The sequence below is a fragment of the Amphibalanus amphitrite genome, unplaced genomic scaffold (assembly GCF_019059575.1).
Source record: "Amphibalanus amphitrite isolate SeventyFive unplaced genomic scaffold, NRLGWU_Aamphi_draft 000211F_arrow, whole genome shotgun sequence".
In the NCBI taxonomy this organism is placed as follows: domain Eukaryota; kingdom Metazoa; phylum Arthropoda; class Thecostraca; order Balanomorpha; family Balanidae; genus Amphibalanus; species Amphibalanus amphitrite.
In genome coordinates this window covers 19,420-159,629 of record NW_024881706.1, presented here as the reverse complement: position 1 = coordinate 159,629, position 140,210 = coordinate 19,420, and the positions used below count along the sequence as shown (strand labels likewise).

Genomic DNA, 140,210 nt, shown 5'->3' with positions numbered 1-140,210 from the left:
TAACAGTTGTACTGACCAGATATGTTTGGGCACGACGGTGGAACAAAAACAGTGGCAGCGGCTGGCTCAATCTCAGTCCGCACTCGTAGGTCCGCGGCTCAGCTGCTCACACTCAGCTGGACGGCCCTAGAACCACCCCAAACATATGTATAAACGTTGTCTACTTTGACAATGATAAACTAATGACTGTAAACAGCAAAACTAAAGAACCTGCACCCAGTAGTACAGTAAATCAAAGTACAAAATTGAAAGCGCGACGAAAGTGGCGCTACGTTGGTTTGTTGCCATTTCCGCTGAATTCAACATCGCTCACAGCTAACAGAAAATATATCAGACAATACTAATTGTGCTAGCTATCACTTGGATGCATTCATTAAACATTTCAGACAATCATCAATAAGAAAATGAAAGCATACGTACGACGGCCCTCGACACCAGTGGTTCATTCAAGAATGAGCCTGCGTGGTCGACAATTTGGATGCGTCTCGTGCGCCAAACTCGTCAAAGACACGCGAGCAAACGCGGCCACTAAATGACGGGCCGGCTCCCGAACGTAAAGAGCCGCCAGATTTCTCACAAACGGCGACCGGTCGCAACAGTAGGTAACCGTGAAAATATAATATATTCAACAATGGCACTAACAAAGTAGAGGGGGTCTGCAGGATTGGCCTGGGTCGGTCAAGGCGTCAGGTCACACATGGCTATTGCAGCTAAAGGGCGTTCGCTGGGGCCGTCACATTAAGCACAGATTAATTGCTATTAAAGGGCGTCTGTTTGCGCTTTGCTCACAGTAAATGTCATCTGGCAGGGGCGTCGGTAATTTGTTGTGCCACTCCACAGAACACTCACAGCGAGGCGCCATTCAGCATGGAAACACATCAAGGTGTCGGCATCCATCCTTGAGCACATTGCTTTGGTGAAAGGAAAATGTCATCAGCTTTAATTACACAGATGATGTAAAGTTGCAATTTTCATATTGCAATCCTAACGCTGACGATTGAATATGTTACTTGTGGGAAGTTGAGTTTGTAGGTATAATTGGCCTGTGCGGGCTACGTACGCTGGTCACTTGTCAGTTTCAATTTCATAAATGATGGCTAAATGTGTGATAAATGTCTCTAAAATGCTAAATCAGTGAACTTTTGGTAATATTAGTTACCTAGCCGACATCAGTCGGATAATATATAACAAAACCACTACATTAACATTTTACCTAGCTTATTCTGTGTAGTTGAAGTTTTAGGTGGAATGCCTTATGCCCGTCAGGGAGATGCAATCTAATATAATGACTTATCACGGTGCATTTCTTATGCCACCAAATACATTTAGTTAACGTTACAGCTGCAGCTACAACTTACAAGCATTGCTTTCAGTCTGTGGGTTAAAAGCGTCCCACAATAGCACATCCATTTATAGTTTAGTAAAATGAAAATTCGCTTTGAAGGTTGTGCCCTCTCTACTGCTGTTGAAATAATTTAGGAAAAAAATCCGAATCGTTTGATTCCTCTAAGTGCGTGCCATTAAGGCAAGACGATGGCTCCATTCCAGTCGTTCGCTGAACTTTAACGGTGATGGAATCTCAACGCTCAGCTCTGAACTTTTCCTAAAATCGTGCCGTGTCCTTCGGGTGTCATTATCGCCGATGTCTTTTCTCACCTAATGAGCACATCAGATGGCGATTAGATCTCTGCTTCACGGGTCTCTTGAATAGCGGTGAAAAAGATAGCTCCAGTTCTCCAAGGGTGCGCTCAGTTTCAGGAAAATCGTTACCACCAACAACTTCTTTGTGCCAGACTTGAAGAAGTCACGTTCCGACATCATCCGACGCAAAAGGCAGAAGTTAAGAGCCACATCAAGCGTTTCAGCCACGAGTGATATTCCTCAGAACGCACATCTAAGCTCACGCCGAGACTTCACACATTAGACGCTGACCTCATCAGCTTAATGTCAAGTAATTATGCGGCGTACAATATCTCTGGTAGTGGCCATGTATTGCGATAGTTCATCCTCTCCCATTTATCTTGGCATTTACTACCTGACCCACGATTTGATAGCATTACCATAGCACAATATATAATTATATACGTGTATAGCACAATACGAGTATAGTTGCCATCTTCTTCAAATATCATGACAATTTGTTTCTGTATTGCTTTAGAGGACTGGATTATCACATCAGTGAACTTTGTCTAATTGCAGTCCGCCCCGTTTCTCGTTTTCAGAGCATCGAGCTCCTGCTGACAAAAGCCATCGGGTTCCGGTCGGCCCGGTGAAAATTGACGGGTTCGGTATGTGGGTGATGGAAGAGGCGTCAGTCGATTGATGCTGGTGAACATGGAACAGGCCTGAGGCCATATGACACAATCAACGCTGTTTTTCTTTTAACCCCAACAGACCATCTGATTTCCAGTTCAAACCGTAGAGTCGGAAACTGAGAAACGCGCTGCAAGCTGTTGAATGTTCATATACCGACCGACGCTCAAGTTCCGACCCGACAGAGCCCACGTTCATTCAAAACACTGAGCCGTAAGTCATATATATATAATCAACTCGCTAAACTGTTCCCTCAGAATCACTGGGTGTCCGATAGGGTCCGCTCAGCGCCGGTGCCAATCAATCCACCGGCAGCCTGTAATTACGCTGAGCTGGCGGTATGGCCGGCCGCCGCCGTTGCTCGGGCGCTGTGCGCTGGTGTCGGCCGGTGTCCAGGCCCCGGGTGCGTCCGCCTGTAACCAGCACATCTGTCAGGGCGGGCCGCGGTGCGCCGTGCTCACGCGTCCCACAACAATGCCGCCGGCGGCCGCCGCCATTCTTCCGTCCGCCTTATTGGGCCTTATCGCCGGCCGGCGGCTTACGCTGCTGAGCCGGCCAGACGCCGCACTAGGGGAGCCCGGGGGGAGAGAGGACTGGGAAATGAGAGAGTGGTGGGGTATGGATAGGGCAGAAAAAGGGCGACGGAAGAAAAGTGACGATGGATCGAGTGAGGGAAATGAAACGGGGCGAAGAAGGGCGATAAGGGTAGAGGACCGGAGCGAACGGCAGAGCACGGAGAGGTCAGGACAAACGACGATGTAATTCGAGGAGCTGGGTCGAGAGAGATCAACAAGAGACTAGTGGTTGTGGTAAAAAGCGGGAAAGCACAGGGACTTTGGGCGTGCTGGATGACGACCACTGTTGGTACGGTCTCTGGTTTCAGGAAAATTGGCTTACACATCAGTCGACTCCAAAACGGGTGGTTCAAAGGAGCTCGGGTCTGCTCCGAAGTCAGGCCGGGTTAAAGTGATGGGCAGTGGCTGCGTTGTGCCAGACACTAAAGGTCAGCCCGTATTGAGCCGGGCGTGCTGGCCGCTGTAATTCTAGCGGCTCAGGACAATTTTACCGCCACCCTGGAAACAGTGCCGGGGACAGAAATGGCACGGCAAACACCTCACAGGCACTGAGCAAACAGATAGTAATGATTCCCTCATTCGCATTGTTACTTTTGCTTCAGCTGTGCTAATAACAGCAGCTGGATGCGACAAAAGAACACAGCGAGAAACTCCCAAGCGGGAGATAACGAATGACATATGTTTTATCAAAGAAATCATAATATGGCATGCCATTACCGCACAATATACATGCGGAGAGAAAGACGGGAGGGACCTCTACCCCAAGGAATGACCGTACCCTAACATATATGGAGATAATATTCGCTTTTTATAACTTTTAAAATATTTTCCCCTTAAACCTTGCCAAACATAAATTCCTATTCTATGTAAATCACTTTTATTGCCTGTCATTTCCATCCATGGCATGATATATGAGGTCCAAAAGCGATAAATAATAAATATATGAAAAAGGTGTCTCAAGAATACGCCGAGCATAATGGCGATTCATGCTACCCTAATGCATGATCCTATCCGCATGCTTGTGTTTCTCGAACAACTATGTAGGCATTGGATGCAGTGCTACTTGGTTCCGATATAAAACTAGCCATGATATTGCTTTCCATGGACTGCATTTGCACTTCAGCGCTCATATGAAACAGCATATGTAAATACCTACTGGTAGCCATTCGCCATGTCCGTTTCACTTTTTGTCTACCGCGGAAGGAAACATTTACTTTGCATCCCAATGGTTAACAATCTCATGCTGTACCGTGCAGTTTCTGAGTCTCCCATTAGGTCAAAAACGTTTTTTTTTAATTAGCACAAAATAGCTTGCATATGCATAAAAGAGACCGGAAACACTTAGGCCCAACTCATGACAAAGGTGATGAGTTAAAACTCATACTCATACAAGTGAAAACTCCGCCAAAAACTCAGCGCACCTTTCTTACTGCATCATGCATTTCCTCGAAAGCTTCTCGTAAGCTGACGTCCCGGTCGGTCTCTGGCTGTGGTCTGACGTCATGTTGTGGCCCGGCCCGGCTCAGGTAGCGTTGACACTTAACACCTCGCTGCCGCGCTGAGCTGTCGGCGACACGGGCCGATTTTACGGGCGTGCGGAGCGGCGGCGGCGGGGGAGACCCCAGTCCATCCCGGTCGCGTGACACCACTCCGACGCATGTTGCGGCGGTTGGCGGTGGCTCCGCACCGGTTGGCGAGGAACCCGCTGTGACGCTGCAGCTTCGGAAGCCCGCCGCGGCCGGCCGCTGCTGCCCGGTGCGACCCGAGCCGCCGCGCCGCTCCGGCTAACGGGGTGAGCGGCGCGCCGGCAGGTCACCGTCCGGCTCAGCTCAGCTCAGAGCGGCTCAGCTCAGCTCAGTCGGGATCAGCGACACTTGCCGCATCTGATAGTAGTGCTACACTGGTGTGTCGGCCTGCTCCAGGTGGTTTCAAATGGAATTGCGCAGGTGACTCCACACCAGGCGACCGGGTGTTACAGAACATTAAACTGCTGCCCGCATTGCTGTAAGTGGCTTTAAGGCCTATCGGGCTTTAGTGACATTGAGCGTTTCGATTCTGATCCGCACCTGACCGATAACGGACAATGCGTTTTACCCAACTCGTACTTACCAAAAATAGTCCGATCTGTTTCGGACTGTCGGAAAATCCCCGGCCATCCGCTCGCTGACTGGAGCGTTTTCTTACCTCCGGCGCGCGCTGTGAGCGGTGGTCGGCCGGTGAGACAGAGTGGGCTCTGGGGACGTGTTGGGCGTCCAAGGACGGTTCTGATACGATATACGGATACCGGCTGAGGATCAGCGCGCATCGGACTGAAACAAATACCTCCGCCGGGACCGGCCGCCCCTCCCGACACCTCGCCAGCGCCGCCGGAGGAGGACTTATTACGCGCCCGAATGGGCTCCAGCCTTTGTCTTCATGGCTCATGCATATGTGGGCGAGAGTTGATGAAGACTGACAGGTGATATCGACTCATAAGAATATCATTAATCTCAATCGATGGCATACCTTTGTGATGCCCATTAGGCTGCCCAAGAGACTGGTCTTGGGTTGAGCAATTACAGCTCCTGTAATTACCATGTCAGATCGTTAATTAACCCTTTTACAATTTACATAAAACGACTAACAAGAGGCACTTAAGTGGATGGGACTTCCTTCTTATACCGCTTCCCAAGTGATCCCACCTGCATCTCCCCGTTCTTGGTATTCCATTCGGATCTCACTCTCGCTCTGCCATTGAGCGCCCTGACACCACAGCTCTCCCCGTCTGACGGTGCCGTGAGAGTGCCGGTCGAACCCATCCCTAGCCTGTCGCCGCTATCGGCGCGGCACTTTCCGGCGCCGGTGTCGTCGTCACTCGCCGCGCCGTATCTGTGTCGCGTCGGGCGCGACGGTGATCCGCAGAGCGTCGCAGCCGACGGTCGATTCCCCGAGTCCCACATCGGAACCCCTTGGACCCCAGACCCCTCCCCGTCCGGACCCGCATGTGCCACCACCAGCACAGCTCACTGACGAATCGTCGCGTCCGGCGAGCCAACGAGAAAAGTCGGCCAACATCTCGTGGCGACCAACTATTTTAATCTTCCGGTCTGGCCGGCTGCGAGAGGCGGACGAACAGACGCCCGGCCGGCCGCTCGATGTCTGTGATATCCACTCGTCGCTCATAGAATGTTATCGACTGCCGGCCGGCGGCGATGTAGATTTCCGCGGACTGTTTCTGGGACGGTGGCGCCGTAGATCGTTCGGGAACTGCGTGTCTACCTGGTCAGGTCCAGAGCAATGTCCTGGTCGTGACGTTCGCTGGTGGGAAAAGTTCGACCTCGGCCAGATGGGGAATAGCAAGAGCTTTTCCATGAAACCAGGTGCGTGTCCCCGTAGTCGTGGGCAAGGAATGCGCCCTTTGTGTAACATTAATAATGTACGGGTTCTAAGTAAGCCGACATTTCTGAAGAACATATATAGAATGGAGCGCCGACCGTAATCCGATTATCCGCGGGCGCAGCGGGCCGCTGTCGCCGTAAATGAGTGATACTGGACCGGACACGTGACGACAAAATCCACCTGGCAACGTCGCCGCGCATTAGAAGCGCCTACATTTTAGTCCCGACATCGATCGGACAAATCGCCCGGTCCCACACAGGCTCCAGCGGATCTGGAAATTGCCTTTTCTGCAACTTCATCAATCATAGTCCTTTGTTGTGTGACCAAATGAGATCTCGGCCCTGACAGATCACTGAGGATATTCGGCGACCTGCAGGTATTGTAGCGAGGAATTGGGATAGGTGATAAATTATGTTACATTTTTATTTTATGACAAGTAGTTCGCAATGAAAGATCAGTTAAACGCTCAAAAGCATCAATTTCATTGAATCATTGAGGGAAAACCTTTGTCGTGGCACTGTAGAAATACAGGTGCAGGAGAGGTGTTTGTCTTGGAATTGGAAGGCTTCCCCTTTTGCGCGGTGCTCTTTGTCAACAATTAGCCTTGGTGAGCAGGGGCTCTGCCATGGTCTCAGGATTGGGGAGTCCAACCTAAAAATGCACATCCTTATACATTAGGCTGCATAACGGAAGTCAAAATTATTTGGGGGTCCGGACTCCACGACTCCCTCCCCCTCCCCCGGGCCGTGGTGGAGCCCCTGTTCATAAGAATTTGAACGGTCTAGCTAAAAACAAGACTACCAAAGAGAGCTAAAAACAAGACTACCAAAGACTCCAGAGGGAAGACGGAGCTGTGAGGAGGATACACTGAGCAGTGAGGATACCTACTGCTCGTATACTACAAAATATGTACGTAAATGGGCACCTGAGTAAGTACAATATTAAAAACCATGCTTAATTTTTAGTTTTATTCACGCTCGCAGCGACTCGCATTGGCTTCATATAAAACAGCACAGTCAATACTACAATTGCAACAATTTAACAGAATATTACATTTAGTAATTATAGCATGCTGCATGCGCAATATTAGTTGCCTCGAAACCATGTGAGATAAGACATGGAATGGTGCCTTTTTTAATCGGGCCATCCCATGATCCTCCCATTGTAATTAAACCAGCAATGCAAGCGCAAAGATAATTGTTCTCTCAATTAAAGTTGATTAAGTTGTACAAAGGAATAACTTCGTGGCCTCGCCTTCCACCGCTCAAGAGAGAGGGTGAAAATAACAATGCATTTTAGCGCAGAGTAACGAGCTGTTTAGAAATTGTCCACATTGCAAGGAGTCCTTTGTTTACAGTAACAAACCGGGTCGTTGTTTTCCTTATCGGCAGCTTCACGGAATGCCACCGTCGATCCACCACAAATGCATGCATACATTCACGTATCCATCCATAACACACATCCATCCAGCTGCTGCGCCGCCACACCCCGCCGTTCAAATGGAAGCCTGAGAATGGCAGCCGACCGGTCAGTCAGACGGTCCCGCGTCCTCACCCTGGGGTCACTCAGTCCGCCCCCCACCCCGCCCCGACCCCGCCCGGAGTCCACACACCTCTCCACACTGCTGTCTGCTGGAAACCCCCACCGACCACCGCGCGGCGCGGCCGCTAGCTCTCGTGGTACGAGAAATAGTCATTGGTGGAGGAGAACCGCGGGCTCTTGCGGCGCGTGCTCGGCGTGGAGCCCACCGAGAGCTGATCGCGGTTCTTCAGGATCGGCTTGAGCGTCTTTTCGCGCGGCTCGGCCGGCAGGTCGAGGTCGTCGGTGACGCCCAGGGAGGGAAGAGAGCGGCGGCCGGCGCGTCGCCGCTCGCGCTCCATCGTGTCGCAGCTGTACTGCATGTTGATGAGCTGGTCCTGGAGCGTGCGGTACTCCTGAAGGTATCGGTCCAGCTGCACGGCGTGGTACGTGTACGGGTTGTAGGCCGGCCGCGGCCGGTACTTGTAGCGGCCACAGTAGTCGGACATGTAGCCGTCCTCGTCGCCCTGCTCGAGCACCGGCGAGGTGGGCAGGCTCGGGTGTCGGCGCCGTCGGACGGGCGCCGAGCGCGGGCCGCGCAGCAGCTCCAGGGTGCGGCTTCTGCCGGCCGTCAGCTCGCCGAGCGGCGGCGGCGGCGACGCCGGACGGTCCGGCAGCGACGGCAGCCGGTCCGGTAGCGGCGTCAGAGTCGGCAGCCGACGGCCCGCAGACGGCTCGGCAGAGGTCGAGCTCAGCAGCGAGCCGGACAGGTCCGAGAGCCGCGACAGCTCACTGTCCGGCGACGGCTCGGCCGGCGGCGGCGGCGCCACTGGCACGCGCGGCATCAGACGGCGCGGCAGCGAGCCGTACCCGGTGGACGAACCGCCCGACACGCTGGAGGTGCCCTGCGCGACGCCGCCGCCGCCACCGCCGCCGCTGCAGTCCAGCCGCCGGGTGATGGTGTACGGCTCCTCGCGGCGCCGCAGGCTGCCGGCTCTGGTCGCCGGCCTCGGCAGCGGCTCGTCCGGCGTGCCGAGCGCACGTTCCGTGTCGCCGTACGACCGGGACGGCCGGGCCGACATCGATCGTGACACCGGCCTGGTTTCGTCACTCCAGTCGACCCGGTCGGTGGCCGGGCCGGTCGCCGGCTCGTGGCGCGTGTCCGGGACCGGGGGACACAGGGCGTCCGGGTGCCGCGGGCCGGACCGCTCGCCGGTGCCGGTGCCGGTACCATTGGCGGTCGGCCGGCTGACCGGCGCCGGACTGGGTCTTGCCGGGAGGGACCGGACCGGCGGCGGGCGTCCGGTCCGGCTCCGTCTGCGGCACGCGCGAGTACCCGGTACCGCGGGTGGGTCACCTTGTTGGCTGACGTCGAGTTGGATGTAACCGAAGCAGTTGCAGACGCTGGTCGAGTGGCGTTTACATGATTTCCTCGCGCTGCGCCTGACGAGCCCGACGAGCCTGGCGCCGGTTTTTCGTTGACGTGGTTGGCGACGGCGGGCTTGTGGTTGAGCTCAATCTGCGGCGCCTCGGTGGTGACCGCCGCGCGCGCGGCTGGCCGCTGCCGGAGCCGGGCGCAGAGTAGACAGGCACAGGCGCAGGCCGCCAGACTGACGGCCAGGCCGGCCGACAGCGCTCCGATCAGCAGTCCGTTGTCGAGCCGCAGCGTCACGTGAGTGACGGCTTTTCGGCCGGACACCCTGACGGTGACGTTGCCGGTGACGCCTCCGGCCGGGTTATGGGCGGCGCAGACGTACCGGCCGGCCGTGCTCTCGGAGACGGCGTGCAGCGTCAGCAGGCTGGTCTTCTCCTCTCGGCCGTGCTCGAACACGCGGTACCGGGTGGGCGGCTGCGAGACGGAGCCGTTCACCACCGGCCGGCCGTGCCACGTCCAGCGCACGCGTGCCTCCGGGGACGCACTCACCGAACACGAGAGCGTCACGTTATCTCCCGACCAGGCGGTGACGGTGCGCGCGCCCTCGCGGATCTGCGGCGGACACGCGAACTGCGACAGCGGCACGGCCTCGAACGCGCGCCGCCGCAGCCGACTGGGCGCCGCGCAGGTGGGCGGCTCGGCGCGCGACGGGTTCACCTTGTCTAGCCAGCGGCGCAGGTAGCGCGCGTGGCAGTCGCACGTCCACGGGTTGCCGTGCAGGTGCAGCTCGCGGATACTGTTCAGCGGCATCAGAGAACTATCGGGCAGCGTACGCAGCCGATTACCGTCCAACTTCAGCCACTGGAGCTTCACCAGCCCTCGGAACGCGTCCTCGTGCATCGCGGCTATCGCACAGTCACTCATCTCTAACCTGAACAGGTTCGGCACCGCTATGAACGCGGCCGCCGGCACACGCTCTATGGGGTTACCGCTGATTCGCAGCTCTCTCAGCGCCTGCACGTGCGTCAGCGTGTCGGACGGCACCAGGCGCAGCTCGTTGTGGCTCAGGTCCAGCTCCACCAAATTGATGAGATCGGAGAAAGCGCGTCGATCAACGTGTCCGATCCTGCAGCGCGACAGATGCAGCCTCTGCAGGTTCACTAGACCGCGCTCCGAGAACACGTCCGCGGTGAGCACGCGCAGTGGGTTCCCGCCCAGCTGGAGCACCTGTGTTCCCGTGTCCAGCGCGGCCGGCACCTCGTCCAGCGAAGCGTTGGCACACAGCGCCGTCTCCTTGCCGTCTCTCCACTTGCACTCACAGCTGCGCAGAGGACAGGCGCCGGCGGAGGCGGCGGTGAGCAGCAGCAGCAGCAGCGGGAGCAGCGGCGGGGGCGGCGGCGGCGGCGGCGCCGGCGGAGGGCGGCTGGCGACCATGGCCGGGAAGGGCACCGGTCATAGTGGCGGCAGCCGCAGCCGGGCGCGCCGGCCGCGGCCCCCACGCATCAATCCCGACCCGGCCCGGGGAGCACGCGGCGGCCGGCTCGGCGGGCAGGGCGGCGGGCAGACGGAGGGGCAGCTCGGCTTCAGTGGACCCCGCCGGTCGGCAGCGCGGCGGCCCAGCTGCCGCTCACCCTGGGGAAGAGAGAGATCGTGTCAGCTTATCAGGTCAGACCGGAGCGACTCTGACTGCCTGGCACGGTTCGTCGGAAGGTCATCTCAGGCTCAAAAGAAACGATATGTACCATTCGAAAGCTGACGGTGAGCTGAATCCAAAAATGTAATTTTTATCAAAATCGATCGATGGCCTTTTTTGAAAATCGCGTTTTGTAAAAACTTTATAAGTTTTTATTCAACGGGCTGTCCCGGACATTCTTAAAAACACAAGCATGTATTTTTGAGTTCCAGTGAAAGCCGAACGCCAAAAGAAAATATTTAGCGAAGCAATATTTCCTAACATTATATGCGTCTCCCACAGCCGACAATAAGGCGCAATTACACAGCTCAATGTCACGATGGACCAAAGTCGGCCACACAGAAGCGTGAAATGACCCTTATCGGCTCGCAGACCCGGCGCTCTCGGCCCGCCTGACCGGCCACGGCAAGGAGTTTCGGCTGTCGTTCTTCAAACGGGCGTCATATTTGTTTGTTTAACGATTCAAGTCGGTACTTGAGTTATTCAGGATACATGAGCAGAAGATTCATTGCTCGGTCACCTTCACATCATGCATTAATTTGCATTTGTTCATGTCTACTTTGCTCAATTAAGCTTGGTATCATGCCCATATAAGGAAAATTGGCCGCGCTGAAATGTCAGAGGCTGCTCCGGCCTCAGCTCGGGTGGAGTGGGGGTAGCGCCCGGCGGGGCAGGGTAACCTTTGACCGGTCGCACGGCCGAGCAGCTGTCACCAGTACAGCCTCTGACAGTGAAACCCCGCTCACTTCCCCTGCGCGGGCACTGAGCGCAGCTGGATGGAACAAAACATGTATAAGAAAAATGTAAATTAAAGCATGTTGTAAATCGAGCAAAACAATGAATTTTCTTCACAGGTATCCTGTATAACTTTAATAGCGATGTGGACAGTTAAACTGACAAATATGACATTTATTTAGTAGAACGAGAGCCGAACGTTCTTTCCGTGGCTGGTCAGGCGGGCCGAGAGCGCCGGGTCTGCGAGTCGATAAGGGTCATTTCACGCGTCTGTGTGGCCGACTTTGGTCCATCGTGACACTGAGCTGTGTGATTGCGCCTTATTGTCGGCTGTGGGAGACGCATATTAATGTTAGGAAATATTGCTTCGCTAAATATCGTTCTATTGGCATTCAGCTTTCACTGGAACTCGAAAAAACATGCTTATGTTTTCAAGAATACCCGGGACAGCCCGTTGAATAAAAAATTAAAAAGTTTTTACAAAAACGCAATTTTCAAAAAGGCCATCGATCGATTTTGATAAAAATGACATTTTTGGATTCAGCTCACCGTCAGCTTTCGAATGGTATATTCCGTTTCTTTTGAGCCTGAGATGACCTTCCGACGAACCGTGCTGGGGAGGGGCTCGATAGGCGGAACATGTATTCAGTAGGGGGACCAAATCACGTCCGGCTTAAACCAACGGTCTGGGGAGATTTATGTTAGCGTAGTAAATCAAATCTTCTTGATATAACAATCTCTCACAAACCGACATTTCCCTCTACCAACCGCGAGCCTGGACACCCCAAAGTGTGTCAGTATCTTCTAACCGGTTCTTCATTTTACTTAGCAGTACCACTAATAAAAACGTCGTTGCGATTTAACCCTCGCATGTGTAGGGGGGGGTCGGATGGACCCCCCCCCATGGTTTTTCGCGAATAACTCGCGTAAAAAGCGGCCGATCGCAACGAAACTTTCAGTACCCTCGCATTGATCAATTTTACACCTACCCTGAAATTTCATGACCCTGACCCAAATGACCTTTGACCTGTGACCTCTTTTCCGAGACCATGTTTGGCCGGAATCGCGATTTCGCGTATGTCGGCTCGCACTAGCCGCGTGTTTGCAAGCTTTTCGTGGTTTCAAACGTTCCAACATGTGATTTGATGTTACTGCCGTGTGTGTCAAGGTCACCTGAAGGTCAGGTCAGGTCATTGACCTTTGGTGACCTCGGGTGACCTCGGGTCACTTTTTCGAGTTGTACATGTTTCTAGGCTAGTTTTTGGAGCTGAATTCGAATTTAGCAACCATTTGAACATTTACGAAGTAGTTTTGGTGACTTCGTAACATGTTACGAAGCTGTCAGAGGCGGTTGACACGTACTACGAATACCCGTCACGACGCCTACTGGTTGACCTGACCTGACCTGACCCGACCTGGTCTAAATGCTTAAAGACATCATCTGTGATCAAAATTAACACGATATTCGTGATCAGCACCCCGAAAAAACCCCTTAGCAGCCACACTTTACGACTTTCTAACAGGTCCCGATTTTCCCGACTTTGGGTCATTGACCTGACCTGGAAGGTCAATCAATGACCTAGGACCTTAAAATTGGGTATCATCGGCTTCCTCTCGTCACGGGCAACACGCTCGTTTTTTCCGCGAAGCTCTAGCTCGATCAGGGGCCAAACGGCAAGGGGGGGGGTCCAACCGACCCCCCCCCCCCCTACACATTAGAAGCTGGCAAACGCCGCACACATGCGAGGGTTAAATAGTCCTGATCACGTCATCCAATTGCAAACGTCTGTATTAAAACGTTCCGAACTTCATCGATAAAGGAAAAACACATCGACAAAATATATGCGACTTAATTTGGTATATACGTAATTGACTGAGTTCTCCATGATCTTGAAAACTTCAAGGGTACTATTTAATGTTGCATATTTCCAGAATGGTAGGCAATAAGAGCATAACTTCATATTTCCCTTTCCGCTCCAATAGTCTGGAAATTAAATACATGAGGCGTGCTGAGAAGCTGGCACATGTGTATTGTAAACATGTCGCTCATGTGTATCTAAATCCCTGTGGGCGATATTGAGGTCGGGCTGGCTGGTGGAGCCGGTCGAATTATGAACTCTGTCCGGGCCATAACTCGGCGGCCGGCTGCCATTACAAGAGCCGCTGAGCGCCGGCAGCGGCCGCCTTATCAGAACAAGACGCCGCCGACCATAAATCGACACGGCGCCGTCGAATATACGGCCGCTGCCGGGCCCAGCCGACCGACGGTCACCGACGGTGGACGCTCGACGGTCACCGACGGGCGACGGTGGACGCTCGACGGTCACCGGTAGGGCTCGACGGTTAATAAGTGGAGAGGGCTCTCACGATTCCCGCCTCCCGGCCCTGTGACAGCGTGAGCTTTGTGTGCATTGTGTCGGACGTGTCTTTTATCTTGTGTCTGATTATATAAAAGGGTTAGAAAACGGCTCGACGGTCTTCGACGGCCACCGGTGGACACCAATGGACAGCCGCCGCCGCCGCGCCGTGCCGATGGAGCGGACTCCCGAGGCGCAACGGAGCACGAGAGGGGACATGACGGGTCGGGTAGAAAACCTGCGACCCAGCTCACGCCGTATTTGCGTGAATGACGCTTCACCGGAAACCCACGGAGGTTGGCGTGGGGTGGCTTGCAGGGAACGAGTAGAGACCAAGAGGCTTTGATATCGTGTGAGACAGGATAAGGTCGTCGTCGTTCAGTGGAAGGAAAATGCGTGGGGCCTTTTCCATGCTTTTACTTTGTTCTTCGGTATTTAGGCACAATGATATTAATGTCATCTTCAGTATCACCTTTGCTTGTATAAGATAAAAGTTAAAACATCGTTTAAGTCTGTACAATTTTACCGTCAATGTGGATTGTCGAGCCAGTCTCAGAAGAGCAGTCATTTAGCCCCGTCCTTCGAGGTACAGATGTTATCCGTAAAAATCGCTTTCGGCTGACTGGCTTGACTCCGTTGATTTCTCGGCGGTAACTTTGCAAACTTCTGGCGAATCTTTGGCTGTTGTGTGCTGTGTCAGGATCAGGAGCTGATCTGTGATCTGTGGAGATGCGCTCAGGCCTGCAGAGGTCATGACGTGCCTGAGGTTAGGCTGCAGAATAAGGCGACGATTCAAAGGAAAAAGCTCAGTTCTAAACCACTGCTAGGGGCCACAGGAATGTCGTGCTTACAGTAAATTTGTTAATTTCAGGCCTACCTAAGTGTTTTACGTTATCAAACATCTGACAGATTAATTACATTTCACCGGTCACGTTGAAAGCTGCCTCGGAGCCTTTTGTACATTTAAAACATTTGTTATATCAGATCGTTCCGATTAATCATTGAGTACCCTAATGACTGCAATTACAGTCATTCTCGTAAATCATCCTTGAAGCGAGACATAAAGACTACACATGCTTATCACGTAAAACGCAGCCGGTAGGCCAGGAAGTAATTCAATCTCAAGAGAACATCTGAGATATATCATGATGCCTTTCATACTGTCGGGCCCACAGTTACTTGGATGGCTAATTTCCCTCTGAATCGCTTGCCTTGACGCGAGACTGCCGTTCACTTTCAGCTATGGCCACTGCGCCATCACCTGTCCGCCATACGGCGCCTGCTTTAGTGAGTCGGTAACGATATTTATTCATGAGCCGTCGCGTATGTGCGGCGTCGTCGTTTGGCGGGCATCCCGTGCCTGGCGGACGGCCCGTCCCTCACAGGGCCGGGACGGCCGCAGAGCTGTCACGCCCGGCCGCGGCCGCTCCCGTTTGTGCTGCGTTTACGGCACGCGGCCATATGTCGGCCGTCTCGTGTATGTTGCATGGCCAGCCTGTCATCCAGAATGAACGAGTGCGGCCTGGGCATGGCATGGCCGGCGGCAGCGCGGAATAAATGGCCGTCCGGACTCCGGCGCGCCTCTGTCGTCCTTCGCCGCTGTCTGCCGACCGCCGGACGTTTGATCAACGCGCTCCGTCTGGCTGAGCGGAGCCGACGGCCGCTGAGGGTTCCTCCGCCGCCGCCACCCGGTGACCCAGGTGCCCCGCCGAGTGTGACCTTCACTGACCTTGCCAGGCAGCCCGGTAGACCGCCCCCGGCGGCAGTGCGCGCGGATCGGTGGCGCCGTACCTCCTGGGATCCGGACGGCGGAACGTAATTATGTTTGGCCTAGCGGGCTGATTCTAATCAAATGGCTCCGTGTCGGCGCCTCGGCCTATGAGCGCGGTCCGTACCGGTCATGACCGGGTTCCCGGCGCCGGCTCGGCTAGCCACCGATTTCCCGGAGCCGCGGCGACCAGGGACGACCGGAATCTCTGCCCGCCCAGCCGACTGGGGCATCCGAATGATTTCAGCGGGCTCCCATGCACCGCCAAACGAAAACTGATGATGGAAGTTAGCACCACTCCAGTGGGGATGCCTGATTTGGCTTAATTGAGCTCTGTCTGAACTTTTATGGAGGGAGTTCCAAACTGGTGAGCCGGAGTGGGCCGGCGGTTGACCGGGGTGAGCTGTTGGGACTCACTGACCGCTCGGCGGGTCCGATGGGCCGTCGGCACCGGCGCGGTGTGCCCCGAGCACACATGTCGATCGCCCGTCGGCGCGGTCATTGGGCGCTGCACCCGCTCCGGAGACGGAGGCGACTGTTTGTGCCGGGTCAACAGAGCGCTGCGCCGTCCGCCGGCCGCCGAAGGAGCGCGTCCAGCTCGGTCAGAGCGCCCGGCGCCCGTCTGACCGGGGCTGAGAGATCTCCGGCCCGGGATCCACCCTTCCAACGTAGTGCCGACAAGTTTCCACATTTGGGTTTTGAGCTTTGCCGACGGCTCACTCTATGTAGACTTGCGCTGGTTCGATCAGTATAAGAACGATCAGTCTCCACTCTGCTTGGTGCCGATTCCATTAGTCTATCTCGCTTTCTGCCTTTCAAGATTCTTTATACATACGATCAATACCTGGTACGCAATCGCTGCTAAAACACTTCCCTTACCTCACTTAGAATAAATTAGATGGTAAAGTGTTTCATTGGACGCAATTTCAATCCTTATAAAACTATGGCCTAAAACTCACACAAAACCAAGAAGCCGAGCTCATAATGAAACAGGCTTGCAATAAACGGCTATATACTGAAGCAATAAATAACTAAGCTTACTGTAAGCTTCCCAGCACGCATTCAATATGGCCATTATAGCGGCGCCCTCCACGTCGGCCATAGTAAGGCTATAGGAATAAGTGCTGCTAGCAGAAATAGATGGGCGTCTGGGTCGGCACTTACCACTGATCTATGTCGACCTCAGTTCATGAATACACTATCTTAATGTGCTTCGCTTAATGGCTTAGGTCATCGATAAGAGAAGCTTATTCCTCTAAAAATAGAAGCTTCATGATTTCAGGGATGCTTATTATTGGTTCTGCGTGTCCATTTCCAGTTTCCATTTTAGTATGGCTTTGAAATCATCGTTTTTGTGTAGCTTTCCGCATCAACAGACAACTTAGAGATGTAACAATAAGAAAAAGAGGTCATAATCCAGCCAGCAAAAACGCTTGCGTGCGATGACTTTTCTTGCGTGCTGAGCGCATCCGCTTCCCTTTGGAAAGCTAAACGGAACTGCGGCGCTGGCGCGCCACAATAGACAAAGCGATACGATGTCGATATCGGGGATATATGGGCGGGCCGGGAGGGATGGGGGGGGGGGCTGGTGCGGGCCGCTCAGGCCGGCCGGGGAATCGTATACGTGTGCGGCGTTATCCGGGCCGGACGAGCGATGAAGGCAATAGGATTGGCCGCGGACGGCGGACGGCGGAACGATCGTTACGTGGGGGCTCGGCTCGGAGACACACACAACCTGGTCCCGCAGATGTAGCAGATATAGACACAACCTGGCCCCTGCAGATGTAGCAGACATAGACACAACCTGGCCCCGAGATGCAGTGGATATAACCAGGCGCAACCCTGTGGATTCATCCCTGCCTACTTCTTCTTTGCTTTTACTTAGCAGTTGTTAAACCGTGAACAATACTTTATTTAAACTCTCAACTCTTCACCATTGAAAAAGGCTAAATCTGAGCGCGATTATGACCACTCAAATCATGATATCTCTCAACCTCAGCGTGTTCTTCCCACCCTCTGTGAATGTCCCTGAATCAGGGCTCTCGCCTGTGCTGGTAATCACCGTCCAGCGGCTGGGTGGGTTGTGAGCACGCGATCGGGCCATCGCCGGCGCGTCTGTCATCCCCGGGACGGGCCGGCTGCCGCGTCTGTCCTGCCTACCCCGGCCATCGCGTCTATCCTACCCAAGGCCGTATAAGAGTATCCTACCCCTGCCGCCCGCGTCCGCCGCGTCTTCTTTCCTATGCTGGCTAACGCCAGCGAAGGTGGGACGTATGTAAGTAAGTATAGTCGACTACAGAATGATGTTCCACTTTTCACAGGCAATTATTTGCCTGGAGTGGTAGGCTGTGCCGCATCACACGGGCTGAGTTCACAAATTATAGCTTTGTCCCAATGCTCATAATCGACAAGCTTAATTGCGTGATAAACGGCACAACTTAGCGCTCCGGTCAACTGATAGCTTCTGAGGAGTGGAACATCATTCTGTAGTCGACTATACATACGGGCTCATCGCACACGACACAGCGCTGCGAGGACTAGACCTGTTCACTTGATCACTCACCGAGACCGTGATATAAAATTCCCTTTTTGTAAGAGGGAAACTGGTTGGTGACGCGTTGAGAGCTTGGTACCCATTTCCTGCAGCGTTGACACAGGTAGTGACATTCAAGTTTCAACCGAAATTGAGCCCAAAGAGGTTCGTCATAAATTAGAACTGAATCCACAAAAAAAAATCAGGCAGTACTTTTCAAGGAACATTATCAATTTTACAGACCACTTTGTTGGTAGTCGGCTTCATTTACGCGTTCTATCTCCCAGTTTTATAATTTATATACCAAAAAATTATAAACACCGAGTTTGTTATCATTTATTTGCAATCTTATTAGAAAACAGCTTGCTCCTAGCGCAGTGAAGGAGACTGCCGCCGGCTTCTCCGGATAAAATCCGGCCGGGCGCACTCGGGCTGAGTGCCGGCGCCGGTTGTTCAGCTTTGCTGCCCGGAGCCGAACCGGCGCCGCTCGGACGCTCTCGCTGTCCCGCTGATGACCGTATGCAGACGAGGAGGAGGCATTCCGCGGAGCCGGGGTGCGGCCAGCGCCGATTTACCGGCCCCAGCAGACTCGCCATGGGCTGTTTTAATCAGCCAAAAGATGCCCGGCTGACGGAAATGCCAGAATTTCGCAGACTTCACGAGCCAGTGCACGCCAGGGGGTGGTCTGACTCGTGACGTGCCGGTAGTCTATAAAGAGCGACATGACAAAAAAGCAACTGATCATTATGACGAACATGAAATGGCGTTCACTCTGTAATTGAACATGTAAAATTGTATAGTATTACTAAGAGATACTTTAAGAATAGCTACTGTAGTTGCAGCCATACTGCATGTTTAATAAATGCAAGATTTGGTAGGATTTGTGAATAAAAATGAGATGGATTTGCCTGCAGAACGAAGAGGACGCACAGCATAAGGGCACTTATGACATAGTACGTTTATTAACTAAAAAATGTTATTAACCCAAGACGACCAATACCTATAAACCAAGATTTTCAGTGCATAATGGAATGAGACTGACAAAAGATCTAGCCTATACTTTCACATATATGCTAATGATTCGCACTTGTGTTTATTGTGCTGCCCCATGTATTAGCCAAAATCTGCCAATGCTAATGATAGCTTTGTCTAGATTAGGATCAGCGATTACGAGAATGTCATACAATATTAAGATTAATCGGACGATTAGACCTAATCACTAGCTAAGTCGAAGGCCTGAATTTCTGTTCCTCGGCGTTCAAATAAAGACTAACGTTGGCTGTCGGCTGATGTGTTACACGATTGAGCCACTGACAGCTGACTGAATGCCGGCGCTCGGGGACACGGTCCCGTATTGGATCTCGCAGCAAAGAAGCCAGCAATCCGGAGAGGACGTGAGCCAAATGCCAACAGCGCCTCGCAAGGAGTCACGCGGGCTGTGCTGTCAAATTTGCGTCTATCGCAGCAGACCATTGAAGCATCTTGTCGCTGGCAGTAATGTCTAATTGAGCTGCAACGTAGCCGCTTGTCGCTGCTGAAAACAGATCTGTTCCTTTCAAAGTACAAAGTCGCGATGTTTGCCACCTTGTAGGCTGGGAGGTACAGTAGTACAGTCCGTTAGGGAATAAGGCACAGTGTTACTGTCTGTCAGGGAATAGGGCATGGTCGTAGAGTCTGTCGGGGAATGGAGCGCAGTGATAAAGTCTGTCTAGAAATAAGGCATAATCGTAAGTTTGCTGTGCTTTATTCCCCGACAGACGCTGCACTACTGTGCTCCATTCCCTGACAGACTGTACCAATGTGCTCCATTCCCTGACAGACTGTACCATTGTGCTCCATTCCCTGACAGACTGTACCAATGTGCTCCATTCCCTGACAGACGCACCACTGTGCTCCATTCCCTGACAGACTGTACCAATTTGCTCCATTCCCTTATTGTGCCACTGCTTCATTTCCTGACAGACTGTGCCACTTCGCTCCATTCCCTAACAGACTGTACCACTGTGCTCCATTCCCTGACAGACTGTGCCACTGTGCTCCATTCCCTGACAGACTGTACCACTGTGCTCCATTCTCCGACAGACTGTGCCGTGATGCTGGCCTGTGTGGACGACAATCGATGTCGTTGGACTATATTGGGCTTCGGACGGCGCCGCACCGGGCGGGGTGGCCGCGGTGTCGACTGTTGTCTGAAAGGCTACCCCGCCGGCGCGCCGGCCAGGGGCTGTATAAAGGGATGGGTCGGTAATGCTTGTGTCGGTTTTACGTCTCTCTACCATCGCTGTCATTTGAAAGTGTAGCGGCCTCGCTCCCTCACATCTTTTTATTTCTTTTTGACAGATATACTAAGTGAGACCTGATGTTTGTTTACAACTCAACTTGTGACAAACAGTCTTGCAGAAAACATTCCTGCCTGTGAGCTCCCCTATTCTCTCTGGATGGTGGTGCACCGGTGGGGTTCTTTAATTAATAATTGTCAACGGTTCTGCGAAGTCGGTTCACCACTGAGTTATATACGAGTATGTCAATAGAGACAATCTTGTCGCTGTGACACAGTATCAGTGACGGGGACAGCTGTCACTGCTGGGACCAATCGAGGAACCGCTGCATTATTTATACAACCTGTGGAGCCGGGATGTGTCAGTGAACAGTGCCGGCGAGGTCAGACCGACTCGAACTCGGCTACCTGTGTAACACTAATTCGGTCCGTGTACTCTGTAAATACAGCACAGCGGAGGAAATTCGCTGACGTGTCGGCGTAGGCACGGGCCCCGGCCGGCCGGCCGGCGGCACGCCCCGTATCGCGCCCCTGATGGATGTGCTATTGAAGCGTGCCAAGTGAATGTTGGCAGGCGGATACAGCGTAATTGTAGACCACGACTGGAAGTAAAGCATATTGCATGCGTAATTCATAAAACTAATTGCACATTCTGTAAAGAGAGCTAGCCAGTGTGGCTGGCCTCCAATTTCGCTGGGGATTATCTGGTGTCGGAGGGTCAACATTGGTGTGCGCCGCCCGTAAACACCGTTTTTCTCTCGCGGAAAAAAATAAGCCGAGGCCGCCAGACCGAGTAACACTTTACTACCAGGAGCTGGCGGTGTTCGATTTTTCAAGTCCTGCCGTTCGGCGGCTCCGGAGAAGAACAAATATGTGACGGGCGCGGCGGAGCGGCGCTGACTCGGCCGGCGCTCTGGCTCTTTAGAGCGGCCCGGCCGGATCCGGCGGCTTAGTTCGGCTGCCGTTCGGATGGCCGCCAGATAGGGCCATTGTGATGTTATCCGGCGCCGACACAAGATCGCGCTATTTCACCGACGAATCCGCCACTGAGAGTGTGCAGAAATCTGATATCCGCCGCCGATCGGCCGACTTAGAGCCCAGATGAGGGAACTCAAGTGTTAATTAAAAGCCGTCACCTGCGGCCGCGGTTCGACGTGGGCCGATCGCCCGTCGCACAAAACCATATATCACAATTACACAGCGCCGGCGCCGGCTCCGAATGTCCTAATTCTTAGTCAGGACTCGATTCGTGAATGATGGTCTTTAGTGGCAGCTAACAAGCAGTGTCGAACGAGGGGCCGGACACGTGCCGTTTGCATGCATGACGACTGCTGCATGACCAGTTACGGCGGCGGGGCCGTCGCCGGCCCCGTCAGTCTTTATTATCGTGTGCCGGGTTGACGCATTCGAGCCCAGCGCCGTCAATACTGGAATCACCCGGAGGTATGCGAATGGATGTGCTTACATACATGTTGACCGGCTAGGATATGCGCTTCTAGCGCTGAAAGGTCGCTGAACATTTCCGTTGAGTTTCCACCCTGAGTGGCAAGGCTATTGCGCTTCAATTTGATGGCTTGCCGTTTGGCGTACGGAAGATGGGTTTGTATGGTGTGCCTTGAAAGTACCTACTATTGTGCGTGGTGCAGGACCTTATCTGTGAACCGTTACATATTTTGAACATGACCTTATGAACGCAAAAATATCCAGCAATGAACTTCGTTAAATTGTTTAACATTCGTAAAGTTTGCATATGTAAATAGGTGAGACAATTTGTTAATCATTTAACGGTAAATCGCAGATAGATTAAGAACATACCTAAGTACTATAATTATTACATGTCGCTATAGTGTTTGATGGAATCGATCATTTGAATAGAGTGCCCTCTGTCGAGTACTGAATTGGGCCACGGCGACCGTGGGCGGGTGTCATTACCGTGGTTCATTTGAGGGCGCCCACACCATCCGAGTGAGATCGGCCTCCTCTCCAGCGGCACACAGCGCGGACGCCCCAGACTAGTTATTCCCTGGTGTCTAGCGGCGGTGCTAGTCATAGTCACCCCTGAATGGGGAGCGACAGTGGACTGATGAAACGGGCAGTGTGGACGTTACACTGGATTGGACCGCCAGCAGACACCCACTGTTCTATCCCGTTTGTCGGCGAGATAGGACAGGGGAAGGCATGCTTACAGGAGTGGACACTGGACAGTTAAACATTAGCTGCGAACCATTACACGGACAAGATCGGTGGTTGATCCAATTCCTTGACAGAATTGACTGTCAGTGGAGTGTTCCGATTTAACTACGTAGCTATGCTGTAAGTAGCTATGTGTATGCGTACCTATACAATGCATGTCCGTTGTCAATGATTGATTGTCCTAAATGCCAGTCCTGTAACCATGGCGGTTGGTGAGTGCGGCAGGCGCTGGGATTTCCTGTAATCATCATCCTCCCGGGCCGTTCCCGGAGTCTCCAGCTCAGACGGGGCCTGACAATCGGCCGGCTCCGATTGCCTATCGATTGTAGACGACAAGTGACTTTTTATGGACGGTCTAGCATCCCTCGCCGCTGGAATTGCTGAGAATGCGGAGCATAATGGTATGAGACCTGAAACACTTTGACTTGTGAATGTCGAAAGAGGTTTACTATTGCTGATTTAGCCGTAGGAGCTCACCAGTCACCTGACATAGCTGTATCTTCATGCAGCCCACATGAAATACCTCGATCTTCATATTCAATGGATATTGTATTGACTTTTTGTAATAAAACAGCGGCGCAGTAAATGCTGGCTTCTTTAAATTCCATTCCAATGCTACATTCCAAGTTGCTTTTGTCATACCTACAATGAAGAAGAGTAGTTAAATGTGGAGTTTCTGTATCAGTTCCGACCGGTTCAGCTTATATGTAGGTAATCACCTCGCCGTTCACCGAACATGACTGGCTGGCGCATCGCATGAACTCTTTGGAAGTACTTACGCTTTAACAAAAATCTAACACTGCCCAGGGGTCTGTCAGACCATACACCACTCTGCTCCGCTCACCACTGCTCTGTAAGGCCTGTCGCTGATCTGAGCTGTTCTGTTGAGTCCGGCGTCATTCATGCGCCCTTCTACTGAGACCTGAGCTGTTCTACGCTCAGCTACGCTGTTATGCTTTTCGGCACTTTTGCGCCGTAAGTTCTGCGCCGCTTTTCTGTTGGGACCGGCGCTATTCTGCGCATCTTAGCCCTGCCCTTCTGTAGGAGCAGGCGCTGATTTCAGTTTCGTCAGCGGCCTGCACCCGACAGCTGTCCCTGAGAGCGGACCGGTCTCCTGAAATAACACATGTGGAACCTATTTATAACCATCAGTCACACGGAACTTTCCCTGAGGTCTCTGCGGTGCGGTCGACCATTGATCAACATACAAGTTAGACCGAACCTGGATGGAGCATGTTTAGCAGGAACGCACAGGCAACACTGATCAAAGTTTTACTTTGGATTCCTCGCAAATATGCTCCAACATGCAGAAAGTTGGTGACAACCCGAGATTAAATCAGGTAACTCCCAAAGACGTTCATATTGCGTTGGCTGTTACACACCAGGACAAAACCCCAGCCCAACTTCAAACACGAGATGAACTTTGTCGCCTTTACGTCCGACTTGCTCTGCCGCATTGCGGGTATTTGGAACTGCGGCCTCGTCTGCTCGTCCACAGACCGGGCAATAACCAGGTCCGAACGGCGGCTGAAGCGTAGGTCGGCGACTGGTCCGTTTGGCCGCGTCTGTGTCCGTTCGCACCGGCTCGGGGGCCGGCTGGTGCCCATTAAACCACTACCGCAGGGGCGTCGCCACGGATTTTTGAGTGGGGGGGTCGGGTTTCTAGTCTTCACCCGATGGGTAGGGGTGTTTTTTTTTTTTGCCACACTTCCCAGTTTTGTGCGTGCGTATGTGTGTGTGTGTGTGCGTAACAAATCGGCGCGCAGCGCCGCCAAATTTGGTATAACCTATTAGGTAGGTATACCTACCTACATCACTTGCGTAAAAATTATCACTGGTCACTTAAGGTCAGGTCGCCATGTCAAGTTCAGTTATATGGTATACCTCTATAAAAACTTTCCCCTCTCGCCATTCTTGTAGCTTTTCTCCCATAACTTCGAAATTTGGTACACTGTATAGGTACAGTCCACAGCAGAAGTAATGTGGGGTTTCAGTCATAGGTATATGTTCTGCTTCTGAAGCTTAGGAACGATTAACCAGACTACAATGAAACTTTGAATGTAGCTTATATGTATCGTCACCCTTGCAGCTGCAACTTTAGCTATTGACATCTTCTTTTCGATCACTCCGCATTAAACAATCGCCAGTCAAAGCCAACCGTTGATATTGGTAAAACCCTACATTACTTTAGCGGTGGGCTGTACCTAATGTATGGGGTTATACGTGTCAGCAATTCATGATTCTAACTGAGGATTTACATCTATGATCTGAAGGCAGGTCAAATACGTGACCTCATCATTAGAAAATAATGAGAAATTAGAAAAAGCACGAATGCCTCCTGCTTTGAAAAAGTTCGTCAGAAACGCAAAATATCTTTGGAGCCATGACAAATCAGCTCATCATTGCCAGGGACAGGGTGCAACTTATGGCGAGTGATGACTCGAAAGGTCATTAGTGGAAATGTCCATCGATGGCCACCAGCATTTTTTTTCTACAACTTTTGACGAAGACGCGGTAGAGCGATGACAGCACCTGGAAGGTGTTCACTGTTCAGCTCAACAACACGGATCCATTCATATGCAGCAGGAGGTCCTTTTTCGATCAGGACATAACGTTGACCTGAGGTCGTTTTAACGTTAATTCTGAATGGTCAAATTTTAACTCATGTGACGCGTCTCAAAGAGATCAAGACGGTGGTGACAAGACAACATATGTACATACCATACAAATTCACGGAATCGAAAGTTATTGCAAAGCAGATGTTTCGGCAGAATCTGTCCAGTTAGCTGTTTGCCTTCTTATGGGCCAAACATAGACCTGAGATGAAATCTATAACGCGAAGCTAGCGAAAGAGCGTTAAAAGAGCTATCGAATAGTTTTCTGCTTCACTGTAGCCCTTCTATTGGTGGTTTCCCAGTCGCTAACGTATAACGTATACTAAACTAACGCTGAGGCATGCTTTCGACCCCTGATCGATCTACAGGTTTGCGGAAAAAGAGCATGCTGCCCGTGACGAGAGAAAGCCGATGATACCCATTTACAAGTTTTCGGGTCATCTCAGGACTCAGGTCATCGCCAATAAGTAGAGAAACTCGGGACCTGCTAGAACTTAACGAATGTAAGTTGTGATGGTTTTTCGAGGTTCTGATTACGAATGTTATCTTAGTTTTGAACGAAGATGATGACTCCATGCATTTGGGGTAGATCATGTCAGGTCAGATCGACCAGTACCTAATAGTGGATGTCGGATGACCACCACCGATTGCTTCCTAGCATGTTATATGAATAAGCAACACAACTACTTCTTAAATGTTCAGATGGGCGCTAAGTTTAAAATCAGTTCTAAAAACTACCCTATCAATTAAAAGCACGTTATGAAAAAGTGAACTAAGGTCATCTTTATTTGAATCAGGGATATCGATTTATTTTAAGTAGGTGATTAACTCGAGCGCACTGGAAGTTTTGTTGCAATCGGCTCCTTTTTGCGCGACTTCTTTGCGAAAGCCCGAGACGGTTCCATCTGACTCCCTTTCCCCTACATGTGCACTGTACAGCTAGTTGTGACGGTACTCGGTAGCCATGGGGCTGAGGCTAGTTTGTAGTTTTGTAGTTAGGTACTGATCCGACGAATCGACTGCGACCATTTTTTTAAAACGATCAGACGAACGCTCGGGGCAGTTTTGGCGCGTCCAATCCTTTGAGGGATAAAAAGGTACTAGGATGGGGGCTTCTTAAAAACATTGTTGTGCTGGTGTTCCCCGCCCACAGCTAATTGACCTTTAGGTAATTGGCTAATTGGCTTTAGGGAGCTCTTGAAGCGATTTTGAATCTGATGTATTTGTTGGTGTTGCTGACGCCTGCTTCACTGACATAAAAGCTAAAAAAGCATACTCAGCATCGCAAAAAGTGGGGGGGTCGACACCCCCAGTTTTCAAGAGTGGGGGGGTCACGACCCCCCCGACCCCCCCGTCGGCGACGCCCCTGCACTACCGAAACGCTGCAGCCACCGTGCCAGCTCGGCGGCGTGTGGGCTGAGGCGGCGTACGCCGTACGAAGGTGATGCAAGGGTGCCTGTGCTGGCTTCTGTGATGGTGGTGGCAGAGATGGCTCGCCTGAAGCCCGGCTCAGGCGTTCACGGCCCGTCAGAGACAAATAGCCTCAAACTACAGTCAATAAGGGCGCAATCACTGCGTGCCCGGGGACCTGGTGGCGCTGTGTACGACCGAACTCCGTCAAACATGTCAATGCTACAGCGACTCCAGCCAGGCTCATTCAATATTCATTGTTATTGAGGCTGCTTTGGTACTCGAGACTGAGCCAAGAATGTGCGGGCTGTCTGTGTTGTATCCAAGGGGAGGAAAGTAGTATACCTGTTGTCGCTACTCCCTTTAAAAATAAAAAACCCATGTCTTTTTATTGAAACTAAAAATTAAAGCACCTACCTACCTGTGCAAGGGAAGTGTTTTACGATAACATATGTAGTTCTTTTTATGACCGCTGCGCCCCCGCCGTCTCCCCTCGCTGCTGCTCGTGGCTGGCGTTGGGTCGGGTCGCCGCTGATATTTGGGGTCAATACACGGGGTCCGGCGGCTCGGCTCACCATGCTGATCTGGGCCGGCCGGCCACATCATCTGCTGCTGACTGCGCCCGTCACTCGTCAGCCCATCGCGGCGGCGCCGGCAGCGGCAGCGGCAATATCCCATCACCGGCAGCCGTGGCGGCCCTGCGTCGGCCGACCCCGCCCGGTGAACAAAGGCTGCGACACTGCGGACCGGCCGACCGCCGCGGCGCAGTGGCCCAGACAGCCGCCTCTCGCGAGATAAATAGACCCCGGCGGTCCCGTGTTGTGTCACGTCCCTGCCGCCCGGTTATGGAGCCCGTGCCGCCGGGGACGCTCCCAGGTCGGGCGGCCGGAGGACGGCGCTCGGCCCCGCCTCCGCGCCGGCCCGCTAATAGCTCTTCACCAGGCGCCACGCCGGCTAATCTGCGCACAAATTATTCATAGCCGGCGGCGAGGAGAGGCTGCAGTGTGGCGCCGATCGACAGTCTCCGTATAATCCAGCCTGGCGCCGCTCACCGTCCTCGGCTCTCTCCACCCCTCTCCCTCCTTCTCTCTTCTCCTCCTCAATCTGCGGCGTTGGCGACAGTGGAAGTGTGGTGAACGGGTGCCGCGATCCCGCTCTCTTCGTTTGGAGGTAGCGGAGGAACGCCCCCACCCCGTCTTCCGGGAGGCCGGTCCCAAAGCCGATAGCGGCAACTCAGTCGGACTGTAGAGACGCCATTCGGCGGGCGGGCGACCCATTTCGACGGCCGGCGATGGTTCGGCGGACGACGCACTCTGTCGACTCACACACACACACACACACACACACACACACACACACACACACACACACACACACACACACACACCCCACACACACACACAGCCAGCGCCGGCCGCTTCCGCGGGTGTGCTTTATTGTCGATCCGAGATTCTGGCTGCGAGCCCATGTTTCGGAGGCCGACAATGGAATCCCTACACAGGACGCTGGAGGGACCGATTTTACTTTACCGGGGTCGTTGGAGAATTCGAGCTCCGTCGGCCGAGTTTCGAACCCCGAAGTCCTGCCGCATACCTGTGACGTCACAAACGTCGGCCGCGCGGCTTACTGTCGTGCAATCCGTCTGAATAATTCATGCGGATAATCGGCTTGCGCAAACAGGGTCAGCTTGATCTGAATGCATGACTAACGATGCAGCGGCGGCAGGTGCCGGCACCGTCAAGTCGCCGTGCCGCGGAAACTACCGCGAACACTCCGAATGGCCCGGCCGTCATACAGCGTCTGTTTGATCCGCGTGCACATGGGACGGGGGTCGGCAGTCGGGGTCGTAACCGGTATGATTTATCGGCGTGGGGACGTGAACGGCCCGAGCCTTTGTGCACGGGACACCAGACCTGTCATTTGTCGCCGTTAAATGATGTACACCGACCCCCGGCGTGTTTCCAATGAGCAGCTAAACTTCAATGGCATGTAGTTAGCAGTGGAGAGCGGAAAATTTCGACGGTGAGTACATATCAAGTACGCCAAGTATGTTAATGATCGTTGTTATAAGGGATGGAATACATTCGTTATATTCAACATCTCATCTGTTAGAGGAGGCTCCAAGAGCTCCACGCCTAAGAGGTCTTCCAATGCTTTACAAGCTTAGGAAAAACATTAACAGATTTTTACGAAAGGCAATAGGCTTAAAAAAAAACTTGTAAGTAAAAGCTAACAATTTGCACAAGTTCGTCGACTTTTGCATACTCGGAACAAACAACAACACAATTTCTAATGGGATAATTAATTTGTTCAATTCATGAGAGGCATGCAATTCACAGCGCTTTCCTAAGGGCAGGAGCTTCTCAAGCCAAGCGGCGCTGTCCGTCACGATCTGAACAGTCTCTATTCCTCCCTGGCGACTACCGAGCGGCGATGAGAGGCCGCGGCGCCCCTCAAGTGAGCTCAGTGCGAGCTGACTGGGTGTGTCAGAGCTGCTGAGTCGGCTCGATCCACTCCCTCCTCCACCCCCTCCCCCGACCAGATTACGGAGTTCCGGAGGTCCAGAGAGCGGCCCGAGATGGGACGACCTCGTATGACCATGTAACGCTGAGAGCCCATGACTACTGATCATCGACCAAAAACGATGCTCTTTAAATACTGCTACACCGCGGGTAGCGTCGATGAGCATTTCTAACCAAAAGTCTGTCTTATACTCGTAAAAGCATATAAATAATGAATAAATTTAAAAACTGTGCAAGCGTATTGCATTACTGGTAATGGAAAAGCTACTCTTTTCCCGGCTTAGCAGAACAGTAAATTATCCAAGCAATGCGTAATGTGATTAGATGCTCCACTTCCAACCACCTCAAAATCACTTTAAAATGTTTCCAACTGATGAAGATATATCACCTCTGGGGCATGCATCACAATCAGAAACCCATTTTCTGCTCGCGGCAACGCGTAGCTCTCGGGTCGTGAATGTGAAGTGCCTTTTCATCCCACGGACGCCGGAGGGCCTGCCAAACAGTCCCCGCTTCCGCACAATCTCGGCGGCCGCGGCCCGTCGGTGCGTCGCCGCCACGCCTGATCAGCTGCATAATTATGACTTCCGGGAGCGGCCCTGGCGGCGGCTTTGATCCCGGTAAGCGCGCTGCGTCTGGGGCCGCCTCTGTCCCGCAGCCGAGGCGGCCCTCGAGACCGAGCTGCGGGCGCAGCGCGGGGGCACGGCGGGAGCACCGTCCCGGTCTCTGCGGCAGCGCGGTCAGGTATAAGACCGCTCCAGTCTCGGTGGTCAGTGATGTAGATTGCAGGTAGACCGTTCCAGCGCGGTGGGCAGCCCCATGGCAACCGCCCGGTCAGGTAGACCGTCTCAGCCCTGGCGGTCGCCCATTTAGAAGACCATCCCAGTTGCGGCGGCCGCCCGGCAGGTAGGCCGCACTTCTTAGTCTCGTGCTCGGCGGTGAAGCACTTGAAAGGCTCCGGTCGAAGCCAACCGTTGGTGGCCGGTCCGGTCAGCGCCAAAGGCCTCTCCACGGAGCAATGAGCCGGCCTGATCGTCTGCCGACGCGGAAACAGTCTCACCGAATTCACTTCCAGGGCAGCGTGCTCGCCACCCGGGGAGCCGGGGCGACCGGTTCTTTTCAGCGGCCGCCGCCGATTTCTGGAGTAGTCTCTAACGGTTCACAGCGGAGTGGCTCCCATTTCTACGATCTCTTTGAATCGAAGGAAGCTATTATATCAATGAATGACGGAAGAACTATGAAATGAATGCAAAATAAGACTTCAAAAGTTTAATTTAAATGAAACACTGATATGTATTTAGCATAACGCCGAGGAACGAGGTCCCAAATCTGACCTGCCCAAATGTAATTAGATTCCTGCCCAAATGTGGATTGTTGATGAGGTCCCAAATCTGAGGCCGCATCTATGTAATAAATGATATAAGCAAATTGCTATGGCAATTTGTTATAGCAATTATTATAACCAAACAATTATGACAAAGGTGCAAACTTCCATTAAACAAGTTTTGGGATTGCACGGTCGCAAAGTCCTTAGATACAGTGTCCCTATCCTCCAGAAACAGATTAAAGGGTGTGGTGTGGCAAAAAAGGATCAGGGGGATGCCTGATGGTCACGTTTGTCCCACCACGATGTCGTCAGTAATCCTCGCTCAGCCATGATTAAAATAAAAACGTTCCTTTCGCAACTAATCGGCTAGTGCAAGTGTTAACAATTGCCCAGAATCTCGACTAAAAAAGGAGCGACTTTGCTGTATGATGCATCGGTACTTGCAATTGAGCCCGCTCAAGAATTACCAGCGTCCATAGATATGGATAGAAATTCGATAAAGTCAAATGCCTGCTAAACCTCCCATACTTTGCACATACCTTACTGGCTGCGAGTTTGTGCTGGCCATTGCTGTAATATCTCGTTTAATACCCTCGGTGAGATTGGGCCCTGGTTGACTGTTCCGTTACCTCCCCGCTGACTGACCCCTGCACCCGCCCCGCCCCCGCAATTAAGCGACCTCTGACGCCACGAAAAGGCCATCGATTTATCGGGGCGCGGGCGGCGCTGGTGAGCGGCCCACCTATTGAGACTCAGCGACGTCTGACGGATGAGCCGCGCCACAGCTCGTCTCCGCGCCGGCGGCGATTGCGGCGCGCCGCCGGCGAACGATGAGCACATCGTGGCGCGTGGGCGCGTGTCGTCAGCGACGGGGCGTTGCCGACGGACGAGGAACTATGGCGCGTGCTCAGAATGTGCCGACGGGACGGCGGGGCCAGCGGGGCCAGGGCGGCAGGCAGGCTTTGATCTCCGCCGTCTGATCCGTGTTTGGCAAGGAATGCGCTCTTTGGGTATGCATAGTGGGAAAATGAGGTCCGCGGCTGACCCACCAGCGAATCACCCTGTCAATGTTTGATACGGTGGACACATTCCTATGAAAGGGGTATCGAGAAGGGAAATGGCTTTTGACCGAAGGCTGTGGATTTTATGTCACGCTTTTGTTTAGCTTTTTTCAATGTCACCACTGGCGATTTCAGGAGTCTAGAGCAATTTTACTCAGCTGCGGCTTGTGTTCAATCAGCTCTGCAGCTGTCCCGACTGCTGTGGCAGGTCCGACTGCCGCGCAGCCGTCCCGCCCTTGCAGCAGCAGACCCGCCCCCGCTGACCGGCCAGCGTCGGCGACACGCACCGGCCCGCTAAGTGCCGTCGCCTCTGCAAACGGACAAAGTCAATACGCACCGAGCCGAGGAGGGACACGCTGCCGGGAGGATGGGGAAGGATGGCACAGGACGGCGGTGCTTGGGAAGGGACAGCAGAGCTGCGGTTTATATAATATTCATGCATGTGTGTGTCGGTTGATTGTATGACTCGTGAGTGAGAGAGAGAGAGAGAGAGAGAGAGAGAGAGAGAGAGAGAGAGAGAGAGAGAGAGAGAGAGAGAGAGAGAGAGGAAAGGAGAAAGAGAGACAGACAAGCCTCCCTACCTCCCTGGCTCTACACCTCTCTGACTTCCTCTCTACCTCCCTCCCTCCCTGCTTCCTTGCCTCCCTTTCTGTCTTCCTCCCTCCTTGACTCTCTCCCATTTTTCCCTTTCTCCCTCTGCTCCGATGCCCTTCTTCCCTTCCTCCCGTCCTCCCTCTCCTCCATCTCCTCCCTTCTATCCTCCCTCCGTTCATCTCTTTTCCCAATCTCTTCTCTCTCCCATTATCCTCTCTCTTCCCATTCTCCTCCCTCTCCTCCCTTCCTCACTTCCTCTCCTCCCTCTTCTCCTTCCCTCTCCTCCCTGTCTCCCTCTCCTCTCCTCCCTGCCTCCCTAGTCCCTATCCTCTGCGCCTCGGCGGCGACTCGGCTCGGCCTCGCCGGTACCCGATGGCACTGCGTTATCTTTACGAGCGCCCCGGTGACAATCGGCACAATGACCATGGCTCCCCTGCCAAATGAACCGGCCAGCCCTCGCGCGCGTGGCGGCGGCCGTGGCGGCGGCGGCGGAGTTGGTGGTGGCGGAGAAGTCAGTAGTGGTGAATGAGATGGGGGGGGGGTGGAAGAGGGACTAGGGATCCGAGGTAGCAGTTGTTTCGTTGGTGATAGCCACAGGTATAGTATAAATAAATGGTATAGTGTTGGTTATGATGAAAGCGATGATATTTTTGATGGTGGTGCTGGTGGTATGCATTGTTGGCGTTGGCGAAGTTGTGGTGTTGGTAGAAGGGACTCTAATGGCGGTGGTAACTGCAGTTGTAGAGATAAAAGCGACTGCCGTAATGGCGATGACGTCTGTGGTGGGACCGTGTTGGTGCGGCCGTGCGGCCTCGGCATGTGACTCCTGTCGTTATTCCCACGCTGACCCATGGCCTCCAGGAAGACGGGGAGACGGTCTCAGCGTCGCCCGGGAGACGGGGAGACGGGGAGACAGTCTCCACGCCGCCCGACACAATGGAACGAATGGAAATACTACTTTCTCAGATAACTACGTATTTCCCGCTGCGATGGTGCAGTCTATGTAACATTTATATCTTTCTTTGTTTACGTGAATAGTCACGGATTTGAGACTGATGCCTAACAAAATTGATGCTTTGTGATGACAGGCGTTACCATTCATTTATGTTTGTGTTGCGTTTACAAAAAAAAAAAAATGTACAAAAGGCATCACGATTCACGATCACCAACACGATCCCACGAACATTGCACTGTTACACAGCCTTGCCGTGCTGTTGAAGACACATACAAATGCGATATCAGCAAAAAGACTAGAAAACTAAATGAAACACGCCTCTGAATAGGCTGGATCAGAGTAAAACCATCGAGCGGCTGGTTCTTACACATTTCCCTACAACAATCTTCGGTTCTGTAATTGGAAGCTTCAACTCAACGACCGTGTGGCTGCGATTCGATCACTGATCAATCACGGCAGTATTGTTTCTGCCCGATGGCGGCCGTTCCATTCCACGATGGGCCTACCCGGGCGGGTAGCGAGCGGCCATTCCCGCGGTCTCGCCGGCAGCTGCGGCGTGGCGTCAACCAAACCACCAGAGGCGCCCGCCACGCCCGGGGCACGTGCCACGCCGCGGGGAAGAGGGGGAGGGAGGGGAGGCGGGATCCGGGATCGGCAGTGCTCTGGTCAGAGTGGTCACATCCCATTCTGCCAGTCACGAACTTCATGGCATCTGAGCAGCGGCGAACAAATCGCGCCTCGTGTGAATCCTGAGTGTCAATTCAAAGCTGAAGCATTGTTGTTGCGATCTCTGCAAGTATAAGACGTCACCATTGCAGGGTTCATACAGTACGTATCGGACTATGTATTAGGTATTTACGTAGTTGAATGTGACACCTTAAGTCGTGAGTCACGTACCTAGAAAATACGGACGATAAATTCGGCCATGCTATGTGTCATCATGAAATGATATGTGATGTATTTACGAAAGCACTTGTGACGCCATACTTGAGCTGTTAGAGTAACACGAAACTGCCATGCTCGACACTGCACGCGAGCCCACAGTCAGTCTGCTCTTGATATGTCAACCCGTTCGCTCACTAAATCTCCATCCGTGACGTTTGAAACCACGCCGGTCAACTGAGACGTCGTTTCGCCCACCAGTGACGGCTGCTAGTGAAAGGATGGCTTGCGGATACCAGAGGGTCACTAGCTGGTCAGGCCGTGATTGTTGGCTAATCTATAGGTTAGCCAGTTATTAACTGGGATCACGGGCTGACCCCAAAATCTTTTACACGTTCTAGGCTCTTCAAAGAAGCATTCGTCATATGCGGCAGAATAGTTGTATGCTTGGCAAGTTAATTTATAAATAGGATAGAGCACCCGCTACTGCATCGTTTCGTTTTGAAAACAGCGATTGCAGATCCTTGCTAAGTGTTTGCTGTGACTTTCTCGACACGGGAGACCATTTTGTCCTCAACTACGTTTCCGCATAAAATTTGGACCAGCCTTACACACACACCGTCATGCTTCTCCTCCTCTTTCTTTACAGCTCTATCTAGATAAAGACCTATGATATGCTTGATGGCTAAACGCACCATTCGACCGGGCCAAAGCGTTTACGCTGTTGCTGACCTGATGTGCCCCCAGGCGGCTCGGCTTGGATCGATGCTGTTCTGAGAATTGCAGGCACTACTGCACTCGTAAGTACCGGTCTCGTTTACCGTAGCTCATCTCACGGAGAAGATCGGATTCACACTGCGGACGTAGCCATAGGCTCCGGCTACGGCTTTAGTTCCAATTACGGTCCTGCTACAGCTTTAGGTCCAGCTGCGACTCAGGTTACGGAGCTGACTCCAGTTACGACTCTGATTACGACTCTGGTTCCAGTTACGCCCCTGATTACGACTCTGATTCGTGTTACGCCTCTGATTACGACTCTGCTCCGGCACCAGCTCCCCTGTTCTGATCCTCCCCTGTTCATGCGAGTATTTTAATTGAACAGAATGGCGAACCAAATACAAAACGCTTTATGTTGGGCAATTTTCTCAACAACTTATCAGCCCTCATTATGGATCATGCAAACTAATCAAATCGAGTGGACGAAAATGTTCATCCTAAACGGAAAATCATCGCTATCGATTTCAGACTCCAGCTGATTAGGCTGTTGGTGTCAGAGCCAGCTGAAAATACTTCTAACGGAGTGCGTAAAGTGTTTGTGCGATGAATGGTAACCCTGAGATACGACTATCAATGAAGCAGAAACAGCTGATAATCATAAATTGGGCGGAATGGCGCGCCGTTGGCACCGTTCCAAGCGGTGGCCGTGCAGACGGGCCTTGTGCCACTGGACGAGCAGCTACCACCGAACATAAAGGGAGAACGGGAGAAGGAACATAAAGAACGGGAGAACCTGAAATTAACTCGAATCATGGATGAGTTTTAAATGTCGAAAAACTGGCTGTAGATAATTTATGAAAAGTCCAAATGTGATGCATCGAATGCCCATTGTCCATGCTCCACTAGCTGATGTTGTTTTAATTTGCATATCGGAGTTCGAAATCTCTCAGCTCTACTTCCACCCTAAAAACATGGTAATATCACACTGACAGCATAACATCTAGGCTCAAATTGATAATGCAATTTAGCCACACTGGCATTAATTTCTAGCGGAGCTTAATGGTAACTTCCGGTAAAGCAATTTCCAGAAGTAGTTATTAAAAGTGCCCCTTTGGGACAGTCTCCAAGGTTTTATTACAGCGAATTTGCTCTTAGAGCAAAAGACCGCAAACAATATTGTTTGGAAGTGTCACCGTTTTTTGCCCTCGACCTAGATAATGGCCGTATTTGATGAAAAATTCACAACAAAAGTGCCCTATTAATAGTGCTTTATTCCCGGATAATTATAGACCAGTCGTGCAAACAATCTGGAGTCCTGCTTAGCCCGGATATGATCGCATGCCGTCTAATGGTCTGCCACATACAGCCGGGGTTTTCACACAGCTATCGGCCACCTGGACTGCGGAACCTGTACCGCAGGTCACTTGTGTGACCAGTTAAGAACCACCTTCTTCAATAAGACGATTTTCAATCAAACGACGGATTGAGATCATATTCCTGTTGTGGGCAATTGCTCCAGTATTTCTCATGCAAGCTGTCTGACGCTAGACAAATCATATTTACACTGTCTGAACCATTCTAAAAATAAACTTCAACCACTGGCGGCGAGCTGGCCCGAGAGACCATTTTATCTCGGGTGACTTCAACTTACCCGAGATAAAATGGTCTGCCAATCGTGAGCCTGTGTTACTTAGGCGCACCGCCCGTGCAATAACTTTCCTCGATACTCTGGCTGAATGTGACGTGCACCAGTCAGTGATGTCCCCCACGCGCGGTGATAATATCTTGGACTTGGCTCTCACACACGGTACGGCTGCAGTCTCGGAGCCAGTCGATGGCATTTTTGATTCAGATCACCGAATGGTAGTGACGTCATTGTCTGTGAGTTGTGGTCGCACTCCGCGCGTATCCAGAACAAGAGCCTACAACTACAAGCAGGCGGACTTTGTAGGTCTCCGCACTACTCTACGTCTCTTGCCGTGGAACTGCTTGCGTGGGTGCGACGTGGATGGTGCCGTTTCGATGTTTTACGATTTTGTCCTGGCTGCCATTTCCGATCACATCCCGACTGTAGAACTAAAGACAAAGTATCCGCCTTGGTTTGATAGGTCAGTCAGGGATCTCCTCCGCGAAAAAGAACAAGCTTTTCGCCGTAAAAAAGCAGATCCATCCTTGGAGAACTTACATCAGTTTTCTGCCGCGAGAGCAGAGTTTAAATCGGTAGCAGCCGCGAAATACCGTCAGTACCTACTGAGTCTTGTTGACGACTTTAAAGACAACCCAAAACGTTACTGGTCGTTTGTAAAAGCCATTAAGTCATCAGCACAAGTGTCTCCTGTCTTGGAACGTGACGGCCGTGTATATAGGGGAGATAGTGAGCGTGCCAACTGTCTGAACGCTTGTTTTGCCCGTAAGTTTAGTGACCCGACTGTCGAGGCACTGCCGGTTGTGCCGGTGCTCGGTGCCCCTGGAACTGACCGCTTTACTGTGCCGCGCGGCCGGGTGGCTCAGTTACTGCGGGAGCTGTCCCCGCATAAGGCCTGCGGTCCGGATGACCTCAGCGCTCGCATATTGCGCGAATGTGCTGATGAGATAGCCGTCCCTCTTGAAATTATTTGTGAGATGTCTGTGTCTTGTGGATTCTTCCCATCCTACTGGAGGCGGGCTAATGTCGTTGCCATTCACAAGAAAGGTTCCAAGAAAATCCCAGACAATTACCGACCCGTTTCCTTGCTGTCGATCTGCTCAAAGGTTCTAGAGAAGATAGTCTTGGAGAATCTTCTGCCGGCCTGTCTCCCTGCCATCCCCGGCAACCAACACGGATTCCTGCCAGGCCGCTCATGTGTCACTAACCTGTCCTGCTTCCTTGATCATTGCTGGTCCTCCATTTCCAAAGGTAAACAGACAGACGCCATTTACACTGACTTTTCGTCCGCATTCACGTCTGTAAACCATGTCCTACTTCTACACAAACTCCGCTCATCCTTTCATATCACCGGAACTGCTCACTCCTGGCTTACATCCTACCTCAGTGATCGCATGCAGCGCGTCGTATTGAATGGCAAGCATTCAGCGTGGACTGCTGTCCAGTCCGGCGTGCCCGAAGGCAGCATTTTGGGCCCTTTGTTGTTCGCGTGCTTCGTCGCTGATATTCCGAAGTGTATGAAGACTGGTTGCCTGTTATATGCAGATGATGTGAAACTGTTCCACCGAGTGGGGTCCGATGATGATGTCGCTCTACTTCAGGCTGACTTAGACAATCTTCATAACTGGTGTAAAACATGGAAGCTAAAACTCAATCCGGTTAAATGTCAGACGATCACTTTCACCCTCAGGACATCTCCCATTCAGTCGACCTACAGTGTGAATGGTCACGAGCTCAATCGTTGTCAAGAGGTACGCGATTTAGGGATCCTTTTGGACGCTAAGCTTACATTTGCGCAGCATGTTGACGCCACCATACGGAAATGTAATAAGATGTTAGGCCTAATAATGCGCAGTGTGCAGTTGCCTCGATGTCCCCGGCGGGTCAAATTCAATCGAACTGCGCTGCTTGCCGCCTACAAGGCTCACGTTCGCTCGATTGCTGAGTACGGCAGCGTTATTTGGAGCGGCGCAGCAAAAACCCACCTTGTGCGACTTGAGCGAATGCAGCATCGTTTTTTGATGTGGCTGGCATCGAATTCGGATGGAGATGGCTCCAGTCTCGATTACGTGCGCCTCTTGAACCGCTTTGGTCTGTGCTCGATTAAGTCCCGCTTTGTACAGGCCGACCTTTCTTTCCTACTCAACGTGTATCGCAGTAGGATCGACTGTCCCTACCTGTTGGCAGTCTTTGGCCTAGCAGTCCCCAACAGACGCTCTCGACAGACAGGGCTGTTCCATGTACCGTTCGGTCGTGTGAATACTGTGAAGTCAGGGTTCACTGTCCGTATCCCTGCACTTTGTAATCGCTTCTTGCAGCATACACCCACTGCTGACATGTTGGCATCATCGGGTTCCGTTTTATCGGACATCCGTGAGTTTGCTCGCTCTCAGGGGACGTACATGTAATGTGCAGTATTCATTGTAATGTGCAATGTGCATGTGCTGCGTCACCTATTTTAATCGTGACTGCCACAGTAAATGGGCTGCAAGGCCTGTAGTCGGCTATTACAAATACAAGAATACAAGAATACAAGAATAAGAGCTGCCTTAGCTGGTTGGCAACATGACCATGGTGAAAGCTGGGCTGGTGGAGCTGGTTATGACATATCAGGGGTAACACGAGACCCGTCAAGGAAAGAACTAACAGGATCCATCAGGATTGATCAGGATTTACATTCCACATACAATAACAAGACCACCAAGTTCTGAAACGGACCCAGCTCACCATCAGAGTAAGACAGCACGGCCAAAATGTATCCGTCGTTAACCCTCGCCCCGCTGGGGGGGCAAGTTGACCTCCCTGTGGTTTTTCCTGAATAGCAAGAAAACGGCAGCGCGCAGCGCCGCCAAATTTTAAGTACCTTCCTGAGTATCAATTTGACACCTTCACACAAAATTTCAAGTCTTAGGTCACCTTAGGTCAGGAGTTATTGAGGTAAGCTGAGGTCATGTTCGAGCAAAAATGAGCAAAAAACATGAAATCTTGAAACGCTCACAAAAGCTACAGTTATCAAGAAAATTCAAAGTTCTTTCCATGGCCATGTAGACAAAAGGCGGCGCTACAAAACTGCTATCTCGGATTTTCAAAATTTTTGGATTTTAAACCAAAAAAAAATTAAAAAAACTGATTTTTTAGAAAAACGCAACAAAAAAACAAAATTTTCCGAATATCGTAAAAACCGGAATATATGTCATAGTCTCCACCCTCTTCTATCTACATACCATGGATGATATAACACTTTAACACTTTAACTCCTTTTTTGGCCAAGTTATAGAAAAAAAAAACTGTTCAAAATTGATGACGTCAAAGTTTTGAACTCAAATTTTGGCAATTCTAGATCACATTGCGCAAAACAAAGACCATCATTGAACTCCCCGTGACGAGTTGCATCGAATCGATACCCATTTTATGCAAAAATATCAACTTTGAAATTTAACCTAATTTGACCTGACCTTGACCTGACCTTCACCAGAACATAATCTAACCTGACCCCAAAGGCTGCCTGACCCATATAATCGTATTTGGCATATAAAATGGACCATAAAACATGCATCACATGATATTTTCATATTGTGACCCTCAGTGAGCTGATCTCTGTGACCTGACCTGACCTGGGACCGGTGACCTCAAATAGCAGAATATGTGCTTGACGAGCATTTCCCCATCGATGATTTTCAATGAAATGCATTTTACTCGATTTTTCAACGCATTTCTTGAAATGCCTGTTAACGGTGAAAATTTGACATTTGACCTGACCTGTGACGTCATCGGTTTGACCTAGGTCAATGAAATTGGGTCACAAGGTAGTTCCCTGGTAGGGCTATCCAACACCGTTTGCCACTTGTCGCTATCTCCCGTGGTTCTCGAGATCTTAGGGGGGCAAATTGCCCCCCCCCCCCCAGCAGGGCGCGTTGCTCGGCAGACCCCAGCGGGGCGCGGGTTAATAAAGTTCACACCCGTCGCCCGTCGTTGCTTTCTTTAGTCTGGCAAAACGAACAAACCAAAGTTAAAGCGCCTGAACCACTTTGTACGTGATTTGATCATTACGATAGCATGATTCGGAGAAAATCTGTCTGAAAAGCCATGAGAAAAATGTTCTCGGATATATTGGAGGAAATATAGAGGCACGTGCATCAATGGTGATTGCGTTTTAAATTCGTTCCTTCTTAGGTTTGCCAGACTATAGTTTCTATACGTGAAGCAGCTGAACGGCGCTCCGAGAGCGGCGGTGGTTAGACAATCTGAGGCGGCCCGGCTCCCCACTCGGCCCGGCAGAGCTGGGGCCCTCCTGCAGCCAGCAGTGGACACAAACACACACCGCAGCGCACATCTCAATAGGATTGAGACGGCTTCGGGCGAGCGACTGGCCGCGGCGCGTCCGCTTCCGCCCCCGTCCCGCCTTCCCGGCTGGCTTCAAAGGCTGCACGACGCGCTACTTGGTTAGCGTGAGAGCCCAAAGGAAATCACTTCAGCGCTTCGCAGTCGTTTCGGGAATAATCAAGTGAGAATAAGTCGACTACGGTGGGTTCAGACGAACTCAGCGTGTTATAGAATAAATCCGGAGCAAATAGAAATGGTAATTGGCATGCAGCGTTAGTCTGTCACGCTGAGTGGGTGGACGGGTGCGACATCCATTTGAGTTGATTGCTATAATCTCGGAGACGGTTAACGGCGCATTACGCCACTATTTGGAACACGAGGCGTGGGAATAGGGACATCATAGTCCGCATAATTAAGCACACCATTGCAGAGTTAATTGCAAAAGTTATACGAGCCAATTACCTCTCATATCGTAGCGTGCGAAATCAATGCACTATTACTCCACTAATTTACGGTATCCAGCGAATATTTGCTGGAGAAAGATCCGAAAAAGTGATGCAAATATCAGTCGAGCTGCTTGTCTTGGTTCTTGAATAGATCTTTATCCCTAAACTTTCATCTAACTAGGCAACTTAAATATCATTTTAGGTATATGGTTCTTTTGGTTCCCATTTATGCTATATATTAGCTTCAGCCAGGAAAAGTGATCTTTCTCTTTTCTGTTATTGAAGGATATCTTGCATAACGCCATGCCTCACCATTGTAGAATTTATGCTTAAGGAAAAAGTTAATCCAAGGCATGTCTAGAAGTGCGACGCTGCCAGCCACTAAGTAACTTTGAACTTGGCACAACCTTTATGTAATGTTGTGCAGCACTGAAGCTAACATCGTATCGATATCGTCCGTCATTTTACTGAGCTTCATATGTTGAAAGCCTGTGCTGAGTGGTCGTCTGTTTCTGGTCGACCGCGCCACATCTCCTCGTGGTACTGAAGTGGCCTCCTCTAGAGCCGGCGTACGCTAAAGCACCGCTCCAATATGCTGGTAATCGCCGCGAACTTGTCTCGATTGGCAGGACGTAATACGAGTACAGCTGTTCCGATAAAAGTGACGAAGGCCTTCAATCTGTGTCCTGAAGCCTCCACAGCACAAAACAGCCGAAGTTCCCTGATAATATGCATAACTATATTAACTAACATCGTATGCTGCACCTCAATCTAATAGCTAAGACCGCGCTCGATAAATGTCTCTAGTGTTACCACCTGTGGGATATTAGGTATACCGTAAAACTTCCAAACCTGCCTATCGGTAAGCACGATTATATTCAATCCATAAAACACTGCCTAAATTCCTCAGCTGATGGGTGGGCCTCCCTTGTTTCCCTTTCTTTTTCTTAGTTTATATAGGACACAGGCAATTTCCTGTTTTTGCTCCACCTATCAATAGATTAAAGCGTTCGCGTCGCTAGCGTTCGATTAAATCATCCGGCGTTGTGAATTTCTCGATAAATCAGGGGTGCCCCACAAATTACCGAGCCGTCAATCAGTCGCTTTCATAAAACAGGGCGGCGGCGCGGGCTGCATCTGAGCGGAGTCAGCCGGCACGAGCGCGGTCGTTCGCCGCACAAGTTGGCCATTCTCGTCAGGGACAAGTTCTCGGCGGCGACAAACTTGGCCTCCAATATGGAGCCACGATAGACGGCCTGGCCGCGGATGCCGATCGCTCGCGGTCGCCGCGGAAGACAGAGTGCCCAGGTCGTGCTCGGCATACCGCAAGTTGAAAGTTCTGTCGAGGATGGAGGGAACCGACTAGATTATGTGCCCAAGTTTCCACTTGAATGTTTGTATGTTTGCTGCTGGATACTGTTTGTGCGTTTGAGTATGTTTACCTATGTGTGTGCATGTTTGTCCATTTGTGTATTTAATGCACATATGCATGCGCATAGTTTTTCTCATTGGCAGTACACCAAAAGTAAAATATAGGAGCGTAAATGTGAATGATTCCAATAAATCGCTTATTTCACATAATTTTCTACTCATTGACTGTTAATCTATAAATCATCAACGATCACTGTCGTCAATCTACCTGCTTTGTCAATATCACGAGCACTATCCTTGCTGGAGCGCACTCGACGCTGACGCAGTGCCTATCGCTGCGCTCCCGTAAGCTGGTGACTGGAGCGGTAGGCAACCCGCTGGACACCAAAGTATTGCGGCACAGCCTAACCACTACACAGCGTCGAAAGGTGCTGCGCTGGATGCCGGGTGAAAAAATCGCCACATTTCGTAAATGCTGATGTTGTTATAGGTAAAAGTATATCAGAGCAATTGTGTTGCGATCATTTGAATGAAAAAAAAATACCAGGGATGGAGCCTATGTAGGAGAGGTGAGTCAAAATCGTTACATTGGCTCCCACTGTGTAAATGAAGTTATTATTAACATTTCACAGACCAACTTTATATGCACCAGTCTCCTGTTTTGTATTTCGGTGTCTTTCGTGCCCATAGCTTCCAGTTTTGACGGAAGCGTAGGGAGCTATAAAATGTATCTGCTGACTGCTCAACACTAAAATGTCACCAATTTGTTGCATCCTCTAAATTCCGGCAACAACGCTATATTGCTAAAAATGTTCTTTTCATCTGTGGCGTTTTAGCATATCAGGTTGAATATTTAAACTGTATTCAGTGTAACTGGGAATAAAATAGCAGGTCCATCAATGTCTTTGCTTATGATTTTGCAGCAGGGGCGGATCCAGCATTTTGCCAAGGGAGGGGCTATTCCGAATCGGGGGCCCCCCATCGATGGGGGCCCTACCTACCCCCAAAAGTTTAAGCCTGGATTTCGTCCACTTTATTTTTGGGGGCCCCCTATCATGCTTTTTTTGCAAAAAAAAAAAGAAAATGAGAAAGTCGCCCGGGGGGGCGCTATAGTCCCTATCGCCCCCCTGGATCCGCCCCTGCTAGGAGGCCTTGTATGTGAACTAGGAAGCCCTCTGTGATAGCTAGGAGGCCCTCTGTGCAGATGCGAGCGCAGGCCCTCAGTACAGGCTTGGAGACCCTTTGTGTGGATGCGAGTGGAGGCCCTCTGTGGAGATTAAGAGGTCCTGTGTTGGCGAAGAGGATATCTGTGCAGGCTTGGAGTCCCTCTGTGCAGGATAGGAGACCTTCTGTGTGAGTTAGGAGGCCCTCTGTGTTGGCTAGGAGGCCCTTTGTTCGGATGCGAGTGGAGGCCTCTGTGTAGGCTAAGAGATTTTGTGTTTGTTAGGACATCTGTGCAGGCTTGGAGGCCCTCTGTGCAGGTTAGGAGGCCCTGTAAAAGTGGTCATCTCTGTGAGTATAAGAGACCTCAAAGTTATGAAAAGCTTTACCAATCTTCTAACAAAGAAGTCTTCTCAGCTAGTCTTCTAAGAAATAACTAAGTGGGTAGGTTAAAAAAAAACTCATCGGATTTCGGCCACTTTATTTTCAGGAGGCCCCCTTTTCAGCTTTTTAACTTTTTATTTTATTTTTGAAAAAAAATCGGCCATGGGGGCCATGGCCCCCATGGCCGCGACTAGCATACGAGTGCCGAGGCTAAGCCAGCACATGATTGCATGTGTCACATCCTTATACCAGACTCCGCAACCTAGCAATCCCGCATGCATAATTGTTCTGTGGTAGTCCCGCTGTCTTTTGGCCCCAATGTTTGTTCTATTTCCAGGAGAGTTACCATCCATGTGATAAACGGTGAGCTCTTCCATTTCTGTGGCTTTAAGATAAAGACGTTGTGAAACTTTTCCCAGACGATCTCAGTAACGCATTCGTCAGCGCGCTCGAAATAGCTCGCTGGCTCCTATGCCGTATCTCTCACCTGACTCTTCAAGGCTCAGCGTAGCACACGAACTGAATCCGCACACACGGAAAACCTGCAACATTGAGCACCCGCGTTGGCTCCCAATCTCGTAAATTCTCTCTTCGGGCCGTCCCAGCGCAACGGGGTGATGTCTACATTAGCTCACAAACAAACTGGTCGGTCGACGGCCAGAGCAGCTTTCCGCTGCCGGCGGACCGTATGATCGCAGGAGCAGGTCATCCAGGCCACCCCAGGTCACTGGGCTAGTGGTAATCTGCAACCGTTGGATGACCTGAAGGCACAGGCTAGTGTTCCGTCAGAGCATCGGCCAGTTAATACTTTTTGGGGGGATCGGCATGGCCTTCTTGCCGCGGCGTGGATTCCCTTTGAGGGCCGACCGGTGCCCTCTGCGAGCCCTCTGAGAGTTGTAACTCCCTCTGAATGCCGGTGTGACTTCTGAGGGTTGGAATAGCTCCATCTGAAGGCAGGTATAGCTCTCTCTGAGGGACGGTGTTACTCCCTTTCACGGCTCGCCGGCGTGCCTTCCCGGTGCTCCGAGGGCCAGCTCTTCGCGTGCGTGCCGACAGTGCGGACCGCCGGCGGGGGATCGATGCGAGTTGCCAATGTTTATCGCGGCGTACGTGATTCATATCGCCGGGCAGTGGCCGCCGGGTGGCGCACATGGTGTCAGAGACACCGGTCACTGGTGTCAGAGACACTGGTCAGTGGTCACTGGGGTCAGTGACACCAGTCACTGGTATCAGAGACACTGGTCACTGGTGTTAGGGGTACCGGGGTCCCAGGCGTCAGAAACACCGGGTCACTGCAGATTCAGAAACACCGGTCACAACTCACAGGCCTTAGAGACACAGGTCACTGGGGTCAGTGACATAGGTCACTGGGGTCAGAGACACTGGTCACTGGGGTCAGAGATACCGGTCACTGGAGTCAGAGACACTGGTCACTGGCGTCAGAGACACCGGGGTCACTGGAGTCAGAAGCACCGGCCACTGGGGTCAGTGACACCGGCCACTGGGGTCACAGACACCGGTCACTGGTGTCAGAGACACCGGGGTCACTGGGGTCAGTGACACCAGTCACTGGCGCCAGAGACACTGGTCAGTGGTCACTGGCGTTAGGGGTACCGGGTCCCAAGCGTCAGAGACACCGGGGTCACTGCAGATTCAGAAACACCGGTCACAACTCACAGGGCTCAGAGACACCGGTCACTGCGGTCACAGACACCGGGGTCACTGCGGTCACAGACACCGGGGTCACTGGTGACAGTGACACCGGTCACTGGGCAGCAGAGACCAGAAAGAGGGACCACCAGAGCAGCCATGGACCCGAGCATCGGTAGTAGGGCATCCGTAGCCAGTAATGATGTCCTCAGGCCAGAACACTATAACATCAGGCTTAGTTAGCGACCGCTACGCAGATCGAGCAATGCTATAACGGGATCTCGCAACAGATTGCAAAGTCTGCTTATCCAGGGATTGCACGAATTCGTGCAAGAGGCTGTCCTGTCATACATTGATTGATTTGTACAATGTACTTACATAGCAGACAGAAGCTCCAACATGTGCAGATGACACTTTTCGGCTGTTTGCTATTTTGGAGGTGTCATTCTGTTAGTTTTTTTTATGGGTGCAGGCATTTTTGATCTGCAAAGTCCATCATTTCATATCGATGCTGTCATATCTGTGGTCTGAACTCTGAATACATTCCAAATGATAAATAAAGTTCATCAGAAACAGTCATATAACTTGGAAGCGTAAACAAAGATTTAAGGAGACCATCTGAGCCCATCTGCTTGGCGGTCTCGGAACTGAAGACTGCATCGGAACTCGCCAGCTCTCGAGCTCGATCGAGTTTAATTTACGGCGCTGAAAGCCGCCTCGGAGGCGGTGCGCTCGCCCGGGGACGCCGGTGACATCGGCCGCATCTGAATGATCGATGGAATTGCACGAGCCGTTATTATCACCGATTGGTGCTCATTGCGGGCGGCTTCTTTGGAGGTGGCCCGGTCGCGGACATTAATCAGGTCGGGCTGACCGGCCACTCCGGTGACGGCGGCGGCTCATTTGGGGCCGGACGGTAATTTACGACCGGTCACCTGTGACGTCATCGAGCCGGGACGACACCGGCGGCCGGCCGGGTCAGCGGCGGCGGGTCAGATAAATGGCCTGGGAGGTCAGACCAGCGCCGGGTCGGGTCAGACCAGCGGCTCGGAGGTCAGACCAGCGTCGGGTCGCAGCGAGGTCGGCCATCGGGGGCGTGCCCAGCAGGGCGCTAATGGCCGGTGACGGTCACTCTAGTGATACCATGCACTCCCACGGCAGGAGGCTGGCGGTGCAACGCCACAGGACATCGTGAACTCGATAGTCGGTCTCTCGTAACAGACCAATCACACCAGTAAAACATCATGTGTCTCGCTGCTCAGTGTATTCATATGTCTTTGATTAAATATACCTTTTAATGGACAATGGACATTACTGGTAAGTGAACTGTTGCAAAAAAAGAAATACGTTAAACCTGTAGGAAAAGCATACTCGTAAGGTGCACATTTCATAATGCATATTGAACAATATTGCAGTGCTCGTAACATTTAAGTTAGTGGTTTGTACCAAGACGCGCTTATAAAAGTTATTAATTCTAATATCGTGGTGTGCGTACCATATTACGAGCTACGGCAGCCTTTGCGTGGCTTTGACGTTGCATCTATCTCTTGGGCATAAGCTTGGTTCCACCCGTTTGCATAAGTGTATCACGTTCCCTGGAAAGAGCTAAAGCATAACGCACCGGGGGTCCAGTCTTGCTCCACTTTAACCTTCGCCAGGCGAGGGCGTTTTCCATAACACGGACGGCGAGGGGGGGGGGGTTGGTACGACCCCCCCCCCCCCCCCCCTCCGGCGATTGGCTCTTATGGCACTTAGAAACGCCAAATTTAAAGGGTAGTTGGGTCCATACGAGGTCTCGCCCCTGTGAAAATTTGGTGACTCTAAGTCAATATTTAGGGGGTTTTTAGGGGGTATGAGTGCAAAAAATTTGCAAAAATATGTCAAACATTTTTCGCTCATACCTTTTTTCCTAATAAAGATAGAGCAAAAATAAAAGCACCAGTGAACTCAGGACGTCCGTGCGCGTCGAATGATATATTTTTTGTACCAATTTAAGTGACTTCTGGAATTCAGCTGCCGCTAAGCTAGTCTTATATTCCCCTGACCTTGTACCGGTTTTTGTGACCTGGTGACCTGACCTGAAAAGACTGGGACTTCAAATTTTCAGGATAGGTAGGTGCGAAAAGGTTGCAACAGAGGGTATGCCAAATTTGGCATTTCCGAAAAACCTTAGGGCGGGGCTGCATCAACCCCCTTCCCCCTCGCCGGGCGAGGGTTAAAACGGACCAATGTAATACAGCTTCAAAGGAAAGTAAGGTAAGCACACTTTATGTCTAATGTACATTTGCCATCGGGCATGACTGCTATAGGTAATATTTTCCTTTTATGTAGATAAGATATGAGAGTTTAGTTAAGCGTCTTGTGGGACACCATGAAGGATATCGCAACATATCCTAATTGGCTGGATAGTTGAATACCCAAATTAATTAAAAGACATGAATGACAAAGTTACAGGTTAAGGTATACTCAGGTACGACTCTCCATGAAACGGCTCTTTATAAAAAGATCGGTCAACAATGAGACGTACCGAAGTTGCATTTTTCATAAGTCTTTCGATTCGCTTGGGGATTTGGTCCTGTAAAACCTATGTGAAAATTATAATAACGTATTATTGTAAAATGATGTGATATTGCCAGCAAGTACATTTAATTTCACATTTTCGCAATGAGCTTCAAAAATCGAAGATAAAGGTCACTCATCGTTTTGTTTCAATTTTTACTGCGATATATGCCCACATGCCGAATTATGTAGAGCTTTATATACTTCAAGAGTAATATCTAACATAAGTAAAACTATGTCGTCATTAGTAACAGACTCGTGTTGCAGCATGACATTAACTTCTGCAAAAATCTGAGGACAGTCTAAAACCAAGCATCCAGTCGCTAACTGGACAGTGTCACGAACCATCTTCGCTAATGCGCACCCCGACACGGAATAAATAAGGATAAAAGCGAGTACAAAGTCCCTAGAAGTAATTAATTTTCTCTCGTAAAAAGAGCCGAAAGGCCGCTCACTGATAAACCAATCACGGAGAGCGGCCGTGGCCGTCCTTCGCGGGCTGTTTTCATTACGCAGAGTGAAACGCGTCGGAGTGCGCCCGTTTGTTTAAATGCCACTGTGGTTAGCACCTAATGCAGACGAGCATTTTGAGAACCAGGCTGCGCGCATTACGCCGCGCGACAAGTCGCCCAAATGTGAGCTGGAAACAGCATGGCTCTTACTTCGCAAATGTAAATGCATTTCAGGACTAGGTTTGGCTTAGATATTATCGACACATCCACTAATTTACTTGTTATCCAGCATCCGACGACATTATAGAGAAATTAACTATCACGCAGCGACCTTTTTAAGACAAAGATAGCCTTAGAAGCACGTCCTTATATGCACTAGTGAAGAGCTTGACTGTGAAGCTCGACTTCAAAGCCCTTCCAGGCAGCGTTACGATGTCTGCTCTATTCCGCGGCGCTTTTATCCGCCTCGTTACCCAGTTAAAGCCCGATCATCTGACAATCCCCGCCAGACCTTGACCGCAGTTATGGAACCGTTAAACCGTCTCGGCGTCTGCTTACCTGGGAGCCGTGAGGCTGGCAGCAATCTGCTGAGCTCCTTAACCGGGCGCCGTTCGCCGTCTGATGACACGAGCTTCTCAGAGCCGGGCGTAACGCCCTGTTCACTGCCTGCACGCACACCAACTGAATGGGCACTGTTTTACACCTCGTTTGCACGAATCGGGTGATAACCCTGCACGGCGCCGCGCACTGACGGCCTCGGGCTGCCACTACGCTACGCACTCCGTTCACTTCAGCGCACGGCGGGTCCGAGCCTGTGTACAGTCGTATTCAGCATCAGACTGCTCCTGTCTACAGCTCCCGTCCCGGCTCGCTCTCTCGCCGTCCACAGTGCGCCCGGTCGGTCGGTCGGCGCACCACCGTCTACCGCGCGCCGGTCGCTGCAGTGCCGCCGCACCTCGCTCGCTCTCCGGGAGGGTGCGCGCCGGGCGTCGCCTGCAGGTGGACTGGCGGCGCCGGCCCGGCCCGGCCCGGCCCGGCGTCCGACCGACCGGCCACGCGTCCCCGCATCGATTCGACGGGCCCGTCTAACGATATCAGCCAGATTGGGCAGCCAGAGGACAGCATGGCACAACAACGAGTAGCGCCTAACTGCCGGCCGGCCGCTCGGCGACTGTCGGGTCAGTCGGGACGGCCGGCGGGGGAGGGAACGGGTCACAGTAGCGATGTCAATTACGGAAAATCGGAATACCGATACCAAACCAAATACCAACCAAAACCACGGGAAAATACCGAAACCAAACCAAATTTGGAAAAATAGGGAAATACCAACTTTTTACCGATTTCTTAGCCTCTTATACATTAATGAGGATTTATGATACCGACAAAATACCAAACACATTACGATTTAAATACCAAATACCAAGTTGGTATCGGTTTGGTATCGGTATACCAAAAAGTTGGTATCCGATTGACATCTCTAGGTCACAGTCGTCCGAGAGCGCCAGGTCACCGGGTCCGCCGCTGAAAGGGTCACCACAGGGCGACGGGTCGGGATGGCCGGGACGTTAGAGCGCCCTGGGGCATCAGTCCGAGTGATATGGTCGTAAGTGGGAACCGACGCGCGGCCGGCTGCCGACCGGCGGCCTCGTTCGGCCCGGTCACCGGATGGAATTGGGCCGACCGGCGACATCATGAATTTATATTGTCAAATTCACATTTGAGATGGAGACAAGCTGTCGATGTGTGCGGAACCTTGTCGATTACGACCCGAATAAGTCACCAAAACGTGCAGCACCTGGTTTCGCGGGCTGACTCAGAAATGAAGCGATGATTTAACGACTTTTTAGAGACACATCAACCTACTGTAACGACTTGCTACGTTAAACGTGATGAGAAATATGAAGTTAGTAAATAGACATCCATCAAAATGAAAAATAAGCTAATCACTGACGACACTGACTAACTTAAATGATTTAATATTGGAGTGTTTCAAATGATACCTACCTAATGGTAAAAATGAAATTTGAGATTAATTCAGACCTGTGAATCGCTCGACCGAAACGTCGCGGGCTTTAGTGTTGTCAATCCGTCTATTTATAACATTCGAGCTAAGTTTATTTCTTAACCAATGAGTGATGTCATGTAGGGCGTCACTAAGGTCGCTTCTCAGACAATCGGGGTTTTCGTCAATAACTGCCAGTCACATTGAATAAGCGAATCGAGAAAGGAGCAATCAGCTCAGAATCGAAATGACTGTTGTATGAACTCCCTCGACCGATTTCGCGACCGGAGCAGCATTGACCTTAACCTGATCCAATGCCAACAGGTTAAGAGTTGACTCTTCGGAAACAGAAAGTAGGATTAGGTATATCATTCGAGTGGATCAGCATGACAAACACGATGGTGTCGAAATTGCAGCTCTGTGACTATATATATGGCGAAATTATTTCCAAAAAAAAAACGAAGCTCCTGCCTTGACGCCTATGACCTGACGTCAGAGTTTCCCGGTTAAACTTCATTCCTTTCTTGGCCTATTAAATTTTGTATTTGTTTGCAACGCATTGCAGCGGAAAACGATTGAGCTGGCTGGGACGTAGGGGAAAGAGCTTTGGCGAGATAGAGAAAGGAAGAGGTGTGGAAATAATGAGAGAGGAGTTAGCGCAGAGCGATGGGGTGATAGCGGGCCATCAGGTCTCATTATTGGATCCATTTCGCAGCGCCGACTGGGCCGTCTGCCCGGCGGCGGCGGAGCGGTCCTGGGCGTCCATGGAGCCCAGAGCAGATCCTCTCTCCGCGAGCTGGCTCAATGAAATCGTTTCCAAAGCGGGCTCAACACATGCTGAAATGGCGCCGCCATCTGCTGAACATATGTGCCCGGCTGCGGATGGATTTATCGGCGGTCCGCGATGGTATAGGGTCAGCGAGGTCCGCGGCTCTGCTCGGCTGACGGTGAAGGTCGGGGCGGAGGAGAGCCGAGCGTCCCTCCCGAGGCTGAGGAGAGCGTCCCTCCCGGGGCAGAGGGGAGCGTCCCTCCCGGGGCAGAGGGCAGCATCCCTACCGGGGCAGAGGGGTAGGTGCCGTGGGACGTATGTAGAGGGCCGTCTGTGTAGGAAAAAGGGATCGCTGGGACGAAGTTTAACATCTGACTGCTGTGCATATCTGACGGTGGATGGTCGAGGTGGATGTCGTTCGCTAAAACAAGGGTTAGGCGCCGTTGATGAGATTCAAACCAGACGAAAAAGAATTATTTCTTCTGTCTAGCGCCTTGGTCCCACTAAAGGAACAATGAGTCAAAAGAGACCGAACATGTTAGTGACTGAATTCAGGTGAATGTCGTCGATAGCTCTCAAGTGTCTACTTCTCGTGCTTCGGGTAGGTAAATGTGCCGAGCTCGAGAAACTAGCCAGTCGCCCGACCTTCAGCTTTGGCTCAGCGCTAGGGGTTCGCTCCCACGTTGCAGATGCACCACATTGTTATCACATCCAACTCGAAATCTAGACTAATGTGAACGTCTGTATGCCATTAGGGGTGTAAAGAAAATTGCGTAGTCGACCTTCATAACTAAATGAGCCCCATAGTGGGCGGAAAATGTGCTTCAATTTACACTCCATGATAAACTGCTCGATATGGTAATAGCATTGTGAAAAGTAGCCCCAAGGGGAGCATTCACCTACTTATTAGCGACAACCTGGATCATTTTCACAAAGAAGTGTCCAACATGAAGCTGCAAACAGATGCCGTTCTAGCACACGTTCACGGGGCGTTGCCTCGCTGTTACTACCCGGGAGTCCCCGCGAGGTCCGGCAGCCCGTGCTGCTGTGGACAGCAGGGGGCGGCCCGGCGGGCACCCTGAGGGGCGTAGTGAGGGGGCGCGGACGGAGAAAGGACGGCGGGTCGGCCGGCCAAATTCTCGCCCAGCGCCGAGCAGCTGCAGCAGCAATTATCTACCGCCGCACGAGCCGTCTTTGACAGCCGGCCAGCTTTCCGAGGCGTTACGACCGGTTTTGCCTGTAATTCTTCGAGATGAGTTTGTGCCAGACAATTGTTTACCAAAAGAAGAACTTTACTAGACAGCTTGATGACCAAAACAGCACTGCAGAGAAGCGATTGACCATTAAATCCGGATTTCTTTTTGTCGACCGGATCCCGATCGACCCGTACAATTCAGTTCAACTCGGGATCTTTTTTTAAATCCGTATTTGTTTTAGAACGCTTATCATTACTTATCGTACCGACCGAATACGTTAAGTTAGAGGCAGTCATGACATTTACTACGCTCATTATTTCGCCGATAAGATTGTGCAAGCCATATAACTTTTCATTTCGCTCAGTGCTTGAAATCGTGAAAAAAAAAACTCGAAAAGAAAAACAAGCTACGTATTTAATCTACTTCAGAGCTTCGCCCTTTGTTAACTAATAACTACGTTGAATACACCGAACCCGCACCTCCGGTGCCTTGCCTCGCCCGATTGATCCGCTTATATGAAAGGGCACTGGTGACAGAAACAAAATTAGCACTGCCCGTGCCGTGTGCAAGACAAAGACGTATTGACCCAGTCATCATTAGGGCCCGATGTTGACGTCTACATAGATCACGGACCCGCGTAGAGCGCTATCAGAATTGGACCAGCAGTGTGATACACGATATGCGGTGTACTTTACCGAATTACGCATCGACCTACCATTCGATACGAATCTTATGACGATGTATCCTGGGACTAAGTAAGTAGCATACCTTCGAATACATAATTACGATACAATGGTCAAAACAGCCGAGACGCCGCCCCGTAATGCACTAGCCCTGTTTTGGTGCACTGGGGTTGGTGGCGTTGTATTTGTCGGCCAAGTACTCGCCGGCGTTGACCGCGTGGTACGTCTGGCTGCCGTCGGGCGGCGCCACCGTCACCTCGTCGTCCGGATGGCTGAAGAAGACCACGGAGAGCCGGCGGCAGCAGCGCGCGCGCTCCTCCGGCGGCACCAGCACCCGGTGTTTGGTGGCCACCACCTCTCCGCCGGTCCAGATCTCCATCAGGTCGCCGACATTGAGCAGCACGGCGCCGGGTACGGGCGGCGCCGGCACCCAGCGGCCAGCGCGGCTCAGCACCTCCAGGCCGCCGCACTGGTCCTGCAGCAGCAGCGTCACGCTGCCCCAGTCCGAGTGGGTGGCGCAGCGCACGGCGCCGGCCGGCACCGCGCCCGGCACTGGAGGGTAGTGCACGGCACGCAGCGTGGAACCGTTGGCAGCCCCCAGCTGCCGCCGGTGAGCGGTGCTGAACAGACCCGGCCGGCCCAGAGCCGCCTCCAGCGCGCCCAGCACGCGCAGACTGAGCGCCGACAGCGCTGGCATTAGCGAGCTGACGTCAGCGCCGAACTGCGGCGCGTCAGCGGTCGGCAGGCCGCCGTCCGGCGTCCTCATGTCCCAGGACTCCTTGAGCTCGTGGACGGCGCCGTCAGCGGTCTCGGAGCGCGATAGATCCTCCTCGGCGGGCGGCATGTAGCCGTTAGCGCCGGCTCGCACGAACCGGTGGTACTTGAGCTTGGTCTCCAGCGGCAGGTCGAAGAACCGGAGGCCAGTCTGGAACACGGAGCTGCGCAGCGACTCTGGCAGGTCGTGGTTCAGCAGGTACACGAACCCGATGCCGCGCAGGGCCGCCAGAATCCGCTCGCCCAGCGCCAGGCGACGGGCGTCGTCACTCAGCTCCCGCAGGTCTGCGAGATGAGACAAGTGTGACATAGAAGTTAGAACAAACGTAACACTAGAAAGGGGAAAGGCACGCCTGAAAAATGGCATAGCTAGATTCAATCCCTTTAAGGAGTTAAGTTCGTCCCCGCGCTTAGCGTGGACACGGAGATGAGCATGTTTTAATAACTTTGTGGGTACATTAGATGGCCGATACCATTGATAATATGAATTCACGTTATCTATACCGATGCCAATTGGCAATGACATAATCATTTGCACAGTTGACAATAATGCGAAACAGTTGGCTGTTGGACAGTTGCAAATGTTACAAATTATGCCGTCATCTGTCACTCACCTTCTGATTCCATGTCCACAGTGGGGATAAATTCCATGATTTCCGAGATTCCGATTATCAGAAGCCCTCTGATGAGATCTCCAGCCACTCCCGCCGGCTAGCACTCGACACTGAGGGTGCTGCGGATCTCACACACCCCTAGCAGACGACACGGACAATAGTTCACTCCGGGAGCCTTCTCCAGCGACAGACTCCGGGCAGTCCTCCGTCCCGTCACTCAGCGGATCGGGCGGACCCTGAACCGTCGGTGGGCCTTACCACAGCAGCCTGGCGACTGGGGTGAGCCGCGCACATCCGCAGGGTACGCGGGTGTTTACGGAATAAAGACGTACGAGTATGTCAGACTCAGAGCAGCGCAGAGGGGTCTGGCCGGGCGAATTGGAGAACAGTTTTAGATTGTAGTTAGATAAGAGCATACGAGTGCGCAGTGTGGACGACTCCGCGTATCTATGCGTGTACATGTGTGTATGGGCTTGTTTATAAGAGTGCCATATGGGTGTTTATGTATTCACAAGGGCGAACTTGAGTGTCAGCCTGAACAATGAGCATACAAAGGAATGCGCAGAACGTAAGGTCATTTCTGACCGGTTCACGAGCACGCTGCGGCTTGCCGCTGCCTTCCCCCGACAATGCTCCTCACTTCCCTGCCACACGAGCGCAGATTCGAGCGCAATTTCCGCATCAATTCGACGTTCCGCCGTCCCGTGGGGGCGACAAGTCCGCCGCGCGACGAGCTTGTCCCCAGCATGTCTCTTTTTATGCCGACATTTATGCCGGCTCTATAACGCCGCATTGTATAGAAACAATACGCTCATTGATCTGTGCCATCCCCGGGGAAGGGCATTGTTTCGCAGTGGGCGGTCCTGTGGTGTCCCGGAGAGGACAGAAGACTCATGGCGCGACCGACGCCAGCCGGCCCCGGCCTGGGTACGGAGAGTCACAGACTACGGACGACCAATACGGATAATGGCAGCGGCCGGCGACCCAGGCCGGTATTTGGCGACACACCTTCTCGGAACGCGACATGACAGGCCGCCCGCGGAGGTATACGAGCCGCACAAACTCGGCTGAGGCTCCCTCTTAAATTCAGCGTGACCAACGACTTCCTAGTTTCGGCAATACATGATTGAAGACTCGTGCTTGCAGATGGTGATGAACATTGCACCAGACATTGCCAAGCTCGCATTGCAAAGTCACGAAAAGTTTGTTTGTAAGAACGGGTAAAGAACGGGAAAGGTGTTATCGCCCGGTAGACTGCCATCCAACGAAACGAGTCTGTTCTTCAAAAATATGTTTAATGGAAACCCACAAAAAATCACAGTATTGTGCACCACAAACACCCGTGCCCGATCCCGTGTAAGCGTTAGGCCTTGGCCGTTGTCCTATTCCCAAACAATGTCAGTGATTGTACTGCACCACGTTAAACTATAGTCACGGAGAAGCATTTCCTAGTAGAAACCGGTAGAGAGAAAAAAATCACTCAGACGTTGGTTCGTGTTCTGAGCAGTCTAGACACGAGTTTATCACCAGCTCAGCTCAGTCATCGTAAGGCACAATATGAAGTGACTGCCACTCGAACGTGATGTTATGACTTGTGTCCACTGTCCACCTCAACCACCTCGGTGGTTAGTTTAAAGGTTCGGTGGGGTGTCACCTTATGACTTGCGCTGTCACTGGCCAACCCTGTCCATTACGGCGCAACCCATTAGCCACATCGATGCCAAAACAATGTCTCGTGGGAAAACCACGTCAGAGGCAGTGTAAAGCCGAGGTCCCAAGCACGAGTAACCCTTACAGTGCCCCGGTCTTTTCCCTGATCATTAACAAACCCACAACCCCACTGCATTAGAAAATGATCATGTAACAAACACAACTCCCATGCATTAGCAAACTTTAAACTTCTCATCGAAAAACTGGAACTGAATGAGATGATAGTACAGGAAAAACCCAGCAAAGTGTGCAAATGAGTAGAGTGAGACGAGCACCGGCCAGAGATCGGGGTAGCGCTCCGGCGGACTGACCGTCACGGAGGTCAGCGCCAGCACCGCGTACCCGGCCAGCGAGAGGTAGAGCGCCGGCACGGCCCAGCGCGAGCACGGGTCGGCCGGCGGGCCGCCGCTGGTCGTCGTCAGCCGCGAGCGCTGCTTGGGCGCCGCCGCGCGCCGGCCGGCGTCCAGCACCCCCGTGGCCATGTTGACGGTCACCGTGAAGAAGACGGTGGTGGCGACGGTGGCCAGCAGGAGGTCGTCCTTCAGCAGCAGCGGCAGCATGCTGAGCGTGGAGGCCAGTAGGAACCAGAGCGACGAGAGCGGGTAGTCGGGGAACAGCATGGCGGCCGGCAGCGCCGCCAGCAGGATGCTCTTCTCGTGCACTTGGAACGAGAACAGGAAGAAGGTGAGCGCCGAGTTGAGCAGCGAGAGCAGCAGGTTGTGCGGCGTGGGGTCGGCCAGGAGCAGCAGGTTGGTCGGCAGCAGGAACAGCGCCGTCGTCGACAGGCACATGCTGGCGATAGCGGCCACGCTGTGCATCTGCTTCACCTTGTACACCACCGACAGGCTGCACCAGAAGTTGGCCACCTTGTCCTCGAACAGGCCCCGGTTGAAGGGGAACAGGCGGGCACCGACTTCCACCGCCCGCTGCGCGTCCACCAGGAACGGCAGCCACACCAGTCCGAACGTCAGCACCGTGGCCGCGCCGATCTTGGCCAGCTTCCCGACCGAGGCGGCCCAGGTCCGCTGGCGCAGGCACGTGCCCAGCAGGTAGCAGAAGAACGGCAGCGCGTGGTACAACTCCATCTGCTTGTAGTTGAGCGCCAGCGAGAAGAGCGCCGCGCCGGTAGCGTCTCGGCGGCCGAGCAGCGCGGCGGCGGCGGCCACCATCAGGCCCAGCGAGACGCCGTTGTACTGGAAGTGCCCGTGGTCGATCAGCAGCAGGCCCGGGTACAGCACCAGCACGGCCAGTACGGTGAGCGTCACGGCGCGGCTGCGGCGCAGCGCCACCGCGAACCACAGCGCCGCCGGCAAAAACACCAGCAGGTCGGCCACCAGCACCGTGGCGCGCATGAACAGCCGGTGCTCGGGCGTCTCTAGCCCGCGCGACGCATGCAGCGCCACAAAGCTGGGGTCGACCCTGGCCGCCACGGCGCCGCACAGGTAGCTGTGGTAGGCCGTCAGCGGCGGGTAGTCGAGGCCCCAGTACAGCAGGTCGTTGTTGGTGGTGTTGCGGTACCAGTCAGCCAGCGGCAGGTTGTGGGTCAACTCCATCCAGTGCCGCTGCGCCTCGTAGTCACCGAACATGGGAGGCTTCCGCTGACCAGAGTGGGGGTGAAGGGAGACCGCCCACCGCAGCAGCAGGCCCAGGCCCAGCACGAGCAGGTACCGGCTGTCCATTTTCAATACGCTTTGAACCTGAAAAAAAGAGAGCAGCCTGGTTTCTGATTCGGTCATTCAATAGCAGAATTGTAGGTAGATAAAAACTCCTAGAACAAATAAGTCCTTCCTTTTAGTTTTTGTTTCATTTCTTCTCAATATTTCTCATTTATTTTATCTTTTAACACACTGAACATTTTTCAGCAAGTTATTTCGTGTGAGCTTGAGCTATATTGATATTCCCTTTGCGACAACTCAAGGCATTATTCTGAAATCCTGTCACTTTTTCAAGAGACTAGAAGTTCATCACATCAAAAGTGAAAAGCTACGGAGCTCTAAACGTGAACGACACACCAGCACCTGCCAGCACCATCAAACTCACAGCAATTATTATCTATAGGAATCTTGGCAATTATCACAATAAACAACAAAAAGTTAACCCCGCGTTCGATGTCTCTCGGACGACGAAGATTCTACGTCGTCCGACCAATCCCGTTCAAGGTTAGCGGGGGCTCGGCTGCGGTTATGGAACGTGATTGGCCGGACGGCGTAGAATCTTCGCCGTCCGAGAGACATCGAACGCGGGGTAAGTCAAAGTGCGTCATATTCGTAAGACCGGTAGGAATTGTCTTATTTTACAGCATTGCGAAAATAGCTACGCGAGACTAGCGGTTGTTCAGTTACTAATACAAAAGAAGTTAATTATTTTTCAAAACTGTTTTGATCAAAATAAACATATTTCTTTTTTGGGTTAATAAAAAATAAAAAATATAAAAGATCTAATTTAACAATATATTTTTTGTAAAATATCAAGAAAAATCATTACAAAAAATATAGCCGCTAGAGGCAGCACCACCGCTTACCACCAGTTGGAAAAGTTGTTTGATTCTCACGCACGCCTGCGTTGTTCGTTCTATTGGACACGCCTAAGAGCTGGACTTTTTGATGACGTCTTCGGGTGACGTCATGTCGTGTGTGACGTTTCGTGAGCAGGTAAGGAAAAGTCACCACCGCTGGCGAACATTGGTGCGGTAAATGGCAAACACAAATGTTGCGCAGAAAAGACAAATGTGTAACTTCAGACAACATTCGTTCGGACGACAATAGTCAAGGCGAATCAAGAAGTTCTTCATGCGATTGTTAGTTATCTGTCGTGCTATTTTAGTACCTATGATTGTTATTAGCAGTTGATTTGTGAAATGAATTATCAAAATCAATGTTTATTGAACGCAGATTCAGTTTATTTTCAGATTTACCTAGGTACCCTTACACTTCACTCATCTCAAGCTGTTCAAACACCCTTGACAAAGTCGATTAAGATGAAACGTTGGGTATAATTTATTTTATACTGTGTTTTCTCTGTATTATTAACATATTCATCATATATACAATATAAGGGCCACATGCTTTTCACAGGGAGACATGTCAGACAGCCCAGCAGGATGAGGCTTCGTCAAGCATTTTTAGCAAAGCTTTTCTTGCTTAAAATCCAGTCTGCAAAACATGGCAGGGCTTACACTTTGGCTTACATTTGACTCCCAGCTGTTGTGTCTTTGCTATGCGATGTTAAACTTATAAAACATCTTACTATTCATGTATGCGCCATGACTCATGTAATCTTTTCACAGCCAAGACGCTCCTAAGGTACTGGGAATGTGGGGAGTGCAGCAGCATCAGTGCAGCGCCGATGGTCGGATGCGACGGCTGCGATAAATGGTACCACTTCCGTTGTGCGGGACTGACTAAGGAGCCAGGTAAGCACAAATGTTTTCTGTCTCAGCATTTTTGTTGCAGCTATAGTGATCAATGAACTATTTTCAGCACTGTTCAGCCAAACATGTATTTCAAACAATCAGAATCTGCTTCCCAACCAAGGGCGTCACCACAGGGGGGGGGGACGGAGGGGATCTCGTCCCCTCCACTTTTTAAAATTTTAACATTACGCCTATGGCGTTGCATGGAAAGAATCGACTTGAAATGGTCCTCGTCCCCTCCAAAATGGTCAATGTCCCCTCCAGTCGTCGCACCGTGGTGTCGCCCCTGTTCCCAACTACACAAATTTAGTCAAACAATGTGCCAATATGGAATTTTCAGGTTCAGTTGAATGAAATAGGAACAATGATAATTGTAGATTACGTATACCTGCAAGAGAGGAAAACAGAATACATTGTATTGCTTGTCCTTCACCGATACTGTTATTTTTCCATTTCTAGAAACACCGACATGGCGATGCAGGTGGTGCTGCCTGGTGAGGCCGCGGTCTCCGGAATCGCCTGCAGACGAAGTCACCTGGCGTCCATCTGCACATCACTTGCAGCAGTGAGGCCTGCTGACAGCGTCTGGCAGTGTCGGCAACGTGCCAGCCAGCTATCTGGAGTCCTGCTCACCGCAGGTCGCCGACAGGAGGAGCGACGCATCGTCTCCGAGGTCGCCTCAGCAGCAGTGAGACCCCACTGGCCGTCTTCTTAGGCTTCAACTAGATTGCGAACAACCTATGCTGAGACAACGCCCATGACGTGTGATCCGGTACCGCTACCGCACTGCGTGCCTGTGCCCGCCGTGAGCCGCTAGTGCATGGGTTCGACCATGAGAATATGTGTTTATGTTGCTTTTACTATTGTTTATAGGTTGAAGTGACGAATTATTTATTTTTCGCAAGCCTCCGCTGTCCGGTTGCCTGCAGCTCCATGCAACGCCAGCTGTACTGTTGTTTTAATGTTGTCTCTCCGCTCAGCTGTGCTGTTGCCTCTCCGCTCATAACAACCTATGCTGAGACAACGCCCATGACGTGTGATCCGGTACCGCTACCGCACTGCGTGCCTGTGCCCGCCGTGAGCCGCTAGTGCATGGGTTCGACCATGAGAATATGTGTTTATGTTGCTTTTACTATTGTTTGTACGTTGAAGTGACGAATTGTTTATTTTTCGCAACCTCCGCTGTCCGGTTCCCTGCAGCTCCATGCAACACCAGCTGTACTGTTGTTTTAATGTTGTCTCTCCGCTCAGCTGTACTGTTGCCTCTCCGCTCATATATGACACCCTCTATATGAATGGCACTACTGATTGTCACACCCACTGTCCGTATTGTCCGTAGTGGTGTCTGAGCAGTAATCGCCACGCACTTTCAGAATGTGGATCGCTCATGATTGTTCAATACAATACAATACAATACAATACGCCCATGTTCATACAGCGTGCAGAATCCAGATTCTATTGAGGAGAGTTGAGCCAAGTCACCATGGGCTCGGGAAGAGAGCAACGTGGAGGCCCACTGCCCCTTCCCCGGCCCCCACTGGGGGCGCCAGCCACTCCAACTTTTGACTGGATGTCAAGAGCGTCGCCACGAGGGGAACGAGTCGCCGGCCAGCCAAGGTAGCCAACGGCGTGTGAAGGTTGCCTGACCTCGAGGAAACTGAGATGGCACCAACGGAGGTTTTGTTAAGTAGGCGACCAAAATTCGAGCGGCAGCAACCTGGGCACCTTCACAGATAGCAGTGCCGTGTATCAGGGCGCCTTCGACGTTGAGCTGGGCGCCGATCATCAGGACGCCGGGGGAATATGACCCAATATCCCCCGTAAATATGTGCCTCGGAAGGGAGACCCAACCATAAAACTGAAAGCTCGCCGCATTTTATCCACTGGTCCATAGATTTCTGTCCTCAAAAGTGCGGGGATATTCCCCAGTGTTTGAGTTGGATGGGACTATAGTAGCGTTTACACCGACAGGAGATTCCCATTGCCGGCTGTGGGAAACTACTGTCGGTGTAAACGCCATTCATATTTCCTGCGTCACCCCTGTGGGGACGCCCTTACTCCATGGTGCCGAGCTTATCAATTTGGATATCAATGGAATCAAAATCTCTTATCGATCGATGAAGCAAGTTAAATTACCCCGACCCGGAGAGCGTCTTTGGAATCAAAGCAGTAGCACATGACGCATGACTTCAGGCAAATAAATCCTTTTTGTCTGAAATAAAACATTTGTGCATTGATAAGCACGTTTTATAAGCAATGGTAGAAAGATTCTCCATGTATTTGGTTTTAGTGATAATTTAGTAGCAGATACTTACCGTCGCATTTCGGTTTTTTTAATTAATAATTTATATTGTCAGAACCAGCAACATGTCTCTTCACTCAACAATAATTACAAAAGTGAAAAGGAAATGATAAAATGCTCATATTTTGGTTAAACTAAAAATTAATTCAGCACACATTTTTTTTACAGCGTTGAAGTCCAGCTCCAAAGGACAGCTGACGATCGTAGCCGAGCAGGCTGTTTGGTACTTCTTCACTATTTCTTAGAAGTACCCGTTAGTACCGATCAGGTCTCACATAATAAGCTATTGGAACAAAAATATGCATGTTCTTCTAATTATTCTTCTTTCACACTTAAAATAAATACTTTTGAAATGCATTTACTAATTAATTTCACAAAAACGGCTTGAAATTTTACAGCGTCGAAATACTTATTCCAATCTCCACCATGAAACCACCACTATATTACTTGCTTACAGAACCGTGCGCACAGTGCGCGCAGTTTTATCGTGACGTCATAGGGTGCTTCCTCAGTGGCGCCCCCTGGCGGGGAACGCGTGCAAAAAGTCCAGCTCTTAGGCATGTCCGTTCTATTCTATTGGAGCCTTGGTTCTATTGTGAATTCTTTTATATTTATGAGCTCGTCCCTTGAGCAGTTATAAGCATTTTGCAAAATGAGCAATAAAGACTTTTATCTCCGGTATTACGTTGGCCATAAAGGAAAATTTGGACATGAATTTCTGGAGTTCGAATTTCGCCCTGACGGTAATTATTTCCAATTTTAATGTCTGGTACATCGTGTTTTGCTATGAGTCTGCAACCTGGTTTTATTTTGTGATGTACCTTTTCCTATTTCAACTTTGAGCCTGGTAACAGATTCTGATTACCCCAGAGACATTAGCCGTAATACCATTTCAGGTTATTTCGTACTTTCACTGAGTGAGGTGTAATCACAATCATGTTGATGTCAATGTAACTGATACCCTTGCAATACTGATACACATCTCCATCTGGCTTTTAAATTAAATATGAACATTTACCCATGTTCAGTTCACATGCATGGAGCTTAATAGCCTTGAGTATCATGATAGGAATGCAAGAACTAAATGTATCTGAGTTTAATGCTGCATCTTGCTCTCAGGTAAGCTGCGCTATGCAAACAACTCAAACTACAAGAATGACACCATGATTCGAAAGGAGGCATATGTTCACAAATGTGTCATGGAAGAGCTGAAGAGGATCATTGCTGATTCAGAAATCATGCAGGTGTGTATTGTTCATTTCCAATGGACACATTAGTTACTTATTGCTTTTATGTTCTATTGAATTTTTAGGTAGGTAGATACCTACTGATGCTACTGATACTACTTTCAGTTGCTCCAAATTATTTTTGCACCATCATGGTTGAATTTATCTAAGGTAAAGGACTAGGTTTCCAACTTGTAAACCTTTGAATTAGTACCGTAAAATGGGGTGTTAAGGGACAGTGGGGTGCTAAGGGACAGTTGCATGGGAAAAACTTTGAGTCATATTAACTTCCTAATTTGAGAAGGTTCAAGAAAAACTTCAGTGTGGTAGTCGACACTGTTTTGCTCTTGACCATAGGATACAATGGTATGGTTTTTCATGCAAGTGATTTGGTTCAAAAATGGATTTGAAAAACATGCTACATTTTCACAAAATTGAAACATCTCCAAAACTCTGTGTGTACCACATAAACTAGTGGGTGTACAGGGAAAATGAATGCATAGGTGTATTGTCACATGTATTGCACATATTTCCTGAAAAACTTGTGCAAATCCACCCATTCATTCATCATCCTCTTCCTCTTTTCCGGATGCATGCATATTTTGAGGTGGATATGGGGGGCTTAGGGACAGGGAAGAAAAAAATAAAAATAATATCTAAATATAATTTCATTAAGTTTTCTTTCAGTAGGCATGGAAAACACCAAATTCCACATAAAATGCTGGCAAGTTCATGCATTTATCTCTAACACATCTTAAGTTATGTAACAAAACATCTCAACACTCTCTTTTACAATGATGGGTCAATGGAGACTGATGTAGGTAAATGTGATGTCATCATAAAAAGGCTAAAACAGAGAGGCCAACATAATGACAAGTGACTAGCTTCAACATGGGTTTTTATTGATGACAGAAGGGTACTTTTTGGTTCTGTTTACCTTATAATTAGCACATTTTCCACAAGCGTAAACTGCATTACACATAATTGGCTAAAAAGGTCATTAGTGTTGAATGAACCTGACTTGTTTTGTGACAGAATATGCAAAACATTTCAATAAATAAATTGTGTGCCCTTCCACACCCCAATTGTGGGCATTTGATGACCATTTCTTGGAATAATATAGGTGTCCCTTAACACCCCACATTGGGGTGCTAAGGGACAGTGATGAAAAATAATAAAAAATAATATGCAGGTATAAATCTTAAGAACTTTAATGTGGCAGGCATGTAAAGCACCAAATTCCACATAAAATGCTGACAATTTGATGCTTCTATCTCCAACTCTTCTTGAGTTATATAACAAAACACCTCAAAACTGTCCCTTAACACCCCGTTTTACGGTACCTAGGTTTGTATTTTGTAAGTTTAAAAGCATTGGGAGACATGTCTGGTTTGTTTTTACGGAGCGAGCGAAGCGAGCGCAGTCTTTCCTTAGATTAACGGAAATTTCTGAGTATGAGCGGCCGGCCGGCCGGCCGTGGTCACGCTTTTGCGAGGCTTATATCTCAGCAACCACTTGACCGATTTACACGCGGTAATTTTTGTAGGGTAGCTTCATTCCTTCTACCAAGTATTGGACTATTCCCGATGCATGTGGGTGACCCCTTATGCACGTGCCACGTGCAAAACGAAGAGGTGTCAGTTTTGTAATTGTTGCAATATCTCGGTAACTACTTGGCCGATTGCGCTGAAAGTTGGCATGTAGGTAGGCACCCACTAGGCACTGCATATACATGTGCCAGAGTTGGGGTGCTGCTGCACGTGCGCACGTGCAGGGGTCGTTTCCAGATCTCGGGAACGGCTGGACCAATTGCGCTCAAATTTGGTACACGGTTAGGGACCGGTTAGTAGGGTGCCGTGCATAAGTCAGTTGGGACCCATTTTGCACGTGCGCACGTGCAGGGTGCCGCTTCCAGATCTCGAGAACGGCTGGGCCGATTGTGCCCAAATTTGGCACATCGCTAGAGACCAGTTAGTAGGGTGCCGCGCACAAGTCAGTTGGAGGTACCCCCTCGCAATTTCGCACGTGCAAGGCCCACCCTCTCGCTCGCTCCGTTAGTCGCCCCAAAAGGCGTTATACTGGTGTATGTGGGCTCAGAGCTGTATCATTTCAGTAAACCTTTGTACTTCACACACTATTTACCAAGTTTGGCAATGCATAAGACCTATGCTGTTGTTGTTTATTGGAGCTTTAGGGCGCGCCGACTGCCGGGGTCATTTTGAGCCCATTCATGAGACCTATGATTTGTAGCTTCAACTTGCCTGTCTGGCTGGAACACCCCCAGGCGATTTTGTGAGATTATGTCCCAGGATTTTAACCGATTGTTACTGGCCGACGTCCCCGACTGTATTTGACGACGTCCCCGTATATTCATCAGGAGGACGACGCGCTGTGGCCGCAGCCTGACAGGGTGGGACGCCAGGAGCTGGAGATCGTCATCGGCGACGAACACATCTCCTTCACCACCTCCAAAATCGGCTCACTGGTCGATGTCAACAACTCAAAGTGAGTCATGGGTGTGTTGCAGTATCATGTTGCACGTTTGAACTGTTTCGTCAATCTACTATTTTGACAATCGTTTTCGATGTTATAAAACGCGAAGCTGATGCACATACCAAAATATTTTCCTGTGTATCTGCATAATTGATGACTAAAGAGACAATACGTGGCCATTCTGCCAGTGTGATTTTTTTCGAATCATGGGGCGCGGATAAAGCCGTGTCGTGTCGTAGCCGCCGCTCCGAGCCGTGACACCCGGCCGTGTTCCAGGGACACTGACGGGCTCCGGTGCTTCTACTACCTGGTCCAGGATCTCAAGTGTCTGGTCTTCTCGCTCATCGGCCTCCACTTCAAGATCAAGCCCATATAGGCGTCCGGCAGCGACGGCTCAGTGGAGCATCGCGCCCCAGTCACGTGTCGAAGCTGCCTGGTGTCCTCCGTTTCGCGTCTCGCATAACCAGCCGGCAAGTCCGATCATTTCACCAATATAATACACAGTGTGTTTAATACGGACGTCTGTGAGAATGAATTAGCGCGGAGGTGAGAACATAACCGTTTCTAGAGCTGCGGCAGTCGGAGGAATTTCGGAGACGGACACGGCGTTCTCTCTCCAGGCCTGAACCATATGCAAGTCGCGACTGAACAGTTGCCTCGCCAGTGTCGATTAGCCTAGTATCTAATCGTTACTTCTGTTCCGACCTTAGACCTAGACTTCTTTGCCCATCGACTTTCTTCTGTAGGTCTGCTCGGCTGCCCATGTGTACCAAACTCAAGCGAGAGACCTAAGTTACAAATGTGCGTATTTATTTCATCACGAGTGACGCACCGACTCACGACGTGCCAGTGATATACACTGCTGTCCAAAGGCAGGCTACAATTTCGGGTGCTGAAAAACACGCATTGCAGCAGGGCAAAGCCGCCCAAATTACAGTCGTTCAAAAATAATTATTAGTAAATATATACAAATAAATCAACAATTCAACCAACAATTGATATATGCAATAAGCAGATTCCTAAAAGGGGCATTCTGGAGTCGGGCAAAGGCCGCATTCTGCCAGTACATTACAAAGCAAGGTCAAGAAGAAAATCGGCCACAGTAAAGTAAAAGCCGAAAATATCGAGGCGGTAGGATCCGTGGCGGAAGGATTAGGTGGCAATAGCGCGCGTGCCTCGTTGATTGGCACCAGGGGCTGGTTATCGGTAACTGGCGGGGCTGGGTAGTCGGGGGCGGCGGAGCAGACGGGCACATCATCATCTACGCCCTTTCGCAGAGACGGTAACGCCACCTGCACGGCCCGCGAGCAGTCCGAACTAGCCTGTCGAGAACCGGCGTCACCGTCCAGTTATCGGCGCCGGGCACAGACGCGCCCCGAACACACACACTAGCAGGCACGTCTCTCACAGTCGGAGCACCGGTCTCAGCACGCGCTGGGAGCCACACTCCCCACCTTACCGCTATCACTGTCCGGGCGGGCCGCGGTGGCCGGCGCCGCGGGGACTCTCCGGCACTCTCCACATCTCGGTATCGCGGCGCGGCGGGCAGCGCCGCTCACAGAAAACCGGCCCAGTCGGCTAGATGAGCACCAATGGCACGTGGCGGCAGCGGCTGGGCTCCGGAGAGCCGGACACCGCCCCGCTCAATTACTGTCCGCCGCCGAACGGCGCGCAGGGTGACGGCAGTCGGTGAGCTGACAGTCCCCTCACGGCAGCCGGCGGGCTGTCGGCCCTCCCCTGGCGGCAGCGGCCTCCTCAGACGCGATCAGCCGGCCCAGCCGCGGCTCACTTGGCCGCCTGTTGCTTCTTCCCCCAGTCCTCAATCTCATCATACACCAGTTCTTCAAAAACGACGGGGGAGGAGAACGACAGTCAGTCAGAGACAAAAGGACATATAAAATAGCCGCGACACAGAGTATGTGTAACGATCAATGTTTCTGAGCAGCTTTTGCCGTGGCATTTGAAATCCTTTGACGCACAGACACATGGTGTATCAACAAGCGGCCTGTCTTTTGCGGTACCATTGAGGCCGAATGACATCACATCAGCAAAAATCAACACAACATAGAGAACGGATGAGCATATCTCACACAAAAAGTATAAAAAATATAAAACACCAAAACTGGCTCCCCCAGCCAGAAACTGCCTGTGGCCCCATCATTTCCAGACTCTGCCCCGGCCTGCTTGTTCTACTCACGGCGCCAGTGCTCGGTGGGCAGCTGCACCATCTCGAAGCCCTCATCGAAGAGCGGCGACGTGGGCTCGTCGGAAGGGTCCGAGTATTGAGACAGGTACGGGTGTGCCAGCGCCTCCTCGGCCGTCGGCCGCAGGTCGGCGTCCAGCTGCAGCATCTTCTCCAACAGGTCGATCGCTGAGGGCGGGCCGGCAGGAGGCGGCGGTGGTCACAATGGGAGGTTAGCACCGAGTTCTCGGTCGCACTACAAAGGAGTGGTGCTGGCGGAATACTGCTAGCGGCGGAGCAGAGGAATTAGCCAGAGGAGCGCAAAGCTACAACAGACGGAGCGCAATGCGCCAACGGAAAAAAACGGAGTACAGCTGAGTAAAGACTGAGTAAAGACAGCCTTGGTGAGCACTGTGACTAATAATACCATACAATAAAAGATTCCGCAAGACGTAAAAGACCAAAAACCGCATGCTACCAGGACATGGGAAAAGGACGTTCGCAGCACGATTATTCACAGAAAGAAGACCGACAAACCACCGAGCGAGCACCGTATGAACTGAATCATGCAAGCGACAGTGCAACTCACCCAGGGGGTTCGCCCCGCGGAAGAACTGCTTGAAGTCCTTTGCCTTCATCGGCGGCAGGGAGCGGATGTAGGCGCGAGCCTGGGAGCGAGGCGTGCGGTCAGATCAGGACGAACGGCTCGATACACTCAGCGCTCTGAGGCACGTGGGCACGGAAACTCAGACAACGAACACATTCGACTGAAGGGCACAGGTACAGCGCTGGCGAAATCAAAAGGATAGAGACGTCACATCAATGTTAAAAAAATCGCACACGAAGTCGTGACAAACATTCATGAGGCAAACAAAAACTTTCAGACGGGTTCAGTGAGGCACATAACCTTGTTCAATATTGTTTGCGACAATATACACCATTGGTGGGTTCAGAGGTGACAATTAAAATCATTTGGAGTTTTTTTCTGATCTCAGAAGTATTAATTTTCAACACATCAATAAGGTGCACACTGCACACTAAGAAATGGAAAACTTTGCACACGTTCCTCTATCAAAACTACACCTTGGGTTCGATTGGTCTAACACAACACCAATAAGGTCAGTTATTTGTCTGTCTACTGTTTGTTTCGGGCAGTGTAACTATGGCGGTTAGTGGTTATTTTGCGTCTATACAGCCCACCTCTACGTTGCAGACAGTAGACACAGCCGCAAACTCAGCCCACCGAAGCAGTTATCCCACTTCTCCCCACTTCCCCAGGCGAACGTATGACAAACGCGATAAACCAGAATATACAGTATAGTTGAGAAACGGCCAAATAGTGATGCATATGCGTGAAAGGGAACTGGACAACAAACATTCGCATGTAATTTATAAATTAGTTTTTATCCTTCGAGTTCAAACTGAGTACACAACAGACAAGTAACCCTGTGACGTGCAGAATCAATGGTCTACAACATATTGATAACGTTGAGTCGGAGCCATGTTTCAGCCGATTTACATGTGGCATGAATGCAACTTTGAATAAAAAATGGCCATAACTAAATCGTGCTCAAGCGGTCAAATGTAAGACACAACAGCATTTTGGGATAGTAAAAGTTGCAAATGACCAACCACCCCGACTAGTGAAGCACACATTGCATGTTCACATCACGAGTTCACCTCAGCCGTTGCCAATTCATGCAATGCAGCCAAGGCGACCAGGCTCGAAAAGTTAGCAGCTCGGCAACTATTCACAGGCGGCTGCTGTTGGGCGGCGGCTGGCGGGCGTCCTGGGGCCGCTTGCTACATAAACGGGAGGATATTTACTACACAAACCGGGGGGAATGCTACATCAGCCCGACAGCTGCGCACTGTGCATAGCACGGTTAGTCCTACCTCGTCACTGGTAATCTTTTCCAGCGTAGACTCTTCCGGAGTTCCGCAAAAGAAAAGGATTCTGGTGAGCTGATCGATATCTGTTGGACGGCGTTAAGGTCGCTAGTATTAATTAGCAGCTGCGTGGTTAGTCATGTGCCACTCGGCTGTGACTGGTAGTCCCCTCACTGCCCCGGTATTAGGGGTTAGTCATGTACGAGCAGCTCGGACCGCCCCCGCGGCTCCACCGACACACTCAGTGAGGCGGCGGCGTGCTTCACGGTCACACTCCACTGACGAGAGGGGGAGGCTCGCGCGTCAGGCACTACCGGTGCACACACTACTTACTACCACTACACATACTAGCAGCACTACCGCCAGCACACGGCCGGTGTACCACCGGGACAGACCCCAGCAGCTTCAGACCACACAGCACACACGGCACACGAAAACCACCGGTGTCCTCACATCTAACAGTCTTTCCCCCCCCCCACACACACACACACATGGTAACAGGCTGCACACCAGTCTCCACACTGCCCGGCGTCGTGTAGTTACACAGTACACACCAAACCACACCATTCCGTGCCTCTCTGCCCGTGCTCGTGCGGTGCTCCGTGCCCCACTAGCGTGCGCCGCGCTACTTACAGACTCGCTGGAGATTTTCTTCAGGAAATCGTCGCTAGGTGAGCCCTGGAGCTCGATGATTATGTTTAGTTGGTGGATATCTGTGCTCAATTAAGGATATTCACGAGTGGCATTGTTAGCGGTGCCATAAATCCACCAGAATGGAAAATGTTTTACAAACACAAAGAAGTGGTCCCGGAGAAACGGTGACTTATTTATCCACATTACGAGGTGATTTGGCCCAACCGTCCAAAAAGCAGTTTATTTGTCGACTTATGTTCGAAAATCAGCTTTCTGTTAGGATGCTGTCCGTCATGAAACAAACAAAATGAATATGCACGTAAATGGGATTTGCCAAACGTGTTTACTATGAACTTGGCTGCCACACCAAGATTATGCTGGTTCAAGAAACATCGGCAACCATGGCGAGACTCAAATTTGTCTCTCTTGCCCATTCGCCGATCAATTTTCATACTTATTCCAATTTGATGTTTTATAATGGTTCTAATACTTTAACGTAAACCTTAAATATTTACAGCATCAAACAATTCCTCACCAATTCTACATCAAATATTCAAGGCAGCCATATTCAAGTGCAACTCAATGTACAGTGTACAGGTACCGGAGACACGCTCTCCACCCGTGCTCCCCTAAGTGAGCCATGTACCATGCCAGCTAACAGAGGCCATGCATGACGGGGAACACCGGTCCGACTCGGGGGGGGGGGGGGGGGGCGTATCCACTAGACTACCCGTGCCGAGAGGGGGGAGGTCCGACACAGAGGAGCGTCCATCACCGCCCACCGGATCACGACATGCCGGGAACTGGGACAGGACAGCCGACAGCGCCACCTGCCGGGTCACACTGACACACCCCGTTACACGGACACACACACCAGCCCTGACCCTCCGCCCTGCCCCTGACCCTGACCCGCCGGCCACCCGGCAGCGCGCGCTCAAAGGATACGGTCCGTGCCCGGGAACAGGGTCTTCCTGGTGAGCAGCTCTGCCATGATACAGCCCACCGACCAGATGTCCACTGAAAACACAGAGCACGGCCACACACGGTGAGGGCTCCCCGTGAGACGGAGTCGGTGCAGGGAACACATGATGGTAGACATGTTACATAATGGCGAAACAATGCACTACGAGCAACACGAGAACTAGCATATGGTAAAACAGGACTGACAGAAACATTCTGAAATATTTTTCATGCGGCCTGACGTAAACCGCATAACGATAGGTAATACGAGAATGACATAGACTAAAGTAATCAGCAAACCACCGAACAATTCTTAGTTACTAATAATGCAATAAAACAAGACAAGACGCAAGCACACATGGCGTATACGCGGAAGTTGAATTATGAACGGACTAGTAAAGCGCGCTTTACTGCGCTCAGCCAGTCCCCCTCCCCAGTACGTCCCCCTCCCCTCCGCCCACCCATTGTCGGCGGCGGCCTGACTGACCGGTCTGGTTGTAGTGCATCCAGTTGAGCATAATCTCGGGCGCGCGGTACCAGCGAGTCGCCACGTAGCCGGTCATCTCGTGCTCGGTGGGCCGCGCCAGGCCAAAGTCCAGGATCTTGAGCTCGCAGTCCTCGTTTACTGCCAGGTTACTCGGTTTCAGGTCCTGAACACACGCGGTAGGGCGGATGTTGATGTGAGTGAGGCCCCAGTTGACGGCGGCATGCCGGCGGTATCGGCTGGCCAGAGTGAATATAAAGTTCCTGCTCAGAGTACGGTCCGGCCCTAGCCAAAGTTTACCTATCCCGCAGAGCACGTATGCCCTGCTCTAAATGTATTTGATCCCCCTGTTCACGTATACCCTGTTCTATGTTGCGGTCAGTAATGCGGGATTAGGTGCCTATCCGCCGGAGTTTCCCACGCGACCGCTGATTATGCGAGGAATCCGGTACGCCGTGGCTCCATAAACGGGTCCTAGATCTTAGATAAGAGTGGCCAGGCAGCGTTTAACCGTGTCTGTGACCGTGTAACACCTTATCGCCTAAACGCCGTATCTCCTCACCATAACCGAATGGCTGAGCACGTAGGGTCTGTATAAAGAGATTGTACGTGTTACCATATCTGCGTCACTATTTCAGCTATCTCGGAACATCTATACGGGAACTTCTCGGAACGATGTGTGACGTACTGGATTCCCAAATCCATAGAATGATAGATTTCCTACGTCAATGTGTTGGTGTATCCCTGAAGCAAATTGAGCATTGATAAATGTAATGTGTTATTTACTAGTTAGGTACATGACATCTCAGAACGTGAAACAATATTCATTTTTATGCAAGCACAAGCCTCAAAGTTAACCCTCGCCGGCACAGGGGGTTGATGCATCCCCCCTAAGGTTTTTCGCGAATAACTCGCGTAAAATGCGGCCGATCGCGACGAAACTTTCAGTACCCTCGCATTGATCAATTTTACACCTACCCTCAAAATTTCATGACCCTGACCCAAATGACCTTTGACCTGTGACCTCTTTTCCGAGACCATGTTTGGCCGGAATCGCGATTCGGCGTATGTCGGCTCGCATTAGCCGCGCGTTTGCAAGCTTTTCGTGGTTTCAAACGTTCAAACATGTGATTTGAAGTTGCTCCCATGCATTAGGGTGGGCGTCAAGGTCACCTGAAGGTCAGGTCAGGTCATTGACCTTTGGTAACCTGACTTTTTCGAGTTTTATATGTTTCTAGGCTAGTTTTTGGAGCTGAATTCGAATTTAGAAACCATTTAACATTTACGAAGTAGTTTTGGTGCCTTCGTAACATGTTACGAAGCTGTCAGAGGCGGATGCCAGATACTACTAATACCTGTCACGACCCCTACCGGTTGACCAGACCTGACCCCACCTGGTCTAAACGCTTAACGACATCATCTGTGATCAAAACTAACACGATATTCGTGATCAGCACCCCGGAAAACCCCTTAGCAGCCACACTTTACGACTTTCTAACAGGTCCCGATATTCCCGATTTTTGGGTCATTGACCTGACCTGGAAGGTCAACCGATGACCTAGGACCTTAAAACTGGGTATCATTGGCTTCCTCTCGTGACGGGCAACACGCTCGTTTTTTTCCGCTAAGCTCTAGCTCCATCAGGGGCCAAACGCGAGGGGAGTCGTACCAACCTTGTGGTACGACAAGGTCGTACCACAAGGCACAGGGGTTAAGACGGCACAAGGGGTCACCGTCGAAGGACTCAAAATGGCCTGTGCCGGCGAGGGTTAAGACCGTAATTTCGAACTGTACGCCCCTGTTTATCATCCACGTGATAACCGAGCGCTCAGCCGTTTTCAAACACCTAAGTAAGAAGGACGTGTCTCGCGGCCGATACCTGCCGAAAATACCCAGTGAATGATATCGCCACTACGGTCTGACTGAACATCATAACAGTGTTACTATTCGTCGCTAGTCATGTCGTTACGGTGCTATGACCTGATAACAACTGAACAACATCGTAATAGTAATATCGCCACCCAAAGATTTAACAACATCATATTATTAAGTCTTCATATAGTAAAAGTGATATCGCCACCTGGCACCTACCGACAAAACACTTCAGAAATTGTCTCTAATGTGTAGTGCACAAAGTCAGATATCTGACCCGAACCATACCGGATACAGGGCCGGCAGTCAGCCAATTCCGGACTGACACCTACATGCATAACTATCTCGGACTGCCACCTATTCTATATCGGACTGACAGCTATCCTGTCCTATCCCAGACTGGCACCTGTCCTATCCCAGTTCCGCATATACCATATCCCGAGCCATAGACCACTATATATCTGGACTGTGCACGGAAATTAGGGCCCTGCCATTAGGGCCCTAACTTTCGAAGGTCGTCACAGCCAACTTATTCGCCATATGATGATGTGCTTTGGGAAACATCACCACTAGTCAATTTGTAATCTGAGTTATATCTTACATTGAGCAAAAAATATATAATATTAGCGCAATCATCGAAAAAAGAAGGACATTTTCTGCCCATTTCTTCCATGATTTAACATGGTGTGGATGATGGTTCCCAGCTAATTTTCACGAGAATTAGCAAATTTTCACAGACATGTAGCGAAGATTTTTGCAAGATTATTGTTGTTTGTTGTTTATCATTGACATGCGGGATAGTTCTCTTTTGTCTTTAAATAAAATGAAACCTTTTAATGCATACATGCCACTGAAATACAGTAAAATGTGCCGCTAGTGATAATCACTTCAGAATATCCTATGAACAGAACGGGGAGTGAGCATATTCAAAGAGCCAAGACAGTGCATGCAACAATGTCAGTTTTCCGGTTCCTGGCTAAGGCATCAATATGAAGTCAATTTCTATATGCCCTAAAGCTGAAAATGTCTTGGAATTCTGACCACTGGGCTCCCTGTGAGTTTTATTACATGCTGTGACGCTGGCCGAGACCGAAAATTGAGCAGAAGACAACTGTAAGGAGAGGTGGCGGATCCGTTTCCAGACTGGCGGCTCCTATAATATCAGTCACAAGTGAAGCCCAAAACTAGCTAAAGTCTTGCAATTTGGTCAAGTGATGGTCACATATGTTATGGCTTGCGGAGAGCTGGCGTGCCCACATCAGCAATCTGTGTTCCGCTCCTGCATGCAAGCAATGGGTCCTGCTCTGGTAACAGCTGCCGAGTCGCTCTCTCTTCGGCACACGTATAGCTTCAAACGTTTGTTTCAAGACAGCGCGACTACCATTGTAAAGGAAAACGATAACTTTCTTCACATTGCTCGCTGAGGGAGTCACACTGTCGAGAAGCACCTCAAGTTACAACGCTACGACCTGCATTCCTTCAACACATTGATGTGTATAGTTGAGCGAAAAACAAACATTGCAATTCATGGAGTCAATATGGACAGTATACCGTCACTCAACACCAGCGATGCGCGAACAGAGCTTCATGAAATAAGAAAGCTTCATGAAAATGAGAAAGGTTGAGCCGCAGGACGTAAACACAATGCAACATTCCTGGGATCAGTTTGTCTATGCAATCAATAACTACAATGCTATTCGTCGATGTGTAAGATACCTACATGGCTGAGAATTTCAGATGTGGATTTACAATTCGAATAGTAACTAAAGGCAAATGTAGCACAAGAACTATAAGAAAGTGCATTCCTAAGTGCGAAGCTCTGCTGCAGTGTCCAGTGAACCGAGATCTCGTGACTCCGTCTAAATCTCGAATCTCGATCGCCATCACCCGCTGCAAAATGCGGCCACCGTCACTGACAACGGTGTTCAAAAGTCCCCTTCTCTCGAGAGGGACAGATGACAGAACCCGTCTGTCCCTATGCTGAGCATGAAATCGGCCTCAGTGGAAGCAGGGAACAGTTGTGGCCCAGCAGGTCACCTCGGACGGTCTCGCTAAAAACGCAGCACCGGCAGCTTTGTTATTTACCCATAGGAATCTTCGTAATTCCGTGGCGCAGATCGTGTGGGCTTTCAAAGCATTGAGCCGGGTGCGTGTCTGATTTAGACAGGCAAATTAATCTGCAGTGTGTCCAATATGTCATCAGACTGTCTCTTGTCAAAAACGACCGATCACGGATTGTTCCTGTCTATTGATGCTTTGAACTTAATACAGTGTGATATACCTGTCTATAAGTGCTTTTATTTATTTATCGTGTTAAAAATCATGCTATAAATTATACATTTATTAAAATATACATCACATTTAAGAAGTTACTTTCATTTAAATGGGCTTACTAGAGCGTCAATACACAATTCCGCGTGCTACGTCGAATTTCCCAGCAGGGCCCTAATAGCAGTCGGCAAAATCCGTGCACAGTCCAGATATATAGTGGTCTATGCCCGAGCTAACACCTAAGTATCCCAACCACCCCAGTGCCAGACTGGATAGCTGCCAGCACTGCCAGCTATTCGTTCGGTGGCGGACACCTACCCGGTGGATGATCCCCGCCGAGTGGATGTACTTGAGCCCGCGCAGGATCTGGTACACCAGGAACTGCACGTGCTCGTCGGTGAGTGACTGCGTCTTGAGGATGTTGTTCAGGTCGGCGCCCATCAGGTCGGTGACAAAGTACCTACCGCAGAAGACGGTCACATGATACAAAACTCGGGGCGTGAGGTCATATAATGAACTGAGTGCTAGCGGGAGCGAAATCCAGGCGAGGCACAACTTCTACGAACAAGCAGTAAGCACGCATGTTCCAAAATCAAAGCTAGAAAATCAGCTGAAAATGGAAATAAGGCGCGGTTTCGTAATCGTTCTCGGACAGAACTGTTGACTTACACGTCCTTGAATGTCTCGTACGATGTGTTTGGATGGAAGCAGTCGAGCAGACCGATGACCTGGAAACAAGCAAAATGCGAAACGTAAATTTCGAGTTTCCAGTCATGAGAACAGTCTGCACGATATCAGTCTACAGCCACGATAAAGACAGAGCTAACTTCTCTTCAATTAGTTTCGATTATTCTTGCTTCTGAATTCGGACCTCGGTTCAAACATATAGTCTATAGACATATTGGTCAGGTCAGGAGGTCACGTTCTTTAAAGTAGCTTCATAATAAATCATACTAGACGACTAGACGTGCATGACTGATTGATACATGGCTGCAATCACGCGAAACCATGAGTCATTCGACGGGACCGATGTGAAGCAACTACGTCGCGCAAGATGACGGCGGAGTCGACAGACCACACACTGTGTCTGTACCAGCTGCCCAAATCCCCCATATAATCGGTCTCAGACCCTCTACTCCATACCAGCTCGACTCCACGACCCTCCCTCGGCGTCCCTCTGATCCCTGGCGCTGTGCCGGACGTACATTGTCGTGTTTCATGTGTCGCAGCAGCCGCAGCTCACGGTACGTCCGCTTGCCGTGCACCACCGTGTCGAACGGACGCGCCAGCTTCTTGATGGCCACCTTGGTGTTGGTGAGGGTGTCCAGTGCGCCACTGCGGCACAGAGGTCACGGTCAGGTCACTGAGGGGTTACAGGTCACGGACGGGTCACTGAGGGGTCACAGAGGTCAGACACATGCAGCCAGGAGGGGTTACAGCCAGGTCAGTGGTAGCAGGTGGGCCACAGCTCTGCTGGTGAGTGGGGGACAGATCATATTTGGTCAAGTTAGGTCAGGGACAAACTAAGGTGATCAGAGCTGAGGGAGCCTAAATGGATACTGATGCCTATGAGTTGATTGGTAATTGGTATCATGTCCACTGCTGATATTAGACAGCACCACACAGCTCATAGATGAGTACTAAATGAATGTCATCCACAAAGCAGCAGCCATGTTCCAGCTCATCAATATGTTTTAAGATGCAATTAACACAGCACCCCAAACTTTGTTGATTTAGGTGGGAAACCACATCCAAATGAAAACAATTTGGATACCGTTTATTGTTTCACATTTTTTTTTTTTGTATTGTGATGAATGATCAATTATGTGTAATTTATGTGTGCTGCTTGTGTATTATATGTACCAACTTCAGTACCTAGTTACTACCTATGCAATAAGCATTATTATTATTATTATTATTATTATTGTCCTTAAAAACTGACAGATTAGGTATCCATACTCCACAACATGGCAACAGAGTCAGCCAGACACACAAGCTGCTCAGGCAATAAATCAACACCAGCATGCACAAACCAGACTGAAAAACCATTACAGCCACAGCCTGCACCAAACAATGCCTATAACTTTTGCTACAAAATGCATAAATACACACTTTTGATAACACAAAACTAAAACTGCAATAAATTCACATGTCTTGGGGCCGCTTCTTGGCCATTTCACCGACGAACCCCATTCAGATCCTATTTCCTATTGATTATTTTTTAACTGCTGCACCAGCACAGCCATCCAGCATGGTACCAATGAGGGCCCAAACCATTCCTTGCAAATCATGCACCACACCATACCATACCATACCATAACGTATTCAAGAATTTTGGTAAATTTAGTAAATCCGCAGAGCAGAGCACAAAGCAGAATGGGATTGTCAGTGCCGTGACCTCTTCAAAATTGTCATGCTTCAGTTTTGCATTAGGCAGACTGAGACATCACTAATTGAGACAATATTGAAGAAGAAGGAACTTACCATACTTGTCCATAGGCACCCGTTCCAACTGGGGTGAGTTCCTTGTATCGTAAGGGAATTTCCCATCTAGTTTTATTCAACTCAACAGAATAAAATCCTGGTTTCATTTTTAGAAGTAAATTGAAATGAGGAAACAAAACACAAGGCACTGGAATCTAAAGATAAGGTCCTCTTTTCTTCAGAAATGGTTATGACCTTAATAATGTGAAATGAAATAAATAATATCCGAAAAATGCTCGCAAGGCAGACAACCAAAACGCCCACCCATCGTCCGCCGAACAAAACCGTAATGTTGAGAAGCAAGAAAAGTTGTACTCTACAATTGTATAAGCACTCAAATGTATTTTCATGACGTCATTCAGATACACCCAATGAAGAGGCGTTAAGATGACGTAATCCCTTTTCTCAGCTTCAATTAGACCAATTGCTATTCAGCTGAGGAAAATATTTTGGTCTAATGACGTCATTTTATTTCTATATTGTCAAAAAAGCAAACACTTTAGGATGAAAGCTACATATGTCTCTTATGCGCAAGGAATGCCCGAAAATTATCTGGTCAGCTGATTATTGTTTATAATGCAATTTGATGACATCAAAGTTGAGCGTACTGAAACTTATTTATTTATTTAGCTTAAGATTATTAGTAACTCGGTTATGTTGTTTAAACAAATATCTTTCCTTCACTTTTGATTGAATAATATTTTTTGTTACCCCCTATATTTCAAACCAGCAGTGCAAAAGTACAGCTCCAGGGCGAGGCCAGCTGACACTTTTTTTTTACATATTCTACCACTAGCATGCAGGACATCGATGGGGATCGTTGGTAGGCGAATGCACAGGCGAATGTGTCGATTTGTTTTGTGCTTTTCTGACGTTCATAAAGTTGGCTTCAAATTCGGATTCGGATTTCAGCACCACATTCGTGGAAAAAATGACAAAAACGGACCCCTCAGAATCGATTTAAATTAACAGGATAGATAGAGCAGGACATGCTTATTATGAAAATAAATCACCTAGGCTTGGCACCCCCTAAGAACTGAGGAATCTTAGGTCAAAGTTCAAGGTCATTCTCGGCGGACCCTTTGGATTCTCGTAAAAATTGGTACAACTATAGTCCATGAAGAGTTGATTTCAAAAATATCAGTATCTTACTTTGGCAAGCAGCACGAACTGATATATAATAGGTCAAAGGTCAGAATCAAGGTCACGTATGTGTAATACAGGAAGTGGAAGTGACCACGTGGTCAGGTGAGAAAGGAGGACCCCTTAGATTTCAATAATTTTTTGCTCAATGATGCAACCAATGTTGGAGATGCTACTGCTGGTTTTTCTTGTTTTGGCAAGGTCAAACTACGGAGAAATGACGGGTCAAAGGTCAAGGTCATTTTTAGCGGACCCTTTCGATTCACATATAAATTTTTATCCCAATACAATTTTTAATTTTGGTTATTATTCTGCATATTGTTAGGCTTGGCAGGTCTTAAATTATTTTAAAATATTTAAATAATTTAACCTTTAATTCACCTATCCCAACATGGCTACCGTGCGAGCACCTATCAAAACCTTGATGAAAATAACAAACCGAAAATCCATTTGACCTTGGACGTGCCCCGTGCCGGTGCACTGGCCTTAGGGGTGCTGAAGAACTTGATTTGGTAGGTATAGTGTGTTTTGGTGTGGGTTATTGTAATTTTAATGTATTGCACGTTGCCTGATTTGTGACACAACTTACAAAATTGAAATAGCAGTCGTAAGTAGTGTTAGTGTCGCAAGTTGACCTTGCCTTGGGGTATACCGAATAGGTCACAGGTCATTCGGGTCATTGCCTCGAAATTTACGTGGTACGTGTAAAATTGTTTGAACTTGAGATCCTGAAAATTTTGTTGCAATCCATTGATGCTAATGCAAGTTATAGAGCTTGAACTGACAGGTCGTTTATGAGGCCTCCATCCATGCCAGCGAGGCAGCAAGAGTGTTGAAAATGGTCCATAATATGCTATTTCACATTTATTGGGGTATTCAGGAATTGGAAGTAGCCTAACACCATTCCAGCAACTACTGGCGAATCCAGAAAGGCGGTCTTGGACGCTGCAAGGGTCATCCCCCCAAAAATTCTCCCGATTCCAAAAACGTGTCCCAGATGACCCCCATGACCTCCAACGAGCTCTGCGATGACCCCAAGTTGACCTTTTTGACCTGACGTGTCCCAGATGACCTCTGTGACCTCCAGTTTAGCTCTGATAACTCTAAGCTGACCTCTGTGACCTGGCATGTCCCAGATGACCTCCATTTGAGCTCTGTGATGACCCCAACTTGACCTCTGGGACCTCACGTGTCCCATATGACCTCTGTAACCTCTAAGTTATCTTTCTGATGACCCCAAGCTGAACTCTGTGACCTGACATGTCCCAGAAGACCCCCAGTTGAGCTCTGTGATGACCATAAGTTGACCTCTGTGACCTGACGTGCCTCCAAGTTGCCCTTTGTGACTGACGTGTCTCAGCTGCATCAGTGGTCTCCAATTGAGCTCTGTGATGACCCCAAGTTGACATCTGTGACCTGACGTGTCTCATATGACCTCCAATTGAGGTCTCTGATAACCCCAAGCTGACCTCTGTGACCTGACATGTCCCATATGACCTCTGTGACCTCTAAGTGACCTCCCTCATGACCCCAAGTTGACCTGTGTGACATGACGTGTCCCATATGACCTCTGCGACCTCTAAGTGATCTCTCTGATTACCCCAAGCTAACCTCTGTGACCTGACGTGTCCAAGATGACCCCCATGACCTTCAATCGAGCTCTGTGATGACCCAGGTTGACCTCTGTGACTTGACATGTCCCAGATGACCTCCGTAACCTCCAATCGGGCTCTTTGATGACCCCAAGCTGACCTCTGTGACCTGACGTGTCCCAGATGACCTTCAATTGAGCTCTGTGATGACCCCAAGTTGACCTCTTTGACTTGACGTGTCCCATATGACCTCTGTGACATCAAGTGACCTCTCTGATGACTCCAAGCTGATCTCTGTGACCTGACATGTCCCAGATGACCTCCAATTGAGCTCTCTGATAACCCCAAGCTGACCTCTGTGACCTGACATGTCCCATATGACCTCTGTGACCTCTAAGTGACCTCCCTTATGACCCCAAGCTGACCTGTGTGACCTGACGTGTCCCAGATGACATCCGTGACCTCCAATTGAGCTCTGATGACTCCAAGCTGACCTATGTGACCTGATATGTCCCAGATGACCTCCAATTGAGCTCACTGATGTCCCCAAGTTGACCTCTATGACCTGACGTGTCCCATATGACCTCTGCGACCTCTAAGTGAACTCTCTGATGACCCCAAGCTGACCTCTGTGACCTGACGTGTCCAAAATGACCCCCATGACCTTCAATCGAGCTCTGTGATGAACCAAGTTGACCTCTGTGACTTGACATGTCCCAGATGACCCCCATGATCTCCAACAGAGCTCTGTGATAACCCCAAGTTGACCTCTGTTACCTAATGTGTCCCAGATGACCTCAGTGACCTCCAATTGAGCTCTCTGATGACTCCAATCTGACCTCTGTGACCTTAGGTGTCCCAGATGACCTCCAATTGAGCTCTCTGATAACCCCAAGTTGACCTCTGTGACCTGACATGTCCCATATGACCTCCACGACCTCTAAGTGACCTCTGATGACCCCAAGCTGACCTGTGTGACCTGACGTGTCCCAGATGACCTCCGTGACCTCCAATTGAGCTCTGATGACTCCAAGCAGACCTCTGTGACCTGATATGTCCCAGATGACCTCTAATTGAGCTCACTGATGACCCCAAGTTGACCTCTGTGACCTGACCTGTCCCAGATGACCCTCAATTGAGCTCTGTGATGACCCTAAGTTGACCTCTGTGACCTGACGTGCCCCCAAGTTGCCCTTTGTGACCGACTTGTCTCAGATTGCCTCCGTGGTCTCCAATTGAGTTCTGTGATGACCCCAAGTTGACCTCTGTGACTTGGCGTGTCCCATATGACCTCTGTGACCTCTATGTGACCTCTCTGATGACTCCAAGTTGACCTCTGTGACCTGACGTGTCCCAGATGACCCCCATGTCTCTCTCTCTCTCTCTCTCTTTCTCTCTCTTTCTCTTCACGTGCCGGTGTCGCGGATCCTATAGGCAAATTTTGTACATACCAGTGTTGATCCCCAGTCTCTGACCGGACATGTATTTTTCCTTCCCTTAGGATGCCGGCGGCGGCGACGACAGTGCGCCGGCGCACATCTCTATGGAGGTGGACACGGCGACCCTTGGGCGACCGCCGCTGCCGCGGTTTGCTACAGGTGGCGATGGCCACTAATCTGTTGGAGGAGGCGCCCCCGGCACAGGTCCCAACCGCCGGAGACGCGGCAGAGACCGGGCAGTGGGCTGGCTTCCAGTCGCGATACGACGCGGTCGTGACAGCGTCTCAGTACACAGGAGCCGCGGCTGTGGACGATTGTTGAGAGACGGCGCGGGGCACCGATAGAAGCTTGTCTGCTAGAGATCAAATCCTGTCTGCTGGTGGTATATAATGCCGCGTAGGCGCTAATGCCGCACTTCTCGCTCTCGATCACCTCCAGCAGTCGCGCGGCGTACCTACGCTCGCTGCTCCTCGAGTAGATGGGGCGGCAGCGGCGCGGGCGGAGCCTGTGGAGGTGGTGGCGAGGGCGACACAACTCTGAAGCTTTGGAAAAAAAGCTGATAATACATACTATATAATAATAATACATACTATATAAAAAAAATGCTGATAATGCATACTACATACTAAAGCTGATAATACAATATATACGAGCGGAAGCGGCGCGCGCACAGCGCCAGCACCGTGTCGAGATCCTCCGGCGGCCTGCGCTCGTCGCTGAGCGTATGTAGACTACTTGTGTCTTGTAGACAGTAGAGCTCGTCTTGACGGCGAAATGTCATTGTCCAATTTTTCACTGTCCGGCGACCGCGGGATGACATTAACACTGTATGTCACGCCGTGCACATTATGAGCTGACCTTTCCGTGACCTCTCACTGGTAGCCCGGCCCCGCTACATAGCCATGAGGGGTGGTTTTGTCTGTCGTTAGGCGTCCCGGCCGGTCCGCCGGTCCGCCGGCTGTCTGGGTGACGAACGGCGTCCGTGGCGACCACGCGCGGGACGCACTAGCCGCTGGCTCTCCAGCAAACGGTGCACGACCTGGGTGTTACCCGTTGCCATTATCCATTATCCATTAGCAATCCACATGTGCCTATGTCTGTTTTCGTTGTGAATAAATGTTTGCCTTGACAAGCGAGCTGAAACATCTTTCAATCGCCCAGTGTCATTCGATGCAATGCCCGATCACGTGCTGCGAAAAGGTTATATCTCACTCCACGCTGGGGCTCCTAGATTTTCGCGCCTGGTGGGGGAGGGGCTGAACCGTGAACCTCCCAGTGAAGGGGCTGAACAGCCCCCCATCCCCTCGATTTCAACTCAGCTCCTTGACTAGATGTGTTGGTAGTATTAGAACGAGTATTAGAACTCTACCTGAGACGAGGCCACTTGAAGTACCTGGTGCCCTCACCCTGCTGACCTTGAAAGACACGAGTCTAAACTTTTAGTGTAGCACAGATGCATGCTAAGGCGTGCCAAAGAACGGCGGCGCTACCGTCTGATCGCTTTCAAAATGACCTCACTCTATTTCTCGTCAAAAGCTGTAGCTTGATCACCAGGGTTCTATATTTACTTTGAAACTGAACACGCCCAGCGCTGGTACACACGCGGAGCGGCTTCACATGCGTATACACTCGGTCATCACATGTGGGCATTACACGAGGCCCGGCCGAACAGAACTTGGTGCCGCTAGCGGCCTGGTAGTGCACGGTCAGGCACGGCTCGAAGCCGACGCCATTGACGACGGCGAAGCGCTCCATGTCCTTGACTAGCTGTGCGGGACCGATGCGGTCCACGAAGCGGAAAGGTCCGCCGGTGAGTGGCGGGAAGCCGAGACCCAACACGCTGGCTCCGAGGTCGCCACGTCGAGACCTGTCAAAATGCGGTGCACTTAAGGCCTACAACTGAGGCAACCACAATCACGAGTCAGGAGTCAGGTTAATGGCGGCAATACGATTAATACCAATAGATTAAGCTAAATAAATCAGGCTATGAACTGAATAATTTGAGTCACATCCACCTTCTCAGCTAGCAATGTGAATCTCTCACCGACGTCGGGCTCGTCTTCCATAGCCTGTTCGGTGAGCCCCAGAAGCCGGGCGCCATCCACAGAGCGGGCGACGAACGCGTCGGCGTACTGGGCCAGACCGAGAGAGCGCAGCCAGCCGCCCACCGGAACGCAGCTCCATTCAGAGACCTGACAAAGAACGGAACGGTCACTCTACCTGTACCATAGCATTGCAATATTTTCACTGTCCACGTAGCCATCGGGAGTCGGTGTGCCGAACCCTACCTGTGTGGTAGCAGCGCGAAGCGGAGCGCTGGGCGTCGGGTCCACCACGACCGGCGCCGGCACTCCCACCGGCCACTGCATCACGGCTCAGTCTTAACAGCCTAATATCAGCAAACATCCGTCTCTAGAAAACCAGCAGCACGTGACGTACCGCTAGGCTAGTAGCCCTGTGGTGCTCGCAGCAGCGTCAAGCTCTCCTGGCGACCGACGAACAATGGACGGTCAAAGAAAGTGAGGGCAGGAATATGGTCAGGGTGGGATCAGATATACAACTTACGGGAGCTGACAGGAGCTGCCAGGAGCCTACGGCAGCTGTCATGAGCTATCGTGAGCTGCCAAAGCTGAAAGGAACTTACGGGAGCTGAAAGAAGCTTACGGGAGCTGCAAGGAGCTTACGGGAGCTGACAGAAGGTGACAGGAGCGAGGTTACAGCTAGGCGAGGTCACAAAAGTCGGTATAGGTCACAGGAAAACAAACGAATGTCACAAGTAGTCACACGAAGACGACGGGTCCTACGAGGTCACAGGAAGTCAGGTGAGGGTGGGAGAAGCCACTCAAAGTTCAGCGAGGTAAAAGGAGGTTGAGGAAAGCTCACGTGGTCATGCGAAGTCTCTAGAGGTCATATGAGATCACAAAGAATCAGTAGAGGTCAGATGAGCTATAATAAGTCTGGCGACGCCCCACAAAGTCAAACAAGTTTTTTTTTTCTCGTCGTGAATGACGTGTGACGTCGTGAGTGTGTGAGGGAGAGGTGCCATGAAATAAGCAAATAAGCTGAAAAGCTTTTGCACAGATCCCGGACTGTAGTGTATGATGTCTACACATGTGAAAACATTCAATAAAACCGAGCAAAAAAAAAAAAAAAACAAGATCACGCATTGTCCTACGGTCGGGGAGGTCACACGAAAGTTAGGTGAGGTCACATGAGGTCATCGCAATCAAGCGGTTTCACTTGCATAGGTACTCATGTTACTTCCCCTTACTTTGCGTGACCTCGTGGGTCATCACCCGACAACTGCCCTCCCAAGTGCTCAGATACCTATCCATCTCGCCCCACCTACGGACGAGTATTGGCGCCGCAGGACCCACCTGGTGAGGGAGGCTCCGTTCGGAACTGTCTCCGTGTCCGTCTCGATCCGGGCTCGCGGCGGTGACCAGCGCGTCCTCTGGCGCGTCACCAGTCGCAGCAGACCCGACGTCAGACGACGCAGCTCTGGCAACGCGGTCTGCATGCGGCTCCAGGTGGCACGCTGCCGAGAGCGCAGACGGCGTCACGTGGCTCCCGCAGCTGCCACCCGCCATCAGGGGGCAGGCGCCGTCCAGGGCCACCGCCAGCTGCTGCAGCTGGGTCAGCAGCTCGGCCTCCCGGCGCGACCGGCGCAGGGTCGGCGGACGCAGCGACAGCGCGCCGTCAGCCAGCGGCTACAGCCGGGTCAGCGCCGGCCGGTCCTCGGGCGGCAGCTCGCGGCGCACAGTCTCCTCGACGGCGGCACTGAGATCGCGCACGGCGCGCTGCAGCACTGAGAACTGGTGGAACGACGGGTGGTACCAGTCCCGCGCACGACCGGCACACAGCGCAACGAACTCGCCCGGAAAACGCACACTGTCACACGGTGCATCTCCGTCACTTGATTCGACGGGCGCGTCCTCACATCCGAGAACCGACTGGCGTTCACTGTCAGAAGTTCGTGACAGATTAGTGGCCATGGCCACCTGTAGCAAACCGCGGCAGCGGCGGTCGCCCAAGGGTCGCCGTGTCCACCTCCATAGAGATGTGCGCCGGCGCACTGTCGTCGCCGCCGCCGGCATCCTAAGGGAAGGAAAAATACATGTCCGGTCAGAGACTGGGTATCAACACTGGTATGTACAAAATTTGCCTATAGGATCCGCGACACCGGCACGTGAAGAGAAAGAGAGAGAAAGAGAGAGAGAGAGAGAGAGAGAGACATGGGGGTCATCTGGGACACGTCAGGTCACAGAGGTCAACTTGGGGTCATCACAGAACTCAATTGGAGACCACGGAGGCAATCTGAGACACGTCGGTCACAAAGGGCAACTTTGGGGCACGTCAGGTCACAGAGGTCAGCTTGGGATCACCAAAGAGCTCAATTGGAGGTTACAGAAGTCATCTGGGACACGTAAAGTCGCAGAGGTCAACTTGGGTCATCACAGAGCTCAATTGGAGGTCACGGAGGTCATCTGGGACACGTCAGGTCACACGGGTCAACTTGGGGTCATGAGAGAGGTCACTTAGAGGTCACAGAGGTCATATGGGACATGTCAGGTCACAGAGGTCAGCTTGGGGTTATCAGAGACTGCTCAATTGGAGGTCATCTGGGACATGTCAGGTCACAGAGATCAGCTTGGAGTCATCAGAGAGGTCACTTGATGTCACAGAGGTCATATGGGACACGTCAAGTCACAGAGGTCAACTTGGGGTCATCACAGAGCTCAACTGAGGGTCATTTGGGACACGTCAGGTCACAGATCAGCTTGGAGTCATCAGCGAGGTCACTTGAGGTCACAGAGGTCATATGGGACACGTCAAATCACAGAGGTCAACTTGAGGTCATCAGAGAGGTCACTTAGAGGTCGCAGAGGTCAAATGGGACACGTCAGGTCACAGAGGTCAGCTTGGGGTCATCAGTGAGCTCAATTGGAGGTCATCTGGGACATATCAGGTCACAGAGGTCAGCTTGGGGTTATCAGAGAGCTCAATTGGAGGTCATCTGGGACATGTCAGGTCACAGAGATCAGCTTGGAGTCATCAGAGAGGTCACTTGATGTCACAGAGGTCATATGGGACACGTCAAGTCACAGAGGTCAACTTGGGGTCATCACAGAGCTCAACTGAGGGTCATTTGGGACACGTCAGGTCACAGAGGTCAGCTTAGGATCATCAAAGAGCTCAATTGGAGGTCATCTGGGACATATCAGGTCACAGAGGTCAGCTTGGAGTCATCAGAGCTCAATAGGAGGTCACAGAGGTCATCTGGGACACGTCAGGTCACACAGGTCAGCTTGGGGTCATGAGAGAGGTCACTTAGAGGTCACAGAGGTCATATGGGACATGTCAGGTCACAGAGGCCAACTTGGGGTCATCAGAGAGGTCACTTAGAGGTCGCAGAGGTCATATGGGACACGTCAGGTCACAGAGGGCAACTTGGGGTCATCAGTGAGCTCAATTGGAGGTCTTCTGGGACATATCAGGTCACAGAGGTCAGCTTGGAGTCATCAGAGCTCAATTGGAGGTCACGGAGGTCATCTGGGACACGTCAGGTCACAGAGGTCAGCTTAAGGTCAACAGAGAGGTCACTTAGAGGTCGCAGAGGTCATATGGGACACGTCAGGTCACATAGGTCAACTTGGGGTTATCAGTGAGCTCAATTAGAGGTCATCTGGGACATATCAGGTCACAGAGGTCAGCTGGGAGTCATCAGAGCTCAATTGGAGGTCACGGAGATCATCTGGGACACGTCAGGTCACACAGGTCAGCTTGGGGTCATGAGAGAGCTCAATTGGAGGTCATCTGGGACATGTCAGGTCACATATCAGCTTGGAGTCATCAGCGAGGTCACTTGAGGTCACAGAGGTCATATGGGACACGTCAAATCACAGAGGTCAACTTGAGGTCATCAGAGAGGTCACTTAGAGGTCGCAGAGGTCATCTGGGACACCTAAGGTCAGAGAGGTCAGCTTAGGATCATCAAAGAGCTCAATTGGAGATCATCTGGGACATATCAGGTCACAGAGGTCAGCTTGGAGTCATCAGAGCTCAATTGGAGGTCACGGAGGTCATCTGGGACACGTCAGGTCACAGAGGTCAGCTTAAGGTCATCAGAGAGGTCACTTAGAGGTCGCAGAGTTCATATGGGACACGTCAGGTCACAGAGATCAACTTGGGGGTCATCAGTGAACTCAATTGGAGGTCATCTGGGACATATCAGGTCACAGAGATCAGCTTGGAGTCATCAGAGCTCAATTGGAGGTCACGGAGGTCATCTGGGACACGTCAGGTCACACAGGTCAACTTGGGGTAATGAGGGATGTCACTTAAAGGTCACAGAGGTCATATGGGACATGTCAGGTCACAGAGGTCAGCTTGGGGCTATCAGAGAGCTCAATTGGAGGTCATCTGGGACATGTCAGGTCACAGAGATCAGCTTGGAGCCATCAGAGAGGTCACTTGATGTCACAGAGGTCATATGGGACACGTCAAGTCACAGAGGTCAACTTGGGGTCATCACAGAGCTCAACTGAGGGTCATTTGGGACACGTCAGGTCACAGAGGTCAGCTTAGGATCATCAAATAGCTCAATTGGAGGTCATGTGGCACATATCAGGTCACAGAGGTCAGCTTGGAGTCATCAGAGCTCAATTGGAGGTCACGGAGGTCATCTGGGACACGTCAGGTCACAGAGGTCAGCTTAAGGTCATCAGAGAGGTCACTTAGAGGTCGCAGAGGTCATATGGGACACGTCAGGTCACAGAGGTCAACTTGGGGGTCATCAGTGAGCTCAATTGGAGGTCATCTGGGACATATCAGGTCACAGAGGTCAGCTTGGAGTCATCAGAGCTCAATTGGAGGTCACGGAGGTCATCTGGGACACGTCAGGTCACAGAGGTCAGCTTGGGGTCATCAGAAAAGTCACTTAGACGTCACAGAGGTCATATGGGACACGTCAGGTCACAGAGGTCAGCTTGGAGTTATCAGAGCTAAACTGGAGGTCACGGAGGTCATCTGGGACACGTCAGGTCAAAAAGGTCAACTTGGGGTCATCACAGAGCTCGATTGAAGGTCATGGGGGTCATCTTGGACACGTCAGGTCACATGTCAGCTTGGGGTCATCAGAGAGGTCACTTAGAGGTCGTGGAGGTCATATGGGACATGTCAGGTCACAGAGGTCAACTTGGGGTTATCAGAGCTCAATTGGAGGTCATCTGGGACACCTAAGGTCAGAGAGGTCAGCTTAGGATCATCAAAGAGCTCAATTGGAGGTCATCTGGGACATATCAGGTCACAGAGGTCAGCTTGGAGTCATCAGAGCTCAATTGGAGGTCACGGAGGTCATCTGGGACACGTCAGGTCACAGAGGTCAGCTTAAGGTCATCAGAGAGGTCACTTAGAGGTCGCAGAGTTCATATGGGACACGTCAGGTCACAGAGATCAACTTGGGGGTCATCAGTGAACTCAATTGGAGGTCATCTGGGACATATCAGGTCACAGAGATCAGCTTGGAGTCATCAGAGCTCAATTGGAGGTCACGGAGGTCATCTGGGACACGTCATGTCACACAGGTCAACTTGGGGTCATGAGGGATGTCACTTAAAGGTCACAGAGGTCATATGGGACATGTCAGGTCACAGAGGTCAACTTGGGGTTATCAGAGCTCAATTGGAGGTCATCTGGGACACCTAAGGTCAGAGAGGTCAGCTTAGGATCATCAAAGAGCTCAATTGGAGATCATCTGGGACATATCAGGTCACAGAGGTCAGCTGGGAGTCATCAGAGCTCAATTGGAGGTCACGGAGATCATCTGGGACACGTCAGGTCACACAGGTCAGCTTGGGGTCATGAGAGAGCTCAATTGGAGGTCATCTGGGACATGTCAGGTCACATATCAGCTTGGAGTCATCAGCGAGGTCACTTGAGGTCACAGAGGTCATATGGGACACGTCAAATCACAGAGGTCAACTTGAGGTCATCAGAGAGGTCACTTAGAGGTCGCAGAGGTCATCTGGGACACCTAAGGTCAGAGAGGTCAGCTTAGGATCATCAAAGAGCTCAATTGGAGATCATCTGGGACATATCAGGTCACAGAGGTCAGCTTGGAGTCATCAGAGCTCAATTGGAGGTCACGGAGGTCATCTGGGACACGTCAGGTCACAGAGGTCAGCTTAAGGTCATCAGAGAGGTCACTTAGAGGTCGCAGAGTTCATATGGGACACGTCAGGTCACAGAGATCAACTTGGGGGTCATCAGTGAACTCAATTGGAGGTCATCTGGGACATATCAGGTCACAGAGATCAGCTTGGAGTCATCAGAGCTCAATTGGAGGTCACGGAGGTCATCTGGGACACGTCAGGTCACACAGGTCAACTTGGGGTCATGAGGGATGTCACTTAAAGGTCACAGAGGTCATATGGGACATGTCAGGTCACAGAGGTCAGCTTGGGGCTATCAGAGAGCTCAATTGGAGGTCATCTGGGACATGTCAGGTCACAGAGATCAGCTTGGAGCCATCAGAGAGGTCACTTGATGTCACAGAGGTCATATGGGACACGTCAAGTCACAGAGGTCAACTTGGGGTCATCACAGAGCTCAACTGAGGGTCATTTGGGACACGTCAGGTCACAAAGGTCAGCTTAGGATCATCAAATAGCTCAATTGGAGGTCATGTGGCACATATCAGGTCACAGAGGTCAGCTTGGAGTCATCAGAGCTCAATTGGAGGTCACGGAGGTCATCTGGGACACGTCAGGTCACAGAGGTCAGCTTAAGGTCATCAGAGAGGTCACTTAGAGGTCGCAGAGGTCATATGGGACACGTCAGGTCACAGAGGTCAACTTGGGGGTCATCAGTGAGCTCAATTGGAGGTCATCTGGGACATATCAGGTCACAGAGGTCAGCTTGGAGTCATCAGAGCTCAATTGGAGGTCACGGAGGTCATCTGGGACACGTCAGGTCACAGAGGTCAGCTTGGGGTCATCAGAAAAGTCACTTAGACGTCACAGAGGTCATATGGGACACGTCAGGTCACAGAGGTCAGCTTGGAGTTATCAGAGCTAAACTGGAGGTCACGGAGGTCATCTGGGACACGTCAGGTCAAAAAGGTCAACTTGGGGTCATCACAGAGCTCGATTGAAGGTCATGGGGGTCATCTTGGACACGTCAGGTCACATGTCAGCTTGGGGTCATCAGAGAGGTCACTTAGAGGTCGTGGAGGTCATATGGGACATGTCAGGTCACAGAGGTCAACTTGGGGTTATCAGAGCTCAATTGGAGGTCATCTGGGACACCTAAGGTCAGAGAGGTCAGCTTAGGATCATCAAAGAGCTCAATTGGAGGTCATCTGGGACATATCAGGTCACAGAGGTCAGCTTGGAGTCATCAGAGCTCAATTGGAGGTCACGGAGGTCATCTGGGACACGTCAGGTCACAGAGGTCAGCTTAAGGTCATCAGAGAAGTCACTTAGAGGTCGCAGAGTTCATATGGGACACGTCAGGTCACAGAGATCAACTTGGGGGTCATCAGTGAACTCAATTGGAGGTCATCTGGGACATATCAGGTCACAGAGATCAGCTTGGAGTCATCAGAGCTCAATTGGAGGTCACGGAGGTCATCTGGGACACGTCAGGTCACACAGGTCAACTTGGGGTCATGAGGGAGGTCACTTAAAGGTCACAGAGGTCATATGGGACATGTCAGGTCACAGAGATCAGCTTGGGGCTATCAGAGAGCTCAATTGGAGGTCATCTGGGACATGTCAGGTCACAGAGATCAGCTTGGAGCCATCAGAGAGGTCACTTGATGTCACAGAGGTCATATGGGACACGTCAAGTCACAGAGGTCAACTTGGGGTCATCACAGAGCTCAACAGCTCAACTGAGGGTCATTTGGGACACGTCAGGTCACAGAGGTCAGCTTAGGATCATCAAATAGCTCAATTGGAGGTCATGTGGCACATATCAGGTCACAGAGGTCAGCTTGGAGTCATCAGAGCTCAATTGGAGGTCACGGAGGTCATCTGGGACACGTCAGGTCACAGAGGTCAGCTTGGGGTCATCAGAAAAGTCACTTAGACGTCACAGAGGTCATATGGGACACGTCAGGTCACAGAGGTCAGCTTGGAGTTATCAGAGCTAAACTGGAGGTCACAGAGGTCATCTGGGACACGTCAGGTCAAAAAGGTCAACTTGGGGTCATCACAGAGCTCGATTGAAGGTCATATGGGGGTCATCTTGGACACGTCAGATCACATGTCAGCTTGGGGTCATCAGAGAGGTCACTTAGAGGTCGTGGAGGTCATATGGGACATGTCAGGTCACAGAGGTCAACTTGGGGTTATCAGAGCTCAATTGGAGGTCATCTGGGACACCTAAGGTCAGAGAGGTCAGCTTAGGATCATCAAAGAGCTCAATTGGAGGTCATCTGGGACATATCAGGTCACAGAGGTCAGCTTGGAGTCATCAGAGCTCAATTGGAGGTCACGGAGGTCATCTGGGACACGTCAGGTCACAGAGGTCAGCTTAAGGTCATCAGAGAAGTCACTTAGAGGTCGCAGAGTTCATATGGGACACGTCAGGTCACAGAGATCAACTTGGGGGTCATCAGTGAACTCAATTGGAGGTCATCTGGGACATATCAGGTCACAGAGATCAGCTTGGAGTCATCAGAGCTCAATTGGAGGTCACGGAGGTCATCTGGGACACGTCAGGTCACACAGGTCAACTTGGGGTCATGAGGGAGGTCACTTAAAGGTCACAGAGGTCATATGGGACATGTCAGGTCACAGAGATCAGCTTGGGGCTATCAGAGAGCTCAATTGGAGGTCATCTGGGACATGTCAGGTCACAGAGATCAGCTTGGAGCCATCAGAGAGGTCACTTGATGTCACAGAGGTCATATGGGACACGTCAAGTCACAGAGGTCAACTTGGGGTCATCACAGAGCTCAACTGAGGGTCATTTGGGACACGTCAGGTCACAGAGGTCAGCTTAGGATCATCAAATAGCTCAATTGGAGATCATGTGGCACATATCAGGTCACAGAGGTCAGCTTGGAGTCATCAGAGCTCAATTGGAGGTCACGGAGGTCATCTGGGACACGTCAGGTCACAGAGGTCAGCTTAAGGTCATCAGAGAGGTCACTTAGAGGTCGCAGAGGTCATATGGGACACGTCAGGTCACAGAGGTCAACTTGGGGGTCATCAGTGAGCTCAATTGGAGGTCATCTGGGACATATCAGGTCACAGAGGTCAGCTTGGAGTCATCAGAGCTCAATTGGAGGTCACGGAGGTCATCTGGGACACGTCAGGTCACACAGGTCAACTTGGGGTCATGAGGGAGGTCACTTAGAGGTCACAGAGGTCATATGGGACATGTCAGGTCACAGAGGTCAGCTTGGGGTTATCAGAGAGCTCAATTGGAGGTCATCTTGGACATGTCAGGTCACAGAGATCAGCTTGGAGTTATCAGAGAGGTCACTTGATGTCACAGAGGTCATATGGGACACGTCAAGTCAAAGAGGTCAACTTGGGGTCATCACAGAGCTCAATTGAAGGTCATCTGGGACACGTCAGGTCACAGAGGTCAGCTTGGGGTCATCAAAGAGCCCGATTGGAGGTTACGGAGGTCATCTGGGACATGTCAAGTCACAGAGGTCAACCTGGGTCATCACAGAGCTCGATTGAAGGTCATGGGGGTCATCTTGGACACGTCAGGTCACAGAGGTTAGCTTGGGGTAATCAGAGAGATCACTTAGAGGTCGCAGAGGTCATATGGGACACGTCATGTCACACAGGTCAACTTGGGGTCATGAGGGAGGTCACTTAGAGGTCACAGAGGTCATATGGGACATGTCAGGTCACAGAGGTCAGCTTGGGGTTATCAGAGACCTCAATTGGAGGTCATATGAGACACGTCAGGTCACAGATGTCAACTTGGGGTCATCACAGAGCTCAATTGGAGACCACTGATGCAGCTGAGACACGTCAGTCACAAAGGGCAACTTGGAGGCACGTCAGGTCACAGAGGTCAACTTATGGTCATCACAGAGCTCAACTGGGGGTCTTCTGGGACATGTCAGGTCACAGAGTTCAGCTTGGGGTCATCAGAAAGATAACTTAGAGGTTACAGAGGTCATATGGGACACGTGAGGTCCCAGAGGTCAAGTTGGGGTCATCACAGAGCTCAAATGGAGGTCATCTGGGACATGCCAGGTCACAGAGGTCAGCTTAGAGTTATCAGAGCTAAACTGGAGGTCACAGAGGTCATCTGGGACACGTCAGGTCAAAAAGGTCAACTTGGGGTCATCGCAGAGCTCGTTGGAGGTCATGGGGGTCATCTGGGACACGTTTTTGGAATCGGGAGAATTTTTGGGGGGATGACCCTTGCAGCGTCCAAGACCGCCTTTCTGGATTCGCCAGTAGTTGCTGGAATGGTGTTAGGCTACTTCCAATTCCTGAATACCCCAATAAATGTGAAATAGCATATTATGGACCATTTTCAACACTCTTGCTGCCTCGCTGGCATGGATGGAGGCCTCATAAACGACCTGTCAGTTCAAGCTCTATAACTTGCATTAGCATCAATGGATTGCAACAAAATTTTCAGGATCTCAAGTTCAAACAATTTTACACGTACCACGTAAATTTCGAGGCAATGACCCGAATGACCTGTGACCTATTCGGTATACCCCAAGGCAAGGTCAACTTGCGACACTAACACTACTTACGACTGCTATTTCAATTTTGTAAGTTGTGTCACAAATCAGGCAACGTGCAATACATTAAAATTACAATAACCCACACCAAAACACACTATACCTACCAAATCAAGTTCTTCAGCACCCCTAAGGCCAGTGCACCGGCACGGGGCACGTCCAAGGTCAAATGGATTTTCGGTTTGTTATTTTCATCAAGGTTTTGATAGGTGCTCGCACGGTAGCCATGTTGGGATAGGTGAATTAAAGGTTAAATTATTTAAATATTTTAAAATAATTTAAGACCTGCCAAGCCTAACAATATGCAGAATAATAACCAAAATTAAAAATTGTATTGGGATAAAAATTTATATGTGAATCGAAAGGGTCCGCTAAAAATGACCTTGACCTTTGACCCGTCATTTCTCCGTAGTTTGACCTTGCCAAAACAAGAAAAACCAGCAGTAGCATCTCCAACATTGGTTGCATCATTGAGCAAAAAAATTTTGAAATCTAAGGGGTCCTCCTTTCTCACCTGACCACGTGGTCACTTCCACTTCCTGTATTACACATACGTGACCTTGATTCTGACCTTTGACCTATTATATATCAGTTCGTGCTGCCTGCCAAAGTAAGATACTGATATTTTTGAAATCAACTCTTCATGGACTATAGTTGTACCAATTTTTACGAGAATCCAAAGGGTCCGCCGAGAATGACCTTGAACTTTGACCTAAGATTCCTCAGTTCTTAGGGGTTGCCAAGCCTAGGTGATTTATTTTCATAATAAGCATGTCCTGCTCTATCTATCCTATTAATTTAAATCGATTCTGAGGGGTCCGTTTTTGTCATTTTTTCCACGAATGTGGTGCTGGAATCCGAATCCGAATTTGAAGCCAACTTTATGAACGTGCTTTACTGTGTGATTACGTGAGAGGGTTAATTTCAGGGGTGTAACTTCAGGTGCGCTGACTTCAACTCCTTAAATTAGAAGTTTTTATTACAACATCTTTCTCAGGTAATGATAATTAGTTAGTTTGTTAGTTAGTATTCTAGTGGTAAGACCTGTCTGAAAAGGCTAAAAAAAAGGCTCAGGGAAGCTTCAATTATGAACTAAAAGCTAGTGAAAGGAAGATCATTTTACATGTTGGACGCAAGAGCCAAGCTGCTACGCGCCCTAAACCAAAACAACAACAACATCATTTTACATTTTGTATGTTCCCTCAGCAAGCATATTCTCAGCCGCTAGCATGTTTTGTGCACTGACTGTGTTGTCATCCATCTGCTAGTGCTACTGATGCGAATATTATATTAAGCTGGCTATTTAGGTATATAATTTAAGAAACTATGTGCATGCTTGTGTGGATCATTGAGGGCTTTGATTAACATATCAGCTTGATTTGTTTCAGTTGATCTCCAATTTTGACCAAGGTGAACATGGTATGGAAACTGATCCTCTGAAGACAGACACCATGTCATATGACTCTTTGGGGTCATCTCAGGTATGTGCTGAGTGCTGGCACCAGCAGTGTTCCATTTATCAGACTTTTTGGTGGCAAATCACACCTAATCAGTTGGGCAAACTAGACTTTTGGAATCAAAATATGGAGGCATCAATAATTTGATTCTGGTGGGAGGAGCCATGACCAAATATGGGCATGGAATCAATTTTTTGATTCATTTGGGTACACTTTTGACTTCAAATGTATCGTTACGGTTGAAAAAAGGCCCATGACGGTGAGATTTTTCTTTAAAAAGGTAGAAAAATGTGGTAGGTTTGCAAAAAGTGTTACCTCAAAACTAAGAAATTGTCCCTTTGGCCTTGTGAATAGAAAAAAGGCAGAGGCACTGTCCATCACGTAAAAGCTGTTTTGAGGAAATCACACTATATAATATTTTTGTATCTTGAATCGCATAGGTACTAAACAATCAGTATTTGTATAAAATGGCAAAATCAAATTTTTGAACCCCTTATTATCGTTGTTGTAGTGCTTTTATATTTATTATATGGTTTTTACCTGATGCTTCAGTTTTTGTATTCTTGACATTTAAAAATTGTGAATTGTTATCAAATGTAGTGAAGGTAAAGTACAACAATGCTATAGGTATCTGTTGTGGTGCTGAGGATACCACTAAGTGAGAATAATAGCAAGATAAATGCTGTATTCTTGCAAGTAATTGTTGCCTATCTGTTAACATTACCTGTGAATCAAAATAATGATTAGCCAGCTGATGAGGAATCAATATTATGATTATCTGTTCAAAGTGAATCAATTCCTTGATTGCCTTCCACTACCCATAGAATTCAAATTGTTATGATAGGAGCAATATTATTTTGCTTAGGAGATACTTCCAGCATTTCTGTTCAAGATCAGCCATGCTCCTTCTTGAAACACTCTCTTATTTTTATGTGATTGGTAAGTTAGAAATGGTCTGCATTTATGCCCAAATATGGTCATAAGGAATCAATCTTTTGATGCCTCCATATTTTGATTCCAAAGGTCTAGTTTGCCCAACTGTAATGGGGAAAATACTTTCATCCCTAAAATATGAATGGCCGACTTCACTTCATCTCTGAAAAATGTTTCGTGTATTCCCAACAGCCAGTTTACATGTCACTTGACATTTGATGCACCCTCATCGTTTTGTTTCATACCATGTCAAGATCCTGACACGAAATCCTGGTTTATCAGTTGGCATAAAAATTGGCATTACACCATTTTGCAAAAATACTCCAGCTATTTATTTCCCTTTTTCTCATCCTAGGATTTTTGTTTCTTCATCGGCACACCCAACCAAAATCCAATTTTAGAACACTGGACACCAGCATAGCTATAGTCAAAGATTTAGTGCTATAGGTAACTGAGCAGTAATTTGAACAATACTTCTTTTGTGTAGGTAATGTTTTCATTTATTTATTTATTTATTTATTATTTTTAGAGACCCATCCTTGCTCAAGAACTAGGTCATGTGCTTAAGATGGCCCAATATGGTTATAGGCACCAATGAGCTGCATGTGCAAAAGATACCTAATAAGTGTTTGCAAATTTGATTGCCTAAATATTGTGTTCCTTTGCCTCTCTGTATGCAAAGTGATGTGGTGGGAACTGGGAAGTCTGGTGGTGCTAATCTGTTACATGTGAAAGTCCTTTCCAGTACCTACCCAATTCAGAAATTCATTCTAGTTTTCTATTAGTTTATGTAAATGTTACACTTTGTTCTCCACTGTCATCACAGCCTTGATGCTATGTTTTTGCATCACTTCTTCCTGTGCAATATTTGTCTCGACTGCGTGGCGATTAACACAGCTATCCTCCCTAGAGTCTGTAGGCCGCCCGGGTTCGCATCGCGGACGGCGTGCTCGCGCGGATGGAGGGCCAGGTAACGTGGTGGCTGGAGGCCGTCCCTTCTCTGCCTGACGGGGTGCGGGCACACACACACACACACCGGCCGCTGGCTGTACATAGGGCGAGCGGGGCGCGCGGCCCGGGCCTCACTGGCGCCGGCAGCGCGACGACGTGTCGAGGAGGCCGTCTGCATGTGTGGTGTGGGGCTCATTTAGGCCGAGAGCACAAGGATTAAACATTTAAATCATGGAATGTCACCGTTTCTTGACGAATGGCATTGAGTGATAAACACTACTAAATCGTGTTTACTAATCGATAAAGGTTATTGAGTGAAATTCGTCTGACATGGTCTGACCTTTAGGCGAAGACTATTAAACTTACCTAACGGCTAACGAGCTCAAATGTATGTACCTATTTTGCTCAAAATGTAAGTGTAGGGGGCGAAAATTGAAGAATATACATTTTAATTTAATGACGATCAAGGCGATGAGTTTTTATGCGCACAGCTTTCAGCCCTGATTTCCGTTCCATCGAATTATGCTGCCGTGATGATTGTTAAGGATTGATTGTGTTTGGTACTTGATACCTATAACGCTTCCGCATTCAAACCCTTTTTTCTCGCACTTTTTTTTTTGCATTTTGTTTCAAGCCCATTTGCCTTGTTTGTTTTTGGTGTGTATTTTCTATTGATCACTGTGTGCTGGCTCTATGGATGTTGATTTAGTAGCTGCCTCGGACCGGGTCGGTCCGGCTGTCAGCACGGCCGCCGCCTCTCCCCGCTCCACTGCTACTGTGGGCCCCCCACCGGCACCGTTCGCCACTCAGTCAGAGTCGGCAGCACAGTGCGAATAGAGCCGACTGATATCTGCCTATCGGGTCAGACCGCCGCGCTGCCCGGTGTATCAGGCGTTAACCGAACGGCGGCGACCAGGCTCGGCCTGTAAGCCTTTACAGCGGGGGCAGACGTAGTACCGTAAGGTGGGGCTATTTGAGACAGTGGGGCTATTTGAGACAGTAGGTATTTAAAATTGTTATAAAATAAAGACCGTTTGAAATTTATGCTTAATTTTTGCTCATGCGATTTACTGCTCGATTCCACACATCCCTGAGCAAAAATATCACATAAAAATCAAACGCTCTTCATTTTATAGCGATTTTAAATACTGTCTCAAATAGCCCCACTGTCTCAAATAGCCCCACTTTACGGTATGTAGATACCGGGGAGGTGAGATGGTTCCTAATCGTGAGGCGAAGCTGCACCTTTGGTGGAACGAATTCAGGTCCTGTGGGCTACCTACGCAATCATCGACGAAACATAAATAGGATACAGTGCAGTTAGGTTTGGTGAAAAGAAAAATCACAGTTTTGATGGTTAAAAAATCAAGCCTGCACCTGTCTTTACCTGTGCTTAAAAAATGGCGGTAAGAGCATCAAGAACTTATCAGGCCAGCTGAAATATGCTGAGCCACGCGTCTGGTTACGCCGCCAGCTGTGCCGGGTGTTGCGGCTGCACTCCCCGACCGCTGCTCGTCTGCCGGCGCACCAGTGGTGGCGTTGGTGCTGGTGACGCTGATGGTGATGGTGGTGGTGGTCCCCGTGCGCCCCCTATTTGGTGGAGGCTGGCTGTGCAGGGCTGGGTTTCAGGCCGCTGGCGTACGGCGCCCCTTCTCTGCACGGCTTGAAGCCCATAGATCGATGGCCAGTGGTTGCCGCTACTGCTAGACCACCTGCTCCTAGTCTACTGCTCAGCTCGGCTGGCATTCGGTGTTCAGATAGTTTCCTGAGCTTTGCTACGGTTTAGCTTCTGCTATATTTATAGAAGATTGTGGTCAACCTATCACGACTTGTTTTGTTTTATTTTAGTGGTGTGTTTAGCATGTCATTTTTCCTAACGTTTGATGTTATTTCTAGGCAGCATTGTTGCTTCTATGATATTTCTTTTCTTTACTTATGTGTTTCCGTTCGCTGTGTATCTCTGTATTCTCTATTATTGCTTCTGCCCTCGGTTTTGTATTCCATTTTTCTGTGGTACCTATACATTCTATTGTCTCCCCGTTTAGACAAGTGGATGTGTAGGGAATACTGTACGGTAACAGTGGAGCCTGCTGGCAGACTATATCGACCGTGTGTTTGTGTATGTCTGAGTGTATGTCTGTATGCGCGCTCATCCCGAGCCGGAAACGGTCCTGCGGTCTAGCGATAATCTGCCAACGGCGTGTCCGCCATCGTTGTCCTGAGTCTGACGTCTGTCGTCACGTCTGCCGTCACGTCTGCCGCCGCTGTTTATATGTCTGGCGTCACTGTCGACATGTCTGTCGTTATGTCGAGATGTATGTCGTCTGACGTCACCGTCCACACATCTATCGTCACTGTCGACACATCTGACGTCACTGTCGACATGTCTGACGTCACTATCCACCTGTCTGCTGTCGCTCAGTCACCGAGTTTTCCTTGCCCACATATCGTTTTCCCTGTCGTCCTCGGCCCGTTCAATGAAAATTCCCTGTCACGGAACGGACACCAACCGCGGATCACACTCGAACATTGTTTTCCGCGCGGTAAAGTGGGTGTTTTTCCGGGCAGTTTTAGTACTAGTCCACTCCAAACGGTCGTTTTCGATTCTGAGGAGCCGTCCGCGGGACGGTACTGACTAGGCTGGCGCTGGTAAAGCTGTTGGAATGGTCGGGGTGGTCGGGGAATACGACGGTTCGTGGTTTGTGATTTATCTAGAACTGCGCGGGAAAAGACATTCGGCTGACCATTCACCATTCACCATTCACACCATTCGAAAGTTGATTAGCAAGCTATGGGCCGTGCTGCATCCGAGTGATATGGTGATATTGAGCTAGCTTGGCCTTCGATCTCTCGTCGGTCTTCGATAAAATTGACCTATCATTGTCGCATTGATGTCGATTATCTGCTTCTCCCGTTAACGATGACATACTGTGATAGCTTTTCTCCGGATCCACGGGCAGCGCAAGGCCCTATATACCGGGCAGCGTCCATCTCAGCGACACTCCGATGGTGCTGTCTCACCCCCCCCCCCCCCCCCTCCTCGCCCTGTCACGTGGCTCTCCAGACATCCGTCCGTCCTGCGACCGACTGCCCACGCGGCGGGCCGGGCCGCGCGCTCACACAACACACAGACACACAGACTGTCATTGACCTCTGAGTGTTCCCGGGCTGACGGCCTCGGTTTACAGAGGACGTGGGTGACACCGGACCCGACACGGCACGTGTCGGAGGGTGCCGGCCGCCGACACAGGCGATGTAACAGGGGATAGAAGGGGGATCGGTGACATACGATAATTCCTTTAGTCACGTGAGCTGGTATCGGTCGAAAGGGTGGCTCGATATGGAGTAGGCATTCAATTTATTGACGCCTTCGGGCTATGCTGGGTAAGCCACGCCCTTCCATTTTCTTTCAGTCTCCGCAAAGGAGTATGACAATTGTACAATCTCAGTTCTTGGTTGTTATCCGCTTTACCCAGTTTTCATTTTGAATTTGTGTCTTCTCGATTTTCTAACCTAGCCCCCTTATCCTCCGCGGTGCGTCGGACTCCGGCCGGCCGATAACATGGTCAGCGGACGTCTTCACCGGAGCCGGAGGGCTGGATTGTGTCGGTCGCCGGGGTGGGGGGGGGGGCGGATGTCGTGTGTGTCATGTACCCGTGCGACGGAATCAGGTCACCATCCGACCACCGCCGGCCGCCGTCCGGCACGGGGTTCAGCTCACGTCCGCTGTGTCTGATCACTTTAATTTGACGGGCTCTTCCATAGCTTTAATGGAAATGGAATGGTTTGATCTGTTTAATTTGAGTTGTGGAATGCTGATTGACTTAAATTACTTTAGATTATTTCGCGTACTCAACCTGAAAGTTCAGCTGCGCTATACGTTGGCATATGACGTCTGGCTTGTCCTTGGCTGAATGGCATGAGGCGTATGATCTCTTCTCCGCCCGTTTCGCGGGTATCTGCGTCGGTTTCGGGCGATCTCCTTGGCCCAGTCAGCGTGCCCTGTGTTTACTTCACAGTGTAACGGAATACGGGAACTGCGGGGATGCTGACGGGTCCAGTACCCACGTCAATGACACTGCATGAAGGGGAGGGACCGGGGACACAGCCAGTGGAGGGGAGGAAGGGCAGACAGCCGGCGACAGACCATGACCCCACGGACATCCTGCGACCCGTGGAGATGAATGATATCCTACCTCACACCGAGTGCGGCTGTTAACCCGCGCCCCGCTGGGGGGGGGGGCAGAATCTGCCCCCCCTCCCGTTTTTCGCCAATAACTTCTAAACGCGTTACGCCAGCGACGTCAAACTTTCAGTACCTTATCACACATCAATTTGACACGTTCCCTGAAAATTTGAGCGAAATCCGTCGGAAATTTTTTGAGAAATTGACGTTTTAGTGACGTCATGTTCGCCATTTTCGCCTCAAAAACGGCAAAATTTCAAACACCGCTAACATCTTCATTTTTTAAGGAATCAAGACGTAACAAAAAAGGTTATACGTGATTCTACTTTGTCTATCAAATGGCTATCTCGATTTTTTGAAAATTTTGGATTTTGGCCAAAATTTTTCCAAAAAACTGACATTTTTGGGAAAATATTTATAAAATCCAAAATTTTGAGTTTATCGAAAAAACCGGAATATATGTCAAAGAAGTGGTCTATGTGCACCTACATACCAATTTTTAGAAGAATCGGTTCAAAAATGTGGGAGTTATTCAAAATTTTATGACGTCACGACACACAAAATTTTTGAAAAATGATTTTTTTGGAAGTTCTAGACCTCGTACGGAAACAAAAATAGCACCATTCGATTCGCCGTGAAAAACTGCATCGGATAGACACCTTTTTAGGCCTTAACAACCAACTTCAAAATTTGACCTCACTTGACCTGACCTTGACCTGACCTCGACCTGAAATTCATCCCGAGGTGGTCCATATCACTTATTGAGTGTGCCTATTGATTTCCATGAGTAAAATGACCCATAAAGCATGTGTCGCACATGCCCTTTTCTATATTTTGTTTTTGGTGACCTGACCTGACCTGACCTGACCTTAACCTTGACCTTTGAATGACATTGTGTGCAACGAATATTGTCTTGGTAGTCTAAGGACACGTTTTGGGCAATCAGTCTCAGTCCATTCTTCGGCAACTACGGTGCAAGGCCGATAATGTAGAAACTTGCATTTTGTACCCTTGACCTGACCTTGACCTGACCTCTGACCTACTTAGGCAAAAAAATTTGGGCTCTTAAGATCCGCCTTGTTGAGAGCTTTCGATTGCCGTTTTCCCCGTCTTTCTACGACCATCGGTTCGGAAGTTAGACAGGGGGGGGGGCAGAATCTGCCCCCCCCCCCCCCAGCAGGGCGCGTATGGCTGAATAGCCCAGCGGGGCGCGGGTTAACCCTCGCCGGACCTATTGGTTTTCTACATACGCGCCGGCCGAGGGGGGGGGGGGGCGGGTACGACCCCCCCTCGCCGTTTCGCCCCTGGTGGAGCTAGCGCGTCGCGGAAAAAACGAGCGTGTGCGCCGTTACGAGACGCAGAGATTGGTACCCGATTTTAAAGTCCTAGGTCAACCGGTGACCTCTGAGGTCAGGTCAAGTGCCCCAAGGTACGGTTCAGTTTTTGGTGAATAACTTCGCAAAAAACGGCCGCAGAGCGCCGATTTTGGCAGCATCGTGTTCGTCTCGCTCAGGCGCGTCGAATGATATACTTTTTGTCCGGGTCAGGTCAACTTGGGGTGTTGACCTCAGGTCAAGGTCAGGTCAGCACCCCCAGGTCACGAAGTTGGTCGAAAGGGGTCATGTCGCATATCATTCGATTCGGCAGGTCTTCCTGAGTCCATTGGTGGCTTTCCCGACTCGCTAGCTCAATTTGATCAAGAGTTATTGACGAAAAACTAATATGACCTTGATGACGTCATAAATGACGTCACGCAAGGTCAACATTGCAAAAGTGACGCATCTAACCTTGCAAGGAGTGCATAAAATCACGATTCTGTGTGCTTGAGATAGTTGGAGATCGTTCCCGGCGCCAGAATAGCAGTTTTCATTTTTCCCCATTGACTTATAATGGTGAGGTCACGAAAATGACCTGACCTCATATGACCTTTAGGAAAAATCCGAGATATACAAGTTGTGGGACTCATAATGGATACTAGATCCTGCAAGTTTCATTTCCCTGTGACATCTCCTCTGGCAGTGAGGGCGTTGCGAAGTTGCGACATCTGAAGACCGTGCAGAGGTTCACTTATGACGTCATAGGTCAGTGACCTGACCTGACCCAAAAATGCGGTTGGTGTCAAAAGATGCGGCTTGGATCAAAGGTCAGGTATGCCAAGTTTCAGCTCTATCGCCAGCGTGTTCGGAGCTATCGCGAAAAAACCCTATGGGGGGGGCGGCACCCGCCCCCCCCCCCTCGGCCGGCGAGGGTTAAGCTGTTACTGACTGGCACATGACTTGGACACGAATTGGATGTCGCGGCTTTTGAAGCTGATACATGAAAGATATAAGGATGTCCTTCGATCAGAAGGCACTGAAAACTGAAGAATTATTGGTGAAACAGCCTTCGAAGACGGGCATGGATTAGCTGGATACGTCGCCTGGCATAGCGGAGTGTTTCATAATGGATGGAATATGGGTTTGAACATTTTAGGTGGCTCAGATTGCAGTTCTTTTCTTCGTCGTGGAAAGCGAATTCCTACGCCAGGGATGGTCAGCCGCCAGACTTTTTCATTCGTGTAGCGGACTGCACGCCATCACACAAAGAGGCACACAAAAGTGTCTGACGTTTGGGGCCCACTTAGGCGCCGCTGCGGCTCAGACTATCACAGAGACTGCCGGTTTTCAGTACGTCACTACCGTACTTTAACCAGTATCGTTTGCTGCTCCAGTTTCTTGTTTTGCTTTACTTTCGTTCTCTCTTGGTAAATATACCCTGGCGTCATTCTCCCACGCTGCAATATGTGATATTCAATCCTCCCCCGTGGGTGAGCAAGCCGGATGTCAGCGGTTCACCGCCGGAGCGGTGTCCATGTCGGACCGTCCTCTATCCTCACAGGAACGCCTCACTGGTTCAGAATTCGATGGTTTGGCTCTCCTGTGATCGTCGTCTGATTCCATCTCCACTCTTCAGTCGCCGACGTTTGACACATGATGTCTGCCGCTCTTCTCTCGTCGGTCACCTCGGCTCCCTACACCTCCCCAGCACCTCCCTCACGTCTTCCCCACCTTTCCCGTCCTGCCCTCCCGGACGCGGGCCCGGCCGTCCCCCGGAGCGGTCGGCCGACGACTGAGCCCCCGTCGAGTGCCGCCCACCTGTACCTCACCGGGCGGGCCGGCACCGCACCTGGGCGGGCAGCTGACCGCGCGCGGAGCCGCCAGTCCGCCACCGCGGCCAGCGGCTGTCAGCGCGCCATTCGGCCGGCGACGGTGTGCCCCTCCGTGCTGCAGCGGCGGCGCCCCCTCCGTGCAGCACGCGGAGCCATGTACGGCTCACACGTGCACTGGGCGGCCGCCCGCGCCCGCCGCTTCTACGGACAAATCACCGAGGAGGGAGACGGCGAGGACTCGGAGACGGAGGACTGGCGACTCGGGGACAAGGTGCGAATCGGCCGGTGCTGGATCTGCTGCTGGCGAGGCCGCTGCTGTGGGGCGACTTCTCTCACGGCCGCGGCTCTGCTCCATCTCCTGCTGCGGGCAGCGGTGATCTCCATTGTGGTTGTTTCGCCTGCGGTGAATCCGTTGGTGGTGGTCGGAGTTAGCTCAGAGACTGTGGTCTTCCTGTGGCTCTCCCGTGGTTCGCCTGTAGTGGTTTGGATGTGGCGGTGGTCGGAGATGTTCGAATACATCAATGTCCGCCAGACAGCCGCTCTGGTCTTCAGCTGCCCTCGGTGGTGTCTCCCGTGATCTGTACGGTGTGTGTCTGTGGAAGGGATCGTGTCTTCGGTCGGTGTTATCTGCCGTGACCCATGGTGTATCTTAGGAATACACCGTGTCTTCTGTCGTTGCTGCCGTGTGCTGTGCTGTGGCCTATAATGTGTCCAAGGAGCAAGGTGGCCCAGGGCGTGGTGGTTCAGTTTCTCTACCTTCCTCTAATCGGATCCGCTTCAGTTCTCGGTATAACGCGGTGGAATGGGTCTCCGATTGCGGCCCCGGTGTTGGTTACTATCGGTGAAGCGTGGCGGTCAGTGCGCAGATCTAATACCGGGTCAGTGGGTGGATGGCGGTCGTTCGGAGAGCTGTGGACTGGTTCGAGCACCGTGTGGGTCCCGTGTGTGAGAGGTGTGGTGTTGGACGTGACTGCTGGTTACCTGTGACTAACGAGTGACCTGTAACTGCTCGATCTACCGGTGACCTGTGGCCTGTGGTGACCTGTGGTGATCTGACCTAGTCCCAGTTATCGTGTGTAATTTGTGATATTTTGTTATAACCTGTGACTAATCTCCGGTAACTGCTCGAATAGTGATGATCTTTGTGACATGAACTGACCCCCGGTGACCTGTGCTGACCTGCGCTGACCTGTGCTGACCTGTGACCGGCAGCAGTCGCCGGAGCGGGGCGCCAGTCGCCGCCGCTCGGAAGATGGCCTGGCCGGGATGTCCACCGATGGCACGGTGCTGGAGCACGCGCTGCCGGAGAGTGACCGGGGCCTGGCACAGCACCACGGTCAGTAGACGGTAGCCCGGGGCTGGGAGGGAGAGGGTGGGGCCCGTGAGGTGAGTGGTGGAGCAGGTACGGGCCATGAGGAGGGGTGTTAATGAGAGATAGGCCACTATATCTGAACAGTATTTGGGAGGGAGGCATTGAAATTGCAACTATGGCACCATGACTAGTGACCTGATAGATAATATGCCTAAATTATCGTGCTGTGGATGGGTTGGTAGATATCCCCATCGCCGTCACCATCGCCGTCCATTTCCGGAATCCCTGTCAGCACAAGCCCACGAGGCGCCCCTTTACGTCACCTACTCGAAAATTCCATCACCCGAACAGGTTGACAACGTGTGCACCACTGTACCTCCTATGTCACTGATAGTCCTCTGCGCCACCTGTGTGTATGTATACACAGCTCCCTCCCGGGACGATCCGACGGTGGCTGTGGGTGATGATTGCCCGCGGTTGGGCCAGGACCACTTGTGGGCACACCCGTTCACGGTACCGCTCGTCGGGCCGCCCACTCACCATGCTCGAACCGCAGAGCGACGCACCACCCACGGATCAAGTGCGACGCACCGCCCACGGATCAAGTGCGACGCACCGCCCACTACACTAGGATCTACATACAGCCCTCCCGGTCACCCACCGCACTGAGACCGCAGTGTGACACTTCGCACACGCACACCGCACTGGACTGGAGGGGAGGGAGGATGAATGATGCACCCGCATGCCATGCACTTGCTAATTAACCGTGTGTATTATGCTGATCTACGCATGAAAACCTTGCTCTTGCACCATCACGTGTTCGCTTATTTTCACTCACTGGGTTCTTTTTTTGTTATGGGGTGGTAATATTTCATCTTTTTATTTTGCATGATACTTTTGTACGTGCAAAAGGATTTGTTTCCTTGTTGCTATAAAAGGCATAGTGCACTGATGTACTACATTTCTTAACGCGATCTATACAGTTTGACCTTAGCATGCAGACTGTCTATCATTCCATGCTAATCGCACCCCATGCACACTCGTTCTTTAGTTACCGGTAATATGGTCTTCTAGCGACTCATTACTGTGCACCTCGCGCTGTTTCCCACCGGTTTACCGCTCACTATCGGTGTCGTGTTTCCTGGGCGGTGGATCCTGCCGGTCCGGCCGGGTCCCGTTCGGTGGTACTCCCTGGAACTGTATGTGTGACGGCGGTACTGCACGTTTTCCGCCGGCTGACCGGCCGGCCGGTCCCCGCATGTGTCTGTGCTGGAGCGTATGCTGACCGTCTTCTCTCTCCCTCTCTCTTTTCACGGCCAGGTCATCATGTGTTGTTCGCCGGATTTCCAGGTGAGGACCGGGTGGGAAGGGAGACGGGAACAGGTCTGGCCGCCTGGGGACCCCCGGCTGGGGTCGAGGAGAGCCCCGAACCGCGGCACAGCACCTGCACATGGGGGCTGGAACGCGACTCCAGCACCGTCCCGCCCGGTATACCCGCCAAATCGCTTTGCCCACGATATAATTAGGCTTCACAATAACGTTATGTCAATATGTGCTTATCGCCCACTTATTTAGCCTACGCTGGACATTGTGTGGGTTTGGTCAATTGTTGCACTGTGCCTCCGCCCCAAAATATCGCCATCATTAACACGCTTACACCGTTTTTGCACACACAAAACACGCATACGCTTTATCCACCTAGAGCTCCGCACGTTGGCGCTGACACAGACACACGCACACGTTACTCCCCGGCTGATCGGGCGGTGTGGTGTCATTTTGGAGTGTCATCGACACCTAGCTGACACGGTAAGGGCAGCGGTGTCACTCGCAATTGTCAGGTGTCGTGACTGTCACCGGTCAGGGGCGTCGTCTGTCAGCTGACCTGTCAGACTGTCGTCCGCCCCCGCTGCTTGGACACGGGGACGGAAGGGGTGAATATCAGGCTGTCAGAGCGTTGTAGCGCCCGTCAAGCTCGTGAGAAATTCCCCTAAAGCGTCATGGTATCCTTATGGTCTTCGTCCGTATTGTAGCCCTATTGTAGTGAGAATATCCGTACGGTCTTGGTCACAATAGCGGGGATGAATACTGAACAGCACCCACGCTCGGTTCAGGTGTAAAGAACGGACAGATATCTCCTTTGAACTTCAGCTAATCCGGGATATGGTTCTGAAGTGTGCTAGGTAACGTCCGGTTTACACTAGGGTAACCGTTCACCTCTCGCGATACCTGATCGTATGGCCTTCACTACGTCCCTACTTTAGATCGTAGATTAGCACGGGGACTCTCCATTCCTCCCAGTACTATGTCGAGCTCAAACCTTCAGAGTTCCACGGGCCCCTCTGTAGCGTGTGGGGCGCCCCATAGGTGTGACAGGGTCAGTGGGGGATGGGGGGGGGGGGGGGGTCAGAGACCATCGATCGGTGCCTCGGACGGTGGGGAGGGGAGGGGGACCTCGTGGGTCTGACGGACAGGCTCGCCTCCCCCTCACCTGGGTGTGGTCTCCTCTGAGGGGGGGAGTGGTCACTGGTGGTCAGCGAAGCCGACCGTCTTGCTACCCGGGCTACGGGGAGGTCAGTCGTCCAGCCAGATTCACCTTTCCAAGTGCGATTTAAATATTGGGTGAGTTGGTAACCTGTCCTGTTTTACACTGATGAACAAGAGCAGCGCTACATAACTCGTGACCAATTAGACCGCTTGACAACATTTTGTCGTCTCACGGTGCGTGTAAGACTGCAGCTATTAAAGATTTTGCTCAGATAGTTCAACCCCGTGGGACGGAAGCGCCTGCTACCTCGGCGCCATCCCTGCCCTGGCGCTTGACGTCCCGCAGTCTGGTGGCGGCCGACCAACTGGTAACCCGAGCTACCCGACCTCCCTGTACGCCTCTTAGTCTACCCGGGACCCGAGCGACTCCACTCCTCTGGATATAGTGATTCCTTGCATCCCTGAGCTCCCTGTGCGTCTCCCACTCTACCCGAGCGACTCAACTCTCCTATAGATGTAGTAAGCCCCTGCGTCCCTGTGCAACCAACTATCTCCTGTCTGAGTGTTCTGTATGGATTTGTCCGTCAGGTGTGCCTGGCAATGCCAGCGTGGAGATGGAGCCGGAGGGGGAGCCGTTCGGCCAGTACGACGACTTCCATACCATCGACTGGCAACGCGATCTCGCCAGGGATCGAATGCGCCATAGGTGAGATGTCCCTCCCCCGTCTTATTATCACATTACCACACTGGCAACGCGATCTCGCCAGGGACCGCATGCGCCATAGGTGAGACGCTCCTCTTGTCTGCCATCTGGTGAGCGGTACGGGACATCCATAACCATGTCTTTCTATGAACGGGTGGAATATTGTTTTATCTTAAAACATGGTGCGCCTCAGCAGGTCCTAGGCCTAATAGTTTCGTCATTGCCGTTTTTGTTTGTGAGCTGGTGACTATGGCTGGTAGAGCGTACATATTTGATTTTGCCCAGTGGGCAGACTTAACCCAAACATATTGAGGCGCGATTTACGACGTATGTCTTATATAACGCTCATGTTTACCACTTTGACGTAAATAACCTACCCCATCCCGTGTCTGCCACTTTGACATTTTCTTTGCTTATTGACTACGTTGCTGCATACCAGCAGATACCCGTAAGTCGCACGATCCGGGTACCCAAAAGGAAAGAGATGCCCACTTTTGGCACATCAAAACCACACACACTCATCTTATGGCGACCGAGCTGAAGTACCCTGGCCGCTGGGACCTGTGCCGCGATCTACAGTGTCTCTCATAACTTTCTTCTTCTCTCTTCAGGTACATAGTGAAGAAGCGTCAGACGGGTTTTTTCGACCTGGTGCGCCAGTTTCACGACGCGTGGAGCGGCTGGCTGTGCGTGCTCCTAGTGGGCATCGTGGCCGGCGGAGTGGCCGGAGTGATCGACATAGGAGCCAGGTAACTGAGACGCTCCCGGCGCCGGCAGCGCACCGACGTACCTGGCTGCGGCGACTGAGCGGAGTTGAGGGATGGGCGGGACGGGGTTGGCAATATGCTACATCAATGTCGCTAGTATGTTGGACTGGTTTGGTATTTCACCTTGATGCTCTGGTGGGCTTAATCTGACATGTGCGTCTAGAAAGTGTCTTGGATTCATCTTGGCTGAATTTGATTATTGTTCAACTGGGTATACTTTTGCATATTGAACAATATTCTCTTTGTAAGACGTGGGGCTATTGCTGCGTTATGTTTCGCTCTACTCTCGAGTACCCTTAGACTGGCAGTGTGAGTGCTGTCTAGTGAGTCGACCAGAGAATCATTTGACCTCCCGGCATATAATAACGACGTGTGCCTGCAGATGAGCCAGGCCATTCTATATGCCGCTCGCTGACGCGTTTCTACCATCACCCCCCCCCCCCCCCCAGATGGATGGAGGACATGCGTTTCGGCATCTGTCCAGAGGCGTTCTGGCTCAACAAGGACCAGTGCTGCTGGTCGTCCAACGAGACCTTCTTCGAGGGCGATAACTGTTCTCAGGTACCGCTCTGCTTTGCCTGTGTGCTCTCTTTCGGAGAGCGATGGCTAGCCGAAAATTGCGTGATTATAGTCAACAATATCATGAGAAATACTGTATTTGGTTTCGTATCAGTTACTTTAATTTGATTGGTTTGAATATTAGGGTTTTCGTTCTGATTCGTGTTATGGCATACATAAATATGCAGTGGCTGCTCACTTTCACCCATCATTAGTCCTTAGTTCATCCCTCCCTGTGACAGTGCGTTCCATGAACCGCGAACACTTCATTCTCCCCTCACCAGCATCTGGCTCTCTTTCCTCACCCCGAAAAATGAAACTACCCTCTGAACCCTCCCCTAACGCCCCCTCCGCTCTCTCCAGTGGTACTCGTGGCCGGAGGTGCTGGGCGCCCAGCACGACAGCGCCGGCGGCTACGTGCTGGCCTACCTCTGTTACGTGGTCTGGGCACTGCTGCTGGGCCTACTGGCCGTCCGACTGGTGCGGACATTCGCGCCGTACGCCTGTGGCTCCGGTATTCCCGAGGTGAGACGGATCGGGTGGGGACGGTGGGGAGGGTATGGTACAGGTTTTAGTCTAACTAGGGAAGGCTAGAGGGATGGTTTGTGAAAAGTGGATTGTACGCAAAGCCGAGGATAGGATTGCGGGGCAGGGCGCAAAATGACCTTTGCAGTCGGCACGCCCAAAAACCCCAATAAATAAACAAGGCACTAGCCGGGGGCAGGGTAGGGCAATGAGTAGAGAGATCCAGATATGGATTGGAGAAAAGAGGGACGGGGATGATGAGATAAGGATACGGGATGAGAGGGATGAGATAGTGAGAGATAAAAGAAGGTGGAGTGATATGAGAGAGGACGGGACACGATAAAACAGGACTAGAAGGAGCGCATGTAATGGTGTCATGACAGGGAGAGGGTTGGGGTGGGAGGGGAGAGTCATGCGCCCGCGCCATGCGGTGAGCCGGTGGACACCTGTGCCACCACTCCGTCCCGAGTGTGTCCGTGTGTGTGTGTCGGTCTGTGTGTGTGGCGCCGCGTCTGGTTTATGGTACCGGCGGTCGGTGAGATTGATTACACCCGGTTAGTGTCAAGGCCGACGGACTGCCAGGTGGTTTATTCGGCAGCTGTGGGGGCCGATAATGGGACGAAACGGTGTCGGCAAAACAGCACAGGGGGCTGGAGTCACGGAATTGATTGGAATGTAATGCTTGTGCTAGTGAATCGATGCACTGGCCCGGACGATAGGAATATTGAGCAGTACTAGGTGGTTGTTTTGATTAGCATTCATGAATGACTGCGAACGTTATTTAGCACTTCTGACGACCTCTTTTCTCCCCTCCACGAGCAGATAAAGACGATTCTGAGCGGGTTCATCATCCGTGGCTACCTCGGCAAGTGGACGCTACTCATCAAGTCGGTGTGTATGATGCTGGCCGTGTCGGCCGGACTCAGTCTCGGCAAAGAGGGCCCGCTGGTACACGTCGCCTGCTGCATCGGCAACATCATCGCCTACATGTTCCCGAAGTATGGCCGCAACGAGGCCAAGAAAAGGGAGATCCTGTCGGCGTCGGCGGCGGCGGGCGTCTCAGTGGCGTTCGGCGCGCCCATCGGAGGCGTGCTCTTCAGTCTGGAGGAGGTGAGGGGCGGGGAGAGGGACTGGCGTAGTGCTGGTCTGTGATGTCGCTTCGTGTATGCGAGGAGAGAGATCAATGGCCTTTGCAATTGTCCGGTGTAAGGAGTGGGGCGGGGAGGCCGGGTGAGTGATGACCTGTGATGTGAATTTCTGTGTGGGATGGGGTGGAAAGAGGAGGGGTCGATGGTATGATGTCACATTGTGCGGGGAGAGCGTCGGCTGAACAGCTGACACGATATTCATTAGTTGAACCAATAGTCAGTTATCAGCGTGGGATTTAGAACGATTGTGCAGCGAATACACATGATGATGACTGACTACGTTAAAGGTAGTGTGCCACCTTTGAAAGATTTCCCATTTTATTTTTCCTAGGATAAGAAGCTTCTGTTTTTACCTAATATCGCAAAAAAAAATCAAAAATGGGCCTGGAATAGTGCCTTTTTCGCCTAAAAGTTTTTCGGTTTTTAGATATGTATAACAACTGTAGTGGGCTCACCTGCAAACAGGCGTCGGGCAACAATCGCGAATGCGGCGCACTTGTGACAATAAGCAAAGGTCATTATAGTGTTACGACCATACGACGTACGGGAATGAGTTATCAGCTGTCTAATCGTAGACAACACAATGTCGAGCCTTAAACTGTAAGCCCGTATTGGTATTGTTTCTTTTATTTGGCTGTCGAACATTATTTATGGTTTGAAATATGATTTTATGTAAAATAATTGATATGAAAAAGCCGTCTTATAAGTTATGACCCCATTTCACCACACGCAAGTGGCAGAAATGACAATGATCAGCTGACGCATTTTTCTTGGCCGAAGTCAGAGCGCGCGGCCCGACGCACCACGCGTATTTGGAAATTCCGACCTCGACGAGCATCAGAAGCCACCTAACAGGCGTGTTCGAAACCGCAGGAGATGATGATGAACGGGTTTATCGAAACTTGATTGGATGAGCATATCGGTAATAGCGATTTCAGTGTGTGCATTTATTGTTCATAGTGGTGTGAAATGTGGTTGGGGTACGACCGACAACCCGTCGGGGCGAATTTCGCACTGGGGTACTCAAAATTTGAAGAATTTAAGTTGTTTCCATGAGTTTTGAAGGTATGGATGAGTTCTAAAAATCCGATTCTCCTTATCTGGGCCATTAACTCCATACGGTCCAAGAAAGCTGGCACACTACCTTTAACAAAGCGCAATACTTTGCCGCCGCCGTCCGTCTTTGTCATTGGGGTTTATTACTACAGCGTGTTCGATTACCACCTTGCCCGCCCCTTTGTTTGTGTTTTCAGGCCAGTTACTATTTTCCACTGAAGACCCTGTGGCGCTCGTTCTTCTGCGCTCTGATCTCTGCGTTCATCCTGAACTCGATCAACCCGTTCGGGAACGAGCACTCGGTGTTGTTCTACGTGCACCACGAGCGGCCCTGGATCTTCTTCGAGCTGCTGCCGTTCATCTTCCTCGGCGTGCTGGGCGTGAGTGATACGGTGTACAAAGGGGAGGGGGAGAGAGGACTGAAACGTTGCGTGAACGATGCAGCGGGTCACGGGGAAAGGGCATGGGACGGTCCCATGGGAAGCCGTTAGTTGGGCAGAGGGGCCGGTGACGTCGTGTCTTCCGGGGGGGGGGGGGGGGGGCTCGCTTCGGCTATAATGAGCTCGATGGCACTCACCCTTTTACAGGTTGTCTCATGATGATCTTAGTGCGTCTGAACTGGAATGACTGGTTTCTGTTCATTCGTCTTACTCTGTGTTATGAGATCACCTTATTTTACCCAAATTGTACCCTTAGTTTACCAGCAGACAGCCGAAGAGGATGCATTTTTACTTTTGAGGCATCTGACGGACTGGCCCCGTTCCCCCTGTGTTCCCCGCAGGGTGTGATTGGCGCCGCCTTCATCCGCTCCAATATCTTCTGGTGCCGGTTCAGGAAGACCTCCCGGCTGGGCCAGTACCCGACCACCGAGGTGGTGGCCGTCACTCTGGCCACCGCGCTCCTGGCCTTCCCCAACCCCTACAGCAGGATGCCCTCCTCCGAGCTCATCAACGTGCTCTTCAACGACTGCGGGCCCTCGGAGGGCATCGACCTCTGGTGAGTCCCGGTCTACACTGCAGCTTTGTCAGATTTCAGATGCATAAGAAAACAAAGCTTAACGATCAGCCCGAGCGAATCAGCCACCAAGCCGTTCACTGCATGGCTGAGATTTAAGAATCAAAGAAGGGTCGGATCTTCTCGGTTAGTGTTGTTATTATTATGGTTATCGCTTTTTATCGCGACATGAGACTCTTTCCTGTGACCTGTGGTATATTCTGGTATAACTGATGAACCATTTCAACTGGTCTGTTACCTGCAGTACCCATGTCCCCCAATCCTTACTGACGCCCCCTTCCCCTCCCCTATCCAGCGACTACAAGCGCAACTTCAGCAGCATGAGTCAGGCTATCGAGACCTCGGAGGCGGGCCCGGGCGTGTACACGGCCCTCTGGCAACTGGCCATCGTGTTCGTCTTCAAGTTCCTCGTCACCATCTTCACGTTCGGCATGAAGATCCCGGCGGGTCTGTTCATCCCCAGCATGGTGCTCGGAGCCACCATGGGCAGAATCGTGGGTGTCGGCATGGAACAGCTGGCCATCAACTACCCCAACTGGTGAGATAATCTAGTAATAATGAGTGTATAACTACTCCATGGAGCAGCTGGCCATCAACTACCCCAACTGGTGAGTTAACAGGGAGATAATTCAGGATATAATTACTCCATGGAACAGCTGGCCATCAACTACCCCAACTGGTGATATTCCTGCTGGTGGGGCCAGAGGTGGTGGGGTGGATGGGTGGACCAGCGCTTAGTAGTGTGGCTGATGGGTAGAGTCCTTGTGAGAGCCATCAAAGGTGAGCGACATGGATGGTTAACAGGGTTGTGCTCGACTCAAAAAAATTTGCCGACTCGACTCATCATTCAACTTCAGAAAGCCCTGACTCAACTCTGACTCAAACAAGGAGCTGATTTTTTCCCTTGACTCGACTCATGACTCAAACGGCTCAATGAAAATATGAGTCGACTCAAACTTGACTCAAATTTTTTGTTGAGTCAAGTGAGTTGACTCAAAATTGACTCAGATAAAAAAGTTGTTGAGCGGGGGCGGGGGTGAGAAAAAAAAATTCCGGCAGCAGGGCCAGGGCGAAGTTGTTAAGCGGGGGGGGATGAAAAGCTTGTTTCTAGAAAATTGAGTCAGCTGACTCATGTTCCTAAATGTTTGACTCAACTCAATGTCAAAAGTTCTTTTACTGACTCAACTCTGACTCAACTCAACGCCTTAATATTTTTGTCCGACTCAGCTCTGACTCAATTCAACAGCTCAACATTTTATCCGACTCGACTCAAATCTGACTCATTTGAGTCAGAGTTGAGTCAAATGTCTGACTCGACTCATGAGTCAAGCACAACCCTGATGGTTAACTTGAAGGCGTTATGCGATAAAGTAGTTAACTTAGTTGAAGTGAACCTTAGGTAAAGTGAGTGAACATTTTATTAAAGTCAATCAGTTTTTCGCTTTTTATTTCATCATCAGCTACGAATATGGTCTAGGCATTCTATTATTTTGAAGCCGTGCCGAGAACCTTAGCAATATATTCCTATATGCAAATGGAAAACACCCAAGTAACTTTTCACTTGTCATTCGGGTTCCAAAAGACCCAGCTGTGGACGCTTCGTATACAAATGTGCCATTTGAGCCTCATTCCTTTGTCGACCGCTAACGAGGCACAGGTGTTGCGTTATGTAGTGGTACCCCCCTTCTGTCAGTGTTGGACTGTTGGCATGTGTTAAAGACTGTGGACCTATGCCAACGAGCTGAGCGGGTCGTCTGTATGCACCGAATGTGCCTGTGCCAGTGTTCAGTGTGTGTCTGTGTGTACAGCTGTGCCGTCCACGAGGTCGGTAGTCTACACTGGCGGGTGTCTGTCTGTGTTACTGGGAACCGGCGCTCTCATTGTCTGGTGTATTTGAATCCACCCCGTGACATTTAGCGTGACTTTGACTTCAGCCGGTGTGGCTTTGGGCTTAAGTATAACTCACTTGCTCAGTTTGTATGTTACTTAAAGCTAGTGTGCATATGGTTTGTTTACGTTTTATTGTCCACGGCGGCAGTAGGTCCTATTTTCGGGATGATGAGTGCCGAGATATGAACATGTCTGCGCCGTCCACACGGTTTCCGATTATATACCTATCTAACATGTATCTGCTAGCGATTGCACCGGGAGGGAGAACTGTGTTATCTGATATGTGTCCGTGTCTCTAGGTGGGTGTTTAGGACTGAGTATACCGCAGAGGAGAACTGTGTCTGATGACTGAGTGTTATGTACCGTGTCCTCTCAGGTGGGTGTTTAGCAGCGAGTGTACCGCCGGCGAGAACTATATGTGATATGTGTCTGTTCTGTATCTCTAGGTGGGTGTTCAGCAGCGAGTGTACGGCCGGCGAGAACTGCATCACCTCCGGCCTGTACGCCACCGTCGGCGCCGCCGCGGTGCTCGGTGGGGTCACCAGGATGACCGTCTCACTGGTGGTTATCATGGTGAGTACAACTTGGTACCTACCTACCCCTCACACCACACCCTAGTACACTGTGCCTGGTGGAGTCACCAGGATGACCGTCTCACTGGTGGTTATCATGGTGAGTACAACTCCGTACGCTCACTCCAACACACTGATGTACCAGAGTAGAGTCACCAGAATGACTGTATCACTGGTGGTCATTATGGTGAGTACAACTCCTTACCCTTACTCCACTCCAACACATGACTGTGTTGTGTCAGTGCTGAGTCACCACACCAGGATGACCGTCTCACTGGTGGTTATTATGGTGAGTACAATCGCGCTGGCCCGTGTACTGAAACTTATGGCTGGCCCTGTCTTAACGTTTTTTAGTTCCACCAAGGACACGGTATAAAGACAGTCATTGTATTCATAGCAAGTAGGTACAACCTCTATTGGTCTTTTTATCATCAGTTGTGACTACATCAACTGTTACCGATCCCCACCTCTCTCCGATGTTGGTCGACTCGACCTCTCCCTTGCGCCCCCGTAACCTGACCTGTCAGGTGGAACTGACGGGCTGTCAGTTACATCGTGCCGGTTACTGCCGCCCTGGCCTTGACCTGGCCTTGACCTGACCTGACCTGACCTGACCTGACCTGCCTGCCCCCCCCCCCCCTCTGTCAGGTGGAGCTCACCGGCTCTGTCAGCTACATCGTTCCCGTCATGGCTGCCGTCATGGCCGCCAAGTGGGTGGGAGACGCGCTGGGCCGCGAGGGCATCTACGACGCGCACATCTACCTGAACGGCTATCCGTTCCTGGACAGCAAGGAGGAGTTTGACCACACCTCGCTGGCGGCCGATGTAATGGAGCCCAGGAACAACGTGCCCTTCAGCGTCATAACGCAGGTTAGATGGGTGGGAGGGAGGGGTGGGGGTGGAGGTTGGTCGCTCCGGTGCGGATTATTGGTTGGTCCTGACGCTCCCAAAGCCGACAGTTGTATGTTAGATAATCGTGGTCAGTGTTTGGCGCATTCGGTGGCCCACATTTCAAGCCGCCCACTTTTTCTCTTTCGATCATGGGGTAGTTAACTGGAGCTATATCCCTCGGCATCCCGTTTCCGCATTGGCGCAAAGGGGCCATTAAATATTCAACATCCCCTGCCAGGGATCTTTTTTTCTAAATTTCTCGCCTCCCGGTTCGATTCCAGAGCTCGATGACTGTCTCCGAGATGGACTTTATGACTGTGATTGGGGGTGTTATTTAGTTGAGTGTATTTGTTCCACGGTGGTGTATAGCTCATCATTATCTTCTGGTTCCGTTTTCAGAACTCGATGACGGTCTCTGAGGTGGAGCATATCACTTAATGGAGCTGAGTGTGTACTGTGTAGTTTACTATGTCCCTGGCCTCTGGTTCCGTTTTCAGAACTCGATTGCGGTGTCGGAGGTGGAGTCTGTTTCTGTTACTGAAGCTGAATGTGTAGCTCACTGTGTCTCCGTTCTTTATTTTCAGAACTCGATGACGGTCTCGGAGGTGGAGTCTATGCTCAAGGAGACGGAGCACAACGGCTTCCCGGTGGTGGTCTCCAAGGAGTCCCAGTACCTGGTCGGCTTCGTGCTGCGGCGTGACCTCAACCTGGCGCTCGGTGAGACGCGGCGGGGCTGCTGACTGACTAGGTGGAGTGTCGTGAACACTGTCTGTTTGGTGACAGGGCAGGCTGCAGAGAAGTTTTTTGGATAGGTAACAGTTTTTGCTCAGTCTTTCTTTCTGAAAAGTGCACATCATGGAGATAATTGTCAGAATTTCCCTTTCCCCTTTATTGCGAGCGCTAATTCTCTAGCTCTCTGCCTCCCTCCTAAACTCCTTGTCTCTTTTCTTCCGTCAGCGGGAGCTCGGCGGGACGGCGTTCCCGGCCAGTCGCTGTGTCTGTTCCCCTCTGACCGGCCTCTCTCCCTCCTTTATCAGCGGGCGCTCGGCGGGACGGCGTGCCGGGCCAGTCGCTGTGTCTGTTCCCCCTCTGACCATCCCCTCTCCCTTCGTCAGCGGGAGCTCGGCGGGACGGCGTGCCGGGCCAGTCGTTGTGCCTGTGACCCCACTGACCAGGACCACCCTATCTCTCTCGTTCCGTCAGCCGGCGCTCGGCGGGACGGCGTGCCCGGCCAGTCGCTGTGTCTCTGACCTCTCTGACATATTTGTCTCCCCTTCCATCAGCCGGCGCTCGGCGGGACGGCGTGCCGGGCCAGTCGCTGTGCCTGTTCACGGCCGTGCCGACCGGCCAGTGGTCGGGCCCGCCGCCTCTGCAGCTGCGGCGCATCCTAGACCTGGCGCCCATCACCATCACCGACCAGACACCGCTCGAGACCGTCATCGACATGTTCCGCAAGCTCGGACTGCGACAGACACTCGTCACGCACAACGGGTGAGCCGTGCCGTCCTACGAGGGGGCGGGAGTAGCCACGCCCTGTGACCGGACAGGCGATGGATGAATGTTGACGATTCCGACGACCTCAACGGCGGATGTCGTACATAAATCAGAACTGGTAGCGTTGGTGGCATTTGGATGGGTCTCATTGGGTACTGTTACTATACATCTTTTCTAGGCGCTCACGTATTGCCTTGATTCGTGTTTCGTGCTGTGTAGAGTTGAACTGCTCATCATTAGCGCGTCATATTGCTTTGTGCCCCATGCCGTTCCTCCACTCCTTAGTCTATATTCAGTACACTGAATTCTGAAAACGTGTACCGTGTCTGACCCCCGCTCCCTCCCTGCAGCCGCCTGCTGGGCATCATCACCAAGAAGGACGTTCTGCGGCACCTGAAGCACCTCGAGGTGGAGGACCTGGAGCAGGTGCCGTTCCACTAGCGACCCTCATTCGGCTGGGGATCCGGAGCCGCTGCTGCTCCACTAGCGTCACTCCTTCGGCCGGTGGTAGAGGTCCCTCCCGCCGCGAAGGTACGGCTGCGCTTCTGAGAGTGAGCTGCCCGGTCTGTGACTGACCCTGGGTGGGCCAGGGGTGGTCTACTTACGCCGGGTCCGCCAAAGCCGGGTCTGCTGGGCAGCCGGCCAGTGTTGGCTGGTCTGCGGTCGATAGGCGTGCGTGGATCATCGTTAGCCTCATTTGTCGGGGACCGGTGATCGCAGAGGCCTGTACTCGCACCCCGTCGGCAGAGGTCGCTGCTGGGAGCCGCCGGTAGCTTTCCGGTCGCTCAGTGCTCGCTGGTCGTATGGTGAGCGGCCACCCTGTGCTCGCTGGCTGTATGTTGAGACGGTCGGAAGGGAGGGCGGTATATCGGCGAGGTCTGGTCCGCCCCGGCTGGTCTGTCAGTGGCGCGGTCTGGGAGTGTGTCCCGGTTGCCTAGATAGGCCGGTGTGTAACAACCGCGGCTCGATGCCCGGCCGATTCAGAGTTTAGATCCGTTGCATGGGTCTGCTTCACCTCAGCTCAGTTGGTAGGTGGCTGGTGGGGCCGTGATCTAACTACCCCTGCCGGGAACGAGTAGAGACAGCCACCGCCCCTGACGGCTACAATTCACACAAACCCTCAAACACAGCGCATACAGGCAGACACCTCGTAGCCACCTAGCTTTGTTTTATTGTTTTAGGTGCGGGCTAACCTCCGCTGTCAGCGCGGCTGGTGTTGGCGCCGCGGTCGGCCGACCGTTCTCGATGGTTATACGGTTTACCATGTGTTCAGTGGCCGGCTGCGCGTTGCAGCCGCTACCCCTCGCTGAAGTGGTTAGACACTGGTAGTCATTTGGCTGCTGCCCGACGGCAGATTAGTGAAACATCTGAGGGTGGCCCCTCACTACAGATCGTCACCAGCTGCAGCTAGTGTTTTCGGGTTCTGCGACACCTGAGCGAATGTCATTTCAGCGAACGACATTTGAGCGAAACATTTTCAGCGATTATCAATTTAAGCGATTGGCTTTTTCAGCGATTGTCAAGTCGGCGAATTCAATCACAGCGATTATCAACTTAAGCGAGGACCAGAATCAGCGAAACCAGATTGAGCGAAAATATGGTGGTCAGTGGGAGACCAATTGAGCGATGCAGTTACAGCGAATGACCGAACGCGACGAAAGTCAATCATTTGCTACTTTTCGGAAATTATTGCACCTCTTTACGCATCATTTGCATTTTGAAGACACATATGTACATCGGGCGACCAACAAGGGGTGCATGGGAGGGAAAGGAGGCGGGCAAAATTTGATTTGAAAATGCGGAACGAGATAGGGTGACGGAAGGAATGCCAAGGACCAATAATAAACTAGAGAGATGGCACAGGGGAATCCAGTCTATGTTTCAGGGACCTCACCCAAATATCTGGACATTCGTACGGTGCTTGGGGCAAGAACAAATTTTACAACATGGGGAACTGATCCAAATTCAAGCGGGGCAATTTCGCGAAAAAAGCAAAAGCAATATTGATCTCTGAACAAACGTTTGGTCACCATTATTGACAAAGAGCAGGGTGAGGTAGGGGGGGGTGAAATTGAACCGTTGGAATTTTTGACAAATGTAGCATTAAATTTGGAGCTCAATGTCTGACCTTTGAACGCGCGACATCCGCTATCCAGTTCCGGATAACCATGAGAAATTCCGGAAACATTCGTACGGATACGCTCGTAAAAGAAAAAAATCCACCGTTACAGGACGATGAAATGTTTCGCTGAACTAACAGTCGCTCAAATTGTAGTCGACGAAATAGATGTCGCTGAAACATAGCTTTCGCTAAAATTGATAATCGCTATATTTGATGATCGATGAACTTGATAATCGCTGAATTGCCATTCGCTGAAAATGGTTCGCTCAAATGACGTTCGCTCAAATGACACTCGCTAAAGTCGCTCGCACCGGTGTTTTCGATATCAGGTTAATCCGTTCTCGCTGTTGCAATGTGTTTGACCGTTGCTCCATTGGTTTACTTTATATTATTATTTACGCATATGTGAATAGTATAATGTTATCGATCTGAAGCACTAGTGATCAAAATAGGTCGACGAATACCAATTGATAGTTGTTTGTCAGTCAATTGAAGCGAGGTTTTGATGAAGGTACAGTTTGTGCGGTGTAGTTATAATATGGACAAATATTGTGTCGAGAGTTCATGAACCTCCACGAATCAAACTATGAAAACATTTACATTAAAGGCGTACCGGCTTCGTCTATTGACTTCTTCAGCGCCGTTGTATCGAAACAAGGAACCCAAGGAACAAGAAAACGAGCACAATATCAATCGTTTGAAACGTTTAGAAATAATAGCACGTATTTCTGAGAACAAGGTCTGAGTAGTGGAGTATCTCCTAAATAAAACGAATTCATGCATATTTTCCAGAACATGTTTGCGAATAGATTGTTACACAAAACATGTTCACGAAAATATGTATGAATTTGTTTTATTTAGGAGGTACCCCATTACTCAGACCTTGTTCTCAGAAATACGTGCTATTATTTTCAAACGTTTCAAACGACTGATGTTGTGCTCGTTTTCTTGTTCCTTGCAAGGCCAGTTCCTTGTTTCGATACAACGGCGCTGAAGAAGTCAATAGACGAAACCGGTACGTCTTTAATGTAAATGTTTTCATAGTTTGATTCGTGGAGGTTCATGAACTCTCGACACTTGTGCGGTGTACTTTGCATGTAACGCTAAATGAACGCAGCTCATATTCATGGCCAGCGATATTTGCATAATGCGCATGCCATAATTGATCGGCTGATCTGTGCATCGATTTCAATCAAAGGTGCAACGAAAACACTTATCCATAAGATATCACCTCATTTGCTGGCATTTGTTTATTTATGCGTCTCGCTATCACTGGGTTTGGTAGGTTTAGGGTTCTCCACAAACTTAGCCTCGCCTGTGCGCGCTCCTATCCGTCAGGTGTTCTCTCTTGCTACGTATCTGTCTCTGTTGGGTCCTCGTCTCTCATTTCGCGGCGTCTCATGTATTTGGAGCGGTCTGAAAGGCTGGCCGATGTAGCGTGCTGTACCGTCTCATCCACCGCTCTGCCGAACAAGTCAGCCGTTCGGTCCTCAATGTCTACTGTACCTTCTATTAATTTATCGTGGAGCATATACGCATGTTATATCGGGATATATGTATGTGCGTTTGCGTCTGTACGCCTGTGCGTCTGTAGTGCGTGCGGCGGCGCCGGGCGGGGCTCCTCCGCGAGGCAGTTCCGGCCGGCTGGTCCGCCGCTCCTCAGTCGAATACACGTTCAGTGTCCGCTGCCGGCGTGTGTGGAGTGATTGCTTATATAGGGAGACCCGGCGATGGGCCGCCGGCTGACCGTGCCCTTGTAGTAACCTCGGCTCATGGAGCCGCGTCGCCGACCGCCTTCGACCGACGCACAGTGTGGCCGAACACCAGTTTAGCGCGAATTTAATCCCAGCGCTCCTCGGATCCACTGAAAATGGTTCTCTGGTTCCAAAACTGACACTTACCCCTCGCCGGACTTATTGGTTTTCAAAATACGCGCCGGCCGAAGGGGGGGGGGGGTTGGTACGACCCCCGTCGCTGTTTCGCCCCTGATGGAGCTAGAGCCCCGCGGAAAAAACGAGCGTGTGCGCCGTTACGAGACGCAGCGACTGGTACCCGATTTTAAGGTCTTAGGCCAACCTGTGACCTCTGAGGTCAGGTCAAGTGACCCAGGCGCGGATTCATTTTTTATTAATAACTTCGCGAAAAAATGCCGCAGAGCCGCAATTTTGGTATCATCATGTTCGCCTCACTCAGGCGCGTCGAATGGTATACTTTTTGTTCGGCTGAAGTTAACTTCAGGTGTTGACCGTGGGTCAAGGTCAGGTCAGAGTCCTCCAGATCACGAAGTTGGTTGAAGGAGGTCATGTTGCATATCATTCGATTCAGCAAGTCTTCCTGAGTCCATTGGTGGCTTTCTCGACTCGCTAGCTCAATTTAATCGGGAGTTATTGACGAAAAACTCTTATTACCCTAGTGACGTCATAAATGACGTCACGTAAGACCAACAATGCATAGGTGAAGCATCGGACCTTGCAAGGAGTGCATGAAATCACGATTTCGTGTGCTTGAGATAGTTTATTAGGCTGGAGCCTGTCCGGCCGCGCCGCCCCCGACCTTGGTCAGGTCACATAGGGCGGCCGACTAGACATGTTCAAAGCTGAGTTGACGGCAAATAGGCAAAAACTGGCAGCTGAAACTTGCTCGCTTATGTTCAGAAAGGTGCGGAGAGTTCAGCCATGCCCTATTCGTCATATCCATTTTTATCCATTTTGACATTTTTCAACTTCTTTATTAAATACTATCGTGAGAACGATACACATGCAGGGCTCTTGTTCTAACTCATTAAACTCAAAAACCATTCATTGAAAAGCTACCATGATAGCAGAAACAGCTTCATCATGAATTGTGCTATCCGGTGATATGCTATTTTCTCATATATCTTCTCGAAACTTCCGTAAAATTTACGTTGAAAACTGGACATATTTATCAGTACCATAGCCCGATTTTAGGAACCGGAGCGTGGGTCTACTTTCGGCAGGGATATAAGTCCTCAAATGGTAAAGTGGCTTAAAAATAAGGTTCTATCAGATAACTTCAGACAATTTCCTACCCATTGATAGGTATAAATAACAGTTTATCGAAAGTCGGGTTTTTGATTAAATTCGCGCTAATCTGGTATTCGGCAAGACCGTGCGACGGCCCGGGAAATCCACAGTCTCTGGGTCACCGACCATGGCCAGCACAGACTGAACAGCCAAACAGCGCTCCATTAGCGATGCAGCGGAAGATGGACGTGATCTCCGTGCTGACGCCGCTGGCACCGTCCCACGTAGCGCCTCCCAGTGTAACTGCCATGAGCAGTCACGATCCCTGGCTGCTCCGAGCGGCCCGGGTCCGATGACCTGCCGGCGGCGCTCTCTCCCTCCCCTCCTCTCTCCACCTGACCGTGCGGCCGGGTCATCGGCCAGTCCCGTGGATGGGCCGAGGAGTGCCGCCTCTAACCGGCCCGGACCGGCCGGCCAGTCACGGGGCGAGATTTATAACGCCGTCAGAGGTGACCGGTGGGCCCGGGCCGGCCGCTCGTGGGTCACGCTCGGCAGTCGACTATCACGGCCCGAATACGGAGTGTCTTGTAGTCGGGGTCGGAGGGTCGACGGCGGGCTACTGCCGGGTGACGATGGAATCCGGTAACGCTGCTTTTGCCGGATCACGAATTTCCGAAATGCATTATAATGCATTTCGACAATTCATAATTATGAATTGTCACTGGATTTCACTAAGTTTGGATGTTGACGACAAAGTTCTTTTGAGAGTGTGTTTAAAGTAATTTTTGTATTGCTTAGGTTGCTTAGCACCCATAGAGCGTTTAATTTTGCAATTGGCCCTCCCCGTATCGTGTCAACAGCAAACTGTTAGCGTGCTCTCCGTCTTTTTACATTGAACAGAGACACATATTAATTGTCGCAAATCAGATATATTTATGAAATACATCAGTACAATATCGGATACACCTAAGCATAGATAACATGAATTTATGTTATCTATGACCTAAGTAATAAAATCTCTGCAACCAGAGATCACCGCGCTATTTCAGTTACAAAGTTGAACACACTGCTCAATGCCCGCCTGCGTCCATCGACACTCCAACAACCAGCGATAGGTGGAGGAGGGCACCTACGGCACAGGGTCCGCCCGCGCCCGCGCATCCCGCTCCGTCCCTTCGCAGGCACAGAGACCTCGGGCACGCGTGACGGGCTTTCCTCGGCACGGTGGACAGCGCGGAGGCAGGATGCTGTAGATGCTGTCGATGGTTTCCCCATTGGAGACGCTGCCACTGTATTCGCCGTCAGTACCACTGCCGCTTAGGCTGCCCTCCGTGCCGCGCTTGTTATCACTGGTGACGCCTCCTCCAGTGAAACTGTCACCTCCGCTGTGTCCTCCGTGTGTACCGCCGCCGGTACAAAATCCTCCAGCGCTGCTCCCACCGGAGCTGCCTCCTCCAGCGTCGCCTCTGCTGGGGTCGCCACCTCCTGTATTGCCTCCAACACCGGTGCCACTAGAACTGCCTCCTCCAGAGCCGCCTCCAGAGCCGCCTCCAGAGCTGCTACCTCCTCCAGTGCCTCCAGTACCGGTCCCACTGGAACTGCCGCCTCCAGAGCCGCCTCCAGAGGTGCCTTCAGAGTTGCTCCCACTGGAGCTACCTCCTCCAGAGCCGCCTCCACTGGAGTTACCTCCTCCAGAGGCTCCAGTACTGGTCCCAGTGGAGCTACCTCCCCCAGAGCCGCCTCCAGAGCCGCCTCCGCCGGAGCTGCCTCCTCCAGAGCCTCCAGTACGGTTTCCGCTGGAGCTGCCTCCTCCAGTGCCTCCAGAGCCGCCTCCGCCGGAGTTACCTCCTCCAGAGCCGCCTCCAAAGCCGCCTCCGCCGGAGCTGCCTCCTCCACTGGAGCTACCTCCTCCATTACTGGTCCCACTTGAGCTGCTACCTCCCCCAGTACCTCCTGTACTGGAGCTGCCACCTCCTCCACCACCTCCACTGGAGCTGCTGCCTCCAGTACCTCCAGTACCGCTACCACTGGAGCTACCTCCTCCAGAGCTGCTACCTCCTCCTATACTGCCTCCGCTGGAGCTGCCACCTCTGCTGATACCACTACCACTGTCTCCGATCTTGCCACTGTCACTGTATCCGCTGTCTCTAGAATCACCGGCGTTGCTGGTAGCTTCACCAGCCCCGGCCTTCGAGAGAACTTCTTCAATGGCTTCCGTTTTCTCCCTAGGTTGTCTGTTTTCCACCTCCATGGGGCTGGGCCATCCCCTGACCAGCGTCACCGCCAGCAGTAGACACAGCAGCCGACACGACCTCATGGCGGCGACCGTCTCGGACGACTGACGCCGGCTGCACATTATACATTACCCCCCCCCCCCCCTCTCCCCGCCCCGGTCACGTTTGACCTTCACATCGGACGCTGACCGTCTGCCGTTGACCTCAGCACAGGCAGACCGATCGTCCGAACGGCAATGAGATTTATTCATGAAGTGCCGGTATGCTTGGATGCACTTGTATGAGATAACAAAAGAGCCTTACTTTTAAAATGGCCTGGTCGTCTCCAACTGGTGTTTCGACCGTATGGATGCATGAAGCGTTTAAAGCTTAGCCTTATAAATCCGCTGCATGTTTGTTGAAAGGACAGATTTTCTCAGAGAGCAGTGTGACATTTTCCTCAGTCAAGTGATGAAGTAGCATATTGCCGTGAACGGATTGACTTGTGGTAGCATTATATGTATTGTATAATATAGCAAAAATGTGCAATTCATTATATAAATGTTTGTTTTGTGGAGCTAACTCATTGAAACAAACTACGTCAACGATTAATTGTGTGAATGACATTGCTCAGGTTTATCCCAGCTCAGAGCTTTTATTTTTATTTGCATGCTCCATCACATATCACACTTTACACCAGTTTATTTCAGGCTGGAACATCATTAACACAATCACGCACAGGTGTGATCAAATAAATAAACTACATGTAAAACCACAACGCCGTAACAGCCAACCGCAACAAAAACAGAGTCCTATACAGTTAACAACCAGAGATCTTGTTCAAGTCTCCCAAACTTGACAAAATGCCGCTGCCTGCCGACCGGACGGCCTATGGCACTTCCCGTCTGGCCTCAGCCCCATAGGTCGACGGCTCATCGGCGGCCTCCTGTGGGAGCCCGTACGGTGCCGCCTCGCCCTGCCCCAGCGGAGACTCCGACTCTGGCTGGGGGTCTAACCCCTCTCCCGCACTGGGGTCGGCCCCGTCCGCCTCCGGCTGGGGGTCTAACTCCTCCCCCGCGCTGGGGCCGGCCCCGTCCGCCTGCGGCCTCAGCTTGGGGAACTTTCTGCAGCAGACGCCGACCAGGTTCCCGCCGAGCTGGCAGTGCACCATGGCCACGGTGGGCGTCTCAGCCGTGATCGGGTAGCCCAGCTGGTAGTTGTCGGTCACCAGGTAGCCCGAGTAGGGGTCACACGCGCTGCGCGGCACGCACGGCAGCGCGGAGGCCGGGCCCGGACAGCGCAGCACCACGTGCTCGCTGACGGCGCCGGCCGAACCTTCGCCGCCCCCAGTGCTGCCGCCAACTAAGCTGCCGCCTCCACTACCTGTGCTCCCGCCGAAATTGCTGCCTCCACCTCCACTTCCTCCTCCGAAGCTGCTACCTCCGCCACCAGTTCCTCCTCCGAAGTTGCTGCTTCCACCCCCAGTTCCTCCACCAAAGCTGCTGCCTCCGCTGCCACTTCCTCCACCGAAGCTGCTGCCACTTCCTCCACCTCCGCTGCTACTTCCTCCTCCGAAGCTGCTGCCTCCGCTGCCAGTGCCTCCACCGAAGTTGCTGCCTCCACTGCCACTTCCTCCCCCGAAGCTGCTGCCCCCACCGCCACTTTCACCTCCAAAGTTGCTGCCTCCGCTGCCACTCCCTCCACCGAAGTTGCTACCTCCGCTGCCACTCCCTCCACCGAAGTTGCTGCCTCCGTTGCCACTTCCCCCTCCGAAGTTGCTGCCTCCACCGCCACTTCCTCCACCGCTACTGCCTCCTCCAAAGTTGTTGCTCGCACCGCTACTGCCTCCTCCGAAGCTGCTGCTTCCACCCTCACTTCCTCCACCGAAGCCGCTACCTCCGCCGCCAGTTCCTCCTCCAAAGTTGCTGCTTCCGCTGCCACTTCCTCCACCTCCGCTGCCACTTCCTCCCCCGAAGCTGCTGCCTCCGCTGCCACTTCCTCCTCCGAAGTTGCTTCCTCCACCGCCACTTCCTCCTCCGAAGTTGCTGCCTCCACCCCCAGTTCCTCCACCAAAGCTGCTACCTCCACCGCCAGTTCCTCCGAAACTGCTGCCACTTCCTCCACCTCCGCTGCTACTTCCTCCACCGAAGTTGCTGCCTCCGCTGCCAGTGCCTCCACCAAAGCTGCTACCTCCACCGCCACTTCCTCCGAAGCTGCTGCCCCCACCGCCACTTGCCCCTCCGAAGTTGCTGCCTCCGCCGCCACTTCCCCCTCCGGAGTTGCTGCCTCCGCCGACACTTCCCCCTCCGAAGTTGCTGCCTCCACCACCAATTCCTCCTCCGAAGTTGCTGCCTCCGCTGCTACTTCCTCCTCCGAAGCTGCTGCCCCCACCGCCACTTCCCCCTCCGAAGTTGCTGCCTCCGCTGCCACTTCCTCCACCGAAGTTGCTGCCTCCGCTGCCACTTCCTCCTCCGAAGCTGCTGCCCCCACCGCCACTTCCCCCTCCGAAGTTGCTGCCTCCACCGCTACTGCTTCCGCCAAAGCTGCCGGTTCCTCCACCGCTGGTTTGTGTTCCGACGGGTCTCGAAACGACGGGACGGTTGATGAAACTTCCCCCTCCGCCGGAGGACTGGCTCAGAAATGGATTGTTGCCAAAGTTGGGGCCGGTCTGCGGTACCTGCTGTTGCTGCTGCTGCTGCTGCTGCTGCTGCTGCTGCTGCTGGACAGGTCGCTGAGGGTTCTGGAAGCCAGAAGAAGGCGGTAAATTGATTGTACCTTCTAAGAACGGATTGGAAGGACGCTGTGCCGGCCGCTGGGTGATAGGCTTTGGGTTAAATGGCGTTTGAGGAAATGGCTTGTTGGCAGGTACCTGAGCGAACGGCTTGTTGACGGGCTTCTGGGAAAACGGCCTGTTGGCAGGGACCTGAGCAAACGGCTTATTTACAGGTTTCTGGGCGAACGGCTTGTTGGCAGGTTTCTGAGAAAACGGCCTGTTGATGTTGGTCGGTTTCTGGGCTGGCGGTCTGTTGGGCGGTACCTGAGTGAAGGGTCTGTTGGGAGGCCTCTGGGTGTCCGTCGGTGCCGGTGCCGGCGGACGGCCACCGGTCAGCTCCCACGCCTGGCTGAGCTCCGGCGGCGGCTTGTAGTCGGGCGCGAACGGGTTGTGGTGGCCCGACTGACCGGGACGCAGCGGCGTCACCTCGATACCGGCGCCGAAGTCGATGCCGGTCTGGCCCAGACTGCCGCTCTTCTGTGGCGACGCGCCTTCGGTGATGCTGTCCGGAAGGCCGGCGTAGTCAGAGGCCGGCATCGCGCTGCTCGGGGTGTCGGCGTAGTCAGAGGCCGAATCCGAGGCCGGGATCACGCTGTCCGGGATGCCGGCGTAGCTGAGGGCCACGGAAACGGTACTCTCTTGAGTCTCCTCTCCAATATTGTCATGGGCAAGCTCCTCATCGCCGCTGCCTTCTTCATAAGTGTCTTCATCGCCGCTGCTTTCTTGGTCCGTTTCGTCATCTGGAGCAGCGTCTAGCACTTCTTGGAACAACGCTTCAGTCTCTTCGCTCACTTCGTCACCTTCAGAAGTTTCTTCGTCTGTGTTCTCTTCAGTTTTCCCATCCGTACTATTTTCCTTGTAAGTTGCTACGCTCTTGACTTCTTCCTCAACTATTGCATCTACATCACTATCTTCTTGAGTAATTGGCACGTTGTATTCGTTAGCACTTTCCTCGACTTCTTCATTGTGTTCTTCAACATCAGCTTGTTCTGCTAGGTCTTCAACAACTTCTTGACCTGAGTTGTATCCTTTAACATGCTGCTTGCCTACCCCATCTTCACTGACTTCTTGGTGACTTTCGTCGTACGTGACGGCTTTCTTCTCAGCTTCTCCAGTCTCTCTGGACATGGGGCTTGGCCATCCTCTGACCAGTGTCACTGCCAGCAGCAGACACAGCAGCCGACACGACCTCATGGCGGCGACCGTCTCGGACGACTGAGGGCGGGCGGCCGGTTATCACAGGCTGCCTCCACCTCCGCGCCTCTGCTCCCCAGCCCACCCAACCCGCCGGTCTCCCGACCGGGCCGCCGACCGCGCCGACCGCTCCGCCCCAGTCCGGTCTAAAAGTCTGGGTCAACCCGGCTGCCGTCCCAGCGGCAGTGCGATTTGACCTGACCCTACGGCCTACAGGTGTGCATTTCTAGAATATGAGGTCAAACTCGCCTCGGATAGGGGAACAACACATGTCGGTTGTTTTGCTTTACCGCCGGAATTATCCAGATGTAGGTTGTACTGATGTGTAAAAGTGGACTAACACTTGGTCGTTTTTAATTGGTTGGATGCCGTTCGGATTCATGCTATTAATTATGTAAAAATCTAAGCCTTGATTAAAGTTATGCGAGCGAACGCGAAGTGCCAAGTCAGTTCTTTCCTTTTCATTATATTGCAAAATCTTATCATGAAGGGCAGGTTCTTTTAACCCGCGCCCCACTGGGGTCTGCGTATAACACGCCCTACTGGGGGGGGGGGCTATTCATAGCCCCTCCTAACTCCGAAACTACTGGGCCGATTGTCAAAATTCAAACGGCGTCTGATAGCCCCGGAAAAACTGTCGAGCGAAACCTAATTTCATTGACCTCGAGGTCACCGATGACGTCACAGGTCAGGTCAACTAGTCTGTGGGGAAATATGCAAACTGTTATTCTTGCGTCGAAAATGATCAAGAACTATCTCAAGCACATGGAATCACGATTTCATGCACTACTTCAAGGTCCGATGTTTAACTTTGGCATCGTTGTTCTTACGTGACGCCATTCAGACGTCATTAAGTTTATAGACGTAGGTCCCGATCAAATTGGGCTAGTGAGTCGGGTAAGCCACCAATGAACTCGGAAAGATCTGCTAACTCGAATGATATGTGGTATGAGTTATGACCTCCTTCGACCAGTTTCATGACCTGAGTGACTCTGACCTGACCTTGACCAGGAGGTTAATACCCTAAATTGACCTTCCCAAACAAAAAGTTTGACCCGGTGGCTACTGGCTGAGCATGACAAACGAGATTAGGTCAAAATCGCAGCTCTGTGATAATTTTCGGCCAAGCTATTTGCCAAAAAACGGACCCCCTACCATAAGGTCTCTGATCTGAGCCCGAAGATCACCAGCTGAACTGATCCAGGCACTACGTAGTGACTGTGCCTTATGCCAGTGCACATGCTCTCTTTTTGCCCTAAACCTTAGCTCAGTTAGGGTAAAACAGCGATTGGGCTGTACCCACCCCGCCCTTTTTATTTCTGCCAAAAACACTTATTTTTGTCGCTACTTTATTTAGGAGCCAAATCAGAGGGGAGGTAAATTCATTCCTGTTTTGTCGCATTACGATTAAACGCCATACAGCCATCGCCCATGAGCATATGAAGTATGATTATTTTTTCCCCATGGCCATTACCAGTTATCTGTGCAGGCAAGACACAAAACATTTCACATAGTTATTTAACCCTCGCCGGCCGAGGGGGGGCGGGTGCCGCCCCCCCCCATAGGGTTTTTTCGCGATAGCTCCGAACACGCTGGCGATAGAGAGCTGAAACTTGGCATACCTGACCTTTGATCCAAGCCGGATCTTTTGACATCAACCGCATTTTTGGGTCAGGTCAGGTCACTGACCTATGACGTCATAAGTGAACCTCTGCACGGTCTTCAGATGTCGCAACTTCGCAACGCCCTCACTGCCAGAGGAGATGTCACAGGGAAATGAAACTTGCAGGATCTAGTATCCATTATGAGTCCCACAACTTGTATATCTCGGATTTTTCCTAAAGGTCATATGAGGTCAGGTCATTTTCGTGACCTCACCATTATAAGTCAATGGGGAAAAATTCAAACTGCTATTCTGGCGCCGGGAACGATCTCCAACTATCTCAAGCACACGGAATCGTGATTTGATGCACTCCTTGCAAGGTTAGATGCGTCACTTTTGCAATGTTGACCTTGCGTGACGTCATTTATGACGTCATCAAGGTCAAATTAGTTTTTCGTCAATAACTCTTGATCAAATTGAGCTAGCGAGTCGGGAAAGGCACCAATGGACTCAGGAAGGCCTGCCGAATCGAATGATATGCGACATGACCTCTTTCGACCAACTTCGTGACCTGGGGGTGCTGACCTGACCTTGACCTGAGGTCAACACCCCAAGTTGACCTGACCCGGACAAAAAGTATATCATTCGACGCGCCTGAGTGAGGCGAACACGATGCTGCCAAAATCGGCGCTCTGCGGCCGTTTTTTGCGAAGTTATTCACCAAAAACTGAACCGTACCCTGGGGCACTTGACCTGACCTCAGAGGTCACCGGTTGACCTAGGACCTTAAAATCGGGTACCAATCTCTGCGTCTCGTAACGGCGCACACGCTCGTTTTTTCCGCGACGCGCTAGCTCCACCAGGGGCGAAACGGCGAGGGGGGGTCTTACCCGCCCCCCCCCCCCCCTCGGCCGGCGCGTATGTAGAAAACCAATAGGTCCGGCGAGGGTTAAGTTTTGTTTCATCTACCACGATTATCTCAATAAAACCACGCATATCTAAATGTTCACATTTTCGTGCCCTTTTAACACAATTAACCACAAAATCATAGGCGGCGGAACGGGGGGAGGGGCACCGTGCCTCCCCCTTGATTTTGCCATTTTAACATTAGCCCTATGGGCGTTGCATGGAAAGATGGGACCAAAAGTCGGCGGTGCTCCCCCCCCCCCTTCATTGCAGGTGTTCCGCCGCTACTGCACAAAATAACTATTGCATGGACCGACGTAGTTCGGTCCATGCAATAGTTCTGGCGTCGTTCTTCTGGCGTCGACGTTCTGGCGATGTAGTAAGGATGGTTCACTAAGGGTGAATCCTTTTCTCTGAACACGATCTTATTTCGTCAGCTTTTATGCATGCTGATAATTTTCCAAAATACGATGCTTTTACATAGGTGTGTTTTTCAGTGATTGATAGAGACTTGGCTGACGGGGAGAGTCAAGGTGCTCGTGAAATATTTATCATAAACAACAAGCTGGCGTAACAAGCTCGTTTTCATATAAAACATCAAACAAGTCCCAGCTATAACAACAACAACAACATTTACCCATTTATACATACGTAAAACTTTTTCCTTCATAGATAATCTGATCACGATGGCACATCATAGAACACGCCTATCAAAGCTACTTTTGTTTTTTTTTCTGGCCTTGGTTAACGTTTCCTTCTCTGGGTTTCTTTTTTGTCTTCCTTTTAACCGCTTCCACTTGTCTGGTCTTGGGTAGCAGGCCTGCCGGTTGTGCTTGGTCTTGTGTGGTAAGGCAGGAACAGCTTGGCTGTGATTGGTCCCGAGTTGTTCCGAGTAAGCGGGGAGAGACCTCAGCTTGGCCTAGTTGGTTGGTCTTCGAGTAGAAACCACAGGTCTTCTGGTTATAGCTGGTCTCCGAGTAGTTTACCTAATCTTGCGAATGAAGCGGCGCTTTGAGGGTCACTGTGCAGTGGCAGAACGTTTCGGCTTTTGTGTGGCAGGCCTACTAGCTGGTCTTCGAGTGGCAGGTTTTTTAGCTGGTCGCTTGGTGGTTGCTGGTCTCTGAGCGGCAGGCCTCTTAGCTGGTCTCTGAGCGGCAGGTTTCTTTGCTGGTCGCTGGGTGGTTGGTCTGTTGCCCACTCGTGTGGCCACCATCTTATTGGGCGGCTTCTGAGCGGCCGGTCTCTTAGGTCTCTGAGCGGCCGGTCTCTTAGGTCTCTGAGCGGCCGGTCTCTTAGGTCTTTGAGCGGCCGGTCTCTTTGGTCTCTGAGTGGCGTGGTTCTTTGGCTTCTGGGTAGCTCGACGTTTCGGCTTTTGCGTACCTGGTCGTTTTGGTCTCTGGGTGGTTGGTCGTTTTGGCCTCTGGGTGGCTGTGTTTTTCTGTTTTTGAGTGCCTGGCCTCTTCGGTCTTTGGTTGGTGGCTGTGTTCTTCGGTCTCTGAGTAGCCCGGTTTTTCGGTCTCTGAGTAGCCTGGTTTTTCGGTCTCTGAGTAGCCCGGTTTTTCGGTTTTTGGGTGGCCGGGCTCTTTGCTGGTTTCTCGTTGGTGGCTGTCTGTGCGGGCTCCGTTTCGACCTCTGACTGAGTGCCGGACGGCTCCGATGGGGCCTCTGCTGACGGTTCGGGAGCCACTTCCTGCGGCGTGGACTGCGGGCTGTGGCTGTCGCTGTTGGTCGGCGCCTCACTGACAGCTTCCGCTTCTATCATCTCGGCTTGCAGGGCCACCTGATGTCCGGCATCATCACTGCTGACTGCTGCTTCTCCGGGGACTTGGCCGGGCCAGCCCCCGACCAGTGTCACCGCCAGCAGCAGACACAGCAGCCGACACAACCTCATGGCGGCGACCGTCTCGGACGACTGGCGCCCGCAGCTTATCACGCGCTGTCTACACCCGCCTCTCCGGCGCACGTGACCTGCTAACTACTGCCCTGGGGCGCCGTGGACACCTGACCGATGTCGGACCACTCAGCCGTTCGAATACAAAAGTAGCCGGACCGCGGCCTCAATCAAGGCAGAGCGGAGCCGACAGTCACTGCCGACACTGTAAGCCGCGCCTCGCTCTTCCCTCTCCCTTCTCCCTCCCCGGCCTTCTCCCTCTCCTCTGCCGGGTCGTGATCGCTCTCTGCCTTTCTGTGCCACGATCGTGATATGCCTCACTTTATCTGTCCCACATCCGGGTGCACGACAGGTCAGTGGCCCAGACAGGTGACCCAGGGCGACGGCCGGCAGAGGACGCAGCTACTCTTGTTTATCCTCTCTCCCCTCTGTTTATCTCTGCCGAACCGCGTAGTCGATCGGTTTTGCATTACCAGTTCAGGTGATCTCTCTTACTTATCGTATACTGGCTTTGGGTATCTGTCTAACCCATTATACCAAGTTAAGTTATGCGTACTGCGTGATTAAGGCTGCGGCATTTGTGTTGTGCGCGCTATGTATGATGTGATGACGCCACTGTTTTTCGCTGTTACCGATCCTTTTGGAACTGTAATAGCCCCAAGTCGATTGGGGAAAGTTCCGAAACAATGTGAATACAATGTGAATAGTATGTTGTACATTTTACACGTTCCGCTAGCTTCTGTTCAAGTCTAACCTAAGTATCGCGCGCTTGGAAAGTGCACTGGGATGGTCCGATCGTAACGCATCAAAGCGCAGAGCGTTTTTACGCCCTCCTCTTGCCTGGCTTTTGGATCACGTAGTGGCACGCGATGAACAGCGTTCGAAAAAAGCGATAAAGTCACGAACGAAGTGCTTCAGTCATCTTTTAGGTCATGTTCAAGGTCATGTCACCAGAGTTCGTCAAAGGTCAACTTTTCCCAATTGTGACATTTCTGGACGAATTGGATCATAGCTTGCGAATCGATAAGAAACATAAAATTGCGTAACAAGGCATTTTATGGCAATGTTTGGAAGTTTTTTGTTTTGCTAGTGTGCTCTCGATTTTACCTACCTACTTAAGGTTAAGCCTCCAGGGATCTGAAAATGGACATTTCGCGCTTTTTTTGTTGATAGCCTTCACATGTTGCACATCAGTCGATTTGTATGTTAGAGGCTAGAGCTGAGCAGATCCGGAGTGTGTTCATGAGTCAAGCGTTTCCCCATCAAAGGTCGTCAAACTGTTGGTGACCTTTCTATAGGCCTAAGATGACGTCATGCCATAGGCGGCGGAACGGGGAGGGCACCGGGGCACCGTGCCCCCCTTTGATTTTGGCATTTTAACATTAGCCCTATGGGTGTTGCATGGAAAGAATGGGACCAAAAGTCGGCAGTGCCCCCCCCCCCTTAATTGAAGGTGTTCCGCCGCTACTGCATCATGCGTGTATACAGTGGGGTCACGGGTGCAATTTTCGATTCAGTAGCTAATATTCAGCTGTAAAATGATGCTTGGAGTGTTCAGTTTCACGTTTCTCCGGAAAGGCTGCACTTTGCAGTTCAATGTTCTCCCATTGACTCACGGGTACCTACCTAATGCATGGATCGTATAATTGACTTAGGCCACGGAGTTCGATAATCCTAGTTGCAAGTTTTATGCAGCCTGGCTCATTACTCAATTGCTGTAAGATACTAAGCAATCGTTGAGTCGGAGGTGATTGGCGAGTATTTGAATTATTTACTTTTTATCTTGATTAGGCTACTAGTAGACCTGTTGACCTGACGTTACCTGCCTGTTGACGAGACCTTACCTAAATGGCGTGGTGGCAATTTTTGTTTACATTGGTAGCAAACATGCATCATAAAGTATGTCGAAAAGGGCAGTGAACCGTTCTTGAGATTTCTCGAAAAGTTATTTATGATAGGAGGTGCGATGCCCCTTGCGGTGCGGGTTAGTTGACTTTATTTCACCTTGGAGCATATCACAGGATGCAAAGATGAACTGGCGCGTCATCTTTCGGAAGAGGCGTAGCGCCACCTACGTTGTTGGTGTCGGCCTGCTCCGAGCAGGCCCATTATCCTAGTATCCAAGGATATGGCATACCCCCTCCCAGTATTTTAGTGCTGACTTCCAGCATTGCTATTTTTCGTTAAACGATGAATTCCTACCTTTTATTATAATCGACTTTTAGTCATGGAGACTCTGCACAGGGAATAATGTGAATGCCTGTGGAGTTTTATCGCTGTTGCTGAGCCATTAAAGCCGATCGGTAGGCCGGGCCGGCGGCCGACCACACACGGCCAGCACTGTGACTGAGGTGTCTGTGTGACCTGTGACCTGTGACGAGGCTGTCCGACCACTGGCGCTGACGTCAGTGACCATCGGCACCGCCGGAGAGGTGTCAGCCGTCGCGGGCCGCCCGCCCACACCGGCTGGCCGCCCGCCCACACACCCAGCCTCTCCGCCGTCGGCTCCCGCCCCGGGCTGAAGATCTCCCACAGAGAGAACACCTGGGTTACCGGCGCTAATCGGCGAAATGGCCCGTTCTCAGGAGCTCGGCAGCCACTTCTGGGAGGGCGCTGACGTGCGGTGGCTGCTGAAAACCATCCCATGCCTCCGGTCCCAACGCATGACTCACGATTTCTAAAGACGGTGACAAATGCGAGATTCAAGCTATAATCGCAATTGACGGAAATTTATAATTGTACTGATGGTTGAGTTGAGAATCATGCACGTAATCATGGTAAAGGAAATTTATAATTTTTCATAAAATAGTTTTACTCTCTCATAGGTATATACAATCGTATTCCACCAATTCAACTTTCTGGGGCTGATGAAAATCGTCGTATTTATGCTAAAGAAACGTTTCATTCCATGCTGAGTGCTGACGCACACACACTCGCATCCACTATCACACTGAAGTACGATAACATAGGTACATGACACAAACGAAATGAACCGGATACATGCATCTGTATATAGCTAACAAATTGTAAAGTTAATGTAAAGTAAGCATTGACGTGGAATAAATTAGTCTGTTAGCGATTATAAACGTCAAGCAGCGTTGAAAACCTGTAATGTGTATAATAAGTAATTTGCTCTGTAATGTCGCAAATAATAGACGGACGGTGATAATGAGTATGCATAGAAGCGTATAAATAGAAAAACAGCCTACCAACAGTGACTATTATATGGAAGCCCGCCGTTGACAACCTCCCGGAACGTATTTTATAACTCGTTGAGCGTTGGGATGGACTTCGGTATGCAGTATGCACGGTGGAATACGGAGCTTGTTGAGGTGCGTAGATGAAATCGATATCCGATGTTCTGCCAGTATAGCTTATAAAGAGATTTTTAACCCTCGCCTTCCCGGCTTTCCCGACTTTCAGGACACTCTCACTGACCTTCATTATCACATCCTAAACCAGTTCTTATTGGAAAAGTAAGAGTCTCAATCTCCGACACTTCTCACTGATCACGACCTAGTGGTTTTGTATGTACATTGATACCTAAGTTTGTTGGGTTTTCTCGGTTTTTCTCGGTAATGTTAACATGCTGACTGAAGGTTTTCTTCCAGTGCATTTCTATTCCAACAGGATCGTTATCGGAGACTAGAAACTCTCTCTCTCTCTCTCTCTCTCTCTCTCCTCTCATCTCTCTCTCTCTCTCTCTCCTCTCCTCTCTCTCTCTCTCCTCTCTCTCTCTCCTCTCCTCTCTCTCTCTCTCTCTCTCTCTCTCTCTCTCTCT

General features: G+C 51.1%; 9 protein-coding genes and 2 long non-coding RNA genes across 24 annotated transcripts in view; 3 read left to right on the top strand and 8 right to left on the bottom strand.

Moving 5' to 3' along the window:
- The window catches only part of LOC122385212, a 900-nt gene extending 308 nt beyond the window's left edge, over window positions 1-592 (bottom strand). The window contains exons 1-2 of the long non-coding RNA XR_006257173.1: window positions 421-592; window positions 17-126 (exon numbers count right to left, since the gene is read on the bottom strand). This is a non-coding gene — a long non-coding RNA (uncharacterized LOC122385212). The remainder of the gene's footprint in view (window positions 1-16; window positions 127-420) is intronic.
- Window positions 593-7,933: 7,341 nt separating this feature from the next.
- On the bottom strand, window positions 7,934-10,874 carry LOC122385206 (leucine-rich repeat-containing protein 4B-like). The gene is made up of 3 exons (XM_043373327.1): window positions 10,847-10,874; window positions 9,121-10,526; window positions 7,934-8,932 (listed from the first exon to the last, which is right to left on the bottom strand). Exons 1-3 carry the CDS (start codon window positions 10,872-10,874, stop codon window positions 7,934-7,936), a joined length of 2,433 nt encoding a protein of 810 aa, XP_043229262.1.
- Window positions 10,875-53,052: 42,178 nt separating this feature from the next.
- LOC122385221 (proline hydroxylase buaE-like) lies at window positions 53,053-55,095 on the bottom strand. The gene is made up of 2 exons (XM_043373346.1): window positions 54,829-55,095; window positions 53,053-54,499 (listed from the first exon to the last, which is right to left on the bottom strand). The coding sequence occupies exons 1-2, from the start codon at window positions 54,863-54,865 to the stop codon at window positions 53,586-53,588; spliced, it is 951 nt and encodes a 316-aa protein (XP_043229281.1). The 5' UTR covers window positions 54,866-55,095; the 3' UTR covers window positions 53,053-53,585.
- A 1,011-nt stretch (window positions 55,096-56,106) lies between these two features.
- Window positions 56,107-58,625, bottom strand: LOC122385220 (probable dolichyl pyrophosphate Man9GlcNAc2 alpha-1,3-glucosyltransferase). 2 transcript variants are annotated; one of them, XM_043373343.1, is made up of 2 exons: window positions 58,579-58,625; window positions 56,107-58,235 (listed from the first exon to the last, which is right to left on the bottom strand). In XM_043373343.1, exon 2 carries the CDS (start codon window positions 58,215-58,217, stop codon window positions 56,712-56,714), a length of 1,506 nt encoding a protein of 501 aa, XP_043229278.1. In that variant the 5' UTR covers window positions 58,218-58,235; window positions 58,579-58,625; the 3' UTR covers window positions 56,107-56,711. The 2 variants fall into 2 exon arrangements, with proteins under 2 accessions (XP_043229278.1, XP_043229279.1); XM_043373344.1 differs by having other exon boundaries at window positions 58,557-58,600.
- Window positions 58,626-59,062: 437 nt separating this feature from the next.
- On the top strand, window positions 59,063-66,486 carry LOC122385175 (protein mago nashi homolog). The gene is made up of 5 exons (XM_043373249.1): window positions 59,063-59,106; window positions 62,840-62,995; window positions 63,372-63,496; window positions 65,856-65,983; window positions 66,248-66,486. Exons 2-5 carry the CDS (start codon window positions 62,905-62,907, stop codon window positions 66,345-66,347), a joined length of 444 nt encoding a protein of 147 aa, XP_043229184.1. The 5' UTR covers window positions 59,063-59,106; window positions 62,840-62,904; the 3' UTR covers window positions 66,348-66,486.
- A 278-nt stretch (window positions 66,487-66,764) lies between these two features.
- LOC122385174 (mitogen-activated protein kinase p38b-like) lies at window positions 66,765-79,345 on the bottom strand. Of its 2 annotated transcripts, none has more exons than XM_043373248.1 (10): window positions 78,748-79,345; window positions 77,469-77,598; window positions 76,933-76,991; window positions 76,582-76,723; window positions 72,124-72,286; window positions 71,622-71,693; window positions 70,050-70,129; window positions 68,743-68,821; window positions 68,169-68,342; window positions 66,765-67,812 (listed from the first exon to the last, which is right to left on the bottom strand). In XM_043373248.1, exons 1-10 carry the CDS (start codon window positions 78,852-78,854, stop codon window positions 67,757-67,759), a joined length of 1,062 nt encoding a protein of 353 aa, XP_043229183.1. In that variant the 5' UTR covers window positions 78,855-79,345; the 3' UTR covers window positions 66,765-67,756. The 2 variants fall into 2 exon arrangements, with proteins under 2 accessions (XP_043229183.1, XP_043229182.1); XM_043373247.1 differs by lacking the exon at window positions 70,050-70,129 and adding an exon at window positions 70,677-70,756 and having other exon boundaries at window positions 78,748-79,065.
- An 871-nt stretch (window positions 79,346-80,216) lies between these two features.
- On the top strand, window positions 80,217-83,770 carry LOC122385211. Its single transcript, XR_006257172.1, has 2 exons — window positions 80,217-80,402; window positions 82,984-83,770. It is a non-coding gene; the product is annotated as an uncharacterized LOC122385211 (long non-coding RNA).
- A 694-nt stretch (window positions 83,771-84,464) lies between these two features.
- Window positions 84,465-95,873, bottom strand: LOC122385172 (NAD(+) hydrolase tir-1-like). Of its 6 annotated transcripts, XR_006257167.1 has the most exons (5): window positions 95,762-95,873; window positions 86,299-87,019; window positions 85,210-85,406; window positions 84,966-85,113; window positions 84,465-84,788 (listed from the first exon to the last, which is right to left on the bottom strand). XR_006257167.1 is itself a non-coding variant. In XM_043373243.1 (3 exons), the coding sequence occupies exons 1-3, from the start codon at window positions 86,509-86,511 to the stop codon at window positions 84,685-84,687; spliced, it is 465 nt and encodes a 154-aa protein (XP_043229178.1). In that variant the 5' UTR covers window positions 86,512-86,526; the 3' UTR covers window positions 84,465-84,684. The 6 variants fall into 6 exon arrangements, 2 of the variants coding, with proteins under 2 accessions (XP_043229178.1, XP_043229179.1); XR_006257169.1 differs by lacking the exon at window positions 85,210-85,406 and having other exon boundaries at window positions 95,762-95,871; XR_006257168.1 differs by lacking the exon at window positions 86,299-87,019 and having other exon boundaries at window positions 85,210-85,333; window positions 95,762-95,785.
- Window positions 95,874-96,546: 673 nt separating this feature from the next.
- LOC122385194 (H(+)/Cl(-) exchange transporter 4-like) lies at window positions 96,547-122,284 on the top strand. Of its 7 annotated transcripts, none has more exons than XM_043373304.1 (18): window positions 96,547-96,651; window positions 97,043-97,135; window positions 98,955-99,014; window positions 107,545-107,665; window positions 108,962-108,991; window positions 110,714-110,831; window positions 111,440-111,577; window positions 112,045-112,156; window positions 112,517-112,678; window positions 113,501-113,788; window positions 115,080-115,262; window positions 115,664-115,878; window positions 116,192-116,434; window positions 118,233-118,359; window positions 119,007-119,228; window positions 119,834-119,966; window positions 120,533-120,740; window positions 121,094-122,284. In XM_043373304.1, the coding sequence occupies exons 3-18, from the start codon at window positions 99,003-99,005 to the stop codon at window positions 121,182-121,184; spliced, it is 2,403 nt and encodes an 800-aa protein (XP_043229239.1). In that variant the 5' UTR covers window positions 96,547-96,651; window positions 97,043-97,135; window positions 98,955-99,002; the 3' UTR covers window positions 121,185-122,284. The 7 variants fall into 7 exon arrangements, with proteins under 7 accessions (XP_043229239.1, XP_043229238.1, XP_043229236.1 ...); XM_043373303.1 differs by having other exon boundaries at window positions 107,542-107,665; XM_043373301.1 differs by lacking the exon at window positions 98,955-99,014.
- A 4,480-nt stretch (window positions 122,285-126,764) lies between these two features.
- Window positions 126,765-128,217, bottom strand: LOC122385196 (glycine-rich protein DOT1-like). Its single transcript, XM_043373308.1, has one exon. The coding sequence runs from the start codon at window positions 128,203-128,205 to the stop codon at window positions 126,979-126,981; it is 1,227 nt and encodes a 408-aa protein (XP_043229243.1). The 5' UTR covers window positions 128,206-128,217; the 3' UTR covers window positions 126,765-126,978.
- Window positions 128,218-128,707: 490 nt separating this feature from the next.
- Window positions 128,708-132,037, bottom strand: LOC122385193 (fibroin heavy chain-like). The gene has a single exon (XM_043373299.1). It carries the CDS (start codon window positions 132,027-132,029, stop codon window positions 128,952-128,954), a length of 3,078 nt encoding a protein of 1,025 aa, XP_043229234.1. The 5' UTR covers window positions 132,030-132,037; the 3' UTR covers window positions 128,708-128,951.
- Between the last annotated feature and the right edge of the window lie 8,173 nt (window positions 132,038-140,210).

Bases quoted from the DNA above. Each gene is read 5' to 3' on its own strand.
- LOC122385175 (XM_043373249.1), top strand. From the start codon at position 62,905: ATGAGCAATAAAGACTTTTATCTCCGGTATTACGTTGGCCATAAAGGA. The intron at 62,996-63,371 runs GTAATTATTTCC...TCTTGCTCTCAG, and splicing joins GTTCGAATTTCGCCCTGACG to GTAAGCTGCGCTATGCAAAC. The intron at 63,497-65,855 runs GTGTGTATTGTT...TATATTCATCAG, and splicing joins CTGATTCAGAAATCATGCAG to GAGGACGACGCGCTGTGGCC.
- LOC122385194 (XM_043373300.1), top strand. From the start codon at position 97,076: ATGGAAACTGATCCTCTGAAGACAGACACCATGTCATATGACTCTTTG. The intron at 118,360-119,006 runs GTGAGTACAACT...CCCCTCTGTCAG, and splicing joins TCTCACTGGTGGTTATCATG to GTGGAGCTCACCGGCTCTGT. The intron at 120,741-121,093 runs GTGAGCCGTGCC...CCCTCCCTGCAG, and splicing joins ACACTCGTCACGCACAACGG to CCGCCTGCTGGGCATCATCA.
- LOC122385193 (XM_043373299.1), bottom strand. From the start codon at position 132,029: ATGAGGTCGTGTCGGCTGCTGTGTCTGCTGCTGGCAGTGACACTGGTC.
- LOC122385196 (XM_043373308.1), bottom strand. From the start codon at position 128,205: ATGTGCAGCCGGCGTCAGTCGTCCGAGACGGTCGCCGCCATGAGGTCG.
- LOC122385174 (XM_043373248.1), bottom strand. From the start codon at position 78,854: ATGAAACCAGGATTTTATTCTGTTGAGTTGAATAAAACTAGATGGGAA. The intron at 76,992-77,468 runs GTACGTCCGGCA...GCTTGTTTCCAG, and splicing joins GACACATGAAACACGACAAT to GTCATCGGTCTGCTCGACTG. The intron at 68,822-70,049 runs GTAGGACTAACC...CCTCGCTCCCAG, and splicing joins AAAAGATTACCAGTGACGAG to GCTCGCGCCTACATCCGCTC.
- LOC122385220 (XM_043373343.1), bottom strand. From the start codon at position 58,217: ATGGACAGCCGGTACCTGCTCGTGCTGGGCCTGGGCCTGCTGCTGCGG.
- LOC122385221 (XM_043373346.1), bottom strand. From the start codon at position 54,865: ATGGAATTTATCCCCACTGTGGACATGGAATCAGAAG. The intron at 54,500-54,828 runs GTGAGTGACAGA...CTCATCTCGCAG, and splicing joins TGTGGACATGGAATCAGAAG to ACCTGCGGGAGCTGAGTGAC.
- LOC122385172 (XM_043373243.1), bottom strand. From the start codon at position 86,511: ATGGCGGGTGGCAGCTGCGGGAGCCACGTGACGCCGTCTGCGCTCTCG. The intron at 85,114-86,298 runs GTGGGTCCTGCG...GTTCTTTGTCAG, and splicing joins AACGGAGCCTCCCTCACCAG to GTCTCTGAATGGAGCTGCGT. The intron at 84,789-84,965 runs GTGAGAGATTCA...GCATTTTGACAG, and splicing joins GGAAGACGAGCCCGACGTCG to GTCTCGACGTGGCGACCTCG.
- LOC122385206 (XM_043373327.1), bottom strand. From the start codon at position 10,874: ATGACCTTCCGACGAACCGTGCCAGGCA. The intron at 10,527-10,846 runs GTCAGAGTCGCT...TCCCGCTGCTGC, and splicing joins CCGACGAACCGTGCCAGGCA to TGCTGCTGCTCACCGCCGCC. The intron at 8,933-9,120 runs GTACTCGCGCGT...ACGCGCCACGAG, and splicing joins TGACCCACCCGCGGTACCGG to CCGGCGACCGGCCCGGCCAC.